The sequence below is a fragment of the Diospyros lotus genome, chromosome 1, assembly GCF_014633365.1.
Source record: "Diospyros lotus cultivar Yz01 chromosome 1, ASM1463336v1, whole genome shotgun sequence".
NCBI classification, from domain to species: domain Eukaryota; kingdom Viridiplantae; phylum Streptophyta; class Magnoliopsida; order Ericales; family Ebenaceae; genus Diospyros; species Diospyros lotus.
The window spans coordinates 20,657,552-20,799,558 of record NC_068338.1 but is presented as its reverse complement, the minus strand read 5'-3'; the positions used below and the strand labels follow the sequence as shown (position 1 = coordinate 20,799,558).

General features: G+C 37.4%; 4 protein-coding genes and 1 non-coding gene across 7 annotated transcripts; 2 read left to right on the top strand and 3 right to left on the bottom strand.

Annotated features, from left to right (window-relative positions):
- Positions 1-18,580: 18,580 nt before the first annotated feature.
- Positions 18,581-20,425, top strand: LOC127796393 (F-box/kelch-repeat protein At5g26960). Its single transcript, XM_052328515.1, has one exon. The coding sequence runs from the start codon at positions 18,808-18,810 to the stop codon at positions 20,074-20,076; it is 1,269 nt and encodes a 422-aa protein (XP_052184475.1). The 5' UTR covers positions 18,581-18,807; the 3' UTR covers positions 20,077-20,425.
- Positions 20,426-46,039: 25,614 nt separating this feature from the next.
- TRNAA-UGC (transfer RNA alanine (anticodon UGC)) lies at positions 46,040-46,112 on the bottom strand. Its single transcript has one exon. It is a non-coding gene; the product is annotated as a tRNA-Ala (tRNA).
- Positions 46,113-46,210: 98 nt separating this feature from the next.
- On the top strand, positions 46,211-69,188 carry LOC127807503 (uncharacterized). 2 transcript variants are annotated; one of them, XM_052345395.1, is made up of 13 exons: positions 46,212-46,412; positions 46,495-46,590; positions 46,736-46,813; positions 65,543-65,623; positions 65,696-65,915; positions 65,996-66,054; positions 67,139-67,188; positions 67,305-67,392; positions 67,532-67,792; positions 67,894-67,986; positions 68,181-68,285; positions 68,445-68,561; positions 68,638-69,188. In XM_052345395.1, the coding sequence occupies exons 1-13, from the start codon at positions 46,311-46,313 to the stop codon at positions 68,719-68,721; spliced, it is 1,434 nt and encodes a 477-aa protein (XP_052201355.1). In that variant the 5' UTR covers positions 46,212-46,310; the 3' UTR covers positions 68,722-69,188. The 2 variants fall into 2 exon arrangements, with proteins under 2 accessions (XP_052201361.1, XP_052201355.1); XM_052345401.1 differs by lacking the exon at positions 67,532-67,792 and having other exon boundaries at positions 46,211-46,412.
- A 1,463-nt stretch (positions 69,189-70,651) lies between these two features.
- Positions 70,652-112,259, bottom strand: LOC127804686 (cyclin-dependent kinase C-2-like). Its single transcript, XM_052341620.1, has 12 exons — positions 111,849-112,259; positions 91,184-91,265; positions 77,222-77,312; positions 77,077-77,106; positions 76,792-76,901; positions 76,621-76,693; positions 76,421-76,541; positions 76,142-76,259; positions 73,026-73,165; positions 72,881-72,938; positions 71,609-71,679; positions 70,652-71,471 (listed from the first exon to the last, which is right to left on the bottom strand). Exons 1-12 carry the CDS (start codon positions 111,956-111,958, stop codon positions 70,925-70,927), a joined length of 1,551 nt encoding a protein of 516 aa, XP_052197580.1. The 5' UTR covers positions 111,959-112,259; the 3' UTR covers positions 70,652-70,924.
- A 7,326-nt stretch (positions 112,260-119,585) lies between these two features.
- LOC127793549 (RINT1-like protein MAG2L) lies at positions 119,586-123,779 on the bottom strand. Of its 2 annotated transcripts, none has more exons than XM_052324303.1 (4): positions 123,247-123,779; positions 123,060-123,158; positions 121,767-121,855; positions 119,586-121,620 (listed from the first exon to the last, which is right to left on the bottom strand). In XM_052324303.1, the coding sequence occupies exons 1-4, from the start codon at positions 123,551-123,553 to the stop codon at positions 119,629-119,631; spliced, it is 2,487 nt and encodes an 828-aa protein (XP_052180263.1). In that variant the 5' UTR covers positions 123,554-123,779; the 3' UTR covers positions 119,586-119,628. The 2 variants fall into 2 exon arrangements, with proteins under 2 accessions (XP_052180263.1, XP_052180264.1); XM_052324304.1 differs by having other exon boundaries at positions 121,767-121,841; positions 123,247-123,296.
- Positions 123,780-142,007: the final 18,228 nt, after the last annotated feature.

The window sequence follows — 142,007 nt, the reverse complement described above, 5'->3', positions numbered from 1 at the left end:
TTTACGCTTTAGAATTAATTAATTTAAGTCCCGATTGTGTTATTTGCTAGGAAATGTTTTAATTTGCATCGGGAGCACAAGAGGGACTGAAAGCAGTCGATTTCAGGCAAGCTCCTAACCCTCTCCTCGCGTTATTTATTTCTTGCAAAAGTCTTCGAGGTTTCTTATACTCTAAACCCTCCCTCACCGCGACTCGGTTCTACGCATAAATAATAATAATCCGCGTAATAATCATTTTATGACTTTTACTTTATTAATGAGTTTATGGTTAATGGGATAAGTGTAACGCCCCACTCCCACTTACGGGTGTTACTCGTGAACAATTACCCGAATTGTCCACCTGCCCGATCTGAGATGAAGGGCGGACTATGTTTCAAGAAGAAACGCCCTAGGTGAGAACTAGGCTCGTCCTTTTCTTCCCTTAAACCCCAGGATTTTCTAGCAGGATTGGGCTTTAAACCACACCGCGTTTGGTTAAAAAAAAATCTCGCGAAGACGCCCAATCATTATTTTCTCATTTGAATTTAATTCTTTTTCGACCAAAAATTTTATCGGGCTCCAAAAATCACCATTTAAACCAATCCATTGATGGATCACCAATTTTGGAGGAAAAACTCATCATTTTCAAATTTCCAAAATTTCGGCATTTTCTTCAAAAATGCCCGAAAAATCCCTTTACTTTGAAAATTCCTCCGGGGCCCAAATTCAATTAAGAAACGCCCCAAATTTCTCAATTTTTTTAAAAATTTGGCCGGCGGGGCCCACGGCGCGCCCCAGGGCCCTGCTGGCCCTGGCCGCGCCTGCCCACACGCGGGCGCGGCCGCCTGCGCGCGCGGCCGCCTAGCAGCCTGCTGCTGCTAGCTGCCCCTTTTGCTGCTTCTGCATTTTTTTTTCTTGGGCATTTAAACCCAAACTTTTCAGAAAAATAAATTAAATAAAATGCCTCACTTTCATCCAAATTTTGCCTTTAATTCTCCATAATTAAGGCCTAAACAATATACTTGATATCTCCACAACATACATCAAACACCCACTATTTTCCAACCATAAATCATAGGATTTAACTTCTTAGTGCTTCCCACCATACACACCAAATGAGACCTCACTCGACCTAGGCACCAACGTGCCATAAGCCACTATCTCATTGTATAAATACAACATACACTTCAACTAACAACAAATTTACATTACACAAATCAAACACATAAGTTTCCATGCCAAAATATACACTTGAATCTTCTTCCATGCTTTCCCATGCCATTTCACCTTGTCTTGACTTTACCATGCTTTCACAACCTACATATGAGGGTAAAAACCTCATGAGCCATTAAGCTCAATAAAGGTGCTTATGCAATAAGTATGAACATAAACATAAATCATGTAATGGCATGTGCATGCAAATGTAGTTAGGTCTTCCATGCTCTCACAACCTCTTAAGGTTTGAAGCCTTAACCTACCCCTTTCCACCATGTATCTTAACAATCCCTATGGCCATAGCTATTATGTACATGACGAGCATGCTTAATACAACATGAAAAGTTTATAAACATACTTACAACCATGTAAGGCCACCATCCCATGGGGCCATCCCTTACCTTTTTCCATTCTTTAAAGTTTCCACATGCTTTAACTTCAAGGCCTTCATTGCTTTCAACCTTTGCTCTTTCTCAAGAAACCCCTTAAAAAAAAATAAGATAGCTAAGCCACCATACAAGAAAGATAAAAGGATTTCTCTTTATTACTATAAGGTAGAAACCTTACCTTTGCATTCTTCATTTTCTTCTTCCTTTCTTCTCCATTCTTTCCTTTCTTCCTCTAAGCATTTGGCCAAAAAGCTTAGCCTTCTTCTCTATCTCCCTTTATATAGCCAAAATTCCCCTTTAATTCACTTATTTTATTTCCATGGCAAGAATAAATCTTAGCCCTAGGATTTCACTTAAGTTGGAAGAATACATCCTAGCCTTCCATAACAAGCACAATCCATGTGCTCTTGTCTTCTTTAATCTCCACTATTAGATTTCTTTTACTTTTGAAGACTAGATCTCAACCATTCAAATCCCTTTACATGTGGCAATCCATGTCACTTCTCTTGAATCATCTCAACCATTAGATTTTCAAGACTTAATCTCCACCCTTGGATCAAGTCTTCCATTCCATAAATAGATTTTCTTTTCTATTTATTTAATTTGAGAAATTTTCATGCCATCAACCTTGAAAGACATAATTCAAGGCTTTTCCAATTTATTAAATCCCCATATTTTAAGGCTTGATCCCAACCATTGGATCATGTAGTCTTCCAATACCAAAATTAGCCATTTCTCATATATTTAATTTGACTAATTTCACCCCATCACATGAGTGACCACTTGAGAGACATATATAATTTCTTTCCCATTTAATTTAATGGGTCCATTTTCCATCATTAATGCTTGACCATTTTCCATTTCTTTTGCATTTTCCTTTTTATGCAACATAATCATGTCTCCCATTAATTGCAAGAATGACCATATTCCAATTTCTTTTGCAATTAATTTAATCTTCCATTTATCTTGGACACCACTTTACCAAGTGTCACTCCATGCCACCAACCTTGGCTTCCAAGACTAAATCTAAACCATCCATGTGGCACCCCCATATAAATATACCAATTTAGGAAAAATTAATTATTTCCACTCCCATAATTAATTTCCTCTTTTTCTCATAATTAATTCCTTTATGGAATTTCTCTCCAAAATTACCAAAACACCCTTTGTGAATTTTCAATCCCATTTATCTCCACATAATGCAAAATAGGAACTAATTCACTTCCATACTCAATTCCACCTTGGAATTATCTCCAATGTACCAAATTACCCTTTATTGGACTTTACTATCCAAATTACCAAAATGCCCCTCTCATAGGGCACCCTCAATCTCAAGGATCCAACACCTTCTCAAGGGCATTTTTGGAATTTTTCTCACTTTCTTTCCTATTCTTTTAACACCTGTAACACCGGGTGTTACAATAAACTAAGTAAGGATGTCATGGCGTCTTTTATTTCGACCGTCACGGAGCTTCATATCGCTCCGTTTTCCTTGGGAATGATGCCGAACCCGTTGGGGTTAGGTTCTTAGAGAAATTGGTTATGGTCAGAATTAGGAGAATGTGTTAAAAGAGTCTAGTATGTATGTGGAGATAGTTTTTTGTGAATGAGGAAGAATGAGAATGGTATCATGATGTCATGTGGTTACGTACGTGAAGAGTTTTGGAGAAATGATAAGTTTATAAGCTAATAAGTTAGTGGTGTCAGTAAGTGTGTCTAAGGGTATGGGTACAAAGCCACTGTCTGTTGACCGTGGGTCGTGGCAATTGATGGCTGGATGTATGGGCGCCAGTCATCGGTTGTTACGATAAGCGCTAGACGATCAAAAGAGCTGGTACTCCAGATTCCTGCCTTGGTTTGTGCATTTCATGATGTGTGTGCTTCAAGGGGCCGGGTTGCATTCACGTGGGGACATGCTTTGTGTATGATGGGACGTATGAGCATTTGCATGACCCGGTTGGTCTAAGAGCCAATTTGGGTATCCTAGGTGAGCATATGCATTTAGAGCATGTTGCATGTGTGTATTCCTATGTGAGGCGTAGCAGGGCTTAATGCTTGGTTTATGGGGGCCTTGTCATCACGTTTATGCTACAACGGCCATTGCATTTCTTATGTGTTGCATTGCATGATTTTATTATTATCGTTATTCTACACGGGAGTACCGTGCCAGGCGTCGGGAGTACCGACTCATTTCAGGATGTATCAAGTATCAGGAAAAGTCGACCATGTCAGGAAGACAGGTCTTTATGGATCATGAAATGGTAGCCTATGTTAGGCTACAACAGGTTTGTATGTGGGACTCGGGTGCCAGTGTGTGACTTATGTGGGCCCCCTGGTTCCTTATGTGCAATTTACTTTATGTTATGCATGTAAAAGTAAGGTACGTATGGATCATGACATGGCGTGATTGCATTGGCATGAATTGCATGGGGTGTCATGGGAAGAGTCATATCCTAAGCCCCCAGCCTTTCTTTCTAGAGCTTGCTGAGTCTCGCGACTCATGTTGTTTTACATCATTCCAGGTACGTTCAACGGGGTTTGGGTCCAGGCCGTCAAGTCATGATAGCAAGTGCAAAGCTCTCCCGAAACTAGATCCCGGGCGTCGTTGTACCTCTGTTAAGGTTATTGTTAATGTTTACGTATTGGAGATTGTCGTATGTTATGTAAGCCCGAGTGGGCCCAAGTGATGAATGGTTTTGTAAAGATCATGATGAGATGTTATAATAAAGAAAAATTATAGGCGTGTCATGGTTCGATATCATTTTAGTAGTGACCCTCTCACGGATCCTCTATGCACACGGAGGCTCCGGGAGGCAGGTCGTTGTACACAACATCAAGAGACTCTCTCAATCATGCGGCCACATGCAAGCACCAAGAGACTATGCCACGTGCCACGCTCATCGAGTGCCTTGTAGCCATGCCGTGAGAGACCTATGCTAAGTAGCCATACGACTGTCTAGCCAAGAGCCATATAACCTAACTGAGGGTCATGCAACCCTGTCGTGCGAAAGACTTTCTAAAGGCTATGTCGTGCATTGAATTAGTCAAGTTGACCTCCGAGATGCCTGCCTAATATTACAAGTTTCATGTCACCTATTAGTCTTCTCCCTTTTTATAAATAAGATAGCCATCTTCCTTATTCGAGTATGTCCATTACATCGCTCGAATGGTCCATGGGTGACCTTGCCCGTACCCCTAACCAATTTTCTCCCCTACATGTCTCCTGTCATCAAGTCTTTTGTCACTTGGAAAGTCACTCGTCACCAAAAGGGTCACTTGATAGAGGGTCATTAACTACTTTGTTGAGATAGTTTTATGCACTAAAAATTCATTGTTATATCTTGGCAACAATATAGTCTCTGTCTTTATTGTATATAATAGAATTTGTTGGTCCCTTAAGGTATGGCCACTCAAGAGGGGGGTGAATTGAGTGTTTAAAATTTTTTTCTCTTTTAATAAATATTATTGATTAATTATTTTCTCTAAGAATATATATAAATTATTTTCTTTTAATTAAATTCTTGTTATTTAATTTTAAACAAATTAAGATTTTATAACTATGTATATGTAAGTTTGAGATTAATAAATTGTAAGCCACAAGATATAACAAGAATAAATAAATAAGGCACAAGACAATTTATAGTGGTTCGGTATCTCCACACACACCTACTCCACTCTCCCAAGGTCTCAACCACCTTTGGGATTCCACTAATTTCACCAAGGTTTTCACACTATCTCACATTAGAAACTAGATACACTCCTAGATTACAATGGGTTCTAGGAAAACCATCAACACCAAGGTTTTCTCCTTAGCTTACCTTAAAAACTAGATTCACCTAGATTTTAACGGTTCTAGAAAACCTATACAATGCACAGTTGTAATTTAAATGTTACAAATAATTTGTCCACACTTGGACATAAATAAGCAATTAAGAACAAATTATACAAGGTAATAATATTTAAATAAATAAATAAGCGGTGACCTTAATTTGAATGGAGAAAATCGGATTCGGCTTTGCAATCTCTTTTTCTCCTCTTGCATTGTGGCTCTTCGGTAGATGAACAATGAATCTTTGAGAGTCTTGAAATGCTTGAAAATTAGTTTGAGAGCTTTTGAGAGGTTTGGATGTGCAATATTTGCAATGGATACTCAAAAAATAAGTTTATGGGGTATTTATAAAGATTTTAGTTACTAAAGAAAGGGTTAATATGAAGTTTGAAATTCAAAAAATATTTAGACTTTCTCAAACAATAAGAAAACATGTTTCACCTTTAATTCAAAATAAATTTACTTTTTGCATGAGAAATCAAGATTTGAAAATTCAAATATAAACTTTTGAGATATAAATGATTAAAATAAGAAAACATGTTTAAAAGTAATCTCATTTAATTCAAAATAAATTTACTTTTTGCATGAGTAAGAGAAAATATGTCTAAAACCAATTCTCTTTAATTCAAAATAAATTTACTTTTTGTATGATAAAGAGAAAATATATCTAAAAATAATTCTTCTTTAATTCAAAATAAATATATTTTTTGCATAAGTAATAAAATCATTTATCAATAAATGAAAATTCAAATATAAACTTTTGAGACATAAATGATCAAAAGAATGAAACATGTTTAAAGACAATCCACCTTTAATTCAAAATAAATTTACTCTTTGTATCTACTTTTAATTCAAAATAAATTTATTTTTTTGTATGAGAAAGATATACATTTATATCATAAAAATATTTTTGTTAATTATCAAAACTTAATTAATATGAGCAAATTGGCTCAACAGAATTGTAACCCGGGAGCCAATCATAAGAGTTGTGAGTTGGCTACATTTCTAATTAATCTTGGACATATTTTGATTAATATCAATATTTTTCGTTTAATGCGTGGCAATACGTTTATATTTATATTTTACTATTTAGATAAATCTCAAAGAGTGTAGCAATGTCAATTGAGTTATAATGAGATCATATTAATGAGATCGAATGACTAATGTTTCATTCTTCAACTATTCTTAGTCATATGACTATAAAATGGGGCTTTTATAGTACCGTCAAGACCAGTATACACTATGCATGCTAGTAAAGAAGGTAGTTGCAGAGGCGGACCTAGGAATTTTTACTTGGGGGGGCTTCAAATTTTTTTTTTCAACCGTGAACTTTATCAATAAAAAAACCAAAAAGATAAAAATGGGAATTTAATGAATTTTATATGCATATTTAACATAATTTATTAACATAAAAAGAGAAAACAAAAAATACAAAAAAATACAAAAAAATGTACAATACAAATACCTTATAAAACTATTTAGAGTCGCAACTTGCAATTCTTCAAAAGATCAAACTTGTCAATGAGTACTTCTATATCAATGCCAAGAGCAATCTCTCTCTCAATGTAGATAGTCATGACGTTTGCTAGAAAGTCATTCTCTATTTTATTGCGAAGTGATGATTTGATGAGTTTCATCCCTGAAAAAGCTCGTTCTGTTGTTGTTGTAGAAACTGGAAGAGTTAATACTAAATGAATCAATCTATCAATCAAGAAATAATGACATGACCTATTCGTTTCAACCAAGATCCGACATAATTGAGGAAGAGAATTAAGATTCTGAAACTGCGAATGTCGAATTACATCAAACTTATAGTGATCCAACTGTCTCCTCAAATCACTTATTTCTTCATTATTAAAATCCAAAGGATAAAATTTCTCAGCTAAACCACAAATAGCATCTATAGAGAATGATTTGAAACCATTTGTAGGACTTAAAGCCTCGCATAACTTAAGAAGTTCTATGTTTTCTCGCTAAATCTATTATTCAACTCCATCAACTGAAAATTTATTACAACATTGAATATCTGAAAGTGATAGTAGTCCTTCACTATAATATTATTTTTCTGTTGACAAGAATATCTTGTACCATCCATATAACGATTAGTTAATTCTGGCACATCAAGATCATTACTTTTACAAAATTGCACCACATACCAAATAAAACTTTCCCACCGATCATCACGCATTTCTTGAAGAAGAAGCTTTGTAGTTGAGACAAAATTCATTGCATTCAAAATGTCTTGATCTTTCATTTGCAATGCTTGACACAAAATATCAGATTTTTCCAACACTTCATGCATCAACAATAAGATAAATACAAACTCAAATGTTTTCATAACTTTCAAAACACCCTTAGCCTCCCCACGTATATTATTGTTCGACCCCTCATTAATAAGATTTGCAAGAAGCGTACAAGTAGAACCAACACATCTCAATCAATCTTTTAACAGAGGCAAAATGTGAACTCCAACAAGTAGCTCCAACTCGTTGCAAAGTACAACTTGATTAGCCCCAGTACCAGTTTGAACTTCTCCTGCTAATATCAAATCTACAATTTCATCCTCTCGAATTGACTTTAATTGAGAATGACGCTTAGCAGAAGCACCAACAAAGTTGACAATAGAACTTAATGATTGAAAGAATAGCCACACATCATGTACATCCTTAGCTACTGAAACTAAAGCTAACTATAGACAATGAGCAAAACAATGAATGTAATAAGCAGATGGACATTCTCTAAGAAATAATGCTTGCAGTTCATTCCATTCCCCCCGCATGTTGCTTGCACCATCATACCCCTGACCTCGTAAATTTATAACCAACAGATTTTATTGGTTTAATACAGTACATATCTCTTTTTTTAAAGTCAAAGCATTTGTATCTTTAACACCCATAACTTCAAAAAATCGTTCTCTAACAAATCCATCACCATCAACATATCTCAAAACAATAGCCATTTGTTCTTTATGTGATTCATCAACTGCTTCATCAACAAGAATACAGAATTTAGCATCTCCAATTCCTTCACGAATTTTATATCGCACACAATCAGCAATAATTTGTAATATCTTTTTCTGAATACGTGGTGATGTGTACTTGGCATTTTTAGCTGCATTTTCTAGAACAACATCATCAATTTCTTTGTTTGCTCTTCCATGCAATTTGATTAATTGAATATAATTCCCACGGTTAATAGACTCAGGAGACTCATCATGACCTCTAAATGCACAACCTTGCAATGCTAACCACTTCACACTCTCTATGGAGGTCTTTAAAAGCAAACGATTCTGTTTCTTTTCTTTTTCAGTTTGTTTGTGCATCCTTCTCTCAATATATATATTGACTTGGATTTCTCATGTTTTTCCATTTTTCCATAACAATGTAATATAGTGAATTACCATCTCCTTCATGTTTTTTTAGCAGACAATCTTTATAATTAACTCTCTTCCAATTTTTGAACCCCTTGATAGTGAATGTTTAAGGTTGTGATGTATTACTTTCAAATAAATAACAAGGAAAACAAAATACACTTTCTTTCTCCACAGAAAACTCAAGCCATGGATGTTGTGTGAACCAAGTGGATTGAAATCAACGATTTTGAGCCCCAAATTTTATATGAGGATACTCATAAATAGGTTGACACAGTCCCATATCGATATATGCTCTTCGAACCTCATCCTGTTTATCTAATGAATATTGTGATATTGGGATTCGTTTTCCAGGATCACGTTCATAATATGAGGTTTTACTTTCAAGTGGCTCAATAGTACATTCATCTGAAGGCTTTGGATCTTTTAGTTTTGGATGGTGATATAGAACTTGAAGAAGGAGCATTGCGGGGACCATTTGGGTTACTTGATGATTGATCATCAGTTTTCTTAATGAAGTATTGGAAGATATTTCGGTTGTGCATTTTAATATACCTGTATATAACAATTAATAAAATCACAACCAAGGTAATTCAAATATTCAATCACAATTAACAAATCCCAATCAGGAGAATTAACAAATCTCAATTAAGGAAATTCCTAACTAAATGCAGTAGTCAAATAACAATTAACAAAAAGCCAAATGCATAGTTAAACCCTAAAGTCCTAATTCATAAACCCATAATAGATGTTAAACTAGTCAAAACAAAATAGAACATAATCAAATAAATTAAGTTACCTTTAGTCTTGTATATTATTTCAGTAATAAATTAATCCTTGCTGAAATAAATTAATTATTGAATATTATTATTTTTACCAAATATCCTTAGGCTCTTAACAGAAACAAATTTATTTATATCTTAATAGATGAAATAAATATATTCAATGGAGATGTTATTTGCTTAGCCAAAATAAAAACATAAAGCTAAAGTTGATAGAAGAAAACAAAAAGCTAAAGCAGAAGCATCAACAAAGATTGAAGAAGTAGAAAAAAAATAGATTTTGAAATATATAAATAGAAGAAATAGATATAATAGATGGCTTACCTGAGAAATCTTGATTTTGGAAGAAGTGGAAGCAAGAAGCTAAAGCTAATTGTTGACTGTTGATGGAAGATTGAAGAAGAAGATGAATATCGCCGTTGTGCTCTGCAGAAACCAATTTGAACCAATAGTTTAGGTTATAAAATTAGGGATTTTAGATTTGGGTTAATTAATAATAATGTATTTGGGCTTGGGCTGGTTGGTTGGTTGTCAAATTTGAAAAAATTAATATTTGGGCTGGTTAGTTGGTTGTCAATTTGAAAAAAATAATATTTGGGCTGACTGATTGGGTGGGCTTGGGAAAAAAATTATTTTTTTAATACTAAAAAGCTTACTTTTTAAAAAAAATTAGGGGGGCTCCAGCCCACCCTGCCCATGGGCTGGGTCCGCCCCTGGGTAGTTGATCTCATTGACTATTTGTGTGGTGATACTATGCAAGTGTGTAGGTGCTCATTGGTAAGTAAGTTCATTGAATGACCTAACTTGATAACACCCAAATGGTAATTCTTACTAAATGTCAATTGGGATTTCTATGTGGCAACAGGTGCTAGTAATCTATTTTTCTGAGGTATCATAGTTATCTTGTATAAGGAGTGTCATGCTTTGATGCCACTGTACGGGGTCTAGTAAGCTGCGTCCCTAATAGGGTGGAATCATACGAAGGTAGATGAGTACGCAAGATGGAATCTATCGACCTTAGTAAGATTTAAAAGGTATATACCCTATGTGAATGATGAAGTCACAACTCGAGGAGTCGTTGGCCAACGCAGATAGTTGAGAATTAATAAGAGTTATTAATTCAACTATAGGAGTTATAGACTTAACATTCATGCACATAGTGTTGGTTATTAGAAGTTTGGCATTTTACCATACTTCTAGACTATACCGGGGCATTATGATAAAGGGATCAAATAACACTGAAACTTGTCACGGAAAGGTTCATTAGAAGTGTCATTTGCATTTCATTATGATATGGGGGCCATGATACGTTGTTAGACGTCAATCTTGGTCTAAGGGCAAGATAATAATTTTTGTCATGAGATTAAATAAATTAAGGATCATAATCAAAGAGTTTTATTAGGAGTAGGATTCTATAAATTGCCCTTTGCCATTTTCATAATAAACCTATAAGGTCACACATGAACAAAGAGAAGTTTCATGGAATTTTTAGTAGGATCGAAAAATGTTTTGGGGGCCCATAAGAATTCGTGGATTTTTGGGGTGAGATAGCACTCGTGGAAAAATTCACGAGATGTCGACAAAATGAGCAAAAAGTAAAACAAGGTGAAAAACACACAAATGGGTTGGGCCTTGGCCCAATATGTTTATAACATGCTTGGGCTTTCTATAAATCCCTAGTTTGACTAGGGTTTGAGTTGAGTTCTCCATTTTTGCCTCTAGAAAGAGAAAGTGTGGTTTTTGTGAAAAATCAAGAGATTTTTCAAGTGTTGAATTAGATCTTGCATGGTTGATGTAAGGAGATCGAAGGGGTGTGCTCATAAACATCGATTGAAGCTTCTCTTAGGTGTGGATCACTTATAGAGGATGGGTAATACCTCGTGGCACAAAAATTCATCCATTCTTCATCGGACAATCAAAAGGTTTGATTTTTCGTTATATGTTCTTTATTTTTGAAAGATTATATATTTGCAAACTAGATCCGGTCTCTTCAGGTTTCAAGTTTAACCAAAGAGTTTGGTTGATCCAAATTTTTTTAATTTTTCCGCTACATTTGGATCTAAGAAACCCAACAGTATAGACATCCAACCGCATCAATTATGGTTGGTTGACAATGAATACTATATCTCGGTGTGGTTGGATAGCAACTAGTCAAATTGAGCTTGAACTCAATGAAGCTCAATGAGGTTCAATTATAACCCTAAGCTGGGTTGCCTCAGTTTACTACTTACTTGACTAGACATTTTATTTTCTTGGCCACCACTTGGTCTATTGGAATGGGTGCAACATTTCAATTATTGAAGGTGAAAATATCAATCATTGAGGTCCAATTAAAGTGTGTTCTTACTCTTGGGTCATTTCCCCCTCATATGTGAGGTGAAGGGTTCCCCACCTCGTGGTTGAATATGTATGACAATTGTAAAGCCAATCCTAGCTAGGAGGTGACGAATGGTGTGGTTCAAGAGAGTGACGGTACTAGTTTCACATTCAATAATAGAGTCAATATAGTTTTTGTGACAATTTCTTGTGTTACAAAAGAATATTTTCTTAGTTGAGAGAAAGGAATATGCTTCTTTTAAGGTCATTTTGATTCCAAAAACTTAATTCATTTCACATTATTCGGGCATTGACGTCAATGTTTTATTTGGACGATATTTATATATAATATTGTGATATTTTATTCAAATTAGATAAAAAAAAAAATTCTTATGTATATATCTCCTCTCTCATTACTATAACATCTTGTCACACGATAAAAATAAAAAAAATTAAATATATAATATCCTTATACAAGAAAAAAGATACAAAAATGAGAAAATGACCCATCAAGTGACAGGACCAGTCGTTTTCTCAATGAATCACGTGCAACAAAACTAACAACATGTCCTCATAATTCAACATTTTACATTACAAAGTGTATATTTTATAATTCTTTTTCATTTTCAACACCAATAGAACAGTACAAGGATGGTACGCCACAGTATATATAGATTCTTTAATACGTAACGTATGTTTAGTATAGTCATAATAATTAATTATATTATTGGGGGGGGGGGGGGGGGGGCAGTACCTTTCAAGGCAGGGTCACATGCATGGTTTAGGGTATCATCATGTCACGTGACTTTCTCATGCAATGGAATGATGCTGCCCCCCCAACCCTCGCCACCTATCCTTATCAATTAAAAATTTCGTAGGGATCGTCCCTCGCTCCGTTATTTGTTTTATTGCAACATGGTCACCTGATATTCTAAAAATTACATTATATCCCCTCCTTGTAGATTTTGTGCTTGGTTCTAATTGTTTTTATTCTATTATTATTTACAAGATTGGGATCTATTGGCACAAAAAATGGAAAAATGTGGTGTCTTTTACAAAACTGCAACAATTTTAGAAATGGAACCATAAAATTGGAATGGATTTAAGAAACCCATTTGAAAACTCTTTTCCATCCATGAATAAAGATGGAATTTTTTTCGGCTCTAATTCAAATTTTTTTATTTTTTTTATAATTTATTTCCAAAATTTATTTGTATGCATTATAGAGTTTATGTTTATTTTTAAATTAAATAATTATTTTTTATAATTTTTAACATCAAAAATTATATTTACAAAACAACTCCAATATTTTTTTATTTACTCACTTCCCTCGCAATTTCGTTTCTTACTTTTTTTAAAAATGATTTCTTGTTTCCATTTTATTTTATATATGTTTCTCGTTTTCGTCTTCATACAACTTAAATAATAACTTCAGTGTCCAATGAGAATTTTAGTCATCAACAATCACAACAATTTCAAAATTGAGCAAAACAAACCAGACAACCTTACAACTGGTGTCCAACGACCATACCTAACTCGTAGCGTTTTTTATGACAAACAAATCTAGCAACTAATAAATTAGACTTTTCATGCGAGATTTGCACTAGATCTTATAATTATTTTAAAAAAAATCCATTATATTATATTTTTTATTTAATTAAAATTTTCATATCTAATTTATCAACAACAATTGGAATGATTGAATTATTGAAGGTTTATTAATAATTTTTTTAACTACAACATTAATTTAATATGTTGAACGCAAATTCTAAAAATTAAACACCATTTTCAGTCCTCACTTTCATTTTCTTAACAACTTGTAACCAAATCAAGCAACGCTTTCAGTTTTATTTTATTTTTCTCAGCAGAAATAAAAATTAATGAACTGAAATAAAAAATTATTTCAGTTTTCACACAAGTACTATTAGCATGTCCATTCTTAATTCCCGACTATATATAAAATTATGAATAAATTTATTAATATATTTATAAAGAATTATTCTCTTTCTCGCGTCAGATGTTGCCCGACACAGGCAACATCATAAGGGGGAGTGGGCGGGCCTTCCCCTCCCATCGAACATAACAATTTCGTGTATTTATAAACGAGATTATTTTCACGAGCCAATCACAAACTTCTAATTGAGCCTACTTATAAGTCTTTAATCGAGTCAACTGTGAGTTAACGAGTTGAGATTTAATGAACTCAACCTCAACTAATTTATAAATTAAATTTCAAAGTTAGTCTCAAACTCGACTTGTTTATCTTAACGAACAAAGTCGAACAAGTTTTTATTGAGTTGAACACTGAGTCGCTCACGAATAGCTTGGCTCATTTGCGACCAACATCCACGACATTGCTAATATTATAAAATAAATGATAAATATTATGGTTGATAATATTTTAATATTATGATATTATAATATTATTTATTATGACTAAACTTTAACATTCGTTTTTTTATTATCTATATTGATATTAATAAAAGTACAATAAAAATTGATTTTTATTGTGCTGAAAGTCTTGCTTTCTATCCTTTTCTTTTTAAAAAACATAGCAAAATTACATTTTATTTAGGAAAAAATCAGTGAAAAATATCATAAAATATTTTTATTATATTTAAAATCTTTTAAAATAAAATATTTTAATTTTTTATTTGAGCATAGTTTTATCCACATAAAGAAGAAATTGTTGCAATAGAAAGATAGATAAAATTAATTAAATCCCTTAAAGTTTATAATTTGAGACACTTAATTGTCTTGTAATTTTATTTTTCTAATTAAAAATCCTCATTTGACGTCATTTTTTGACCAACAAAATTAAATTTACGAACACAAATATAGATAAGAATATTTTTTTCATTAAATTTAATTTGAGACACCTAATCGTCTTGTAATTTCTAATTTTTTAAATTAAAAACACAAATATAGTGTTTGAAAATTTAATTCAAAATAATATTTATTGAGAAAAAAATAAGAAAATCCATAAAATACATGTTTGAAAATTCAATCAAAAAGTCATATTTATTAAGAAAAAGAGGAAATATTAATTAAAATATTAATTATTTAGAGATTACTTTACGACTATGATTCAATTATTTAAAGGTAAATTTGATTAAAAAATAAATTGAATTTCACTTGAAATATGAATTGATTGACTTTTATATTTCTTTAGAGATAAATAGAAATTTTACTTAAGTTTTAAGAATTGATTAGGATTAATGGTTATATTTCACATTTTATTTTATTATTTTTCTCTCTTAAATCATCAATCAACGTCACTTTTCTCCACTTAAAGGCAAGTCTGGTATTTTTATTTTTAATTGATTTATAATAATAGAATTGTGTGTAATTATTTAAGATTAATTAGAGGCACTGTGCCATTTTTTCTTTTTTTAGCATGTAAATATTTTTTTTGGCTAAAAATTGATGTCAAAAGAAAGTTCTCCAAGAAAAATAAAATTATAGGAGTCTTAAGTATCTCAAATTATAAATGTTAAGTGAGTTTTAATAAATTTTAACTTAAAAAAATATAAGATAAATCATCAAGGTGTGACTACCATTGGATGATTGAATGGCGCACTATTAGGTTAAAGGTTTAGTATTTGACCATCTCCGACCTTAATTAGTTCCATTTTTCAAGTCCCAATGTAGTCTTTGATATTAATCTTAAGAGTAATACTATTTATCTCTAGTAAAGATAATAGCAATTCATGTGGTAGTCAGATACCAATGTTTGGTTGGCATTACAATAAAATTTATTGAGTGTTCTTTTATCTTTTTCAATCAAACACTAGTATGTGGCTATCACATGAACTGTTGTTTATCCCTACTAGAGATGAATAACATTACTCTAATATTAAGGGATATAATTATTGTTTTAATGATAAAAAGATTCTTATAGAAACAATAATTAGATTTTACTTTTTTGGCACATTCAAAGTCTTTGAAATTGACTAGATCAAATATAGGAAAAATGATTTTTAATAAGTGTTTGGTCGACCAACGCCGAAGGCTTTGTCGACTGATGATAGTTAGAATGTCTAAATGATTTTGCAATTCAAACTTTGGTCTACCAAAGTTTATCCCGTGGCCAATAAGAATAAGTTGATTTGTTCTCATCATTTTTACACCTTAAGGTTAATTGAGCGAATTTAGAAGATAGATTATTTCACTCGCACCTTGAATTTGGTTAATCAAATTTTATCTATTAATTGATCAAAATTTTCCATAATTCACCATATCTATTTTTAAACTATTTTTAGCTAACCAAAGTCATTAGTTTGATCTACCAACATTTAGAACATTTTTCATGATTGATTAGGAAAAGTCACTCATATTTTCAACCATTTGAAATGAAACCTTGTTTGGTTTTCAATATCTTTCAAGACGTCTTTGTATGAAAAAATGAAGAAAAATGAATCATAGTGTGATAGTCGACCAACTCCATTTAATTCTCATTGTCATTGTTCTACTAGTAATGCTATTTAAAAAGTAAAAGTAAATTATATTTAAACCTTTTATTATTTAAGTCATTAACGATGAGGTCTCGACATAAATCCTCATATACTCTCAAATCTTATAAATTTAAATGTAATTTACCCAAAAATATAACTTTCCTTTTAATATGTTTTTTTATATATTTTTTCTTGGATATCATTATATATAAAATCAAATTCATGATTTTACTTATGAATACTATCAAATAGGTTGCGCAAAAATGAATACAATGCGAGATAGAGACAAAAAAATTGTATTTAAAAAAAATAATAAGATATGAACACACTGGAAAATGAGAAAAAAAAAAATATGGGAGTCTTTTTATAAATATAATTTTTAATATAAAAATAATTATTCAATTAAATATAAACATAAATTCCATCATCTATTTAAGCAAACATAAATACAAATTACTTTTATATCTAACGTGGTCAATAACAAAGACATAATTACTTCTATTTCTAATGTGATTTTGGAATAGAAACGCATTTTCAATATCTTTAAATATTACGAAACGATCTCAAAATGTTTCTAATATTTTAGAAACGGATCGAAAATATTTTTTTTTTATGTTTCTTAATGTTTTGAAATGAAAAACATTTTGACAATGCCAAGACGACATCATTCAATGTTTTCATATTTCAGAAAATGGCAAAAGATTAATCCAATAACCTTTCTGTCCAATATGTCCCTCAAATATCCATTTTTATTGTCATTTTCACCACTGATAATATCGATATCAGTGTTTGAAAATTCAGCCTAGGCGGCCACTGGCCACGACGATTTAGGGCTGGTTGGCACTCTTAGGCGCCAACCCGACTAATCAGGCCACGACGCCACCTAGGCAAATCAAGTGGCTGCTTAGGTGGCGCACGGCCTGGGCCTCCTAGGTCGTGCGTGTCCTGGGTTGACCTTATTTCCCCCTTCCCATTCTATATTTCTCCTTTCCATTTCTCTCTCTGATCATTCATCGCAGGTCTTCTCTCTCTCGCCTTCAATCTCTTCTTAGTCGTTCGTCATCGCCATCGATCTCTTTTCTTGGTTTTACTCTCTCGTCATCATCGACCTCACCAGTTGGTCGTTCTCTCTCATCGTCATCAATCTCATCTGTTGGCTGTCATCTCTCGTCGCCGATCTCGTCTTTCTCCGGTTTGTATCAATCTTCCTCTGCTTCCGGTTATTTAGTAAAAAACATTGAAGAAGCTGCAGTAGCAAACTTGCGTTGCTATTTGCTACAACTGCTCGTTGCTCACTGCAACAAGTAACACCAACTTGCTACTTGCTGCTTGTTATGACAGGAAGAATATACTAAGAAAAAAAATAAAAAAATATTAAATTTTTTAGATGCCGCCTAGTCCCCGCCTAGGCGCTAAGTGCCAATCTGCCACCCGACTAGGGCCTAGTGCCTTTTAGATAATATAATAATAATTTAAAATATTTAAAAGAAATTAATTTCTTCTATTTGAATATCATTTATCATTTTAATAATATATTTTGTTTAATTTTTGATTTGTAATCTAAGCTTTTGATCATGAGTTTTATTTTACTCTCATCATAAATTTGTATTAATTTTATTGCAAATATTTTTTAATTCTAGAATAATTAATATCATTTAATATATACTTTTAAATCTATTTAGAATTTTATTTTTAAGTTTTTTATATTACTTGTTTAATTAATATATATTTATTTTAATTTGTAAAAATACATATAGATGGGACCATCAAATCATAATACATGTAAATTATTTGTTATAAATACAATGATCTAATGTTTAAAATTAAAAAAAATAAAAGTTTAATATGTAAATTGTTTTGTTTTTATTCACTTAGGATGTCTGACTTTCGCTCAATTAATCTTCAAGGATGAGTAACATTTTATCTGGTACACTTCTCAAATAAATTCAAATGCAGACAGTCTATACACACTTAGATCTGGACATTTAATGTAATTTATGTTGGATTTACCTTTTAGAATTATTATTGATTTTCAGTTAAATGTTACGTTTTGATAATAATTATGTCTTCTAAATTAGCACTGATTCAAATTTTAATATTTTATATGAAATTTCAAATATTTTATCGCATGTCTATGGGACTTGATATGTAAATTGTTAAATTTTGGGAGTGGAAGTGAAAGTGGAAGATGAATAGAACAGTGTTTGGAAAAATTACTCAATAAAATGTAAAAATCAATTAGAGAAGCTCAACACAGACTTTACCAAAATCTCAGAAGGCAAAGCAAAGAGGTTCAGAAAAAGAGAATAATAAGAATGGATGAGAAGACGAGGAAGAGGAGCAACAACACTGCTCTGCAAATCCCTCTGTCTATTAGATCAATCAATCCACGTTAATAAATCCCTCTTTCTCTCTGAATCCAATTAATTTGAGAGAGAGAGAGAGAGAGAATTCTCCTCTTCCTTCAAATCTGATGTCAGAAACCTGCAACTCTCGCCACTTCTCATGGCTAATGAAATCCTGTTTCCCAAACCCACAACACCACCACCACCACGATCCCCACATCCACCGCGTACCCGCCTCCGCCACCGCCTCGCAGGAAAACCATCTCCACCTCCACCAACAACCGCCGGCCATCTCGTCGCTGCCGGACGACCTCCTCCTCGAATGCCTCTCCAGAGTCCCTCACTCTGCACTCCCCTCCGCCTATCTGGTCTGCCGCCGCTGGGCTCGCCTCCTCGACTCCCCGGCCTTCATCCACCTCCGGCGCCGCCATTCTCGCCTCCGCCACACTCTCTTCGCCGTTGCGGTCACGCCCTCGGAGCTTTATACCGCTACTCTCCGACTCGGGTACGATGCATCTTGGAAGACAGCTTCTTTGGCCGCCGAGAACGACGTCGCTTCTTTGCCGGAGATATTTCACGGGCTGTCTATGCAAGCGCGTTTGGCGGCCATTGGGCGGAAAATCTACATTATCGGCCGGACGTCGATGATACGATTGGATACGTGGACCGGAACCGTGGCGGCGAAATCGGCGACGGTCTTCCCGAGGAAGAAGTTTGCGGCGGCGGCGGTTGGAGGCAGAGTATACGTGGCCGGGGGCGCCTTTCGGACGTCGGCGGTGGAGGAATACGATCCGAGCTGCGACAGGTGGCGCGTGGTATCCGATGCGCCCAGGCGGCGGTACGGATGCATAGGCACGGCGGTGGATGGCGTTTTCTACGTGATTGGAGGGCTGAAGATCGGGTCGTACGGCGAAGACATCTCACGCGCCGCCGGAGCGGAGGCGCATGTATACGCGAGCTCGATGGATTTGTACGACGTGGAGGCCGGCGCCTGGCTAAGAAGCCAGGCGGTTCCAGGCGGAGGCTGCCTGGTGGCGGCGTGCGCATCTGAGGGATTCGTCTACGTGCTGGCCAGCCACGCTGTGGAGCTCTCGTTCTGGAGATTCGACGGGAGGCGGAAGGGCGGCGGCGCGTTCGGTGAGTGGAACAGGATTAAGAGCCCGCCGGTGATGGCGCAAGTTAGCGCGTTGAGGTTTAGCTGCGTGGCGGTGGGGGGCAAGGTGGTGGTTATCCAAGTGGTGGGTTCCATGGACGAGCTGTGGAGGAGGGGCGGTGGCCGGAGAGGGGTGAAGGGGGGGCTGGTGATGGTGTACGACGGCGCCGCAGGGGAGTGGAGCAGGGCGGCGGACTTGCCGGAAGTGATGCCACGCGCGGCCTGCGTAAGTGTGGAATGCTAGATTGGATGGGGGCAATTGCAGTGCGTGATGTTGTTTGACTGTTTGCAATTTTCGGGGAAGACTTGCTTTGAACGCAACTGCTTGTCTCCCGCCGCTCATTGGCTCGCATGATGAGGGTATTCTTGGGAATTAATTAATTAATTATTACTATTATTTTTTAGAATTACTCTACTCTCATCTGTCTCTGGCTTCAAATGGGAGGTGTCTGTCTTACATTATAACTCTTTCCAGAAGTTCAAATTGTATTCTTTATATGGTTTTCAAAGTGCAATGACGAATACAGTAGAAAAAAAAGGCTCAATCAATAGGGATGTTCAGACTCAAATAATATACATTTATTGTATTTTAACTAATGCCCCTTAACATTACCCTTATGCTAAATTTTACGAATCACCCTTACAATTTGCTTAAAGTGCACTAAATACCCCAATATTTTTAAAATAGACATTGACCTTTCTTCCTTTTTTTTTCTATCTTCTCTGATATATCTCCTCTCTTCTCCTTTATTTCCCTTTATGTTCAAAGGCCACCATCTCTCTCTTTACCATGACTAAGCTCCTTTAACCACTTGTCAAATGGGTTTTGATTTGCTTTCACTAGTGGCCACTATCATTTCTTCATCCTCTACATCCAAATCAATTAGTCTCTCTCTATTTTGGGTTTGTTCAACTTGGTATGAATTTAGATTCATTTATTTAGGTTTGAACAAACCCAAATTCATCTTTTCTCGTTCTTTATTTCATTCGAGGGTTTGAAACATTCGATTTTAGGTATGTGGAACCTGAAAGACAAATCGAACCCTGTCCATTCTCTTTCTCTAGTGTTCAAATTGACAAACCATTTTCCCGATTTGAACCCAAAATGATTATTTTTTGGTTCGATCATTTGAACCTAGAAATGGGTATTGAAGGCAATGGTGGTTCGGGTAAGGCAACCATAACTTCTTGTAATTTTTTATTTTTATTTTTGTATAATTACATTGTAAAAGAGTAGGAGAGTATTTTTGAGATTCATAAGTTAAAAGCTATTTGTTAATAATAGGAAAAAATAATTTGTTGTTGCCAAAATACAACAATCTATTTTTAATTGAGGAGAGACACAAGAGTCTTGGGAGTCGTGCTTTCACTGATGAGAATCTTGACGAGTAACTGGATCTGGTAGAGGTCCAGATCTGGTGATCTTACAGAGTTGAGAATCTGATAGATCTGGTAAATTTGGTGGGCTGATGATCAGATGGCCCAAGATGAACGAGTGGCCTGAGGATGACGAGTGGTCTCGGATGAACGGGTGACCTGAGGACGACGAATGGTCTCGGATGAACGAGTGACCTGAGGGTGACGAGTGACCTTGATGACCGAGTGACCTGAGGATGACGAGTGACCTTGATGACCGAGTGACCTGAGGATGACGAGTGGTCTTGGATGAACGGGTGGCCTGAGGAGACCGAGTGACCTGAGGGCGGCGAGTGGCCGTGACCGAGTGACCTGAGGGCGGCGAGTGGCCGTGACCGAGTGGCCTGAGGGCTACGAATGACCTTGGTGACCGAGTGGCCCTGGTGACCGAGTGGCTTGCAAAATGAGAGCACCGTTAGGACGCGGGTGGGGGTCCCCGCGCAAACCCTCCGATGCTTAAGTCAGAATCTCGAGAGAAAATGAGAAGAGTATACTTTGATTACTCAAAATTGCGTACCTTGGAATGAAGGTGGGTTTCGTATTTATAGTGGAGGAGAGAGAGAGTCCTCACGGTTTTCTCGGCGGAAATCTCGCCGCCCATTACGAAAATTTCGCAATGCTGATCGTCCGGCACGAGGGGGGGATCCGGTTGGATTGACAATCTCGAAGGGTCACTCGGTCATGCTGGGTGACCATCACTCGGTTAAGCCGAGTTTGAGGGAGGGGTCACTCGGTATGACCGAGTGACCCTCTCCACTCGGTCATGCCGAGTGAACCCCCACTCGGTTGGGCCAAGTGGGGGGAAAACCACTCGGTTCTGCCGAGTGGCCTCAGCCACTTGGCCCAGCCGAGTGGGCTCCCACCCGGCCTGGCCGAGCGGGTTTTCCTTGACCTTTGACTTTGATTTGTCTTCTATTTGGGGCCTACATTCGATCATAGATTCATTTTTGTTCTCCCGGGTATATCAATTGCTCCCTGCTTTTTTAGTCGATGAGTCGGGTAAAAGAGCATACGATCCTGGGAAAAAATGGGTGCCGCTTTTGTCGCATTTTGTTTATCTCTCGAGAGATCCATTTTGCGCATTTGCTCTTCATTTTCTGTATTTGCTCCACAGCTTTCGACTTTTTTGCCTTTTGAGCCTCTATAAATAGGGCTTCAAGTCTTCATTTAATTCTCACAAGGATCAGCCAAGGTGCTTCAAAACTCAAATTCTCTCAGGTCTTGGCGCGTTTCTGGGTCACGTCTTCTTTTTCCACATTTGGGGGAGCTTCCATTGGGCCACTCGGTCATGATCGAGTGGCCTCCCACTCGGTCATGGCCGTGAGGTCCTGGAGCCGCAATGCCCTTAAACGGCTTGAAATGTTTATCTCGGCCTTCAGTTGCTCCTTCTTTCCCCTGTACTGATTCTCGTTGCGTTTATGTGCAGGTACTTTGCTTGTTGTGATCGTTCGCTTTTTCTAACGTATCAAGGTAACGGCTTTGAACCTTTTAATATGTCGAGGAGAAAACCGGCATCACCCCCCGGCCCCGCGCACATTCCTACCACTTTGAGCTCCCGGCTTCGATACGGGGATTTTGAGCAAGTTTATGATGCCACGCCTTCTGGATTTATGGTTAGGTACCCTCGCCTCGATGAGCCGGACCCCTCTCAGGTAGATGAGGGCTCCCTTGGTCTTCACTTTGCTTCATTTGAGGTGGGACTCCGCTTTCCCCTTCCGCTCTTTGCAATGGCGTGGTTGCGTCACTACAAGTTCGTTCCCGCTCAACTTCATCCTAAGGGTTGGGCTCAGATGGTCGGCTTCTCTATACTTTGTCGTCTTAGGGATGTCGTCCCCTCCTTGAGACTCTTCAGTTGTTTCTATCGATTGCGAAAAGCCAACAAGGATCGGGCCCTTTACACGCTCCAGAAGGTGTCGGGTTTGGAGTTGTTCCTTGCTCTTCCAAACAAGATTAATCGGTTTGAAGAACGGTGGGTAGTGATATAACCTCCATCTACTTGGGATGCTCCTTTATACTAGAATCATTAAGACGTCAGCCAAGGGTTTCCTCCCTGCAAGGAAGTTCGGGGTGTGTATCGTCATCTAGTAGAAATGTTAACGACGCAGGGCCCCGTCGAGTTGAGGAGCCTTTTGACTTTGGAGAATCTCAAAATCGCGGGTTGGGGGGTCGTGACACCAGCTATTCCTCCTCGCTCTTCCACGCTATCCAATGAAGAAATGGAAGGAGTCGATGAGGAAGAGATGGAAATGCCTGGATCATCTTCCCTTCCTCATTTTCATCCTCAGGAGGAAAACACTCCTGGGGGTAGAATATCTTTTGCCATTATCTTTCTTTTTCCATTGTCGCACTATTTCTCCATGCTAAATGCTTTGTATTGATTTTTGTAGAAATGGCCGGATTGGGTAGACTGATGGAGTTGCGTAGACGCCACCACGAGGAGGAGGCGCGTGCTGCGACAGCGGCCAGGGTTTCTACACATGGAGCTGAGGGATCTACGAGCTCCCGCCCTCCTCGGTCGCGTATACCTGTCGGCGTTTCTCCCACTGGGGTGGAAAGGCGTCATCGTCCAAGAAGCGATCACTCTAGTGCTAAAGCTCCTACTCATACGGAAAGTCTATCAATTCCTCTTTCTCATGAAGAGGCTGTAGACATCCCCTCTCCTGCTCCCAATTCTCAAGGGGGGCGAAGCTCGTCTTCTCGGTTTATTGGTGACATGGCACAGGTGGAAGAAGAATGTCGCCATCCTGTAGTCCCAAATAGGAAAGATCGTCGCCGTCTTGAAGGCGAGAAAGCATTGAGGCCCCCTCCTATACTTCCCATTCCAGGTAATGTGAGACATACCATGATTCTTGGAGACGGTACGAAACTTAGTGGTCGAGACTTTGAAGTTTCCCCAGGGGTATTGGAGACAGACTCGGTTACTGAACCGAGGATTGGTGCTCGCCTCATTTATTCCACCATTCTCCCTCGAGAGGAAAGACTATTTATCGATGGTAATTATGCCCAGACTAGGGACGAAGCAGAGCAGTTCCTGGTGCAAGGTATCCAAGGAATCGTTGCTTCTAACGCAAGGGACAGGGCCTATCGTGAACAAGTAGAGACCCAAATGTCATATTGGAGGAAGCGTCAATTTTCCTGGAATGAGGAGAGCCAAGAGTTAAAGGGTCGTGCTCGTCGAGTGGAGCTCGGGAAGATGAATGCAGAGGCAGAGATTGGGCGAATGCAGGATCGACTGTCTGAGGTTTCTGTTGGTACCTCGGGTCTTCACGGGGAAATTAAAGATTTACGCTCCCAGCCAGAAGCTGAAGAGCATAAGAATGTTGATTTGATGGCGCAACATGAGGCACTTTTGCAGGAACATTCTCTGTGCCTGTCAGAATTGAAGATAAGTCGGAAAGATGCTCGGGCTATTCGGGCTGAAGCAGTGAAGGAATATCGTCTCTCAACTGACTGTCAAGACAAGAAGGGAAAGTATGCTTCCGGCTTCCTGAAATACGGATTTTATCTGGCCCGTGCACATCTAGAATCTCAGCGTCCGGGAGAGACTTTTCCTGAACTTTTTCTTACTCGCGAAGTTGAGGAGTCCCATCAAGTAGATTGGCGTCAGTATGAGCCGAATGAACCTATGAGTCCTTCTTCTTATCTGGATTCTTACTTAGTGGATGATTTGGAAAATTTGACGGGTCCTTGGAATCCGTTTCCTTTCAATCATGGGGGAGAAGGCATGATGGTTGATCCCGGAGCCGTTGGAGAGGATCCTGGTGTGGCCGATGAAGATATCCCTCACACGGTCGAGGTTGAAGAAGGGGAATTCCCCACGGGGCCTCCTGAGATTCCTGTTGTTTTGTTGGGATCTTCTAAGCATTCCTCTCGCAAGTCCCGCTCCCGAGAGTAGACCCTCATTGTAGTTTGTTTTCCGCTGTTGCCGGGCCAATGTGCTCCTTTCGTTGTAGTTTGCTTGTTTTATCAATGAATGTCTTGTCTTTTCTTTGTTCTACCCAATGTGCTCTGTTCTATATTGCTTTATTTATTCTTTCATTGTTGTCTTTAGTGATATAAGATCAAGACTTTTCTTTCGCTATTGAATCATGTACGATGTGGTGAGCTTTGAGCGTATTTTTCCTCGTTACCGGGCTGTGAGCAAGGCAACGGGTTCGATCTTAGTTTTACCTTGTTGCCAAGCTATAGGCGGGACAACGGGCTCGATCGTAGTTTTTCTCGTTGCCGGGCCATAGGCGGGACAACGGGCTCGATCGTAGTTTTCCTCGTTGCCGGGCCATAGGCGGGACAACGAGCTCGATCGTAGTTTTACCTCGTTGTCGGGCCATAGGCGGGACAACGGGCTCGATCGTAGTTTTACCTCGTTGCCGGGTCATAGGCAGGACAACGGGCTCGATCGTAGTTTTACCTCGTTGCCGAGCCTTAGGCGGGACAACGGGCTTGATCGTAGTTTTACCTCGTTGCCGGGCCATAGGTGGGACAACGGGCTCGATCTTTTCTTTTCCGAAGATAAAATGACAACCATGGGTACACAAGCATTTTTACGTGGTTCGGCCAAATGTGCCTACGTCCACGGTCCCATTTAGGACTTATGTTATTACAGATATCTTCTCAGTTACATTGTTCGTATACAACTTTAGATAGTTCAAATTCCATGTTTTCCCCATAGTGTCTCCTGAAAGAGTGTAAAATGCAAGTGTTGGGGCCAATCAGTTTTAGAATGCGGTACGGCCCTTCCAAATTTGCTCATAACTTTCCATCATCCCTTAGCGCATTGGTTACAACAGATCTTTGAAGTATTAAATCTCCTTCTTTCATGGGTCTGTTCTTCACCCGAGAGTTGAAATAACTAGCTACTCTTCTTTGATATGCAGCTATCTTCATGGCAGTGTTATCCCTCTACTCTTCAATCAAATCCAAATTTCTCGCAACGCTTCAGAATTCCTTGCGCCGTCTTCTTCCTCATATGCCATCAGTCTTGGGGACTTAGCCGGAATTTCAATAGGAATTAAAGCTTATGTTCCATATACTAGATTGAACGGAGTTTCTCCTGTAGCGACCCGACTAGTTGTTCGATAAGCCCACAAAATAGTGGGTAGCTCGTTGGCCCATGTGCCTCTGGCTCTTTCAAGTCGGGTTTTTAGACTATGTAATATGGTTCGGTTACTGACCTCAACTTGTCCATTAGCTTGGGGATATGCCACTGAAGCGAATCTTAGTTGAATTTCTAGGTCATCACAGAATTTCCTAAAGGAGTTACAGTCGAATTGCTTCCCATGATCAGTGACGATAATTCTTGGTATCCCAAACCGGCACACAATGTCTTTCCATACCATTGCCTCCACTTTTCGTGCCGTAATAGTAGCCAATGCCTCAGCTTCAATCCATTTGGTGAAATAGTCAGTGGCCACTATTAAAAATTTTCTTTGCCCAGACGCTTGAGGAAAAGGTCCCAGAATATCCAAACCCCACTGAGCAAATGGTATAGGCTGGAACACAGGTTGCAACTGAGATATCGGGACAGATTGGACTGGAGCGTGTCGTTGACATTTGTCACATGATTTGACTTTCTTTAACGCGTCTGACCTTAATGTTGGCCAAAAGAAACCGGCTCTCAAGATTTTGGTTACTAGGGCTCTTGCTCCCAAGTGCTCTCCACATACTCCACTATGAGCTTCTGCCAAGACATATTCGGCCTCTTGAGGGCCTAATCATTTGAGAAGAGGTGTAGTATAAGCTCGCTTATATAATATCCCGTCTATGATGGTAAACCTTGAAGCTCGCATCTTAAGTCTTCTCACCTCTTGTGGATCATCTGGTAATTCATTGTTAGTGAGATAACGATAGAAGGACGATCTCCAATCCACCCCTGTCTCCACACACGATACCTCTTTTTCTTCGATGCTCGACTGATGAAGCATTTCAACAAATACTGCTTTTTCGGTTGTTTCTTTAGTGGACGCTAGTTTAGATAAAGCATCAGCATGTCCGTTGAGTGATCTGTTTATTTGTGTTAACTGGAAGCTCTGAAATGTCTGTGCTAGGTCTTTTACTTTGCACAAGTATTGGGCCATTATCTGCTCTCTGGTTTCATATTGTCCTTGAAACTGCTGCACAATCAACTGAGAATCACTATGAGCAATCAATCGTGCTACTTCCATTTTTCTTGCTATCCTCATTCCGGCGATTAATGCTTCATATTCAGCTACGTTGTTGGTGCTCGAAAAAGCAAATCGTAGTGAATACTCAAACGTTTCTCCCTCAGGGGACACGAGTACTATCCCAGCGCCACTCCCCTGTGAACCCGATGCTCTATCAACAAACAACGACCATTCTGCCTACCTATTTTCTATTGCCTTCCCTAAGTGTGTACATTCCACAATAAAGTCAGTTAGCGCTTGTCCTTTTATGGCTTGTCGAGGTTGATACTGGACATCATATTCACTTAACTCGATGGACCATTTGGTAAGGCGACCGGAACATTCGGGCTTTTGTAGAATACTTCACAAGGGCTGATCTGTAAGTACGATGATCGAATGAGCTTGGAAGTATGGCCTCAACTTTCTGGATGCGTTTACCAATGCTAATGCCATTTTTTCTACCACTGGATAACGTGTCTCGGGGCCCTGTAATACCTTACTGACATAATATATTGGTCGATCCACATGTCCTTCTTTTCTGATTAATACTGCACTTATGGCTTCATCACTTATCCCCAAATATAAGTACAATGTCTCTCCAATTTCTGGTCGTGTTAATAGGGGAACTTCTTTCAAATATTCCTTTAACGCTTCAAATGACTTTTGGCATTGCTCTGTCTATTCAAACTTTTTCCCGCTCTTAATGTTCGTAAGAAGGGTAACTCTCTTTCGGCTGACTTGGAGAGAAAACGTCCAAGAGTTGCCATTCACCCTGTCAATCGCTGGACTTCCTTAGTTGATGCTGGTGGTTCCATGTCCAATATTGCTTGTATTTTCTCAGGGTTCGCCTTGATTCCTCTTTGCGTGATCATGTATCCCAAGAATTTTCCGGACTGTACGCCAAAGGCACACTTTGTTGGATTTAACCGCATCTTATATTGTCTGAAGACTCCCAGCACTTGCGCTAGTTTTTCTACATGGGATTCGTCCTTTCGACTTTTCACAATCATGTCGTCAACATATGCTTCCATCGTGTCGCCCAGCAGTTTTTTAAAGACTTTGTTCACCATGCGTTGATAAGTGGCTCCGGCGTTCTTAAGTCCAAAAGGCATGACTTGGTAGCAATATGTGCCATTTTCAGTGATGAATGACGTCTTCTCTTGGTCCGGGGGGTACATCATTATTTGGTGGTACCCTGAGAAGGCATCCAGAAAGCTCAAAAACTGGTATCCAGACGTTTCGTCCACAAGACAGTCGATCCGTGGTAGCGGGTATGAGTCTTTGGGGCATGCCTTATTGAGATTGGTGAAATCCACACAAACACGCTATTTTCCATTAGGTTTCAGGACCATAACAACATTGGCCAACCAGTCTAGATATAATACCTCTCGAATGAAGCCCGCTTTTAGCAATTTGTCAACTTCTTCTTCTAATGCGTGTAGTCTATCAGGGGCAATGTTTCGCTTCTTTTGTCGGACCGGCTTGAATTGGGGGTCCACATTCAAGTGGTGACATATTACTTCTGGACTGATTCCTGGCATATCTTTCGGTTTCCAAACAAATATGTCTGAGTTTTCCCGCAGGCATCTTGCAATTTCTTCTTTCGTATGCTCCGGAAGCTGGGATCCCACATACGCTATTTTCTCTGAATCTGATTCACTTAGATGTACTGTTTCCAATTCCTCAACAAGTTGAGGTTTATGTGCGGCTCCTTCCTCCAAGGATTTATGTATGGCTTTCTTAGCTATGGATAAGGTTTCTTCAGCTTTTTTCCCTTTTGTGGACGACACATAGCAAGTTCGGGCTTTCTTTTGATCTCCTCAAACTTGTCCTACTCCGGCGGGTGTGGGGAATTTCATCAATAAATAGTAGGAGGACACCACGGCCCTTAGATCATTGAGTAACGGGCGTCGTAAGATCATATTATATGCTGCCGAAGAGGTTTTAACCACCATAAAATTTGCTTGTCGAGTTACGAGTTGGGGGTCCACACCTAATGTGATAGGCAACTGAATTGATCTTGCAACTGGAACTGCTTCTCCAGTGAAACTATATAGAGGTGAGGATACTTTCTTCAGCCGGTCGTAAGATAAATGCATTTGTTCAAAGCAGTTCCAATAGATCAGGTTGACAGAACTGCCACTATCTACCAGAATTCTACTGATAGGGTGCTTGGCTACGACTGCTGAAATAACCATGGGATCATCATGTGGGAGTATTACATCACCCCGATCGGTTGGGGCGAAGGTGATTGGCTCTTCATCATCCCTTACTTCCATTACTGAGTTAACTTGGTAGGCTTGACAGGCGTATGCTTTTCGGGAGGCTGATATGTCCCCACCTAGGGTTTCCCCACCTGAAATAACGTGAATGGCCTGCTGAGTCGGTTCATTGTCTACATGAGTATCTTGTCGATGATCTCCTATTCTCTCTTGTTGTCTCGGATTTGGCCTTTCATGCCCATCACGCCTATCTCCCCTTTGCTGGGGTCCCCTGTTTTCTTCTTCTTCGCATCTCACATATCTTTGCAAGTGTCCCTCACGAATGAGCATCTCAATCTGATTCTTCAATTCTCTACAGTGGTCAGTGGAATGCCCTCTAGTTCGATGATATCTGTAATACTCTCCCTGATTTTTTCCCATGGGGCGGTCAACTCTGTGGGGTAGTTTAAGAAGTCCTTCTCCCTCTACTGCAGCTAATATAGTTGATCGGGGTTGTAAGAGCCGAGTATAATGATTAAAATGAGGTTTTGGTACATCCGGTCTTCTACTTCTTTCCTGTCGTCGAATAAACTCTTCTTCCCCTTCACGTTCTTTTCTTTTCCTTTCTTTATCCTCTTTCCCCGCCACGTTCCTCATAATCTCAGTGTGAAGGATATATCGGTTTGCTCTAACAAATAGATCGGCCAAGGATGCTGGAGGATCTAAAGAAAGTGATTCTTGAAGAGAGGCGAGACATGTCCCTTGGAGCATAGCGAATACCGCCACTTAAGCCGGCAAGTCTGGAACTTCAAGAGTAGCATTACGAAATCTGTCCACAAATTGACGTAAGGATTCCTTATTTCCTTGTCGTATGCTGAGCAAATATGTGGCATCCTTCTTTCTTCGACTGTTTATCACAAAAGCTTTGGTAAATTCTGTTCTAAGCTACCCAAATGATGAAATAGAGGCTTCTGGAAGGCTGTTGAACCATGTTCGTGCATGTCCTGATAATGTTAAGGAAAATGCTCGGCACATCACGTCGTCATCCCATCCGTGCAATATCATCAGCGACTCGTAATTCTGAACATGATCATATGGGTCATCCTTGCCGGAATAGGGGGTGATTTGAGGCATCTTGAATTTTTGAGGCAGAGGTCTTTCTAATATATCTGCAGTAAAAGGACATTTTCTATGTTGGTGCTTTTCTGTTGCCGGGATTAGTTTTTTCTTCTCAAGCACCTCTTCTACTACTCTTTTCATGTCATCACGCATACTAGCTGTCGTCCGGTTGTCATGTCTTGTTGGTGTACTGGCCACTGTTTCGTGATACCTCCGTCTTTGAGGGCTTCTGGTCCTATTTTCCATTCTTGGGTTTTCATTTTTTCGAGGCATGGAATGAGGGATCCTTCTTGGTGGTGGAGATCTGGGTCTACCCTCGCGTGGAGGCGTAGATCGTGAATGTGAATCGGGAGTAACCTCTTGATAGGAATCAACTCCTGCCTCGGGTTGAGGTTCAACAGGTGGCATAAACTTTTTTAGAGTATCCGGCAACGTCCCTCCAGGTATGAGTACACCAGCCATGTCTCGTAGTGCTTGCATGCCTTCAACGTGTTGTTGTCTCAATGCTTCATACTCTTCCCATGGGACCGTATGTGGTGGCTGTTGTGAGGTCCCAGCTTGATCAGTAGGGAGTGATCCTGAGCCCATGTTAAGTAGAGGTGGGATTGATTGACCCTCCATCTGTCGGTTTGAAGAAATGGAGCGATCACCTCCTTGTGTTTGAGCGTTATGAGGGGGAGGATGTTGCTGAGAATTGTGAATAGTGGGAGGCGCTCCCTGTTGCTGAGAGTTTCGTGGTGGCAGGCGTGTCTCTACGCCTTGAGAGAGAGTTCATCGATGTCCCCGAGTGTTTGCCATTCTTAAGTGAACTTTTTGTCTTGCGTTTCCCACAGACGGCGTCAATTGTTGTTGCCAAAATACAACAATCTATTTTTAATTGAGGAGAGACACAAGAGTCTTGGGAGTCGTGCCTTCACTGATGAGAATCTTGACGAGTAACTGGATCTGGTAGAGGTCCAGATCTGGTGATCTTACAGAGTTGAGAATCTGATAGATCTGATGGTCTGATGGATCTGGTAAATCTGGTAGGCTGATGATCAGATGGCCCAAGATGAACGAGTGACCTGAGGATGACGAGTGGTCTCGGATGAACGAGTGACCTGAGGACGACGAGTGGTCTCGGATGAATGAGTGACCCAAGGGTGACGAATGACCGTGACCGAGTGACCTAAGGGTGACGAGTGACCTTGATGACCGAGTGACCTGAGGATGACGAGTGACCTTGATGACCGAGTGACCTGAGGATGACGAGTGGTCTCGGATGAACGGGTGGCCTGAGGAGACCGAGTGACCTGAGGGCAGCGAGTGGCCGTGACCGAGTGACCTGAGGGCGACGAGTGGCCGTGACTGAGTGACCTGAGGGCTACGAATGACCTTGGTGACCGAGTGGCCCTGGTGACTGAGTGGCCTGCAAAATGAGAGTACCGTTAGGACGCGGGTGGGGGTCCCCGCGCAAACCCTCCGATGCTTAAGTCAGAATCTCGAGAGAAAATGAGAAGAGTATACTTTGATTACTCAAAATTGCGTACCTTGGAATGAATGTGGGTTTCATATTTATAGTGGAGGAGAGAGAGAGTCCTCGCAGTTTTCTCGGCGAAAATTTCACGGCCCATTACGAAAATTTCGCAATGCTGATCGTCTGGCGCGAGGGGGGATCCGGTTGGATTGACAATCTCGAAGGGTCACTCGGTCATGCCGGGTGACCATCACTCGGTTAAGCCGAGTTTGAGGGAGGGGTCACTCGGTATGACCGAGTGACCCTCTCCACTCGGTCATGCCGAGTGGACCCCCACTCGGTTGGGCCGAGTGGGGGGAAAACCACTCGGCAACCGAGTGGTCTTGGCCACTCGGTTCTGCCGAGTGGCCTCAGACACTCGGACCAACCGAGTGATCTCAGCCACTCGGTTGTGCTGAGTGGTCTTATCCACTCGGGGTTGCCGAGTGGGCTCCCACCCGGCCCGGCCGAGCGGGTCTTCCTTGACCTTTGACTTTGATTTGTCTTCTATTTGGGGCCCACATTCGATCATAGATCCATTTTTGTTCTCCCGGGTATATCATAATTTATAGCCATAAAATTGAGGGAATGGGTGAATTAATTTTGAAAATGCACAGATAATTGATATGATTTAAACAAATCTCAAATGTGGGTTGTAAAATTTACCCTTTCACTAAGTATAATTAGTTATATAAGCTCTAAATCTCTAACCATCTATATTAATATATTCTCCATAAATAATTATGTCATATATAATGTTTAAAAAAATTTCACAAAATTGTTATTCATCTTTCTCTTCATTTCTTATTATAAACTTTGTTCGGGAAAAAGCTTTTGGACCGAACCAACCAATTTTCTTAATATATATTAAAGTAGAAGAGTAACTGCACAAAACTTTCCCACCCAAAATCAGTTTCTATTTTTTTTTAAGAAATAAATTAATATTTAAAAGGTATACACAATTTTTTTGGGATAATCATTAATCAGTTGCAGTTTCTATGCCATTATATTAATTGTTCATTATCATTATTAAACATCTGGAATAATTAAATAATTAATATTTTAAATTTATATTGTTAGTAAAATGAGACATCATTTAGTTTTTAATATGACATTCATACTTTCTAACCGTTACACATTTTGGGATAATCAAATAAAATTAATTTAATTACAACTTTTATGTAATTAAATTAATTATTCACTCTCATTATTAATCAAATAATTAATATTTTAAATTTCTATTATTATTAAAATGAAAACATAACAAAAGTATGCTCCATATGAAGCTAAAGTACTAGAAAAGTAAACACAGCCATAACTCTCACGTCCAATAGTTTCACGGGTTTTTTTTTATATCTTTTGCTCTTTTGTTTTTTTATTAGTTTAATTTTTTTTCTTTTTCAAAAAATAAATTAAAATTTAAATTCTCTACTATTATTATTTAAAATAACACTTTATTTAAAAGGTATACGCAATTTTTTTTGGGTAATCACTAATTAGCTAGATACAGTTTTTATGCCATTACATTAATTATTCACTACTACTATTATTAATTAGTTGGAATAATTAGACAATTAATATTTTAAATTTATACTGTTATTAAAGTGAGACATCATTTAGTTTTCAATGTGATCTTCAGACTTCTTAACAGTCACACATTTTGGAATAATTAGCTAGGCAACTTCTATGCAATTACATTAATTATTTACTATCATTATTAATTAGATAATTAATAATTAATATTTTAAATTCTTACAATTATCTTAATATATAAAGTAGTAGACTTTTTACACAATTTTTCTCCAAAAAGTTGCCTCTAAAATTTGCATTAAATTTACATGAGTTTTCCAATACTATTAATTTATCAAAAATAAATATTTTATGTCATATATTCTCATCAATTAATCCCTCAATCAATCAAAAATAAATATTATTTTTGATAAATATGAATAGACAACTAAAACTATTAATTAAGTCATAAAAATTCATCCATTTGTATAAAATCTTATCCTTTTTTATATAATATATTAAATAAATTATAACAGTTTATAAATATTTTTTCCCTCCAAAAATTAATTTGCCAAACTATTTTTTGTCTCTAAAATTTGAATTAAATTTGCAAGGTTTTCAATACTATTAATTAATCAAAAATAAATATTTTCTGTCATATCATCTCATCAATCAATCAAAAATAAATATTATTTATGTAAACTATGAATAGACAACTTAAACTATTAATTAAATCATAGAAAATCGTTCATTCGTATAAAATGTTATCTTTAAATCCTATATAATATATTAAAGTCGGATAGTCAGGCAAAATATTTTGTCAAATGGTAATCAATAGTGAATTTTTTTTCTTAAAAAACTTGCATCAAATCAAAGGTAGTGATTAATTAATTATTAATTTTAATTTAATAACTATATTATAGTTTTAAAAATATGATACCATGGGTTTTTTAATGCTAATTAATTAATATTTAAGGTATCACATTTTCAAGACTATGGAAGAAATCAAAATCCATATATCATATTTTTAATACTAATACATGGGTTTTTCGATACTAATTAGGATGTAAGATATCACATTTTCAATAGTATGGAAGAAAATTAATGCATACTAAAAGAAAAATAAGTCAAAAATTAAATTTTAAGATTAAAAATTAAAAATTTTAAAAGAATTTTTAATTAGTATTAGAAAACCCATGCTTTATCACATTTAGGAGTTTTAATTTATATTTATATTTATTATAAATTTATAAATAAATATATAATATAATAAATAGTTTTACTTTAATAATTAATTAATCATTACCTTTAATTTAATGCATGAGTTTTTCAATACTAATTAAGATTTAAGATATCACATTTTCAAGAATAATGCATGAATTTTTCAATACTAATTAAGATTTAATATTTCATATTTTCAATACCATGGAAGAAAATTAATTCATTGTGAAAGAAAAATAAGTTAAAATCCATATTTTCAATGTTTTGTTATCATTGCATAAATTAAAAATTTTAAGAGAATTTTTAATTAGCATTGAAAAACTCATACTTCCTTATGTTTAGGAGTTTTAATTTATATTTATAATTATAATTATAATTTGTAAATAAATATATAATGTAATAAATTATTTTACTTTAATAATTAATTAATCACTACGTTTAATGTAATAGCTTTTGTGTATAAATAGGAAGTTCATGTCAAGATTTTTCATTTTATATAATGCTGTACAATTTAATAAAAGCCTTTTAAAGTAACTTTTCAAAATATGGACGTTAAATGTTCGAGTTGTGAGACTTTGGGAGATTTTATGCTTTGAAGATAGGTCAAAAACTTATAACATTCCCATTGAGATGATTTTTATGGATGAACATATTTTTTTCTCCTAATATATTTATTGTTAATTATTTATATAGATTTTGTATCAAATTTATAGGGTGAAAGGATTCATGCAACAATCAAGTGTTACTTGGTTTGATCTTTAAAAATATTGACTTGTGATGGATAATTATGTTTTATATCTAATTTTATACTTAGATACAATAATATGAAATATAAAACTACAAGTCACAAGTACAAACTAAACTTAATATCAAATACTATTGTTGTAGATGCTATGGATGAAAGTTTTTTAATACAAAATTTTATCTTTAGGTCATTTGCTAATATTTTGAGTGTAGTTGAACTTGATGAACATGAATTATTTGGTAAGTATAAAGTTGATTATATAATTATTTATACATTTATAACTGATAATTTTTTTTATTTTTATTAAAGATATAATTAGAGAGGTCATTGACAAAGACAATGTTAAGTGTCAAGAATCTTGTGAAATGACAAGCGAAAAAATGTGACAATCTACTTAATGTGTTAATTATTCTTTAGCACATTGAATGACGATATATTGATTTAAGAACGTTCTCTATTAGCACATTAAATAACGAATAATTAATTAAACTTAAATTTTGATAAAATGTTGAGTATTAAAATAAAAACTTATATTTATCGATTCTGTTATGATTATTTAAAATAACAAGTTTAATTTTTTTTTTAAATTTATAAATCTATTTTAATTACATCTTCCGTGCATCGCACGGGTTTAACACTAGTTAATAAGCTATATGAACAAAGTTACTATTTTTTCGTTCATTTACTTTCTAAATGAACCGACACAAAATTCATGGTCTTTAATTACATTTACTTGCCTTTGAACTATGTTCATCGATTTTCTTTTTATATGTTAAACTATGAACAAATGCATTTTTCATCTTGTATTGTTTTGTTATCAAATAGAAAGATGTTTTAACTTTAGGGTGTGGTGCACTTCTACCCTTCAAAGCCTATAGAAAAGAAAAACAAACCAAATGAAACCAAAGGCCGGTTTAAAGAAGTTGAAAAAGAAAAAGAAAGAAGGTAATCGAATGAGGAGATTTGAAATCGAAGTGATAACCCACCACCAATGTCTAAAACTAAAAGGAAAAGAGAGGTAACGATTGAATGAAGCAATATCGACATGGAAAAAAAAGAAAGCCATCAACAATGAGGAAAATATATGAAAATAGAGGAAATGATCAACTATCGTGGATAAGAAGAAGGTGACTACACAAAATTATCAGATCTTTGAGATGGTGAAAATAGCCGTTGTAGATGACAAAGGGTTCTATTTGGTGGGGATAATCATATGAAACAATAGATGGCATTGACCAATTGGTATCCAACAATAAAACAACTTTGGAAAGCTTTTGAATAAAGGCCAAAATTTAAGGTTGCATTTTTGTTCGTGTTTCAATTTTCAATTTTGTGTTTTGATTATATGTTTTGAGATTTTTGAAAATGTGTTTTTTTTGTTATTTTAAAAAACTGTTTCTTAAAATAAAAAAACTAAAAAACGTGTTTAGTTTGGAATTTTTTTAAAAAATATTTTATGATATTTGATTCAATAGCTTTGATTATTAAATAATAAAATTAACTCTTTTTAATAAAATTCTACTATTAAAATAAAATATTAAATTTAATTAATGAATTGGTGACATCTGAGCAATAATTTATATTAAATATTATTATACATAATATGTGTAATACACTTAATAATATACATATGTTATCATATATTTTTAATTATAATATAGATATACTACATTTTTAAAAATTTAAATAAATATATAATTTTTTTTCTTTTTCTTCTTCTATTCTTTCCGACGCCTTACATCTTTTCCATCGCCGATGACCACCGCCAGCTGGAAATTCACATGATTAGAGCCTATGATAAGAAATGCTAAGTCAAAGGGGTTAACATATACAAAAATGAATCAGATTTAACGGTTGGGTTGTCATAAATCGGATTTTTAATTTTCGGCCAAAATTGAAAAACGCATTGTCAGTTGCTACCGGCCACCATGATTAGTGGTTTCTGGCAATCAAAGGCCTTTTTCACATCGCCAGCGACTGGTGGGAATTATGGCTATCAGTCTTCTTCTTCATTGTTGCGATGTTGTTGGTAAAGGGATTAGGGTCATCGCCATGGCCAATGACGCGTCATCAGTAGTCAAAGACTCCAAGACCGTGAATGTTGCATTCTGTCATTACTAGTCGTCAATTTTTTCTTCTGATGTGTCATTTTCGACCGCGACCTCTCGAGCGCCTCCACCATGTTCGACCAACCATGGCCTTATGTATCTCCATGGTCATTGGTCTTTATTACTCTGCCATAGCCGTCATTTCTTGCCCTCGCCATGGCAATAGATGTTGCTTGGCCATCATCGTTGGCTTCATGTGACTGCGACAATGGAGGATGAAGAAGAAAAGATGAGTCGTTATAGGTGGTGATGAGAGAGAGAGAGAGAGAGAGAGATCTGTGTGTGAGATTGGGAGAATGGGGGTTGTTTTTCACGTTTTGGTGTTTTCATTGTGTTTTAGCTGAAAATACCTAAAATAACAAAAAAAAAAAAATTGGGTTTCCTTTACAAAAAATGTTCTTGTTTTCGAAAATGCATTTTTGAAAATAACAAAGTAAACGCATTTTCAGTGTTTTAAAAAATTAAAAACTCAAAACGGCTAGAACAGTAAAGAAAATGCAGCTTAAATTTCCTAGAAATTGATCCAATATATATTCTCAAGGTGCAACTTTATTAGAGAAAAAGAAAAAATAAATTGTAAGATAATAAAAGTTGATGTAGACATGGAAAAGCTTGTTAAATCACTTGATAACATGGCTGAACAATTTGTGAAATACACACTAGAATTGGTCAAGTGTCACCAAAAGCATACCATGTCAAAAGGATGAGGTTTGGTGTCATTTGGTGAGTTTATGTCTTGAACAACATATATTTCTCAAAGCTTACTCAAGAAGCTATAATTAAATGCCAATTTGATAGATTTAAGGAGATGCTAACGTTTTTCATGTCTAGCTCAGCTTACTTACCAAGCAGTTAGTTTGTGACTATTGTGAATTTGTGAACAATTTAGCTAATGTGAACATACTAATTTTCTTGTCTTGTCTTTTGCATATGAATTTGGTGGGGACCTATGATGTTCTAGTGGTTGCATGGATTTTATGGTTTTTTCTACTTTATATTTAGAAGTTTTGAAACTTGTAGAATTTTATCTAACTACATATATGGAGTTTTATATCTCCACTTTTTGAATATGCTTAATTTGAATTTATAGTTGTAATGTCTCACTCCTATTCACTCGCTAAGGTAATAATGAAGAGACGACCTATGTTTCAACAAGAAACGTCATAGGTGGAAATTAGGCTTCACCACTCCCTTCGCTCCACTTAAGAATTCAGAAAAATATCGAAAAGATCTCGTGGAAATAAAACCCAAAACTTTGGTAAAGCGTTACCCTTCTCTAGCTCTTAATAAAAAGCCAATAATGACCTTTCTCAAGATTTGACAAAAATAAGCAAACTACACTCGCTTTATTTAGTTATGACACAAGGTCTTAATTATTAGAAAATAAATTTTGGCCTAATTATTAACCCATTTTCTCATTCTCAATAACCTTAGAAAAATACTTGGGTTAAACTCCTCTTGAAAAATTTAATAAATTTTTCCTTAGTCAAACCTTCATTTATTTTCCTTTTATTTATTTCAAAAATACACCAAATTTTCCACATTTAGAGAGTAAGTTTTTGAAATTCAAAACATCAAGTTTTCTCATCCATTTTCCCAAAAATTCAAGGAAAATACTCATTTACTTTATTTTCCAAAATATAAGAATTTTTCTGAAAATGCCTCAAAATTTATATTAATTAAATAAATATTTTGGAGGCTCAAATCCATATTTATTTATTTATATAAACATGCTTTTATTCCAAAAATTCCAGGAATAACATAAATAAAAAAAATGAAAACAGTAGCAAAGGGGCAACAGCACAACCGTGCTAGCCCAATAGCCACCCAATTTTTTTTTTCTTTTTAAAGCCATAATTTCCAAAAATTAGATATACCCCAAAAACCTTCAAAAACATCAAAGTTTTTCCTCATTCACCCACATTAAACATACATGCACATCAACCAAAATATACATTAACTTACACTACACAAACAAAATACATACAATTTCACATACATTTTCCTTGCTCCAATCTCTTTAACCCTCCAAAATACTCTTTCTTTTAGAAGATTCCTCACCTACAAAGAGATCAAAGGACCTTATGAGCCATTTCTCAGTAAGAGTGTCATGCATTAGTAAATGTAACATGAGAAAAGCATGTAATGCAAAATGCAATGCAATAAATGGGTAGTCTTCCATGCCCTCATAACCTCCATAAGTTAAGACACCAACCAACTTTTCCCACGACACTAGTCCTCCATATGGCCATGGGTACACTAGAACACAAACCATGCAAATGTGACCATTACATGCAACTCATACATAAACATTTACAAATGCAAGCAAACCTCACCACTTGGGGTCATCATTTACCTTAGGCTTCTTGAAAGCTTCTAACCCTTACTTCAAGGGACTTTCTCACTTCCAACCCTATGAGAAAAGCAGAACGATATTAAGATTTATCAAATGCAAGACTTAAAATAAGAAAACCTTCTTACTTTCTTTCCAAAATACAAACACTTACCTTGGCTTCTCACTTTTCCTCTTTCTCCTTCTTTCAACCTTTTCACATGTGGGAAACTTTGAACTAAATTCTTATCTCTCTATTTATAGTAATTTCACTCAATCCATGACAAAACTCAAGACTTCATCTTGGCCCTTGATTTTCTTTGATTTGAGAGACTTAATCTCAACCCTCCGATACAAGCACAATTCTCGTGCTTTAGATAAATTCAATCCTAGCCTTTTATTTAAAAAAAAACTAATCTCTACCCTCTAGAAAAACACAATCCAAGATCCCATCCCTTGATTTCCTTTGGAGGTTAAATCCTCACCCTCCATTATCTTTTTTCTTGAAATTATCCTACCTATTTGGCAATCCATACCATTGGATTCCTTCAAATTTCAAGATTCAATCTCCACCATTGGATCAAGGTTGCAATTCCCATAATTACATAATTTCCAAAATTAAGAAATATTGACTAATTTCAAGATTAACTAATTTCCAACATTTCTCTTTTAATTTAAATTCTCTAGATTTTCAAGCATTTAATGGTGACTAATTACCATTTCCTTTTGATTTATTTTTAATTCCCCTTAATCATTACCCCTAATAAATGCAAGAATGACCCATTTCCTTTTCATTTTTTATTTTTTTTAATCCCACATCTTGCTTCACAAGTTTTTGCCAAGACATCTCATTTACACATAATTAAGCTAATTTATTTTCATATTTTAATTGAAGCCTTTTCATGGGATCTTGCCAAGTGCCACCAATCTACCCTACTTGGCTTTCATTTTTAATTCCTAATTATCCATGTATTTTTCCCATGCTCTTGGACAAGAATTACATTCTTCCAAAAAAAAATCCAATTCCCCAATATATAAATATTTTCTCCACAAAATAATTTACCTTTATGTGAAGGAATTCCAAATTACCAATTTGCTCTTTTTAAGGCATCCTATATATCATATGTTTTCCCTTTGATTCAAGGGCAGTTATGAAAATTTTCGTATACCATTATTCTCTTAATTGACAATTTTATCATAAAATCATCAAGGGTATTACAACAATTGGGTAAATTGGCCCCATACCTCTTGTGGTTTAGATCTTTTGCTCATATACCTATTTTGGTTTATTTTTTGTCAAAGAGGTTTTTGTACTTTTTGATAGAGTAGCGGGCTGATATTATTAAAACCTTTGCACCATGGTGATGAAGCACTTCAACATCCTTTAACCAAATAGTAGAAGATGAGAACAAGAACTCCTTCCTCTCATGACATCAAGGGCGAAAGTTTTATATACCCTACAAAGCCAAAACTCATATTATTTGATAATAGAATTTGATGTTTTATTTTTCACATGTATTATATAGGTACTATTTATTTATTATTATATTACTAGGGGTGTGGCCCATTGCCACTTGCTAATATTTTTATGCCTTTGTTTGTGTTTGGTTGGACTAAGATGGTGCTGCTCAAGTTGAGATGGGAGCTAGGTTGAGTATTGAGCCAAGTTAGTGAGAGGATGATCGGGCCAAACTAGGAATTGGTTTCTGGGTTGGGCCCAAATTGTGAAGAAAGGATCAAGCCGAGAAGAGAGGCCTATGTGTTGGGCAAGACAATGATTGAGGAGTTTGCTCGAGTGCAACGAAAGGTGGTAAAGAGGCTCGACAATAGATTAAAGCTTCCAAGGACAACTGTTAGAAGAGTATGACATGCAAGGCCACAATGGCTTGCATGGGCAAAGTAACTATAAGAGGGCTAACGAGTCACAAGTCCATGTTGGGCCACAATTGCTACATAGTAGCGAGCCAAGATGTGCATGACTGGCAGATTGGTTGAGTAGCGTGAACAAAGCCTAGAAGTTGCTAGGAGATGATGTAGACATGTAGTCAAATTACAAGAATACCCTAGAGATTACTAAGAAGGTTCTAGATAGTCCTAAAGGATTTTAGGGGTACCTAGAAGACTTCGAACTATTCTAGTTTATCCTAAAGTAATTTAGTAAGTGCTTTTGCGTTTTTGCGTCTTCTACTTTATCTTGTAATGTTCTAGATGGTTCTAATCTTGTGTAAAGGAGTCTAGTAATACAAAGAATCATGTAGTAGTTGATAGAATATTTGAGGGAGTAATTAATAGTAATGTCCTAGAATGTGAGGTGGATGTCTATAAATACTTCCACCCTTATCATTTGTAACCATCCAAAGTTTAATAGAAAATATCCTTTAGGTCTTATTTGAGAACTTCTCCCTTTAGAATGTTGTGGGCTTGATTATTCTTTTATTCCTCCAAGTTGAGTGTGGGAAATGTTGACCTAGCCTCATTGAATTAGGAGACATTAGCTAGGTGTCACACGCTTCTAGCCTTGGTGAGTGGTTGAGGCATGACATGTGGTATTAGAGCTAAGATGTCATGCATTATGCTCATGACAAGGAAAGGTTCAAGTGTTATTCATGGGCCCACCACATTATGGACGCACATGAGGAGAAGGCATGAAGAACAAGCTTGTCAAAATGGGGGAATGGCTAGTAGAATACGCTACTAGGGAGACCAACTTACACAAGGAGATGAGGTGACATTGTGACATATGCCATGGGGAGCTAACTTTCGAGAGTGTCTTACTAGGCTTTAGGAAATGGACAGTGTGGATCGGTTGGAGGTTAAAACCTGAAGATGGAACATGATGATTCCACCCAACAATTTGAGGCCACGAAGGTAGAGCTTGAAAAGCAGATGACCAAAGGCTTGAAGTAGCTCGAAGCCGAGGTGGAAAATTTTTATTGAGTTGAATACCAAGGGCATGGGGTCGATGGACCTCAAGGCAATGGGGGAAAGGGTTGGACATCGAAGACCAAGATGAGGGGTAGTTGCCTAGTAAAAATACTCAACATAGGACAAGTAGATAACATGAAGCTTGTTAATGCCAAGGCCGAGTTGGAATTGGGGAGCTCATTTCTAGTCAAAGAAATGCCAAATGTTAGAGCTGAGTGTATGAAGTTAGTAGTCATTTAATAAGGAACCCATCACTCGTATTGTAAAAGAGATTATTCATGATTGTTTCTCTTGAATTTTGGATAAAATCTTGCCAGTCAATTTGAAAAGATTTCAGACATATTTATTTTGAATGGAGTAAATAGATAACAAAAATTTTGAACTTAGTTTTCAAAATTGTTTCATTGTCCAAAATATCTTAATACAGACACATATATAAATTTTGAAGTACTAATGATTAGTTTAATCCCATAATTTATATGAAATATTAGTTGGGGGAATGATTATTATGTGAAATGAATCTCACTATAACTCTAATCCTTTATTATTAAAATTGTAAATATGTTGATGGACATAATTGCAACCATGATTAATATACACTAATTTGAAATAAAGGAAGAGATTCCATTGGGTCCAGTGCTACATGCCATAGCCTTTCTTTAAACAAACCTACTAATAATGAGTTACTAGACATATAAGGTTTTTGATTTTTAGGCTTTAAAAGTGAAAAAAACAAAAGGAATCTATCAATTCTTAGATAGATTGAAAGTGATCAAAAGTATTTAGTGTGTGCTATAGGAAGATTTTGCATTTGTGAAATCTATATAAGATAACTCTATTCGATTCATATTTTTTCTCATATGGATAGATCTAAAAATTTTATTTAAAATTTTATAAATTCTAATTTAATTAAGGAGATTAAGGTGATGATTCAACCCAAACTCGACACAAAATTAATGGGTTTGGGCTGATTCTTAATAAATTTAAGTTATTATTAGGTTGACTTAATAAATATTTATGGGGTTTTGGTTATTGGGTTTGGGTTGATAGTATGTCAACTCGAAAAAATTTGGAACTAACTCAGTTATAATGCATGATTTTGATTATTTTTAGTAATATCATAAATGATGGATGTACTATTCTTGATTTATTTTTTTTGACTATTTTGAATTATTCAAAAGAATCAAAATGAAATTAATCACTTAATTAGTAATTTGAGGATTACTTTGTTTTATTTTTAATTTTAATATTTTGATTAGTATTTAAATTTAAATAGATAGTTAAACAAATTAATTGGTTAACCTGATCTATACATGTTAACCTTAATACGTATTTAATTGGTTAGCTTGTTTATATGTTTAGTTAGATTGTCTAGGTTATGGTTGAGCGTTTTTAATTCAATAAACTAACAGATTAAGTTAGAATTGAGTGTTAACAGATCATAATCCAATAATGACTTGACTTGAATCTGATCTGTTTACATGTTTTGACAGCCTGAGTAAGAACTCAACACTGGTTCTCAAATTTGACAGTAATAATGTCTTTGTCAATGCTGAAAGACCAATATTTGGTCCTTTGCTTCAACAGATGGATGACAGAAGATAAAACTCCCTCCAATGGCTTGCCTTTGTGGAGGTGGTGTACTACTTTTTATGTAAGAGTTTCTTCCTCAAAACTTCCTAGTGTCTTGTTAGTACCCTATTTGGTGGCATCACTAGAATTATATGCTTTCAACCAACAAAAGCCAACAATTTTTTTATTGTATTCTTTTATTTTTAAATTATATAAAAATTAAAATTAATTTTATTTTAATTTTACTTAAGTCACAAAAATGGGTGTCTTAGCAGGGAAAAGTCTAGAGAGCCCGATGAGTTTACCGACTGGGGGTAAAAAGATGATTTTGCCCCGCCCTACTTTCTCTTTTTCCCTCCCATGGATTGTCCCTGCCCCTACTTCTCTCCTCTCCCCTCCCATGGCCACTGCGCCTCGTTGCCTCGCCGATCTGTTGTGACGATTGGCGATGCGACGGAGACGAGGGCAGCGAGGCGACGAAAGTGTAGTGGCGAGACGAGGCGAGGGCGGCAGTGAGACTAGGGTAGCAATCATGGGAGGGGAGATGAGAGAAGCAATGGCGGGGGCAATCCATGGGAGGGGAGAAGAGAGGAGAAAGCATGGTAAGGGCAATTTTATCTTTTTGCCTCATTTTTGTAAATCTCTCTGTGACCCTCTTTGGCTATGTAGTGGAGCTTGTTTTAGCAGTAATGAAAAAATACAGGGACCTCTTTTGATAAAAAACTTCTCTCTTTTGATCAAAAAACAAACTATAACGAATGTTTGAACAAAATAACCAAACTACATAAAGCAATTTACACTTTCTAATTAGATATAATATTATAGAATTTCATAAAAATGTTATGATTGGAGTGAAAAAATTCCATCTAACAAATTATTATTAGTTAATCTCAAGAAAAAAATTTGGTAATGAGATAATTTGTACATAAACAAAAATGATTCAAAATTTAAAAACGTACCTCAATAATGATATATCTTATAGATAATTGACTCATATAATGTGTTGGTATTGTCATATAAAAAATAATAAAGAAATGAGATAATTAATAGATAACCAATAATCATGTGATTTTGTTACTTCAATGCTTCCTTCCACGTACTAATAATAATAGAGCTATTGTAATCCTTGTCCCAAAAAGTGAAACACTCATCCCAGACGTCCAGAGCTATTGTAATCTTACTAATAGATGGGGATTATATCAACTAATTATACCAAGGCCAATCGAGAAGAAATTAAGAGAGACATCTTCTTATTTTTAGGCATAGGTTGAGTGATCGAGTAAATGATATATCGGATTTGCACTGGTGGATTATGAGTTTGATTATTGTTTTGAGTAAAGAAGCAAAATTTCATACTTGTAAGATGTTCATCCCAAGAGAGATATGTTCTTAAACAGACAAATAATAATACAAGGGAAGTAAAATGGAGATGCAGGGGATCGAACCCTGTACCTCTCGCATGCAAAGCGAGCGCTCTACCATTTGAGCTACATCCCCGATGGTGCTAAGGAGGCTCAGAAATAATTGAAAACAATAGTCTTCCTCGCTCTTCCTGCAGCCATTGCTCTCCGCTTTCTGCACAAAATCCTACGTCTACTTCGCCCCTTCTTCTTTCCTTCTCTCTCTCTCTCTCTCTCTTTGGGTGTGTGTGTGAGAAGGAGGATTTTGTTTGTTCGTTCGTTCGTTCGAAGGTGGATGCCAGTGGCAGTGGGGTTGAAAGGTGGTTCGGAGATGGATTTTCAGGTGGTGGTACTGGCTGGGGGCACTTCCAAGAACCTTGTCCCTCTTGTTTCCGAGGTCAATCAACCCTAATCTCCCAATTCTTAATTCTTAATTCTTAATCTATTTGTCTTCTCTCCTTAAGCCTTAAAATGTGCAGGAGGTTCCCAAAGCCCTGCTACCCGTTGCGAATCGCCCCGTTCTGTCTTATGTTCTGGACCTTTTGGAGCAAAGTAATCTCAAAGATCTCATTGTTGTATGTCCCTTTCACTCATTTCATTTCGATTCATCTTCTTCTTCTTCCGGATTCTTTTGCTTTTATTGTTATTATTATTATTATTTTGTATATTTTAAGCAGCCAAATGTATCTTAACTAATACACGCATGATTGTGAGGCATAGGTGGTTGAAGGGGAAGATGCGGCTGTTCGAGTTGGAGGTTGGATATCCAGTGCTTATGTTGATCGTTTACATGTTGAGGTAATTTTACCCATTCGCAAATACTGCTCTAATTTATTCGTTCCATTATAATCACTGGAATTTCCTAGCAAAAGATGCACAAAACTGTGGAAAAGATGAGGGTAAGTTATTGAGTTATATTAGCGTGTTCTTTCCTTACTATTGCAAAAATTTTGAGTGCTAGAGCTCTATGATCAATTGGTTTTTAGTGGAAAATAATTGAACCCTCATGAAATTAGGTCAATTGGGCTCTCCTCCAAGGGCCAAATTTCTGTTGATAATGCATGCTTTTTTCTAATTACCAATGTAGTAAATTGTGTATCAGTGAACAATGAATTACGGGGACAAATGATTTGGTTGTGATGAAGGAGATTCTTTTTATCCCTTGAGATTGTCGAGTGTTTGCTTACATTTTTATGATTTGGATTTGGAGCAATTGATTTCCTCTGGCATGTTGCTGGATAATGTGTACAAAGTATTTGCGAAAGACATTACCTGGTGAAATTCTTAATATTTATACCAAAGATGTTTATTTTTAGCATGGTATTGCTTTCGTGACCTAAAGGTTTGGGGGATGGAGGGGGGGGGGGGGGGGGTTGACTTGCGGCTAACACTTAAGGAACCATTGCTTTTGTTGGTGTTAGTGCCCTAATGGTAAATTTAGATGACATTTAGTGTGAGTTTTGGGCCTAATGATATAATCTTGTTTGTTATTTAAATGGTCATATCTTCATTCATAACTCTTCATTTATATATGAATGAGTCCCTAGATATCCTGATGATCGTTATTCTTAAGTTGTTAAGAATATATGATAAAGATCTATAACACAGGATTTCTTAAAGGTATTCCTAATCCTAAGATTTTTCTGAAAGGGACTAAGATTATTCGATTACGGACTAACACATGTGTTACTATTTTTAATTAGTATGAGATACTAAAGATAAATAATGGTGAGTCATGTGCCATATTGCATGAGATGTAGATAGTAGACATGTGGATAGGTATTAGTTGAACATCTATTGAATGTGACACCTATAATAGATCATATGGCTGAGAGGATTAATAATCTGTTATTGGCTTTCAACTGTGTATCTAGTCTTTTGACCGGAAGCAACAAAGTTGTTTTGTGCATTGGTATCGGGGATTTATCGTTGAGTGGAATCATCCGGTGTGAGAGGTGGGGATGCTTTCTTTGTGGTCTTTGTGCAGTGGTGTATGGAGGCAAATGCTCCCTGATAGAATCTACAGTCCTTCCCAGAGATGGGGTTGAACATTCTGTAGTGACGGCATCTTCCTGAGCTTCTTCGTCTATAGCCTCTCCGTATAGATCCGCATGCTGCGCCCGAATCCTTGCGCATAATTCATTTAAGGTTTGAAAATCCCAATTCTGCTATATCCATTGGGCATATGTCTTCCATTCCCCTACCATTAGGTTGATAAGATAGTTGATCTGGTACTCTGCCAGATCTTCCAATTGTCTATAGCTCGGGGGTACATCATTTATGATTTCTTCCATAGCATTCACAAACTCAAGCACATCCTCTTGCGGATTTCCTCGGGCTTCGATTCTTTAAGCCCAGTGCATTAGCAACACTTGATCAACCATCCTTGCTAATAAAAGATAAGATTCTACTGAGAAACCTTGACTATATGTTTCCTAGAGTTTCCATATCATCTCTTTCTAAGTTTCAAATGTCTCTTAGGATCCATAATCCTATTCTAAGTTTTCGTTCAACAGTACTAACCAAGCTAAGTTTGACAACCTAACTTAACTTAGGGTTCTGATACCAATTGTAACACTCCGCTTCGCCAGGGGTGTCACTATAAGGGAATTCTCGAATTTTTTTTTTTCTAAGTTCATCACGCGCGGTGCATCAAGAACAATCTTCACATGCTTTAACATGCCCGACACATACGACAGCTCAAAGAACAATCCTCACATGCTCACACAAGTTGGCACTCGTGGTGATTCCAAGTACAATCTTCACATGCACACAAGATCCCGAAAACCCCAATCTTGCTTGTTTAACTAACAGGATCAATAATCTTAAACTAAATGAGTCATAATATTACGCATTAGAAAGTAATAACACAATAACGTGGCCTACCACGATTGTTCATACATTTGTTAAAATAAGTATTACAACTTCAAAACAAAACAACAGCTATCACGCTAAACATTGTCGGCCCTCAACTGGCCACGTCCTCACCTTCGCAGCAGTGCTTGGCTGGAACGTTGAATGTTCCAGGGGCATAACTCAGATTAGATGATGAAACATTTAAATGATAGCATGATATAGTTTACTGAATGCACGAATGATTACGAGTATGGCATATATAGACAACGACAACACATAACACGTATAACTTGAGAAATTTCCCTGACATCCACAATCTCTCGAGAAACTCCATTTCCCATTGTACGAATACACTCCCCATCGTACGACTTGAATTGCCCTTGCCGCGACATACTTAATCCTCGAGTGCCCATCCACGTCACCCGATCACTAGAATTAACCTTATCCCATTCTCAAGAAGACCCCATCCCGTCCCCACGGACATAACGACGACACGAATTCAATACCACAATGATATAAAAATCACGCGCCATGCGCCGACTCTTTTATAGGTAAAAGCCAGTTGATGTAATATATCACATGTTCAAAATGCATATGAAGCCACAAATATTTAAGTAAAACGCCTGCAAGAAACATCCCAAGTTCTGGAGGGTACAACTGCTCGCTGGAATTGGTCTAAACAAGTGCAACCTAAGCTCGGGAGGGCAGAACCGCTCACCTGAACCCATTATACTCACACCAAACCACATCCAAGACAAAAGGTAAGATTGGAATCGAACCACTCACCTTATCTCGGAAAAAGTCGATTTTTGTCTCAAAAAATGTGTCAGACCTCGAAAGTCGTGCAATCTCTTCTTCTAACAGTCAAATCGTCCCTTGATCATCCCCCGGTATATCAGATCATAGCAGTTTGTACAGGAAGCGTTCTGATGCAGAGGGTCCTCCGGAGAGGCAACTGCAGAGCATACTAGCCTATGTGTACAGTGCTCATGATGTAAACATAGCTACGCAAGAATAGAAGTGAGAAACCAGAAACAAGGAGAGAATTTAGGGAATCATAGAGAGAGAAACGAAATGTTATTTTAGAGGGAAATCTTCGATATCTTACAATGGATGCAAGGCTTCCTTTTATAGACAAGGAAAAGTCAGAAACATACACACGACAGGAGCATCTGATGCTCTGACAAGCATAAAGAAAATACATAATAAGCCAAACTGCTTTCGGCTAAAGCACACAGGAAATATATAACAAGCTAAAACTACTTTCGGCTAAAAGTAAAAAGGCACACAGATAGGTTCACATGCGGGAAAGCATGCGTCTGGCAAAGTGGAGTGATGTCATGGCTGACGTATCTTGGGCTGAGATAGGAGATGCTTGGCCCGGCTTGTTGGGCTTTCAGGGTGTTTCGAGATTACATTTTGGGCCGGGCTCATCTGAATCATATGGGTCAGAGGGCATACCCAGCCGTTTCCACCAGGGGTCTTCATTGCAATCTTGGGCTGGTTCTGCTGGTTGGGTCGAGCCGCTACTTTGGGCTTCATATGGGACTGCTATAGATGCGAAATATTCGGATTTGGCTTTTTCTATTTTCTTTGTGTATCGGGGAGGAAACTGTTCCCATGGGGCATCTTCTTCAATACTGAGCCAGATTTGCGGGGGAATGGTTTTGTTGAGGATGGAGAGCTGGCGTTGGAGTTCTTTGAATTCTCTGGGGTGAGTCTGCCATTCAGAATGGAGGTTGAAGGGAAAGAAGGCATAGTCTTGGAAGGTGGAGGTATATCTGGATGATTCTGCAGTGGGGATATCAGTAGTGAACCATTTGGTGCGGGTGAAGAGGAGAATGATATACCATTTTTGGGGAGAGGTTTGAAGGCTTTGGTTTTTTAGGGAAATGCTGGAGAAGTATTGTCGCCAGTATGAAAGGGGATGAAACCATTCAAGGAACCGGGTGGTGTAGGTGTTGAGTCTTCGGGTAGGTTGGAGCCAATGTTGCCAGGTGTTAATGTGGAATTGCATGGCGATGGTGTATTGATCTAAGAGGTACGAGAGAAACCATAGGAGGTATTCTGAGAATTCACTGTGAGGTAGGAGGTTGAAGAGGGTATAAAAGGGGTATTCGGGATGTACTCCAAGTCCACCGAGGTGATGAGAACCATAGGAACGGATAATTTCAAATTGGTAGTGGAGCATCAGCCTATGGATTTCTTCTGGGTGGTTAAACACTCTGGGCCATTCAGGAGGGAAAGATGGGGGAGGTTGGAACATAGCAATGATGGGTATTTGGAGGGGAAATGTGGGTTTTTGTTTCATGGTTCGGCTCAAGAAGTCGGCGAGGATGTTTTGTTTGCCAGGGATATGTTTGACAGTGAATGAGTATCGTGAGAACCATTCTTGCCATCGGAGGAAGAGGGGAGGGGGAAGGTCTTTCTGCTTGAATTGTAGCGTTCGGGGGAAAGCAGCCATGTCCATTTGGATTTGAAAATGGCGGTTGACAAGGTGAATCTGGAATTTTTGGATGCCTTTTTTGACGGCGAGGATTTCTTTGAAAGTTGAGTGGTAGTGAAGTTCGCTGTCTTTGAAAGCACCGCTCTTGTAACCACAGATGGAGGTGTGTCCATTTTTTTCTTCAAGAAGGACTGCGGACCAGTAGTGATCACTGGCATCAGTTTGGAGAATGCGGGTTCCATCAGAAGGGATGTGCAATGGGGGCAAAGTAGGGACAAGGGTTTTAAGGTGTTGGATGGCTTGAGTATGGGTGGGATTCCAGGGAGGAGGGTTTTTCTTTAAGAGATGCTGGAGAGGGCGGATGGTTCGGGTAAGGTTGGGGACAAAGTTAGCTATATAGTTGACAATGCCAAGGAACTGTTGGACCTGGGTTTTGGTGAGGTTGGAATCAGGGAATTTGTGTAATTCTTGAGCAATGTGAGGTTGGAGGAAAATGTGGCCATCGGAAATAGTCAGTCCAAGAAAGTCAATGGTTGAGGCAGCAAGGGTCATTTTTTTGGCGGAGAGCATAATACTATACTGGGTGAGAATAGAATGGAATTGGTGCAGGAGAGTCAAATGGTCAGCTAGGGTGGAAGAGAAAAGAAGGATATCGTCAATGTAAATGAGGGCATTGGAGAGAATGGGTTGGAAAATGCGGGTCATGGCTTTCTGAAAAAGGGAAGGGGCTATTTTGAGTCCGAAGGGCATAACGGTCCATTGGTAATGGAAGTTTGGGATACAGAAAGCAGTTTTGAATCTTTCTTCGGGATGGATGCCAAGTTGCCAAAAACCAGCCTTAAGGTCAAACTTAGAGAAGGTTTTGGCGCCGGTTAGATGGGCAAAAAGATCAGGTTTGGTAGGGAGGGGGAACTTGTTATCGGCAAGGAAATGGTTAAGGGGTTGGTAATTGATAATGAGGCGGAGTTTTCCTCTGGTTTGCTCAGCTCTTTTGTTGACATAGAATGCTTGGCACGCCCACTGGGAAGTGGTGTCTTCTATGAGGTGTTCTTATTTGAGTTGGTTAAGTTCTTGGACGGCTAGGTGGTAGTGTTCAGGGTTCATTCCAGAATGGGTGGCTTTGGTAGGGTTAATGTCTTCATTTTTCTTGAAAGGGAGAGAGATGAAGAAATCAGGGTTTTGCCAAAGAGGTTTGGAGCACTTGGTGAGGAACTCAGAATGGGTTTCAGCACAACAATCTTTGAGAAGGAGGGTCTGGATGGTAGATAGTTCGGTAAGGCTAAAGAGGTTATGGGGGGATACAAACGAGAGGAAGGATCCTTTGTACAGAAGTCCTTTATCAAGGGGCTTAATTCGGGTTTTCCATAATTGGCTAATGATATCCCATCCAAGGATGAGATCTTTTTCAGGAAGAGTGGAGCCAAGGAATTTATGTTTGATGCGAAGGCCGAGGAAGAACTGGAGGTAAACAGGTTTACTTTTTTGCTCAATGGTGAAAGTTTCTCCATTGGCAGCTTGAAAGTATTGGGTATGGGGTTTCCAGAAGGAAGAAGGCAGGACTGCCGGGTTGAGGATTGAAGTAGCAGCACCAGTATCAAAAAGGGCAATAACAGCACTGGGGTGGGAGTATTTTTCTGGGTAAATATGGAGTTTGAGGAAAGGGGCAGGTAGGACGGCTTGGATGGAGGTGACTTCATACTGGAGGGAATCAGTGTCAGATGTGTGGGAGGAATCATCATCTGAGGCATAAGAGATGCCAAAAACAACTTGAGGATTCTCTTCATTGGTTTCTGAGAAAAGGGATTCCAGATCATCATCTTTGAGAGAAAGCTTTGTAACCATCTGGACATGGGAGAGAACTTTTTTTGCTTTGTTGCGGGGACAGTTTTTTGCAAAGTGTCCAGGTTTTCTGCAGATAAAACATCGATCTCCTTTGTTTTGACCTTTCTAAGATTTACGCTTAAAGAAGCGTTTCTTGACTGGGAATTTAGGTTTATGCTGAGATCTGTTTTTGCGTCTGGGAGGATGGGAACGAATTTTCCGAAAGTGATGAGGGCGGTGACTATTCTAAGTTTCTCACCAAGTGCTCCAAACCTCTTTGGCAAAACTCTGATTTCTTCATCTCTCTCCCTTTCAAGAAAATGAAGACATTAATCCTACCAAAGCCACCCATTATGGAATGAATCCTGAACACTACCACTTAGCCGTCCAAGAACTTAACCAACTCAAACAAGAACACCTCATAGAAGACACCACTTCCCAGTGGGCGTGCCAAGCATTCTATGTCAACAAAAGAGCTGAGCAAACCAGAGGAAAACTCCGCCTCGTTATCAATTACCAACCCCTTAACCATTTCCTTGCTGATAACAAGTTCCCCCTCTTTACCAAACCTGATCTTTTCGCCCATCTAACCGGCGCCAAAACCTTCTCTAAGTTTGACCTTAAGGCTGGTTTTTGGCAACTTGGCATCCATCCCGAAGAAAGATTCAAAACTGCTTTCTGTATCCCAAACTTCCATTACCAATGGACCGTTATGCCCTTCGGACTCAAAACAGCCCATTCCTTTTTTTAAAAAGCCATGACCCACATTTTCCAACCCATTCTCTCCAATGCCCTCATTTACATTGACGATATCCTTCTTTTCTCTTCCACCCTAGCTGACCATTTGACTCTCCTGCACCAATTCCATTCTATTCTCACCCAGTATAGTATTATGCTCTCTGCCAAAAAATGACCCTTGCTGCCTCAACCATTGACTTTCTTGGACTGACCATTTTCGATGGCCACATTTTCCTCCAACCTCACATTGCTCAAGAATTACACAAATTCCTTGATTCCAACCTCACCAAAACCCAAGTCCAACAGTTCCTTGGCATTGTCAACTATATAGCTGACTTTGTCCCCAACCTTACCCGAACCATCCGCCCTCTCCAGCATCTCTTAAAGAAAAACCCTCCTCCCTAGAATCCCACCCATACTCAAGCCATCCAACACCTTAAAACCCTTGTCCCTACTTTGCCCCCTTTGCACATCCCTTTTGATGGAACTCGCATTCTCCAAACTGATGCCAATGATCACTACTGGTCCGCAATCCTTCTTGAAGAAAAAAATGGACACACCTCCATCTGTGGTTACAAGAGCGGTGCTTTCAAAGACAGCGAACTTCACTACCACTCAACTTTCAAAGAAATCCTCGCCGTCAAAAAAGACATCCAAAAATTTCAGATTCACCTTGTCAACCACCATTTTCAAATCCAAATGGACATGGCTGTTTTCCCCCGAACGCTACAATTCAAGCAGAAAGACCTTCCCCCTCCCCTCCTTCTCCGATGGCAAGAATGGTTCTCACGATACTTATTCACTGTCAAACATATCCCTGGCAAACAAAACATCCTTGCCGACTTCTTGAGCCGACCCATGAAACAAAAACCCACATTTCCCCTCCAGATACCCATCATTGCTATGTTCCAACCTCCCCCATCTTTCCCTCCTGAATGGCCCAGAGTGTTTAACCACCCAGAAGAAATCCACAGGCTGATGCTCCACTACCAATTTGAAATTATCCGTTCCTATGGTTCTCATCACCTCAGTGGACTTGGAGTACATCCCAAATACCCCTTTTATACCCTCTTCAATCTCCTACCTCACAGTGAATTCCCAGAATACCTCCTATGGTTTCTCTGATACCTCTTAGATCAATACACCATCGCCATGCAATTCCACATTAACACCTGGCAACATTGGCTCCAACCTACCCGAAGACTCAACACCTACACCATCCGGTTCCTTGAATGATTTCATCCCCTTTCATACTGGCGACAATACTTCTCCAGCATTTTCCTAAGAAACCAAAGCTTTCAAACCTCTCCCCAAAAATGGTATATTATTCTCCTCTTCACCTGCACCAAATGGTTCACTACTGATATCCCCACTGCAGAATCATCCAAATATACCTCCACCTTCCAAGACTATGCCTTCTTTCCCTTCAACCTCCATTCTGAATGGCAGACTCACCCCAGAGAATTCAGAGAACTCCAACGCTAGCTCTCCATCCTCAACAAAACCATTCCCCCGCAAATCTGGCCCAGTATTGAAGAAGATGTCCCATGGGAACAATTTCCTCCCCGATACACAAAGAAGATAGAAAAAGCCCAATCCGAATATTTCGCATCTATAGCAGTCCCAGATGAAGCCCAAAGCAGCGGCTCGACCCAGCCAGCAGAACCAGCCCAAGATTACAATGAAGACCCCTGGTGGAAACGGCTGGGTATGCCTTCTGACCCATATGATTCAGATGAGCCCGGCCCAGAATGTAATCTCGAAACACCCTGAAAGCCTAACAAGCCGGCCCAAGCATCTCCCATCTCAGCCCAAGATACGTCAGCTATGACATCACTCCACTTTGCCAGACGCATGCTTTCCCGCATGTGAACCTATCTGTGTGCTTTTTTACTTTTAGCCGAAAGTAGTTTTAGCTTGTTATATATTTCCTGTGTGCTTTAGCCGAAAGCAGTTTGGCTTATTATGTATTTTCTTTATGCTTGTCAGAGCATCAGATGCTCCTGTCGTGTGTATGTTTCTGGCTTTTCCTTGTCTATAAAAGGAAGCCTTGCATCCATTGTAAGATATCGAAGATTTCCCTCTAAAATAACATTTCGTTTCTCTCTCTATGATTCCCTAAATTCTCTCCCTGTTTCTGATTTCTCACTTCTATTCTTGCGTAGCTATGTTTACATCATGAGCACTATACACATAGGCTAGTATGCTCTGCAGTTGCCTCTCCGGAGGACCCTCTGCATCAGAACGCTTCCTGTACAAACTGCTATGATCCGATATACCGAGGGTGGCCTTGCACATAAAAGGACAGGGCTTGACGAAGGGCTAGCAGGCCAGAGAGCCGTCCAGAGGCCCGTTGCCTAGTCATACCTTGTGCGTGGTCTCCCATATTTTCTTCTATTTTTCATATTTTTATCTATTTTTTCCATAAATTCATTTCCTTAGAAATTCCGAAATAATTATCTATTATGCATTTTCACCAAATATTTTTCTAAAAATTGCAAAAATAATTTCGAAGTCAACCCGTACCTCATGCGCTGGGCGAGTGGCTGAAGGTGGAGTCCGAGCATGCACACACACGGGCTGTCTTCTCCAACGACGACCAACTATGATGATCTCTGATGGCCGATCTAACTACACGGCCTTGAAGCTCTCATTGAGACGATCTTAGGGGTGCCCTCAATTGTTGGAAAACACCACCGGAAGGGCCTCGAACGGCCGGTTGTAGGTCTCGGTCCGACGACGCCTGATTTTCTGCCCCGCTTCTTAAAACCCCACAAAACCTATGCCATTCCTCTCCAAATTCTCTAGAAATTCTCCCTAGAACTCAAAGAACAAAAACTCCTTATCCTTAAGGCTCGATTCTAGCTAAAACGAGAGCAGTTTTGACCGATTTTCTTTTTAAAACCCTCAGCCTTCAACCCCTATTTATACCCGTTTTCAATGCCAAAAACCACCAAATCTTGGTTGTTCTTATCCCTTAAGCACCAAATCTAGCTTCTTAATGATTCAAATAGCCCTAAATCATGAGATATAGCCTTCGAAAAATTTGGCCGATTCGACAATCACATCTGCCATAAATTCCGGTTAAATCTCAGCCGATCTCAACCAATGGCCATCCCCAATCGTTGCATCATGACTTGGAGGCTATTCTGGAGCCTCCAGGCGAGCTTCCCGAAGGCTAGAGGCGGCCACAGGGCGGTCGGTCGGTCGGTTTCACACCATGAGTTTCGTTTTTTGCATTTTCGCCCCCCAGTTAATTTCTAACTACATTTCACCCCTTTCCTTGATACCCCTAAACTTTCCATTAGTTCCTCTATTGCCTACAAGTTCCATACTCTTCATTTCCCTCAAGAATTTCTGAAAAATTTATCGTTTCGACCTTCCTCAAGCAGTTTACATTTTTTGCACTTTGGCTCGGATGCCCCTAATCGCGTGTTTTCAACCTCAAACCTCTGCGAATCTCTTGGTTTTGTCAAATCCTATTTATTTGGACAATTTTACCTTCCTTGACTTGCTTTGACATGGACACTTACCTTTCGTTCATATTTTGGATATTACATGTTGGTTCGAAACTGTGATAAATTCCATTTTTGACCCCATAACTTTCAAAATATCTTTGATATAAAATACATAGTATTACAGTCCATCTCATGGACTATGAAGCAAGATATAACAAAGGGGTTGTGGTTGTATATCCACCATCGACAACTCTTGTTGGATAGTCACCGGAAGCTCATTGGAAACCCCAGCCTTTGTCACCGCTGGCAACTCTTGCCGTCACAACTGTTGGAACTACCAAAGAACGAATCACGACTGCTATGGGCTGCCTTCTACAACACACTCTCGGCCACCAACAACTATTGCCATGCCGGAGACATTATTCACTAGCTACCCATTACGGTCTCCTGCAATGGCCACAACGAATTCCTTTACCAGATGATCTCCGAGCATGCACACGCACAGGCTGTCTTCTCCAACGACGACCAACTGCGATGATCTCCGATGGCTGATCTAACTACACGGCCTTGAAGCTCTCATTGAGGCGATCTTAGGGGTGCCCTCAATCATCGGAAAACATCATCGGAAGGGCCTCGAACGGCCGGTTGTAGGTCTTGGTCTGGCGACGCTCGATTTTCCGTCCAACTTCTTAAAACCCCATGAAACCTATACCATTCCTCTCCAAATTCTCCATAAATTCTCCTAGAACTCAAAGAACAAAAACTCCTTATCCTTAAGGCTCAATTCTAGCTAAAACGAGAGCAGTTTCGACCGATTTGCTTTTTAAAACCCTCAGCCTTCAACCTCTATTTATACCCGTTTTCGATGCCAAAAACCACCATATCTTGGTTGTTCTTATCCCTTAAGCACCAAATCTAGCTTCTTAATGATTCAAATAGCCCTAAATCATGAGAGCCTTCGAAAAATTTGGCCGATTTGGCAATCACATCCGCCATAAATTCCGGTTAAATCTCAACCGATCTCGACCAATGGCCATCCCCAATCGTTGCATCATGACTTGGAGGCTATTCTGGAGCCTCCAGGCGAGCTTCCCGAAGGCCAGAGGCAGCCACAGGGCGGTCGGTCGGTTTCACACCATGAGTTCCGTTTTTTGCATTTTTGCCCCCAGTTAATTTCTAACTACATTTCACCCCTTTCTTTGATACCCCTAAACTTTCCATTAATTCCTCTATTGCCTACAAGTTCCATACTCTTCATTTCCCTCAAGAATTTCTGAAAAATTTATTGTTTCGACCTTCCTCAAGAAGTTTACATTTTCTGCACTTTGGCCCGGATGCCCCTAATCGCGTTTTTTCAACCTCAAACCTTTGCGAATCTCTTGGTTTTGTCAAATCCTACTTATTTGGACAATTTTACCTTCCTTGACTTGCTTTGACATGGACACTTACCTTTCGTTCATATTTTGGATATTACATGTTGGCTCGAAACTGTGATAAATTCCATTTTTGACCCCATAACTTTCAAAATATCTTTGATATAAAATACTGAGTATTACAGTCCATCTCATGGACTATGAAGCAGATATAACAAAGGGGTTGTGGTTGTATATCCACCATCGACAACTCTTGTTGGATAGTCACCGGAAGCTCATTGGAAACCCCAGCCGCTGTCATCGCTGCCAACTCTTGCCGTCACAACTGTTGGAACTACCAAAGAACGAACCACGATTGCCATGGGCTTCCTTCTACAACACACTCTCGGCCACCAACAACTATTGCCATGCCGGAGACATTATTCACTAGCTACCCATTACGGTCTCCTGCAATGGCCATGACGAATTCCTTCGCCAGATCTGCTCGTTGTTATGCATTCATCTGACTATTAATTTTACGCCGATGAGCTTTTGTCCGTCCCAGCTTCTCTAAGAATCTTCGTGCAACACAGTCGGAAGATTGCAGTGCCTTGCAATCTTTTCTTCCATCCACGCAATGCCCAACCAACCACAACATGTAATATATCATATATATATGTATGTGGGAAGTAGGTTGAGAGAGAAAGAGAGATTAATGGAGGAAGGGCCATTGCCTGCGCTTTGAGGACGAACAAAGAGGAAGAAGACGAGGGGAAGGCTGAATTTCAGAAAACTGGGGGCTTCTAAAATGTTGCCTTGCTTTTTCAATAATAATATATTATATTATAATATAGCATATACTCTCTCTCTCTCTATATATATAGGAATGAAACTTAGCAGGGAGAACATTTCTCTCCTTTCTTGTTCAATCTTGCAGGCGCAATCATGTGCCTGCAGCCCATCTGCTCCCTTCAATCTTTTCCACTTTCTTCAATTTCAATTTGACTTTTCAAATTGCTTGCCCCATATCAACTGAATTGGCTTTGCAAAATCAATTGGCTTTCCAAAAGTCAATTTTGACTTTTCAACCTCTTTGCAATGAATTAATTTTTCCAGTATAATACATGTATAACAATTATATAGAAAATATTATATAAGAGTTAAGTACAAATTGAGAATAGGACTCGGTAACCAGTTTGTTATATCATAATATAATATATACTGGAAGTATGTTGGTAACTGGATGATCCTAATGGCAAACCACTTAACTGGACCTAATTAAAGCATTGGCTAAATGATTGCAAGAGTTGTAATCGGGTGGCAGAAAATTGCAAGTGCAACTGATTTGTCTTCTTGTATCTACCGCTAAGCGTTAGTGCGTGCAATAGTTGCACATCCTTTCAGCCTTAAGCCTCTATGTATGTTGTATTATCATGATTAGCGATATTGATTAATAACTGAATAAAAAAAAATCTTAATTCCATTATTGTGTCAATTTCTTTACAAAATCCTGCCTGTAAACTAGGAGCGAACTAGTAAGAGTGTCCAAATAAGGAAACACAGCAACTATCATCCGTAAGAACAGATTTGGGGCCTAGCTAAAAAATTTAACTAAGTTGAGTTGAACTAGAAGTCTCAAATGTTATGATTTGTTGTATGTACTGTAGTTTAAAAAGACATGTATAAACACTGAATGAGTAAAAAAACAAAAAACAAAATACAGCATAGATTATGACAGAATTGGGGCAAGCAATATGCTGATTTTTTATGCGAGAAAATTTTTCTTCCCTAAACCCAAAAATTTTTCTTCGTTTTTCTTTTTAAAACAAAGTTTTTGGTTTAAGAAAGTGCTTTTCTTTTTCATACACTGACATAAAACCAAGATTTTCAATTTCATGGGAGTACACTAAGCAGAATGAATTTGTGTTAGCCACACCAACATATAACAGTCCTGTCATTGGCCATGCTAAAGTAAATAATAGATCATTGTGCAATGGATATCACACAGGGTTAGCAATGCCCTACTAATTGGGGTTAAATCAAGGTGCACTAAGGCCAATGCCTACTGCTGTTAGGTGCAGTACCATATCATGATTCTCCCAAAGTTTTATTCAATATCAAATCCAGGTTTCAATCTGTAACATTAATAATCCAATTAATATCAATAAGTTTCATGTATCCTGCAATCAATATCATAGCAATATTGCATAATCAAATGAGTATAGTGGAATGAATGATAAAAGGCTTGCCTGATATCCTAAGCTCTAACAATTGAAGGACATAAAACAGTTTTATTATAAGGAGTGAAAAATGTTGATCTTTTTCTTCCATAACTGATGAACATTCCAATATATACAATAGTATAAAAATGATTTATTCATGCTTGAGGATCATTAAAAAATACATTTAAAACCATGTTATAATATAAATTGTATACTCAACAGAGACCATGCCAATTAACTGATTATGCTGAGTCCAAATAGGTATTAATAGAAGAACCTAAGATACAATGTCTGAAGCTCATTGGCAGTGTACCTTCTACTTGTTAATCTCTTTCCTCTTCCTCCCGTCGTTTTGTGGTCTCTCTCTCCCTCTCTCTCTCTAACCTCCTGCTACCTCTATTTTCTTTACCTATTATCTGTATCACTCTTCTCTTTTCTGTGTGATTTTCTTGGTCCTCGAATGTGTTTATATACACAAGTGCTGTACAAATCCAACTTGGTTGAGGTTTTGTCAAATCCATATCCCAAATGGGATATGGTTTGTTTATATACACAGTTTTGTTATTCACAATCCAGTTTTAGTTTTGCTGAATCCATACCCTGTTAGGATGTGGTTTGTTTGTAGGTTTTTTAACCCATAAAACATTACTCTATTTTTTTTTTCTTTTTTATTTAATTATATATCCACACACATATTTTATTATATATATATTGTGTAATTTTTGGTGTACAATGGTGCTATCACTCAAAATGCTATAGTTTGTTTAGTTAGCATGTTGAATAAGTTTGTTTACCTTTTGATTTATTAGTTATATTTATATACCTTCTTCTTTATTTAGGGGACTAAGAGTCTTTGTTTGATCTTTTAATCTCCTGTGTCATCTGTTACCATCTAGGGTGCATCCTTCTAAATGAATTTATTAGTATGTGGAGGTAGTTACCCTTATAGAACATGCATCCTTGAGGAAGCATTGGGTGGTTGGGACTTGACATAGTTGGTTGCCCAGTAAGTATTATGTTGTAGCCAAACTAGTAGGCTGTCAAAACTGGAAATTTTAGCACTTGTGCCAGCTTTAATAGATATTGATCTTGTAAGAAGAATTTGATTTTTAAGTGGCTATTGTGTTTTATTCTCTCTCTCTCTCTCTCTCTCTCTGTTTGTGTGTGTGTCTGTGTGTGTGCATGTGTTGTGTTGGTCCAACTTTTCATAACTTCTCCATGAATTTATGGTGGAAATCCATGCTAATCTCACCAGTTCATAGAATGCATGGGAGAGATGGTAAGTTAACTCCTTTGTCATTTTGAGATAGTTAGCATTGACACTTGGCTAACCATTCAGTATGCAATTGTTACTTTCCTGCGATAAAATAATTCATGTTTTAAAGCTGATAAGTTTAGACCTTTTTGTCAAAAATGAGATTGGAACTTTTTTAGTTTCTTTGTTATAGAAGTATATGATCCTTGCAATGTGATTCCTTTTGTTCATGAAATTCAAGCTTAGTACCTTGTTGCTAAAAATGTTTCTGATTTTTTCGTTAGTGGTGTCATATTATATGTTATCCATCTTTCTTAAGAATCCACTTGTTTTATTGGAAAATTGCGAAGTAATATTTTAAAAACTTTATTTCATAAACTCATGAAGTAAGATCAAGAAAATAGGAGGAAAACATTAAACGTACATATCTTTACATTTTATTTATTTATTATTATTATTTTTTTTTTTGGGGGGGTGGGGGTTTGGTTATGAAAAATACTAGCATTTGACATGGAATGCATCTCTTCTTTAGAGTAAGAAACAAAAATGCATGTTAACAGCCTTACATATACAAACTGAAACATCTCTTTTACAGTTTTTGTATATCAATCATCTTAATATCAGCGAGACCATATACCATGGCTTGTTTGTGGTACAATCTTATCAGTTATACACAAGACATCCTGAAAATATTGCAAGTGTCATGAAATGCATAATACTGGCTTGGAGGCATGGTAATAGAATCCTGTGGCCTAAGTTGAAGTAACAGAAAGCTCTGCACGTGCAAAATTTGTTTTCTTTACTGAATTGTGGATTTTGTGATAGTCCCAATAGATTATTTAGTGAACAGCTTATCAAAGGGGAAAAAAATGAGAAGGCAACACCTGAACAAAAAATAATTATTAGATTGTTTCAAAATCTAAGATATAAACCAAAGTTCAGCTGTAACATATTCAAAGGTGGACACACTCTATTAAAGGTAGGTGAGAGAGAGGGAGCATTTCAGGGGCCTCTTTAAAAGGATTGTGAAGCTTCTGTAGTCCACCACTACACATTTGTTGCTGGACAGAATCCCTGTTACCATGTCTGCATCCATTCATTTATGTTTGTGTGTTTCTAATCCTCAAGTTCTTGTAAAAAAATAAAATAAACAGGTTTCTAATTCTCAAGTTTTTTACTTGCCCAGAAAACTAGAAAAGAACAACAACAACAACAACAAAAAAAAAAAAAGAGAAACCATGAGGTTGGCTTTCAATTGTATCTTCTATGTACTTTGTGGGAGGGGGAAGAGGAGTGCATTGGGAGAAAGAAGTGCCACATTCCAGTCAAGTGTCTATAAACTTTTTAGGAAAATGGGGTTCTTGAAGGCTTTTTAGGCTTCAGTGAGTTGCTATATGTATATATATTATGGGTTTGCTATTAGGGTTTTAATTTCACTGGGACCAAGGAAAATAAATTAGGAAGGTAAGAAAACACTGGCTAAATAGAATATTGTAAACCTAATAAGATCAAAATATTTCTTGAGACATAAAATGACCCATGAGTGGCTCCCTAGATTTGAAATTGCCGTAATCCCCAAACTATGTAAAAATAAAGTAAACTCAAATAACCATCTGTAGGATAAAATGGTGGCCAAAGCATGGTTCCTTTGCATTTTTTATTTTCCTTTTTCTTATTTATTTATTTTATTATTCTATTTTTTTTTTTCTTCACATAATTTTTTGAGTCACTGAGGTGAGTGGATGAAATAGGGGAAATTTGTAGCGAGAAGGAGAGGAAGACCAAAGAAATTTGTAGAAACCCTTAGACATGACATGAGATATAATGGCTTTGTAGTGGATATGGTCATGGATAGAGATGATTGGAGATCTAGAATTTATGTAGCAAGCTTGTAATTGTTGTTGTTGTTGCATCATTTTCTTAGTCATCCTCTTTAAACAACTCGTCCTAGCATACTTATGTACTAAGGTAACGTTTGTTAAAATGAGCAAAATAAGGTTGTATCAAGGTAAGGTTAGAATACTTTTCTGACCAACATATGGAATGATCAAGAATAAGGATGGGAAGCATTCCAAAATTTTTATTAGATTGTTTGTTAAATTTTTTGGAATGCATGAAGGAACATATGTATCATTTTTTCTTATCTGTAAAGTCCAAAATAAATTTATCTTGTGGGGGGTAGATAAATTTATCTGGACAATTTCAGATAAGAAGTCACGTGACTTCTTTTCCAAGAGTTGTCAAATAAATTTAACAAATATAATGAAAAACACTTTTGTCTTAAATGCTTTGCATATCCCACTTTTTCCAATCTACATCTTGGTTAACAAACACTACTTAAATGAAAATTTTGAGATTCGCCTTTTGCATTTTATTGTTTATAAAATGTGGCAAGTCCTTCCATGTGGTATGCCCATGCACAACATAAACCTCTTTATTGTTCTTGAAAGGAGTTATTTTGATCCTTCTATGGATGTGGTTGGAAGACAAAAGGGGAACATCTGAATTGAATTGGTATAAAATGATTTGTAATGCTGCCAACTGGCATAAATGGATTTTCTTGTCTGAGCCCAAGTACTTAAATGGATGCCATCCAAGTTGTAAAATATTTTCTTCCTATGATGATGGGTTTGATTAGGTTTACCAATTACCACCAAAAGCTCACTAAATAGCAATGTGGCCTTTGGTTAATGTCACATAAAGGAAAATGCATGGTTATGATGTTGTTGAAGCAAAGTTGGTTCAAAAATTGACTTCCTTTTCATTCTGGAATATTGTAGCAATGATTTCTGCTGTCATAATATTTGGGGTTTCAAATGTATGTGAAGCCTTTTGTTCAATACTAGATAGGAGTGCAATCCTTCATCATGGGATGATCACTTCCCATAATATGCCAATAGCAGCCTTGATATGTAAGATTTTATACATAAATATATATTAATCTCTTGATGTCAAAAGAACATTCTGCAAGTTCTCCTTCGTCCTGCACTTGCTAAATTAGCAAAAGAATATTCATGATTGTTATCTCATATGTGAGGGATGTTGATGTTTGGTAATCTAGGTAAGCTGCTTTATCTTATCATGACTTCCTCTGGCCCAATGTCTTCTCGTTTTATTGTTATATGATGACTTGTCCAAAATCTTCGATTATTTTGTAGATATGTTTCTTCAGCAAGTAAACTACGCATACAATTTGCTTTTTTAAAGTTGAGGTGCCTTTGTTCTCTTAATTTATTTTGTGTGGGGGGCATTTAGTAGAGCTGGCAAAATAGTGCCCTATTCATCTCATGCTATGCAGGTATTAGTTATTATGGTAATTCTATAATAAGATACCTAGAATTTGACTGAAAGAGCTTGAAACAACTCTAAAAATTTGCAGGTAGCTGCAGTCTCCGAGGATGTTGGAACTGCTGGTGCTCTTCGGGCAATTGGTCACCACTTGACTGCACATGATATCTTGGTTGGAGTCTCATTTTATATTGCATTAGTTTTGGACATGAGCTATGGATGTTAATTCTTTATGCTCCTGTAGGTTGTTAGTGGTGATCTTGTTTGTGATATTCCACCTGGGGCGGTGGCAGCTGCTCATAGAAGACATGATGCTGCAGTGACTGCAATGCTATGTTCAGCTCCTATTAGTGGGCCATTAGAGTCAGGTTCCACTGGGGCAAAGGACAAAGCAAAGAAACCAGCGCGTATTAATATCGTGGGGCTGGATCCCACAAAACAATTCCTATTGTTCATAGCAGCTGGTTAGATCCTTGTATGTATTTTTGCATCCATTATCTGATCTGAAATACCAGTATAGATCATTTTCTATGATTCTTGACAGGAGCTGAGCTTGAGAAAGATATTAGAGTTCAGAAGAGCATTCTCCGTGCAGCAGGACAGGTCTGCCTTTCCTCTTTGTTTGAAATCCTTTGGTGATTACAGCAATGACTGAGATGAGTGGCCCCAGGGGCATTCCTAGTACTATTCTTTATTTGGGAAGTCTTTTGGGTGGAGAAGTGTTTTCAACATTTTATATGAATGTAAAATCCTGTTAAAGCTAAAGAGAGGTTATATAGTTAGGTTATAAGCCCCAAACAACCAGCTTTGCTGCATGGTGTGGAATGTTGGGGGCTTATAAATACTAACATGTATAAACTAAGAGTATAACGGATATATATTATGATGGATTTGTGGCCATGTAAGAAAAAATAAAATTATTTATAACAAGGTTGGGGTGCCTATTAATGTAAGAAGTGTAGAATGGATTAAGATGGCTTGGACTTATAAACTTAAAAATAAGGTTTATTCAGAACAAGGGGTGCCTATTAAAGATAAGATGTGTGAGATGGATTAAGATGGCTTGGTCGTGCAAGAAGAAGGCTGATACACGCCTTTTAGGAGAGTGGAAAGAAGAAAAGAAAATTGTAGGCAAAAACCGGTAGAGAAAGACTGGAGAAAACTTGGTGGAAAGACTCTTAGGCATGACATAGACATTATGGCCTTGTAAAAGATATGGTGATGGGCATAGATGATAGGTGGGATAGAATCATAGGAGCAGATCTCACTTAGTGGGATTGAGGCATGGTGTTCTTGTTGTAGAAAGTCCTTTTCTATGCATATGCTATTGCCCCTTTTTGAAGTACTGGGATGAATATATTAGCATTAATCAATGCGATGCATTGCTTCTGGGGAGCTTATAGGAGACCTCGTCTGTAACAACCCTTTGTCCCCTTTGCCTCTTGTTTCTTGCTGTTTCCAAGACCTTGTTTCATGAAAGAAAATAACCTTCATGGAGACATGGTGATCCAATTGAAAGCCTTCATAAAAGTTGCATTCATCCAAAAGTGAATTAGCAAATAAATGGAAGTCCCATAAGGTTTCACTTACCAAAACAAAATAAACAAATGTTATAAATAGCTGTCCCCTAACGTTTACAAGCTAAACCTGATTCTTACGTGAGGTCTCCTCTTAATCGTCTTTGTAGATGGAAATGCATGCTGATCTGATGGATGCTCATCTGTATGCATTCAAGAGGTTTGCAGTTTTACTCGTTGTTTTGTGTGATCTTTTGTGTTTGATTCATTTTAAACCGTCTACCATGTATTTCTTATATTGTTCCTCCCCACCCTTTCTCCCTGTGGAAAAAAAAGGTCTGTGCTGCAAGAGGTACTTAGTCGAAAAGAATCTTTCGAAAGTTTAAAGCGGGATGTGCTTCCCTATCTTGTCAGGAGTCAGCTGGTTAGTTGGACTGCATGTATGATTTCTTGAAACTGCGTGCATCTTAATTTGGTTTTCCTCTCGTTAACTTGTTATTTTGGTTTCCCCCCACCCCTCCCCTGGGGCTTCTATCTTCTCTCTCACCCCAAATGAAAATCAGCGGTCTGAATTATCCTTGGATAGAGGTCAAGCAGAAGAAAATGGGAATGGAAAGATAGCTTCCTTTGATAAGAAAGCAATGTTGTCTCAACTACTGGCTAATGCATCTTCCCCAAGTTTCCATGAGCTCTGTGCCGTGGGTCCTGATGGACTTGAATCAGTTCCAAGAAAAGTACATAAATGCTGTGTTTATATTGCCAACAAGAGCAAGTATTGTGCACGCTTGAACTCCATTCAAGCTTTTAATGACATAAATCGAGACGTTAGTATTGACAGTCAAAGCTTAGCAAATTGATTGTTTTGTTTTATTTGTTCCTTTTTCCATTTACCAGTAGAGCTAACCATCCTTCACAAATATATCAGGTTATAGGAGAGGCAAATCATCTATCTGGATATTCCTTCTCTTCTCATAACAACATCATCCATCCTTCTGCAGTGCTGGGTTCAAAAACTACTGTAAGCTACACTTTTCATACCAACTTTTCTATTGGTATAAACAACTAATTAATGGATGCCTTTAGTTGAATAGTGGTAATTATTGGTTCGCTATAGGAATGTTTTGCAGGAGTTAAAACAGTTCATTTCTTATATCGTTTATTGATTCTCTGACCATTTATTGGTTTGTATAGTAAGTTGTTTGATTGTTATAGGTGGGACCACAATGCATGCTAGGGGAAGGTTCACAAATGGGAGACAAATGCAGTGTAAAACGATCTGTTCTTGGCCGTCACTGCCGGATAGGTTCCAATGTAAAGGTGTGGTGAGAATTGTCCTTAAAAGAGAAATGTGTAAAATCATGGAGGGCATAGGCCAAAAGGGAGAGAAGAAATTGCTAGGGGCTTTTCTACTTTTATTTGGCTTATAGAAGCTGGGATTGTATGACATTGCTAGGCTCTTATGCACTGTATTTGCAGGTTGTTAATTCGGTTATTATGAACTACGTCACTATTGGAGATGGTTGCTCAATCCAAGGCTCCGTTGTCTGCAGTAATGTACAGCTCCAAGACCGTGTCGTATTGAAAGACTGTCAGGTTCTCTCTCTCTCAACATCTCTGTGAAGCTATCGGCCCAGTCATTTCTTACCTTTTGCTCTCTACATTATATCAGGTTGGAGCAGGCTTTGTGGTAAGTGCTGGCAGTGAACACAAGGGCGAATCCTTGGCAAAGAAAGACAAATTCCAAACTCCGTGAGCGCCTCTAGTTAAATCAACTTGTGACATGTTGGGAGATTGATCGTTGTATCTGTCCTCGGATGGCTTACACCAATTTTGTCAGTTGCAGCCCCATTGCAATTGGAATTGCCCATCTTTAGATAGGGACTCCATATTTGCTCCAACCCAAATTTTTTCCTTCCTGAGTGAAAGTTTAGATTATTAAGTAATAATATAGGCTCTGGTGTTGCTGACTGAAGGGTCTAGGCAAAACCCAGGAAAAAAAAAAAATACCCATGGGGGTGGGGGCCTGGTTGTAATTGAAGCCAAATCAAAATGGGGTGGATTTAGAAAGGTTAATGGTTGTGCTAGACTTTGGGGTTCTTTGGGTATTGTGAAAAGGGCTATAAAGCAAAAATGGCAATTTGATTCAAGAATGTGGATTGGCTTTTGAAAAATCTTCAGTTGTGAATTGATCACCATGTCTAAAGTACTATTTGTCTTTCCTGGATTGATTGTTACAGAGTTGATGGCATAGCCATATCTAAAGGCAAAGCAAAAGTCACAAATTTGCAGTCAACTGTATTGGAGATTTTCCTGTAAAACATCTCAGGACATTAGGAATGGGAAAATTTAAACTAGATGATGCACTTTAGGTGTAGTTTTCTATTATTAATGGTTTGGATCTGGATCAGGTCTGTCTTACCCAATTCAATACAGGTCTATTAATGATATTTGGCTATACTCATATTCATTTGTGTATTTAGGGCCAAAAACATAATATTTATGTTTCTAAATTTTTATTATTTTTTTTGTGAAATTTTAAACTTTTTATAATTTTAAATATATTCTTAAACTTTAATCAAAAGTATATTTATACTTGTACTCTTGAATTTTTATATATTTTTTTTGTGAAACTCAATTTTTTTAGTTTCAAATGTGCCTTTGAAGTGTGCAAAATCTCATTAAACACTTAAAATGTGTTTTTGGTTCACTTGTTAGTGGGGTGTTTAAATGAGTAATTTTATATAATTCAGGAACATTTAGAATTATAAAAAATTCAAGATTTAAGAGATTAATTTTTTTTTGGACAAAATTTAGGGATATATTTAAAATTATAAAAAAATTATGATTCTACAGAAAAGAAATTTAAAAATTTAGAAATATAAATATAATTTTCGTCATACATTTAGATTAGATTGAGTGTCATGAATTCAAGTCGTGTAGATTTATATTTCTATTTTGGTTTTACATTTATATGTAAAATATTTTGTAAAAGATGCATAAACTGTAATCATATATTTTTGAAAAATGTATATTAAAAAATATGTACTTCAAAACATACAATATTTTATATTTAAAATGTCAAAACACTAAAAAAAGATACCAAAATATTCCAAGACTATCATATTTTAATTGTAATATATATTTGTTTTAAGTCTAATTTGTTTGTTTTGAAAATAAGTAAAATGTTTCATCATTAGGAAGTCATGGTTTACTGTCAAACTTCATGATTCCCATTCTGAAAGAAAAAATAATTTTAAGTACATAAATTACGATAATGTTAGATCAACACTCAATTTTAATATTTATAGATTTAATAATACCTTTTTTTTGTTAAATTGTCAACTACATTCTAAAAATTATAAACATTTTTTTACCGTGTAAAAAGTATTATAATTTTTAAAAGATAAACACTTTACCATGTAAAAATGTTTATAATTTTCAAAAACTAGAAATATTTTTAATTTTTTGAATAGTTATAATTTTAAAAATAATTAATAATTTATGAAAAGTATTGTTGATTCAATGCAAAATACTCTATTTTAAAAAGGCCAAAAAATCGTACAGCCTTCCCTTGCATTTCTATCACAAGACCAAAGCTGCAGCAGCTGCTAGGTCCAGCACCACAGTGCAAAGCATGGGGAAGGCCTCTGAAGAACAAACAGCAGAATGAAATTTGTAGATCAGAGGAGCAATGCATGCATGCATGCATGATCATTATGTGTGTGTATATATATGTATATATATCTTCTCCTCTGTAACAGCAATCAATGTTCCACAAAGGTAAATAGTGCAAATGCACCAACTCTCCGGTCCTCTTTCTATCATTATAATAATAATAATAATAACAATAATAGCATCATATAAAAGATGAAAACACCACATGACACTGGAGATTGACTTTGACATAGAGAGCCCAATTAACAGTCAGTTAAGAGGCTGCTGCTACTCCATCTCCATCACTGCTGCCAACCATATTGTTGATTCCTATTCCCAGCCATGATGTTGGAGCCGCGACCTGCAGCACCAGAACCCCCATAGGGACCACCGCCTCCTTGATTGTAATTTGGAGCACCCACTCCATAGCCACTAACCCCTCCTCCCCGGGGACCAGCACTGGAGCCATATGCACCGCTGCGCGCTTGAGGTGGAGGATAAGCCCCACTACCATAACCTCCTCCCTGACCTCGATTCCCATGACTGTATGCCCCACTTGCAGCGGGGTTTCCACCCTGGGGATATCTGCTTGGTCCTCCAGAAGGCCCACGAGGCTTCCCGTAATGGTGACTAGGTCCAGCAGCTACCGAGGGTTGAGAACCATGCAGTTGTTGGTTGGGCCCTGGTCGCATCTGTCCATGTCCTTGACCAGTCTGTTGAATTGGAGGAAGTCGAGAATGCTGCTGTTGGTGCTGTAGTTTCTGGCGTTTTGCATTTTCTTCATGCTGTCGCGCCTGCTGCCGCTTTTTCTTTGTTTGGAACTCATGGGAAGATTCATACTTTGGCAAACTGTCCCCAATGCGTACATACATATAACTTACTAGTTAGGCAGGGGCGAAAAAATTTGTAGTAGTTCAGACTCAGGCGATAAGCCATTGAACAGAAAGAAATGTATCACGAAGAAAGGAAGATAATGGAACTCAAACCTCTTGGGGTCACAAGGTAATGGATCCGTCCAAAAATACTCTGCATCAAGTGCATCCTTAGCTGAAATTCTCTATACGAGGAATAAAAGAGGAAATTAAGTTACAACATAACCCCAAAAGGAAAAATAAGTGAAGAGACAAGAAACTGGTACAGACAAATAGATTTACAAACATGTACGGCATTGCTTCTCTTGGGTAAGAGAGATTAATGTATAATTAACTGCTGGTAGTAGATCCACTCAGTAAGATGCGTCAAACCCAAACCACACACTTCATAGCCCCCAACCAAACTATATATCTGATGAATGGATTTCACCACTACATCGTTTTCTAATACATGAGCAATTTTTTTAGTTGAAAAACATGTTAGACTGTAAAAATTACTGGTCCATGATGCTCAGTGTTGTTGCCGGGTCGCGCATTTGACCTAATAAGCACTAGCATCAGGATTAGGAAATAGACTGATCTATTCATTAGAACTGTCAGACTGAACCTTCATGTGAAGAATGCTCTTCCACAATAACAGAATTAACAAGAAGAACGAAAAACAGCCCATCTAATGTATGTAATATGTAGACTCACCTATAGAGATGTGTTGTACAAATCATAAATACAAATAATGAGCTAATTGGATTAAACGTTCTCAAGTAATCCAGATATAATTAATGCAAGAAAAATTTAACTTTGAATCAAATTGCCAAAATGAAAACTCAAGAGGATCTTCAGTTGTGGTTAATACGTGATATTATATAACAATTGAATACATTTTTATATAACCAATTTAAACACATGCAAGAAAAATACATAACTTTGAACCAAAATGCCAAAATAAAGTCACCAGGAAAACTCAAGGGGATATTCAGTTGTGACTAATACACGACATTACATAACAATTGAATACAGTTTTATATAACCAATTTAAACACATTTTTCTGTTTTCAAGACAAAATAAAAAAACTGTTGTACTTATCGATTGAACATGTTGTAAATTTTGTTAAGGAAAATTGGAAATGAAAACGGAAAAGTGAATAAAGAAAATTATAAAACATTTTCTGTAATTAGACATTCGCCAAAAGTTCTTAACTGAAATACCAAGAGAACTTGAATTAATGGATTACAGGATTTTGCCAGTATCATTCATGGTGGGGTTCAACCCCTAGGTCCTTGGTCACCTTGGTTTCCCCCTAATTTGGAAAGCAAAAGAAACTGGTGGGGTGGGACAAGGAGTAGAGACAAAATAAGAAGCAAATAAAAACATGTACTAATTGATACCTGAGATGGATCGAGAGTCAGCATTTTGTCAAGTAATTCCAAAGCATGCCGATCAAAACTATAATGCAAAAAGGAATATGTGAATATTGAAGCAATCTCCTGGCCTGCACTGAACATATGCATATAAGGGACCGGATTTACTTACTGTCTGAAGACCTCCCTGAGACGTCTCTTTATTGGCCTTGTTGGCTTGAAATTGTTATACCAAGGAATCTTCGAGACCCCGGGCCAATTAGACTCATCAGGAGCGCCGCATAGTTCAAATATCTTGTTTATTTGCTCTGGCTGTAATAAGCAAATATAACAAAGGTTACTCAAGTACAAAATTAACCAAGAACATGCATCCAAGTGAAGGGGGGAGAGGAAGAACAGAACCCCCACCCCTCCCAACCCAAAAAGAAAATCCCATAGCAAATGGATTCTAGAGTACAAGGGAAGTTGAAATTAACTAATGTATGTCGACGCAACCCTTTTAAACAAACAAAAACATAATTCTCTAGTCTCTACACTTTCAAAACTCTCCTATTTCTTTCATGCCATACACAAAATGCAAAAGGGAAGAGAAGTCCAAACTATAAGTTGCCTATCCTGCAGACAAATTCACCTCCAACATGCAAAAATTTCAGCATAGACGCTAGCATAATGCATTATATACCCGAGATTGTATAAACAAAACTCAAGACCTCTTTGGCGACTAAGCAACATAGGAAGAGATGACCCATTAACGTGCAATTACTCTTGCAAGTGAAACACCAATCAAGACCAAGCAAACACACACACATACACACACCCCAATCAGGGACCACCTGTTTATGCTTCCTCGAGTTAGTAAGAACAACATCCAGGGCAGCAGTCTAAATAAAGAAGGCAACTCTGGGAGGAACAACCATGCTCTAGATGGCCTTCCAAGGGAAATCAAATCTCCCTTTGATGATAAGCCTTACAATATTAAAATAACATCCATGGCAGTATCATAACATCCAATACAGCAATAAGCTCCCCAGTTAATATCACATTAGATCCAAAAATTTTAATTCCTCATATGTAGTTCCCTTCTAAAAAGGAAAAATGAAACACAGAACAGAAGGGGGAAGAGGAAAGAAAGAAACATGCCAGATCCAAAAACAATAATATGTAAGTGCCAAAGCAGCGCAAGGAAATATTTTACCCACTATATTTATGAAGAGTCATGGAAGAAAAATGAAAAAGGTGTGCTGACCAATTTTTGGGAGACTGGAAGAGATTAAGAAAGTTATAGAGGATTGCATGAGTGCAGTTTTTCTTTCTATTTGTGCAATGCAAGAGCATTTAAGTCCTTTTTAAGCAAATCCAAACATGAATGTAGGGTTTAGCATGGCCTGAAAACAAGGTGGATGGGTTAATATTTCAATCACATTTTTTCTCTCCAGATGGACCTGATGAGAGAGAGAGAGAGAGAGAGAGAGAGAGAGAGACAGAAATTGGTGATGGCGGAGCTAAAAGGCATTTACAAAATTATTATTATGGTGAAGGAAGCAGGTGAGAAGTAGAATTATTTAGTTAGATAAGGCTAAGTTGATAAATGTTAAAAATTAAAGTTAATTTTTTGATAATCCTTGAAATATATATGATGGTGTGCATGTCTTTTCTGTTCTCAAGGTATCTTATGATATTAACTGGTGATGCAGTCCCTAGGAAAATTATTAGATGGTTTCTATGAGTGTTTTTATAATATCCCAAGAGTCCAGAGAATGGTAGTATATATCAAGGATAAGTAAAAAAGGAAATAACACTAGTTGGATACCTTTTGGGCTGAATATAGACAAAGAACTCCTGGGTTAAACGTGTTTGAGCTGGAAAAGCTTAAGGATGGGTGACCCTTGGGAAGTTCACATAGGCCCATTAGGGTAAGTTGTTTCGTTCTTTCCTATCGCTCGATGCGAGATGTTATAGTTTTCAATGTCTTTATTGTATTTACTTTCTATGTCTAGATTGTTCTCGTGTCCATTAATAGAATGCTCTAGTATGTTTTTGGGTGGTCTTAATTCTATATGTACTTCTAGTTAATCATAGTAAGAGTTTGGTTTGGTTGAGTTATCTTCCCTTTGATTGTTTACATGGTATCAGAGCCAGGTCGTGGTAACTTGGTACGGGTCTAGATCCTTGGTGAAGGAAATCAGTGCTCTTACTATGGATACCAGTGGTTGTGTAGTTGGACTTGGTATGGAGTTATTGAACCAGTCCAATTATGGGGTGTGGAAGTCATGCATGGAGTCTTATCTCCTCAGTGAAGACCTACGGAACATTGTGGGTGGCGATGACACCATTCCTCCAGAAGATGAAGATGATGACGCAAATGTTGAGATGCTCAAACAATGGAAGCAGAAAAATGATAAGGCAGAATTTGCACTGAAGAGGTTAATATCCTCAGGGGTGTTTGAGCACATTTCTCGGTGTACCTCTACAAGCTCAATTTGGCAGACTCTTGATCAGTTATTCAACAAGAAGAATGAAGCTAATTTGCAAATGCTTGAGACTAAGTTGGCGAATGTGAAACAGGGGGAGTCTTCGATTTCACAGTATTTTTTGAAAGTGAAGACATTATGCTCGGAGATTAACCTTCTAAATCCAGAGGAACAGATTTAGGAGGCTCGAGTAAAGCGGTCCATCATTCGGGGATTCCGTCCCGAATATATACCTTTTGTTATGTCAATCCAAGGATGGGTTCAACAACCATCTTTGGAGGAGTTTGAAAACCTTTTGTCTTCACAGGAGTCCTTGGCTTTGCAGATGGCTGGAGTTAAGATCCATGAAGGAACTGGGAATGCTTTCACTACTGGGAGGCAGCCAAAATCTAAAGGAAAAGCCAACATGAAGTTTACAGCTAAGAAGGATGAAGCTGTGGCAGATTCTTTCAAGGAAAATACGAAAAACTTCAAGTGCTACCGGTGTGGGAAGCTTGGCCATTTTAAGGAGGATTGTAGCTTCAAGTTAAAGGAAGACAATAAGGCAGAATCCAGTATCTCACACCTAAACAAGCTTAGGAAATATGTACAGAAAAGGAAACAACTTACAACTGTAAAATACAATCAAATCAGAAAGACAATCAGCATTGTACATGATACAAACAATATTAGGAAGGAATCTGCTTGTTTTCTAACAAAAATTGAAGAACTCCTGTACAAAAACAACACAGATTAAAAGGCTATTATCATCTATATTCTATACATAATGCAATCACTTTCTTAAACAAGATATTCGAGCAGAAGTGTTGTACAGTACCTCATCTTTTCCAGGAAAGATTGGTTTCCCATGTAGAAGCTCAGCAAAGATACAACCAACTGACCACATATCAACAGCTGGACCATACTTTGTGGTTCCAAGAAGCAACTCTGGAGGTCTGCAAAATTTGTAAATGAAATTTAAAAGATAAAAATCCAAATCCAAAATCAGATCTGACTCAATTAGCCAAAAATAAAAAAAGAAAGAAATCAGATATCACTCATTAGAATTCTTGTTTGGATGTGCTTTTATCCTCTGAAGTGTAATCTGAAAACCTACCTATACCATAAAGTAATTACACGATTTGTGAGATTCCCATTATGATCATTTGAAAATGAACGGGCAAGGCCAAAGTCTGCGAGCTTCAAATTTCCCTCATTGTCAATCAAAAGATTAGAGCCTGCATCACAATTGTACAACATACGTTAGCCTCATTGAAGCCATGGCAGGATAACAGGAAAACTAGCTTAGCTGCTAACCCTTGATATCACGGTGCAGTACTTGGTTTACATGACAATAGTGAAGCCCTGTTAAAAGCTGTCTCATATAGCACTGAATGATCAAAAGGAAAAGTGATATGTCAGAGGGGAAGGAAGAGAGGAAAAAATAAGTAATCATAATGCAGGGATTTTCACACAATTTGATGCTACCTTAATCTGTGCAACTGAAAATCTCATCCCAGGACGATCAGCAAGACCTGTCAAATCATGGTCCATGTATTCAAAGACCATATAGATGCCACCTTTGTATTTATTAACCTCTGCAAGCAGAAGCAATGATGCTGATGTCAGAAATCCCCCTCACATATGCAGGGCAGTGAACAAAATAAAGGAATAATTGTTCAGGAACAGACTAGCAGAAACCAAATAGCAAAATAAATAAATAAATAAATACAAATCGGTAGTAGTAGCTAAAACTGCCCCCAAAATACTTGCCTGGCCTGCCTTGTTCGTCCTTATCAGCACCTGAAAATGATCTCAATATATTAGGTAGTAAATTAATACAGATACTCCTAAGAGAACAGAACAAGATGATGTGAAAAATAGACATGAACAGCTAATATAAATCTCAAAATTTCACCTGGAGATGTTACAATTTCTTTCAGCTTAATCACATTCTCATGATGCAGCTTCTTTAATATTTTAATTTCCCGAATGGCAGTTATAGGGAACTGCAGAATAAGATCAAATAAAACATCTTTCAGATGATATTGCCAATAAACTTTCAGAAAGATACTAAAAAGAACCTCAAAAGGTTCTTATCTATAGCACCCAAGATGTCTTTCCTTCATCTGTCGTAACCAGGAAAAGCAAAGTTTAATCAGAGTGCTTATCATCTTACTACTGTGACTTCCTATTCAAGACAAGATTGGCTCAAGTTGAAGTTTACTAATTAATAGGATCATACTGCAAAATTGCAATAAAGATTTGGTCAGGCTACACCTAAAAGCTTAGGGAGCTAGTTCCCAACAGTTACCTATCAAAAGAATTTGTGAACATTTACAGACCAGGTGTGAACAATTACATTTTTTTTTGGGGTGCAGGAGGGGGTGCTGTGTTTGGGTTTCCACAGCCCTCTTTTGGATAGAGTACAAAGTAGAAACATACATCAAAATATTGCATCTGCCATTGGACCTTAAGAGTCAATATCAACATCCTCAAAACAGCTTAGCCACCTTGGTTATGGGCAAAAACAAATATCAGACAACTGATTTCCCAGTTCCCACAGACATCTTTATTTTCCGCTTGTAGAAGGAAATAATGTTGATTAATCTTGTTGTGTATTTCTTTATATTGTGTTACAGTGGTATTGGTTGTAAATTGTTATGATGATTACTGTTATGCTGTTATAAGTAGGCATTGGATTAGTTAGGTGGTTATGGTTTGTTGTTGCAAGTTGCAACAGTTTGTTATCAAGAATAGCTGAGTATAAATATTCAGTTATACCTTTATTTCTGTATTCAGTTGTTCATTAAGTGAAATTTTCTTCCAGCAAGAACATTTTCTGTCTTTTCTTTCTTATGTGTTTCTTTCTGTTAGTGCCTTGAAGCTCTTGCTTCATGGTGTCAGAGCCCTAGACTAACATCCATGGCTTCCAATCAAGAATTCAGTTCCTCCTCTTCTTTGTCACGGGCCTCATAATCCGACTTCCCAGCGGTTGCTAAGGCTTTCAACTACATACCTATCAAGCTGGATACCAGCAATTACCTCTTTTGGAAGGCACAGATCTTGGCGACAATTAGGGTGTTCGACCTCCTTCCATTCACCAAGAAGTCACCGCCACCAGTGAAGTATGTTTCAGATTCAGCCTCCACTGAATCTGACTCTCAGGTTGTCAATCCTGACTACCTCAATTGGATCAGGTCAGATTAATTACTACTCAGTTGGCTATTTTCCACAATAGATAAAGAGGTGCTCACATAGGTGATTCATTGTGAATCATTTGCAGAGGTATGGACAGTCCTTGAAAATCTTTATTCTCAACAAACAGTAGCTAAATTCTTCCAGTTAAAGTAAAAATTGAGGTCAGTGAAAGATTCTCTTTCTGTAAATAATTATATTTTGAAAATTAAAACCATAGGGCATGCTCTTGCAGCCATTGGTGAACCTCTAAATGATAAGGACTTGTTGCTGGCCATTCTAAATGGATTAGATAATGACTACGAGACTGTGGTTAGTCTCATTACTTATCAGATGGATGACATAAACCTAGAAAAGGTTCAGTATCTTTTATTGATGCATGAGCAAAGGCTGGCTGCTAAGAATATTTCAATGTCTTCTGCTCTTAATTTTGATACTGCTGCATCCTCATCTATGCATGCCAATGTTGCTTCATATTGGTCTAAAAACGAAAATGGATGTGTACATAATAGAGGAGGCTTTATTCCAAGAGGGGTGGTTACATGAATAGAGGAGGAAGAGGTCGTGGCAGGTCTAATGCTAGGAGAATATACTGTCAGTTATGTGGAAAACTTGGTCACTTCGTTGATAAGTGCTACCATAGGTTTGATAGAAATTTTCAAAGGACTCCTAGCCAAAATTTTGGAAGACCTGGTAATGTGGCACAGTTTCATACACGAGCCTATCTAGCTGTATCTAGTGACTCTAATGAGGTCTTTTTGAGTGAAGTAGGTTCTATACAAGGGACTCACTATGGTAATTCGCCTCATACTTCAAAAACTCAATCTCAGTCCTCTTTACCTATCTATCATGGAGAACCTTCGTGGTTTGTTGATTCTGGAGCAACAAATCACATTATGTCAAGCCTTAATAATCTATCTCTACATTCTCCATACAACGGTGTTGATAAAGTTGCCGTTGGAAATGGTAAGAGACTTCCTATTTCCAATGTTGGTCTTAGTCAATTATATACTCAAACAAATCCTACTTCTATCATTTCTTTGCCCAATTTTCTTCATGTTCCTCTTATGAAGAAAAATCTTGTGTCTCTCAGCTTACAAGAGATAATAATGTTGTTGTTGAATTTCATTCTGATTCTTGTTTGGTTAAGAACAAGGATACAAGGCTGGTGCTACTTCGAGAACTCCTTAAAGGTGGACTTTATCCATTGGCTCTAACATTTGATCATGTTGTGTCCAAGTTTGTTCCATCTGTCAAGCCTAAAGTGTTTACCACTAGTGTTTCTTCTTTGAATAAATGTAAATGACAGAATTCATTTTCTCATGAATTGTCTTCTACTGTAAAAATGAAGCCCAAAATAACAATGTATGCCAACAGTGGCATGCAAGATTGGGGCATCCTTCTTTTAATCTACTGCAACTTGTCTTGAATAAAAATTCACATTCCCTGTTCAAGTTCTTCTCTTTCCTTTTGCGACTCTTGCAAAATTGAAAAATTACATCAGCTTCATTTTTCCATTCCTTTTTCCAATTGTAAAATCATGGCAAAGAAACCTTCAGAATTGATTTACTCTAATATGTGGGATCCATCTCCTGTTGTCTCCATTGAAGGATACCGATATTATATCATTTTTGTTGATGCCTATACTAGATATACATGCCTATATCCATTGAAACTAAAATCTAACGCATTTGCCACTTTTATAACCTTTCACAAGTTTGTTGAATTATAATACCAGTCCAAACTTAAGGCTATACAAACTGATAATGGTAGAGAATTTAAAGCCTTTTTGCCCTATCTTCGTGACCATGGCATTCAGCCTTAGTTTACATGCCCTCATACATACCAACAAAATGGTGTAACTGAAAGAAAGTAGACATATAGTTGAGATGGGTCTTACATTATTAGCCTATGCTCACATGCCCTTGAAGTTTTGGGTAGAAGCATTTCAATATGTTGTCTACACTATAAACTTGTTACTAGCTTCTCCTCTCAATTTTCACTCTCCCTTTGAATTGCTTTACCATAACCAGCCTAATTACTAGTTGCTCCAACTTTTTGGCGGTGCTTGTTTTCCTTAACTTAGACCATATAATAAACACAAATTTGATTTTCATTACACTAAGTGTGTGCTCCCTGCATGTAGTCATGTTCAAATCAGTTACAAATGTTTACATCCATCAGGCAGAGTTTATGTCTCTAGACATGTGCAGTTCAATCCTGATGAGTATCATCCTTTTCCTATCATGTTTTCATCCTTTTCTTGCTCTTCTTCTCCACCTAAGTCAACTTTTGGTGGTTGTTCTACTCTATTTCTTCATTATTTTCCTTTATTCTCCTCTAGTTCTTCCTTTCCTCAAGTAGCACAACCCTTTATCTCTACCTTATCCACTCCCTTTTCTACTGACACTTCTTCTTCTAATTCTCACTTGGTTGCTCTATAGCTTGTTTTACCCAAACTTAAAGTTGCTCTAGTGTCAGATCTCTGGATCTGACTGGGAGTTTCTTCCAAAATTTGGGAAGAGATTTGGCGGGATGAAGGGAAATTAGAGAGAGAAAGAGAAATAAGAGAGAATAGAGATTGAATTAAGAGAGAAAGGACTTGTGGATTAATTTTCACATATCCCCATTCTCGTGAGCAGCTTCTTATTTATAGGGGTTGGTTACACTAGAGACTTCCTCTAACTACTTCTCTAGAATCTCCAAGTGGCCATGTGCCAAGTGGCTTATTACAGTTACACCAATCTCCCTTTATACCTTGCTACACAACTCTAATTACAGATCTGCCCTTGGGTTGTGACACTCCCCACCCCTTGAAATATTTTTTGTCCCCAAGAAATTAGAGAAAGTTGGCCACCCTGGGATAGCGCTGAAGGAGCTCCAGAAGGTACTCCCAGGTGGTGTTATCCGGATGCAGGTGCGTCCATTGGATTAGAACTTGAAAAATGGGCAAGGAATCCTTGTAAATGACACGCCGATCGAGCACTGTCTTAGGCTTGATTTCCAGTACCGTATCATCTTGTAAGGCGGGAATCCCAACTAGTATCAGTCGTGATTCCTCTCGCTGGCTTGAGAAGAGACATATGAAAGACCAGATGTAAACCCACACCATCAGGTAGTTGCAGCTTGTATGCCACGGTTCCTATCTTGGCTAGTATCTTGAAGGGACCATAGTATTTGGGGCTAATTTTAGAGATAGGTCCTTTGTGAAATAAGGGTTGTTGGAACCGTTTTACCTTCAAATAGACTTCGTCACCCACCTCAAAGGTTTTGTCCCTGCGATGGCTGTTTTCCCCCTGTTTCATCTTCTGTTGGGCCATGCTAAGTTCCTTTTTTATTACCTGTAGAGCGTGTAGAGCGTCTTGCCTTGCTTGCAGGTAGTGGTCAGCTAATATTTCTGCAAGAGTGTAATGTATCACTGCCAGAACTATAGGTGGGGGTAGCCAAATAAAGCCTCAAATGGGGTCCTTTTGTGAACTGTATGGAAGTTGGTGTTGTACCACCATTGAGCTAGTGGTAACCAACGACTCCAACTCCTGGGTTTTGTAAAACAAAGGCATCAGAGATATGTCTCCAAGCACTGGTTGATGCACTTCGTCTGTCCATCGATTTCCGGATGGTAGGCGAATGACATTTGCAGCCCTATTCCCAACCCTTGACACAGGGTCTTCCAAAATTGGCTTGTAAAAATTTTATCACGATTTGAAACCATAGCCTTCGGCACTCTATGTATTTTAAAGACTTCGTCCATAAGCTTCCTAGCCACTTCAGTAGCTATAAAAGGGTGGGCAAGGAGAAGGAAGTGACTGTACTTGGTCAGTTTATCTACTACTACCAGGATGGTGTCAAACCCCTCAAACTTAGGTAGGGCCTCAATGAAATCCATAGAGATCTGTTCCCAAGCTTGGGAGAGAATCTCTAATGGTCGTAATAGACCCAGGTAGGGTACTTGCTCGTGTTTGCATCGTTGGCAGGTGGTACAATGCAACACATATTTAGTGGTATCCTTCTTTAGGCCTGGCCAATAGAATAGTTGTCTTAGCTGACAATATGTTACATTCAACCCCGAGTGCCCCCCTATGGTCGAATCATGTAGCGCTTGCAAGATCCTACTTCGCAATTGATCATCTACCCCTATAACCACCCGGCCTTGGTATTTTAGCAAGCCGCCTTGGAAGGAATATCATGCCTGCCCTTGAGGGTGTACTGTCAGCCTAGTTATTTTCTCCTTAATCCATGCTGTGTGCTCATAACCATTAGTGATCTCTTGCACCCAATCTGGCACCAAGGCTGAGATGGCGTGGCAACTAATTGGTTCCACCTTCCTTGATAGTGCATCTGCCACTAGGTTTTCTTTGCCCTTTTGGTATTGGATGATATAGTCATACCCCATCAACTTAGTGATCCCTTTACGTTGCAATTGGTTGTGTGCCCTTTGTTGAGATAAGAACTTCAACTTTATGATCTGTTCTTATAATGAATCTCCTGCCTTCTAGATAAAACCTCCACTTGTCCACCGCCACCAACACAACCAACAATTCTTTATCGTACATGCTAAGGCCTAAGTGCCGGGGTGCGAGGTTTTGGCTCAAATAGGATACGGGTCTGCCCTCTTGGCTTAGCATAGCCCTTACTCCCACATCACAAGCGTCCGTTTCTAGCACAAATTCTTTCGAAAAGTCTGGGAGGGCCAACACCGGAGCTTGTGTCATTGCTTCCATTAATTCCGCGAAAGCCTTATCTGTTTCGCTACCCCAATGGAAGTTATCCTTTTTTAGTAGAGTTGTCAAGGGCTTACTCAATATCCCATAGCCTCTGATGAATCGTCGGTAGTAACTAGTGAGGCCTAGGAATCCCCTCAACTCATTTAGTGTTTTTGGTTTAGGCCAATTCTTCATAGCTTCTACCTTCTGGGGGTTTGTAGTTACTCCCTGACTAGTGATTACATGGCCTAGGTATTCCACTCTTGGCTCGGCAAAGGTGCACTTAGACTTCTTCACAAATAGTTGATGGCTTTTGAGGATTTCAAATACCTTTCGGAGGTGGGTAACATGCTAGTTTAGGCTGGGGCTGTAGATTAATATGTCATCAAAAAAGACCAACACGAAATTGCTAAGATAGGGAGCATGAGAGCTTGAAATGTGGCAGGAGCGTTAGTAAAGCCGAAGGGCATTACCAAGAACTCATAGTATCCTTGGTGGGTTTTGAAAGCTATTTTATGGCAATCATTTGGGTTCATTAGGATCTGGTGGTATCCGGAGGTAAGGTCTAGCTTCGAGAAGATGGATGCTCCTGTTAGTTCGTCTAGGAGATCCTTAAATTATCGGAATGGGGAATTTGTTTTTGATGGTTAAGGTGTTTAATTGCCGATAATCCACACAAAACCTCCATGATCCATCCTTTTTTTTTTTACTAGGAGGATTGGAGAGGCAAAGGGACTTTGGCTGGGTTGGATGAGAGATTTGTCCATCATGTCTTTGATCAGTTTTTCAATTTCTGCCTTTTGGACAGGTGACTATCGGTAGGCTCTTAGGTTAACTGGTTCAACATTTGGTTTGAGGTGAGTGGTTAAGAAATCGATGTGGGGGTAGGCTAGTAGGAGTGGCAAACAAATCCTCAAACTCCATCAACAATAAGCGAATAGGGTCTAGAGAGTGTACCTAAGTGTGGTTGAGCTCGGAAGAGTAGACCGTATGTTGGTCCTTTTTTCTTAGCTTGACAAAGGCATTGCCCATCCCTTGGTAGTTGGCCCCCTCCAGGGCATATAAGGAATGCAACTGCCCTATCGATGTTCCCCCTTGATCCAATAGCTTCTGCAGTCTTTTGCCTGTCATTGCCTTGCAGTCCCCGATCTCTTGACACCCCTTCAGAGTAATTTTTTGGCCTCCCTTATCAAAAGTGACTTCTAGGGTGTTGAAGTCAAACACGAAAGGGCTTACCATCCTCATCCAGTCCATGCCCAACACAATGTGGCATCCCCCAAGCCTAAGGATCCTTAGGTCCACTGCAAAATCATGACCTCCCACCTTCCATTTAAATTCACTGCACTTGTAGTGGCTTACCATCTTGCTTCCATTTGCAATCATTACCGACAAGAAGTCCTCTCTTGCATTTCACTCTGGAAAGCAAAGGCTATTTCCTCATCAAGGAAATTGCGTGTGCTTCCACTATCAATAAGCACCACCAAACTCCTTTTCTCTATTGTTCCCCTTACTTTCAATACTATGCCACATGCATGGCCTTGCAATGCATGCATGGATATTTCTCCGCCTTTGTCTTCTTCCGTCTCCACCTTAGGTTCCTCACCTCCTTCATTTTCCTTCTCTTCCTCCTGGTGGCCTTCCATAGTAAGCACATTCGTTTGCACTAGTGTCCCGGACCAAACTTCTCTCCACAACGGAAGCAGAGTCTCAATTGTCACTTCTAATTGAGGATGAGGTCCTTAGTCTGGTTTGGCGCTATCGGGAATCTGCCTATGACCCCATTCCTTTGCCATGGTGAATTGCTACCCTTACTTGTAGGCCTCAACAAGTTCTCCTCCCTACCCCCTTTAGGTAACAATCGGTGTCTCTTGGTGAAGGCGTCCAAGGCCATCTCATGCAGGTAAGCTTGTTCGGCAACTTGTGTCACTGATGTAGGATAGAGCATCTTGACTGTGGGGCGGATTTGTTCATCCAATCCGCTGATGAAGCTAGCTACAAAATAAGCCTCATCCATGGTGGGATGAGCTAAGGATAACAACGATCTCAACTCCTCAAATTTCACTAAGTATTCCTCCACCCATCCCTTCTGCTTAGCTTATTGAATTCTTCTATCACATTGGTCCTCGTCTTCTCCCCAAACAGATTGCAAATGTCATTCACGAACCATGACCAACTCAGCTCTTCTCTTCCCCTGCTCCAATTCTGGAACCAGGCATCGGCTACATCATCCAAGTAATCCACGGCCATATTCACCTTGTCCCTCTCTGCCACTTTGTATTGGTAGAAGACCCTCTCACAACGTCTTACCCACCACCTAGGTTGGTCACGTTCGAATAGGGGAATGTCCATCTGTAGCCCCTGAGGATTGGAGTGATTCAATCCTCCTCCTCGGTGCGTGTTGTCGTCCTCTGTTTCCCCCTATCCCTAGCCTCCACTGGGTCGTTAGGCCCCTGCCTCGCTCTTAGCGTAGTCAGGATAGGCGTCGATGAAGCCCTCAGAGGGAAGTTAGTCGGCAAATTAGCCTAGGGCTGCCTAGCAAAGATGCTCAGGGCAACACTCACTTGCTGGCTTAACCCCACGAATCCCTCCCTGAGTCCACTAACGGCCCGATTGAAGTTGACCGCATACCCTGCAAATTCTGACCTAATTTCGCCCGCAACCCGATCCAAATTGGCTGTGTTCTGATCGACTCCTGCTAATCTCCTCCTGAGTATTCTGGATGCCCAATTCCAAAGTCTCCAGGCGATCCTCTACTTGTGCCTGGTTCTGGCGCAGCTCGGCTTCCACGGCATCCAGCCGCAATTCGGCTTGTTTTACTCCTGTTTTGCTCGCGTTCCATCAGCCATTCCCCACTCGACAGGTTGCTGGCTCTGATACAAAATGTCATATCTCTAGATTTAACCGGGAGTTTCTTCCGAGGTTTGGGAAGAGATTTGGTGGGAGGAAGGGAAATCAGAGAGAGAAATAAGAGAGAATAGAGATCGAATTAGGAGGGAAAGGACTTGTGGATTAATCTTCACATATTCCCATCCTCGTGAGCAGCTTCTTATTTATAAGGGTTGGTTACACTAGAGACTTCCTCTAACTACTTCTCTAGAATCTCCAAGTGGCCATGTGCCAAGTGGCTTGTTACAGTTACACCAATCTCCCTTTATACCTTGCTACACAACTCTAATTATAGATCAACCCTTAGCCTGTGACATCTAGCCCCTTCAATTCATCCTATGGTTACAAGGTATAAATCTAAATAGTTTGTTGTCACCTCTCCTCATGCTTTAGTGAGTACCCTAGAGCCTACTTCAGTTCATGAGGCTCTTTTAGATTCTCAATGGGTTAGAGCTATGCAAGAGGAGTTCTCTGCATTGCAACATAATGACACATGGAAGCTTGTTCTCTTCTCTCCTGGTATGAATCTCATTGGTTGCAAATGGGTGTTTAGAGTAAAGTATAATCCTGATGGATCTGTTCTAAGTATAAAACCCGATTAGTGGCTAAGGGGTTCCTTTAAACTCCCGAGATTGACTATGTTGAAACCTTTAGTCTAGTAATTAAGGCACCCACTATACGGGTTTTGTTACTTTTGGTTGGGACATTCAATAAGTAGATGTTAATAATGTCTTTCTCAATGGGGATTTAACTGAAGTGGTGTATGTGTCATAGCTTTAGGGTTTTGTAAACTCAGTTTCCTTCTCATGTTTATACACTGAAAAAGTTTCTCTATGGTCTTAAACAAGTTCCCCGAGCTTGGTATTCAAAATTAAGGAGTACCTTACAAGGTTGGGTTTTACAAGGGTTGTTTCTGATGCTTCTCTTTTTATCAAGAAGACCTCTTAGTATGTCTTGTTCATTCTTGTATATGTTGATGACATTCTTGTTATGGGTTCGAACTCTACAACTCTTCAGTTTTGTATTCGAGATTTGGATACTCATTTTGCTCACAAAACACTAGGATCAGTGAACTATTTCCTAGGGTTTTAAACTCATAGAGATAGTAGTGGGATATATCTTACTCAATCAAAGTATACTTTAGATCTATTGAAAAAGGCAGCAATGCAAGATTGAAAGCCCTGTGCTACACCTGTAAATTTGGGAGTTTCTTTGATTGATGAGGGTGACCCATTTTTTGATCTATCTCTCTATAGAACCTTCATTGTTTCTCTCCAATATTTGACATACACCAGACCAGATATTGCTTTTGTGGTGAATGAACCGAGTCAATTTTTGTCTTCTCCAAAAAATGCAACATGGTTAGCTTGCAAAAGACTACTTTGGTATGTTAAGGGAACAGTTGGTCTGGGCTTGTTATTTTCTCCTTCTCCTAGTGATTTGTCTTTAATTGTTTACACGGATGTGGATCATACTGGCTGTAAAGTTACTAAGAGGTCTACCAGTAGCTTGTGTGTGTTCCTTGGCAAAAATTTGTTGGTTCGGGGCTCAAAGAAATAGTCTGTGGTAGTTAGATCTGTTGGAGAAGCTGAATATAGGGCTGTTGCACAGGATGTTATTGAGATTTTATGGCTAAAGTCATTGTTTTCTGGATTAGGTTATCCATGTGCCAAAATTTCAATTATATAGAGTGAAAACCAGCAACCAAAAGCATAGCTGAAAATCCTGTGTTTCATTCACGCAATAAGCATATTGAGATTGATGTGCATTTTGTTCTAGAGAAGGTGGAAAATGGTGAAGTTGAAATCAGATATGTCCCTACTCTTCATCGAGTGGTTGATATTTTCACTAAGGGTTTATAAAGGGATGGGTTTCTGTTTTTATGTAACTTGGTCTCAAGCTGTCACCTGTGCATCATAGCCCTACTACCACTTCAGACAAGCTAAAGCCCAAGTCTTCTTCTTCTACTATGGAGTCTGATTTGAAGGGGAATGTAGAAGGAAATAATGTTAATTAATCTTGTTGTGTATTTCTTTATATTGCGTTACAGTGGTATTGGTTGTAAATTGTTATGATGATTATTGTTATGCTGTTATAAGTAGGTGTTGGATTAGTTAGGCGGTTATGGTTTGTTGTTGCAAGTTGCAACAGTTTGTTATTAAGGATAATTGAGTATAAATATTCAACTATACCTTTATTTCTATATTCAGTTGTTCATTAAGTGAAATTTTCTTTCAACGAGAATATTTTCTTTCTTTTCTTTTTCGCGTGTTTCTTTCTGTTAGAGCCTTGAAGCTCTTGCTTCACTGCTTAGTTGCCATAGAAGTTTAGAATACAAAAGAGAATGAAAATTCAAATTTAATTAATATTTTGGCCACATTTTTTAAATCATAGTCGAGATATCGGATCATATGACCCAACTTAAGGAATCGATCAAAGCTTATGCAAAAATTGGTCTTGTGCCAAGATCACGATAGGATCATAGGATCTTGTAAGATTGTGATCCTACCCAAACCCAGCTTTTTGGGGCTGAATCTGGACTTATTTTATTTTATTTTCTCATATATGTATATTTTGTTTTTTTGGGTATATTATCGCCCACCAACCCATACCACAAATAGAGAAATTGAAGCTGAAAGTTGATTTCTGGTTCTAAAATCTTCTAAGGCAAATTCTACATTCTCTTCTCTCTACATAGCTTCAGGTGCCATTCAAACACACTCATCAGCATTTCTTATTTCATTTTCAGAAGCAATTTTTCTTTCTCGTCACTCATAGCAATTCGCTTCATTGTTGCCTGCTGCTACATGCAAGAATTCTCGGTCTTCCGAGCAGAGCAGCAGCAGCAGTTATGGAGGATCGAAGTGACCAGTCTAGAGAGAAGTCAATAACCGATGTAATTGACGAATTTCATAAACTTAAACAGGTTGGATCAGTTATGGAGTACTAGGACCGGTTTGAAGAATTAAGGTCCTTGATGTTGATTTTGGAACCTACCTTAACGGAGCAGTACTTCGTTTCCAATTTTAATAGTGGTTTGAAAGATGAACTAAGGTCAATGGTCAAGATGATGATGCATGCAACCGTTAAACAGGCGGCCGAGAAAGCAAGATTGCAGGAACTTGCCTTGGAAGCCATTTTTAGGAAGCAGGGGCTGCAGCCTAACAGTTCTACTAAGAGCAGCCAACTGATTGAAGGAGCTCCTAAGGCTAAAAATCACGTTGAGCAGGAATCTTAGGAGAAATTGGAGCTGGACTGGCCAGTTGTAACTGAAAACGCCGAAAATGAAGAGAGAATGGACATGGGTATCGGTGGGGATCAAAGCTTATATTTGAAGGAAGTTGATGAAGTAGCATTGGAAGATGGGGATGACGTAGACAAGTTCCATGCCATTGATGAAAGACAGCCATGCAACAAGGACTTGGACTAAAGAAAGAAGTGGGAGGCTGAGGACTTGGCAATCTTACTGCTACTTTGAGCGCCAGTCTTATTGTTACTTCAAATGGTGTAGAACAGTTAGGTGTTGGCTCTAGTAGAAAAGGAGCAATTGAAACTGACTAAATAGGACAGCAGCCATATGGTTCAGAAGATGATGGAAAAGGAGGCTACTGCCATATGGTTCAGGAGTTTGGACACTGGAGAAGGGAGCATTAACATGGAAATCACAGCAGATGATAGCGTTGGATATTTCTTAACCGCTGAAGATGCAGAGGAGTTGGTGCTGATTTTAGCAAAGGAAAATAAAGAAGGTGCTGAACAAAGAGATGATGTTTCCTCTTTCATTCATCAGATAAAGCCAAGAAGGAGAAAGAAAAAGACGCCAAAGCAAGTAAGAGAAAAGAATAAGAAAAGGCGAAGAAGAAATCAGATTGTGAAGGTTGTAATTGGATGAAGAACAGGGACAACAGCTGCAAGTTCTTGGGGACAATAACTCTCTCAAGAAGAGGGGAATTGTCACGACCCCAAAGATATAATAGAATTCATGTTATATGTTTTTTTCCTTTTGGTTGTATTTTTTGTTATTGTTGTTAGTACCTTCAATTGTAGGCCTATAAATAGGCTGGAGTAGTTAGAGGAAGGCATGTTATGAATGAATTTGAATTCCATTTCCCTCTCTCAATTCTCCTAACTCTCCCTCGGTTTCCTTCTCTTCTCCCTCAATTCTCTCTGTTTTGTTCTCTCTCTCCCTCCCTTGCTGCTCTTTCTTTCCTGTGTTCTTACCAAATTCCTTCCTAAACCTTAGCCAAACCCTAGGGTCGTAACATTTATTTTTTCCCAACAGTCTTTTACCGTAGGAAGTAATATCACAATCCCATATTTGGGGTGGGTGGGTGTGTATGTCCCCCATGCATTATGATATACGAGATTAGGTCAAGAATGGTATCATACCTCTTAAAGTCTTGCCAACATTAGGCATAAAAAATCAACACAGGATAACTTATCCCCCATGAAACAAAACATGACCATAGGGTATAAACACCAATATGTAGAAAAGCTAGGTTACCTTCACCTTTTTCTTTTTCTTTTTTTAAATGTGAAGCAGGAGGCAAGTTACACCATAAAGAATGGTGTTTGAACTGTAACCATTTAAGAATCAAGCTTTCTAGACATGGTCATTTAGTTCCACCTCATACCAAATGGAAAACAGTTCTTGGCCTCCTCAAATGAAGATATTTGGGAAGGGACGGATGTTATGTTTCTCCTTTAGATTTTCATTGTTTTTTTCAAGATTTCAAATAACTAAGTAAAAAGGCATCCTTAGTGCTAGGTTCCCTGCTTTGCGAGGATTAAGGGAACAGTCATTTTTGTACGCAATCTTACCCTTACTTAGGAAAAAGACTGTTAACTCATGACCTTCCAAACACAAAAAAGCAACCTCACCATTGCAACAAAGACTGCCCCTTATTCATAACTGAGTGCAATAATAAAAAGATAATAATAATAACCAAAGACCAAAAATACACATAAGATACAGAAAAACTTACCGCTTCTCTTTCATTGTCCATCCATATTATTATTATTATATATATAAAAAAATATATAATAATAATAACCAAAGACCAAAAATATATATAAGATACAGAAAAACTTACCCCCTCTCTTTCATTGTCCATCCGTATTTTCTTCAAAGCAACAATTTCCCCAGTTTTTATTTCTCTAGCCATATAAACTTGACTGCAAAAGAAAATTCATTCAAGTAAATCATTCAGTTTCCACTGATGTCATGGCAATCTCAGGAGATTGAAAACAAGAATGTTACTTACAGGGAAACACCAGAATTGAAAAAGAGCCCCACAAAGAGGGAAGGATTTTATTAATAAATTAAGCATAATATACAGGTGCAACAGTTTGAATTAAACCCACTAAGTTGCTCTAGTATGCAGAAAAGTTCTCTATAAACTATTTGATAATGCATTTGGCTTTTCAATATTGTCTGAACCATGTAATGTAATCAGATACTTGTACACCTAGCATACCAAAAATACGGTCATACAATGTAGCGAAGCCAAGATGCATTCCCCAAAAAGCAGACACATCCAACAAGGTGCCCTATTTTTGTTTCAGACACATTTCAATACAATCTCTTGCTGAACACTCCCTGACACATCAAAAGGTGCCTAAACGTATCCTAGTATTATATTATTTACCAAAAACTAGGAGAATTCCAGACACCTAGAGACGAGTCTATCATGGGACAAGTAAATCCATTGCCTATGCATGCATGAAACATGTTACAAGTTAGAAAAAAAAAATAAGAACAAAAATGTGGAACAGATATTTATAATACAAGAAGAAAAGAAATACTTCACATTTTATGTCAATAAACAAGACATCTGTCTTTTTCCAATCCTCCTTGTATAGACATTGCCGAATATTTTTTCTAGCCAATAAAGAAGAAGAAAATCTATTTAAAAAATTAAACATCTTCCCTCAACCAAAACCACATTTCAGTGAGAACCTTCGGAAAGTCAAAGCAAATCTCTTATGCTACAAAACAATTGGTTGTCTTTCCAAGTCACCAAAGGAATATAGCCAACAAACTCACTTTTTCATTGGTGCTTCCGTAGCATATCACAAATGCACTGTCTCTTAATTTATCACATATTAGTCTTTCTTCTCTCACTACTGATCCATCTTTACACACTACTAAGAAAAGACATGCACATGGATATAGGATGGCAATTTAGAAAATTAAGGATATGGATACAGCAATTTAGAAAAAATAAGGGCACAGATACAGCGATTAGAAAACTTAAGGACACAGATACAGCAATTTAGAAAAAAAAAAAAAAATAAGGGAACAGATGCAACAAGGATACTGACAAAAGAAATAATTATTCTAAATACATTTTATTGGCATAGTATGAACATATTTGAAAAAAAATATTACTGCTCTATTATGAATACATCATTCATTTTACATGGTGAAAATATACAAAATTTATTAATAAATACCAACAATCCAACACGAAGACACTGTTAAATCTCTGACTATGAAGATATATTATTAAACATACAAGAAAAAGAAAAAAGTAGCTATTTTATCAAAGTTGTAATAAGGCTCAATTAAGATTCTTAATCTTTGGCCATATTATCATATTTGTAAATTTTGTCCACAAAAAAGTTCTAAAAGCTCTAACAAAAGCCCTTTCATGTACTAAGGCACGTCCATCACACGTTTAACTCATGGGCACTTGCATTCATTTGAGCTATTAATAATAAATTAGGACGCACCCTTGGGTGGGTCAACATGTATCTGGGTCATCCAACAAGCATCCACATCAGATATAATGACATGTCGGGCTCCCAAAATGAAGTATCAGTGCTTACTAGTTTACATCTATAGTTTGGAGAACTAATTTCATGATAACTGACTACTGTTTCATGATAGTGAAATTTTGAGATTTTGCAATATCTATTATATTTCATAATGAGTCAACAGTAGGTTCAACACACATGTAAATGAAAATGTCTCAAAAAAAATTGATGGACAGAGAATAATGACAGCTAATACCACGCCTACACCCCCCAAGTTTCTTTAATAACTGCCAAAATGCAGTGGTCTTGCGCTGAAATGAATAGCACTTTAGCAATGAATTTTAGGATTTCCCACACTTTAAAGAAAACATATAATTATAATTTCGATGCAGTAAGACCACGTGAAACTGCATCTGAGAATCAAAATGCAGTGGCCTTGTGCTGAAATGAAGAGCACTTTAGCAATGAATTTTAGGATTTCCCACACTTTAAAAAAAAACAGATAATTATAATTTTGATGCAGTAAGACCACGTGAAACTGCATCTGAGAATCAGACTGAATCCTGGTGTATTTGAGTTATTTATCTAACGATTACTGTGCTCCTGCTAATATGTTTTGGGTTAGATCTCAATTTATTATCATTCCAGATAAAACTGTGAATTCTGCCAGGAAAAGAACAAATCAAAACAAAGAACGTTGACACTTGGTTCAACATAACCCTAAGGTGAAAGAGGGAAAAAGAACGAACAAACAAAAAAACATCATATCATTTTTCACACACCATATATAATCTCCCCTTGGCTTAAACATTACCAAGTTTATAAAGCCACAGAACACTTCCAAACCCAAAATGGTTAATGGAATATTCATGGAACATTAAAACAAAAGTTAAATATCAACTTACACAGTGGTGTGACTGACGTTATATCGGATGAGCATTAGCACCAAAGAAAAAAAGACACTGAATAAGAAACAAGATTACCTTGCAAACAGCCTGGACTTATCTTGAATGAGAAACTAAACCTCCTAAAGAAATCAATACACTAAAGAACCTAGGTGTAAGTCAATAAGAAATAGAATGACAGAGGCATAAGAAGTGAAACTACTCTCTTGGGAAGATCATAGATAGTAGTAGTTACTAACTTACTATCATATAAATAAGTAGTCATAGAAGACACAACAACAAGAGGCAAAGTGGCGAGGAGAAAAGACATGTAGAAGGCAACCAAAAAGTGACAAATTGAGGATGTCTAATGCTGACTCATCAATGAAGAGCTTTAAGGGAATGGAGAGAAGAATAGCATTGGATCGTGATTGATTACACAGATTCATTTTGTCAGCAGACCTGCCTCGTTGACTAGATTTCATGTTACAGACATAGAAAGGGCAAAAGTTTTGCAACTTTAAAAAGTTTGTGCTATAAAAAATCATGATGATATATACCCCAATAACTAATCTCATACAGACAGTTAGGTAAGTCCTTGATGGATAAACAGCCAGACAAAAATGCTACTTGACAAGAAAAGCTGTTTGCAACATCATCACACTAAATTTATCCTGGTTTTAGAATCAGATTTGTGGTATGTGCAATATATGCATACGCAGAATACACACACACACATATACATATAGATGATGCATAACACAAAAAAAATAAACTAATGGAGAGTAGGGTGCCCACATACATCATCCACAATCAAAAACAAATCCTGCACCACAATTAATGAGGCACGTGTGGCAGATTGCATGAAGGGACCTTCACAAGGTCAAGAGGTGTACAGTACAGCACAAAGAAACACAATCTCCAATCTCGAATTGCATGAAATTTGGTAGGATATCAAGGAAAGGGCATTGAAGAAAGCCCATGGCATGGCTATGCGCCATTTAGTTGAAGATGAACTCCAATGTGAGGGTTTTAATCTTGCAATTTTGCTATTTTATGGAATCCTTCATTTGTAACTATTTAGTACATAATAATCGAAATTAATTCTGTTAATTCTTTACTAACCTGGATATCTAAATTAGGGATCTTCATATTTAGTTGACTTTTTTTGTTTTTAGTAATTTTAGTATTTTGCTTAATTTTACCTTGAAGTAGAGCTTTTTGTTTGATCCTTTCATATAAAAATGCATATGTAATGGCTACACCTGAGGTGTTTGTTGATTAACAAGGAGTGGAAGTTTCTCCAGTTTTCCTCATTCTATGAGCATCACTTATTGTTAAAGCCTTTAATGTGAGATAATATGTGAACCAACATCCTGTATTGCAGTTCAGTTCCTGAACTACATCAGCAAACCAATGAATTTAATATCACCCTTTGCTTTCCCTACTTTTCTGCTGCATGAGTTGGCATAAAAAAATTTTGCTTGCCTTAATATTGCCAATGTTACGAAGCCCTAGGGCACAAATGAGAACAAGAGAGAAAAATATCCTCAAGCACTTTACTAAAATGATCAAATGAATTAACCACCTACAAGAGAGACTGCGAGCTGCTTATATATGCAGTTCACTAAACAATACAACTTACACTTGGCAATAACAACCGCAATACAAACTACTACACAATTAATCATAAATCATAACAGCAACAAATCTATCATTACAAAACATTAGATGCTTTCACACCCCCCTTCAAACCAGACTCCGTAGATGATGAGAACTTGATTTTGGATGACAATGCAGCAATTTTGAAACCAGCACACACAGGTGACAATTTTATCCCAAGCTTTTTACATAAAAACCCAAACCGGTCTCTAGGCAGTCCTTTAGTGAGAATATCAACCACTTGATCAGATGTTGGAACATATCTGATTTCTACCTCGCCACATTCAACCTTTTCACGCACAAAATGAACATCAATCTCAACATGCTTTGTTCGAGAATGGAAAACCAGATTCTCAGCCATGCTCTTAGCAACTAGATTATCACTCCACACTATTGGAGTAAGTACACATGGATATCCCAATTCCACAAACAATGATTTCAACCACATCAGTTTTGTCACTCCAAGGGCAACAGCTCGATACTCAACCTCCCCAACAAATCTAGCAACAAGCGATTGTTTCTTGGACCCCCACACAATAAGATTTCATCCAAAATATACACAAAAGCCACTAATAGATCTTCTAGTAATCTTGCAACCAGCATGGTCTACATTAGTATAAACCACTAAAGACAAATCATCCGGTGAGGAAGTGAAGACCAAACCCATGCCAACAATGCCTTTAAGATACCCAAGCAACCTCTTACAAGCTAACCAATGTTGAGACTTCGGATTAGATAGAAATTGGCTCAACTTATTCATTGTAAATGCTCTATCCGGCCGAGTGTAGGTAAGGTATTGCAATGAACCAATGAGAGTTCTATACAAGGAAGGATTAGAGAAGCCCCAACAGCCATAGGTGTATCACACAGCTTGTAATCTTGCATAACAGCCTTTTTCAACAAATCAACAACATGCTTGGACTGAGTGAGATAAAGGCCATTGCCATCTCTATAGGCCTCAAACCCAAGAAAATAATTCACAGAGCCTAGGGTCTTAAAAGCAAAATGTGTGTCCAAATCATGAATACAAGAACTAAGTGCAGTTAAATCCAACCCAATAAGGAGTATATCATCAACATAGACAAGAACAAAAAGCACATAACTGGCTGTCCTTTTGATAAACAAAGACGCATCTGACATAGCTCTCACAAAACCCCAACTCTGCAAAGCAGCCCTCAGCTTTGTATACCAAGCTCGAGGGGCTTGCTTGAGCCCATAAAGTGACTTATTCAACCGACACACATGAGTAGGAGACCGAGGATCTACAAACCCTTCAGATTGAGCCATGAAAATAGTTTCAGTCAAGTCTCCATTAAGAAATGCATTATTAACATCTACTTGTTGTATGTCCCAACCAAAAGTGACTATTAAAGAGAATAGAACTCTGATAGTTGGAGCCTTAACAACTGGACTAAAAGTCTCTGCATAATCCACTCCAAGAGTTTGGAGAAAACCTTTGGCCACCAACCTAGCCTTATATTTTAGAACTGACCCATTAGCATTGTATTTCACCTGAAAAACCCATTTGTAGCCAATTAAGTTCATATCCTCTAAAAAAGGAACCAAGTCCCAAGTATTATTCCTTTGCAAGGCTACTTTTCTTCCATGGCCTTAACCCATCATGAGTCTAAAAGAGCCTCACGAACTAAACTAGGTTCAAGATTACTCACTAAGGCATGAGGAGAAGAAGTTTCAAATTGTTTGTCTTTAAGTTTTGTAAGCATAGGGTGAATTAAAAGAGTTGGAGCAGCCTTGAACTTAGGTAAGGTAGATTTAGAATCTGATGGCTGAGTGGGCAAAGACTACAATGCAGGGGGAGTGGTTGGAGTTGTGGCATGAGAACTGGTAGAGATAGAATGAGACCCAACAAGAGCTGATGTTGGAGACTGTGCTACTTGAGGACGCATTGAAGAAGTAGGAGAAGGAATAATGGGTTGAAGAAAGCAGTTGAATACCCTGAGGAAGTTGACACTGCTTTAGATATAGAAGGAGAAGTTGGAAACAAAATAGGAAAGGGAAACTCACTAGCATTGAATTGCACATGCCTAGACACGTGCACTCTCCCTAATGGATGCAAGCATTTATAGCCAAGCTGAGTATGACTATATCTAATAAAAATACACTTGGTAGAATGGAAATCAAACTTGTGCTTGTTATAAGAACGGAGATAGGGAAAACAAGCACAACCAAAAGGTTGTAGCAAATGATAGTTAGGTGGCTTCTGATATAACAATTCAAAGGGTGTGTTAAACTTGATACATGAAGTAGGTGGCAAATTTATTTAAAGAACAGTTGTCTGAAAAGCTTCCACCCAAAATTTTAAAGGCATTTGGGCATGAGATAACAAGGTTAGGCCCATTTCTGCTATATGTCTATGCTTTCTCTCAACCACACCATTTTGTTGACGAGTGTATGGGCATGTAAACCAAGATTGAATGCCATTAGCATGAAGATAAGGTAAGAAGACTTTAAATTCCCCCCCTGTCAGTTTGTACGGCTCTAAGCTTGGTTCCAGTGTTCTAAAAATCGGCCTCGGCCCTAGGTGGCCCTTGGCAGTCGCGATTTTGGCCTAATCGACCCCCTTAGGCGCCGACCCGGCTAATCAGTGCCGAGTGGCATCTAATCAGGGTTTTTTTCCCCTTACCCATTCTCTCTCTCGTCTCGTCGTCACCGTTTGCTCTCTCTGTTGCCATCGCCACCGACCGTCTCTCGCCACTTTCTTTTTATGTCTCAGCCTTTCTCAGTCATCGCCGTTGCTGCTTGCTCTCTCTAGTTACAGCCGCCATCGACGTTATCATCACCGCTTGTAGGAAGAGGGTTGCTCTCTCTCTCTCTCTCTCTCTGAGTCTCAACCTTTGCTCTATTCTCTCTCGCCCCTTTGGTTTATATATATAATATATAATATAATAATTCTATTAATTTATAGATATATTAATAACTTTTTATATACATATATAAATAGAAATAAATTTATATATATAATCTCTATATATATGAATATATATGTATGTATGTGTATTTAGGATAATATAAATTTTATTTAAATAATTTTTTTATACACCGCCTAGGCGCTAGGCCCCATCTTGGCGCCCGACTAGCGTCTAGCGCATTTTAGAACACCGTTTGGTTCGATATTGAAGTTCAACAAACTTATGAAAGATAGTAAAAACAGACAAAGCGTCGAATTTAAGTTTTAAGGGGTAAAACCAAGTAGATCTAGTGAATGCATCCATAAAGATTATGTAGTATCTAAAACCTTCAATAGACATAATAGGAGCAGGTCCCCATAGGTCTGAATAGACCAATTCTAAAGGTTTAGTAGCAATAATTTCACAGCTAGAAAAATGAAGTTGACTCAATTTGCTAATCTTACAAGAGTCACAAAAAGACAAATCTAAGAGTGAACAAGACACACCAATTTTATTCAATACGGACTTTATTACATTCAAGGATGGGTGTCCCAATCTAGCATGCCACTGCTGGCAATCATTGGTGTTTTAAGCAACACTCACAAAATTTGACAACTCATGACTAAATGAGTTCTATCTATTACATGATTTTTTTCTATTACAAGTATTCAAAGAAGAAGAAGTAGAATCAATAGATAAAGGCGCTAGGGATTGGGCAGAATTGTTGTTGACAGCAAAACAAAATGCTAGAAGCAACCGATACAGCCCATCCTCAAGGTGTCCCCAAAGTAGCACCAGCCCGATAACTTTGTCCTTAATAAACAAACATCCGAATGAAATTCAACCACAACATTATGAAAATGAATTAATTATGAAACACTAAGTAAATTTTTCTTCATACTTGGAACATGAACATTGGGTACTGAAAGAATTGAAATAGGCTTAAGTTGAGTACATAAATGACTAGAACCAACATTAGTAATAGGTAGTTTCTTACCATTACCTATGGCCACTTTATCTCCACCATTGTAAGGAGTATGCAATGATAGATTGCTTAGGTTTTAGGTAATGTGATTGGTTGCCCCTAAATCGACAAACCAAGAGAGATCTGAAAAGGAAGACTAAGCAACAAAATTATCAGAAGAAGATGACGGTTTAAGGAAGCTGCCATAGTGAGAACCTTGTATGGAACATGTCTCACTCGTGTAGGCCCCATTAAAATCACTAAAGGAGGCCATATAAGCTCCGAAATTGAACTGATTTCCACCATTAGGTCTGCCAAAACCTTGATTAGACACTTGCTGACAATTCTTATCAAACCAATGATAACACTTGTCTACAAAATGCCATGCCTTCCCACACAACTAACAATAGATCCGTCTATTAGATGCTCTACCTTGGCCTCTCCCTCTTCTATTCATGTAACTATTTCCTCTCTGAGAATAACTTCCTCTATTATTACCAAAACCATCGCTATTCTGTGTAGGGAATGATGCAACATTTGCATGCATAGTCGAGGTCATAGAATCAAAACTTATTGAATGTAATGAATTCTTAACTGACAACCTTTGTTCATACATTAAAAGAAAGTATTGAACCTTCTCCAAATCAATGTCATCCATCTGCTACAGTTTCGTAGTCTTGATCTAGTCCGTTTAGTGTAGCAAGCAACAAATCTTTGTTAGTTAATGGCTCTCCTATAGCTGCTAGAGTATGGCTGATCGTCTTAATTTTAAGGATGTAATCATTTATAGAAAGTTCATCATTCTTAATTGACCTTAGCTTTTGCTTCAATTGAAACGGCATAGCTATAGTTTGACATGCATAAAGATTTTCCAAAGAAAGCCATACCTCAGCAAATAATTCACAGTAAATCACCTGCGCTAAAACTTCTTCACCAATGGAAGAGAAGAGCCATCCCAACAGGAGCTGGTCTGATCGGATCTAGCTCAAGTATTCTAGATTAACCACAGCATCTCCTCCTTCTGGATCGGATAGACATTTCGATGGAGAAGGTGTTTTATTGAGAAACGAAACTAGACCAAAAGCTCAAATTGTAGCGAGAATTTGAGCCTTCTAAAATATATAATTACTAGAATCAAGCTTTATAGGAATAAAGCTAAAAGCTTATGCAACCGCTGAGAAATCAAATTGAGAAGCAGAAGACAAGACGAGGAGGATCGAGCAGAAGGAGAGGAGGATGAATTGAGAACAAGATTAAAGGCCATTAGAGGAGAGCAACTTGGCTCTAATACCATGTAACAAAGCCCTAGGGCACAAATGAAGAAGAACAAGAAGAGAGAAAAATAACCTCGAGCATTTTACTAAAATGATCGAATGAATTAACCACCTACAAGAGAGACCGTGAACTGCTTATATATGCAATTCACTGAACAAAAAGAGAGGCACCGCCTCACACTTACACTCAGCAATAACAATCGCAATACAAACTACTACACAATTAATCATAAATCATAACAGCAACAAATCTATCATTACAAAACATTATATGCTTCCACAGCCAAATGTCATGACCCCAAGGATATAATAGTACTTTAGGAGTAGTTATTTTGTTATTTTAATTGTTATATTTTCTCTTTACTTTGAAACATAAATACTTACCCTCTCTTTAGCAGTCATTACTTCCAACGGATCTCGACACTTCAACCTCTCCTGCCAACAAGAGTCTAATTTCTTTTCCCAGTCAATCCCATCACTAGGTCCATTAGAACCCTTGCCATCCATCCTAACATGTCGAAGACCCTTAAGTTCACTTGTTTCCACTAATCCATAGTAATCCACTCCATGAATGCACCAAAGAAGTTAGAAGGGTATCTAGCAGTTTAATGCCCTCAAGGCCTTTTACAGAGGCTAAACCCCGTACAATGATAACGAGGCCACTGGAACCAGTATAAGACTTGTCCCTATTCATTCTATCATTGTCAACCCTAGATAATATGTTATCCCCAATTCCCTTTTCAAAGTCAAGTTTCCTAACAAGCGCCTGTGCTTGTTCAATGTCAATTTGGATCCATCTGGGTTCAAAGCTAACATGATGAGCTTTGGGAGCAGCTAAAAGAATATCACTTTCTTTAGTTGGTGCCTTTCCGTGTCATCTTCTTTTTTCACTTGTTTGTCCTAATTTGTTTAGAGATAAAGTGTTGACGCCAAGACCTAAATCTAGTGTTTTGCTCTGCAAATCAAGCAAAAAATCCTTTGCCATCTTTCGTGCAAGCTCATTTCTCCTTTCTATTACGCCAAGTAAATTTGTAGGATGATATTTGTCTTTCAACCATTCTTCATCTTTATGAGCATTGAAAAAACCTGGAGTGGAACAGATTAGTCTTCAAGGATCCGAGGGTCTGGTGTGATTGATATCTTTAACTTGGTGGTAGTCAGGTTAGTGGCTTGGGTTAAGGTAGTGGAGCCATTTTTCCCTTACTCAACGGACCAAGTTATCATATCTGCCTCGGCTCTTGGCCGATAAGTTCCTCTCTCTCTCTTCTAGGCTGGTTGGTTATGTAGTCAGATTGGGTTGATCAGGCTTCCCTAATGCCTGGGGTTGGGGGGGTAGTTGGTTTTTATGGGTTTTTTCTAGTTCGTTGGTGGGTGGGACTGGTGTTTTTCTAAGGATTGTTATATTACTCTTATGATTTCATTACTATTATATTAGTCTTCAATTATTTCAAATAAAAAAACATAAATACTTACCTAGGAGTAGTAGCTATATAAAGCTACTAGAGCTGTAAATAAAGGATTATCGTGAAATGATCATCTGAATTTTATTCTCTCTACATTTCTCTCCCCCGTTCTCCTCTGTTCTCCCTCTATTCTTGCTATATCCCTCCATTTCTGTCTAATTCTTCCCCATACTCTTCTCCATTTCCCATCCAAACCCTAGGTAAACACCAAGTTGTGACATTTGATTTCAAGGCCAATCATTCATCGACTGTGGGCAAAGAAATTTCCAGTCAACATTCAGGTGAAATTCCGACAATTTTCAGCAGAATCGGTTAAGCAGCAAATTCCGATGATTCAGAGAAATTCGTCAAGGCCAATGGTCCTCTGGCCATTGGACAATGATTGGGTAAGAAGAAGGCATCGGCTGGGGCGATCGTTGAATCACAGCGATTGCTAACAGAGTCCAAGTGATCTTGAATTTACTATGATCGCGAGTAGATAGCGATTAGTTGTAGGGGTTCCGAAAATTGGGTTGAAGGGTTTCGATGATTGGTTTGGATTGGGGTGCGGGTCGCGGCCGTTGTTTGTCTTGATTGGCGGCGAGTCCAATGATTCTTGGTTGTCCAACAATTCTTAACTACGATTCCGTTAAATCCAATTATTTGATCCAACAAAGCAGAATTTGGCGATTTCAGCACCAAAGCAGAGATAGGCGCATTTCGACGATCTAGGTCGCGATTTTCAACAACCCAAGCGAACTCAAGAAACTACAATCAGCCGGTGGTCCTCGACCAATGGCCATGATTGCAATGCGTACAAAGTCACGAATTGGAGGCAGATCCGAGTGATCCAGATCATAGCGATCGCGATCGAATCAGTAAATTGTAGTGACCCACGGCGGTTAGCTTGGAATTGTGGATTGTCGATCCATAGCAAGCGACGACATTGATAGGCGATTGGGGGTGGAATTGAACGAGTCACAGGAGGTGATTCAAGAAGCAGCAAAAGAATTGAGTTCAACCTTGGAGGCAATTTCTGCTAACTGCAAGTAAGGCGATCTCAATTGGAATTGAGAGCGGTAACCGATCCTCAATAGATTGCTATTCACTATTGGTCTTTGTAAGAAGATCATAAACAATTACTCATGGGTTGTTTCTTTGTTGGTTAATCGAAGCAATTTTAGTGATTGAATTCTGGGCAATTTGGAGGCCGAACAAAAGTCAATCAAGTTTAGGAGGTAGAGTTGCGCAACGGAAGCAATTTCAAAAGCGAATCATGGACACAAAATTCGAGAAAACATGCACTAAACTCAACAAACAGCTGAATGAAATTATGATTATGATGGCTAAACAATTTTAGATTCACCTCCCAGCTGAGTTACTTTCTAAGGAGTATTCGGATTTGATTATTCAAAGAAAGAGATCAGATCTAGCAACAGGTGGAGATCTTGACATTACTCATCCATAGAGTCAACCTTCAGAAATAAAGGAAAACTCTAGATCCACTGTAGGACCAATTTGAGCAAGCATTGTGTTAGATCCAAGATCTAACTAGAGAATTCTCATCTATTTAGAGGAGAATTAAGCGGGAGTTGTAGAAAAAGGGAGGGGGGTTTGAGAATTGAGAGAGAACGAGAGGGAGAGAGAAGAGGGAAATTTAGAAGGAAATGAGGCAATTCAAATTGTATTTCAATGCCTTCCGAATGAACCGACATTGTGCTTTTAAACTGGTCCACAACTGGGAGTTAGTGCCAAAAACGGTTACCACTATCGTGTACAATTCCTGATGCACACCTTAGGTACAAGTCATTACAGCCATAACTACCCTTATTGCAATAGCTTCGGTCTAAATACATGACACATTGGAAGCTCTAGATCCATGGAGTCAACTTTCAGTATACCTAATGCTTCCCGTTGGCAGATAGCGGATGAATTAGCATTAAACCAAGTCAGAGATGAGAAGTGCAATGAAGAATTCCATAACTTAAAGCAAGAAGGCTCCATAAGGAATTACAATGTCAAGTTTGAGGAATTGAAAGCACTGCTGCTCAATTCCCATCCGACCTTGAACGAGTCTTACTTTGTGTTGAAATTCATTAATGGTCTTAACGATGTGATGAGGTGTACTGTGAAAATGATGTGTCCTACCACGATAGAACAAGTGGCTAAGAAGGTAAGGTTGCAAGAAATGGCATTAGAAGCCATTTACAGAAAGCATGGGCTGCTGCCCAAAAGTTATCCTAAGAATAAGCCGTAAGTTTGTGACGGGCCACATGTAGCTAAAGGAGTTTTGATGGAACATTTCGTACCAGAACGATCTTACAGGCGACTCTAAGGAAATTGATACTAAAGCTAATGAGCGTGGACAAATAGCCGATGAGGACTCAGACCAAAGAAAAAAGCTGGAGGCTAAGGGCAGGAATGGTTCTAAGAAAGAAGATTCTAAGAGTACTGCTTCTTCGCCTTTGGTTGGAAAAAGATGAGGAATCACAAGCTAAGATAATCCCAACCGAAGAAAATTGCTCTGCTATTTTGAGCATTTTTTATCTTGGGCAATATAACAGTATTGCTATCATATGACCCTGTGTAAACCAGATTCGGAAGATGAAGGAAGAGAAGGTTGCTACCATCAAGTTCAGGAGCTTTGACATTGTGGAAAGAAGCCTTAACACGATGATCTGCGAAGTCTACATTTTATTTTTGCAGGAAAAGCAATAGCAACGAAACATAAGAGAAGACAGGAAAAGACTTAGAAGGAGAAGGAAAGAAAGGAAGAAGAGAAGAAGAAGAAATCTGATACAAAAGGCAGGGATTGGATGAAGAATAGTGGGTAGTCATTGTAAGTTCTTAGGGACAAAAACTCTCTCTAGGAAGGGGAAATTGTCATGACCCCAAGGATATAATAGTACTTTAGGAGTATTTATTTTGTTATTTTAGTTGTTATATTTTCTCTTTACTTTGTAACAAAAATACTTACCTAGGAATAGTAGCTATATAAAGCTACTGGAGCTGAAAAGAAAGGATTATTGTGAAATGATAATCTGAATTATGTTTTCTCTCTCTACATTTCTCTCTCCTGTTCTCCTCTATTCTGCCTCTATTCTTGCTGTCTTTTTCCATTTCTGTCTAATTCTTCCCCATACTCTTCTCAATTTCCCATCCAAACCCTAAGTAAACCCTAGGTCGTGACACCAAGGACACATGCTTTTCAGTAACTGCAAAAGAAAGACCAAAATGGTAGCATTAGAGGAGGTATTGCTCCACAGTTTGTCATCAAGATAGTCATTGTTCATTGAATACAATAACCCTCCAAAACTTCACCTTAAAGAAGAGGGCATTATGGATGATGATGTCTAAGATGATAGTAGAAACCCTATGTGGAGTATGGTCCCCAAAGCAAGACAGTAGAAGCAGATTATTGTAGGGTAGAAGCTTATTCTTGTCCCTGACATTGACAGAAAAGTAGGCATATGACAACTGATGTTCATTGACAACAATAACAACTCTCCAAAACTTCCCCTTGAAGAAAAGGGCAATGCGGGATGATGTCATCTGTTAGAATTGGGAGCACTGACAGCCTTGTAATCCTCCAAGAAACCGATCAAACACCCCTCACAATCACTCACAACTCATCGGCCAACACACCACAACACAAACATATAATAAAAAACAGAAATTAATCAAGAACAAAACAAGAAATGAAACACACGAACCACATGAGAAAACAAAATTTTATCCTGGTTCATGCCATGTGAATGGCACTACATCCAACCTTGGAACCACCTTCGAGAGCAGTCTTTATTTACAAGAATTCGATCAGTACAGCAATGGCCCTTCTCTCCCTTCTATTCCCAAGCGCCCCAATTATTTTCCCCCCCAAAATTACAAAGCTAACAGCACTTAGCCTTTCTCTCATAAACAATTAGCACTCGCAAACCATAGAATGAGAAAAATCTTCCGGCATCTTTGACTCTCCATCGAGAGCCTCTTCTAATCCTAGATTACCCAACAAAGCTCTCATTTTCATTATCCAAAGTCCGAAATTATTAGACCCATCGAACTTCTCAATGTCACACCGGGCAGCAAAAGCCGTGTAAGCCATGGTAGGGAAAGATCCTATCGATTTCTAGGGTTCTTGGCAATTCTTGGAAGAGTTCTTGGCTCTGATCCAATTTGTTAGAATTGGGAGCACTGGCAGCCTTGTAATCCTCCAAGAAACCGATCAAGCACCCCTCACAATCACTCAAAACTCACCGACCAACACACCACAACACAAACATATAATAAAGAATAAAAATTAATCAAGAGCATAAGAGAAATGAGCAAGATACCCTACTCTAGTGCTATAGGTGGCCTCATGTATTGTATGGTGTGTACTAGGCTGGACTTAGCTCATGCTATGAGTGTTGCTAGTAGGTTTATGGCTAATCCAGGTAAGGAACATTAGGTTGCAATTAAATGGATATCTAGGTATCACTTTATCAGAGAAGTACTTGAAAGAAAGAAAATAGATTTGATAAAGGTAGCAAGAGAAGATAATGTTGCAGATATGTTTACTAAAGCAGTACCAATGTCAAAATTACATCATTGTTTGAGGCTCTTACACATTTATATTTGTGAATGATCAGTTTGTTTTGCAGGTCCAAGGAGAGAGCAATTGGTGGAGCTGGATTCTAGAAGATACTCATGCCAAAATGGTGGAGATTTGTTGGGTTTTTGCATTGAGGATTCTGTCTAGAAGATGAAAAAGACAGTAAATCTCATTTGGTGAGTGAATGTGACTGGAATTCCAAGTTAGAAAGAAGATAACTTAGATCTTATATTATAAGGGTTATTTTAGTCTTTGTGTAGGCTAAATATTAGGCTTTGTAATTAACGCCTCCTATGGTCTATAAATAGAAGGCGTTGTCTAGGTAGTCGCATAGAACAAATCATTCATTCATTTATGTCTCTGTATACCAGTGAAATTGCCGAGAAGAGAGAAAAGGCTTTGAGAGTGGGAGAGTCTTTGTAATCTCTATGAGAGGGCAGTGTACTTGTGTGATAGAGAGTGGGGGGTTCTTGTAATCTGTTTTCACCGGTTTCTAGCCGAGAAGAGAGAAAAGGCTTTGAGAGTGGGAGAGTCTTTGTAATCTCTATGAGAGGGCAGTGTACTTGTGTGATTGAGAGTGGATGGTTCTTGTAATCTGTTTTCACCGGTTTCTAGTGGATTGCTCTCGGGATTTGCTGTTGGATGTAGGACTGGTCTTTGATCAGTTCGAACCAGGATATATCTTGCGCCTATTGTTTGATTTGGTTGTATCTCTTTCATTTTCCTTTGTTAAATTCTGTTTCTTTCATTTTCAGTTTATATTTTCTGTTGTGGATTGGTTTTGGGTGAGGAGTATTGAGAGAATTGACAAACTAGAAGTATTGATTGAGTTTCTAAGAGCTCCTAATCCTAACACCATCTAAGATGACAGTAGAAACCCTATGTGGACTATGGCCCCCAAGAGGAGGATAGAAGCTTATTCTTGTCCCTATCATTGAGAGACAAGTATGTACATTGACAATTCGAGTTTCAAGATGGTGTCTAGCCAAAGAAATTTCTGGGTTAGCATTACATTATGAAAGGAGTAATAGGTTTCAAACAACAAAAAAATGTTTTTGGTGGCTACACATTTTGAGATAGGATTGCAACTTGGTGGAGGCAGACAAAATTGACTATTTTGTCTCAGATGGTTTAGAGGTGGACACAAGATCCAATACCTAACAATTTGGGAGATGTAGATTACAATGCTATACCAATGACTTGACACAAAAGATTATGAAAAAGATATGTATAATTAGTTAAGGCAAGAGAAAGAAAACCAAAAACCAAAATGTACTAGTAAATGAGGGGGTAATCAAGGAGAGACTGAGAAGGAGATCTCTCAAAGTCATTCAATGAAGGTGGATAAACAAGTACTTATGTTGCATCTTAGTTACTCTAAAAAAGATGGGAATTAGATGTTCTATAGATGTATTTGTCCAAATCAGCACCAAATGACGATGTATCACACATCAAATCAAATTGGCCCAGTCCATACCATTACTTCTTTCCCCAGACTAATACATGAGATAACACACCAGATACAAGAGCCAATCTTCTCAGCAAAGAAAACTATGAACCAAGCAAAATGGAGTGCAAACAGTTCTTTGAGCCAGTGCATAGGCCTAACTTGCACTGAATTTTGACCTTCCAAACACGATAAAATTTGATCCACAAACTATATAAAGCAACTCAAAAACAACAATCTATCTGGAAACTGCCTTTAAGCCCAAAACAAAAAACCAAAAACTCTCCAGCTTAAAAACTAAGGAAAATATTTTAAAAAGTAACATATAAAATAATTAAATTACTATGAAAATCCTAATGTTAGATTCCTGCCACATAAAATACGTCCTTTGAGGCTCACACACTCCCTCCACGGGTGACTTTTATATCAAACTGACAGTTGAAAGGGAATTAATTTGTGGAATCATCTCATTTCATTATTGTAGGCCATGATATCAGTTTCTTATTGACCAAAGTCTTGCCACCTTTTAAACAAAACTTTTCATTTTTCCAATAGGCAAACAACAACATATCAAGCCTTAATTGCATTAGAGATGGGGTTGGCTATTGTCACGACCCTAGGGTTTGCCTAGGGTTTGAATAGGAATTTGGAAGAAATTGAGGGGGAATTATAGAAAGAATTGGGGGAGAATTTTAGATAGAACAGAGAAAGAGAGAGAGATCGGAGAAGTTGAGAGAGAAAGAGTAGTAAGATCCAAGGGGGAGAGAATGTAGAGAGAATCAGAAATGTCAATTGGATATATTTCACAATCCCTTCTTTACAGCTCCAATAGCTTTATATAGTTACTTTTCCTAGGTAAGTATTTTTGTTACAAAGTAAAGAGAAAATATAACAATTAAAATAACAAATAACTACTGCTAAAGTACTATTATATCCTTGGGGTTATGACAATTCCCCCCTCTTAGAGAGAGTTCTTGTCCCCAAGAACTTACAATGACTAGCCACTATTCTTCATCCAATCCCTGTCTTCTGTATCAAATTTCATCTTCTTCTCTTCTTCCTTTCTTTTCTTCTCCTTCTAAGCCTTTTCCTCTCTTCTCTTATGTTCCATTGCTATTGCTTTTCCTGCAAAAATAAAATGTAGACTTCGCGAATCACCATGTCAAGGCTTCGTTCCACAATGTCAAAACTCCCGAACCAAATGGCAGCAAGTATTGAAACCAGGGATTGATTAAACCGTAGCCCGTCACCGTAAATTCTAGGGGACAAGAATTTTCTTAAGGGGAGGGGAAATGTTAACGACCCTAGGGTAGATTAGACATTTGGGGGGGGAGGGGGGGGAAGCTTAAAACTAATTGTAACAAACAGGAGGTTGAGTAGTTGTATGCAGTTATAGGCAGGTGGTTGAGTGGTTGTAGACAATTATAACTCCTTCAGTTGACAGTTACTTCTCAACAAAAAAGAGAAGCCTCTAATAAGGCTTTTGTAAGAAGTTGGGATCAGTTTTTGAAATAATAACAAAATCTCTTCAATTCTTTCCCCCTCTCAAATTTCTCTCTCTGTTCTTTCTCGCTCTTTTGCTCTTTCTCTCTCTCGTTCTATCTGTTCCTTCCTCAACTTCAATTCTTTCTTCTTGAATTCTACCTAAACTCCCAAATTGCCCAACCCTCAACTTGAGGGTGTGACAGCTACATGAATTATAACTTGCCGGTCATCTATTTCTATGGTCATATCTTTTGTAAGGCCCATAAACTCAACCACCTTTACTGTCTCCTAAAAAGCAGCAGTTTCAATATATTTTTTTCCCCCTTATTTCTCACACACACACAAAGAGGTTTGGAACTCAGCACCAGTGCACAATAGTCTTTTAACATAATGGTAATTGTAAAGAAGGAACTTGTTTGAAACTTTGAATACTTGTAGATAAGCACTTGAGGCCCCAACAAAGGAAAAAAAAAAATCTTTGACTAGTAAATTTCAACAATCTTTTTTTTGTTTCATGGTATTTTTTTGTCCACAAAAGCTTCCAATACCCTCTCTATAAGGTCTCAAATGTTTTGCTGCTATTAAACAATCTTTTCAACATAACAACACCTTCTTTAGTATCCTCATAATATTCTGCCAATTTGATGTTTGTCACTGTGCTCTACATACCCAAACAATTGGTCAGGTGCAAGACACAATATTAAATCTCCAACACCAAAGTGATCTGACAGCCTAGTGAACATTTTTTCATTAGTAGTGAATTTATGAGTGGAGCTGTAGGCATTTTTCATTCTGGTAAGTTCAGTGCTTGGGAAGGTCATGCACTTAGCTATAGAATGGAAAGGAGTTTCTAGGATTTGTGCATGATGATATGCTGAAAAGGCTTTGTTTTCAGAAAAAAACTAAGAGCCTACTTGTACTTGTATGTGCTAGAGCTTGCTGCAAGTTTGGAAAGAGCACTTATTCTGTGGTATGATGGCATAGAATCAAAGGCAATGCCTAGGAAAAAGGTACAAGTTTTCTAGGTTTCATTTAGCCAACTTTGGGGTTGAATTAGACAATTGAGACTATGATAACACTGAGGATAGTTTTCCAATAATAGTAATTGAAATTAGCTCAAGAAAAAGAAATAAAGAAGAAGAGAAAAGTCTTACACCTAAAGGGAACTTAAAATCTTAAAAACATGCTCTCAAAAAGCTTGAGAATAAAAGATTATAAATACATCTATAGCTGCTAGACTTACCTTAATTCTGTTAGCCTAGACATTCATTCCTAGGTAACTGGGGAACTTGAGACTGATTGAGACAGACAGGATTATTATTATCATTATATAAATTGCAAACAAATTGATCAGAACTTTTCAGCCCATGCCTAGCACTAAAAAACTGCCAAAATAACTGCAAGGTCATAAATAACCAATAAAACCTGTAAAAAAAAAAAAAAAAAGAAACAAATAAGCTTGCCCAGAAGCTCATTAATTATTAACTAACAATATCTACCATGCCTACAACTGCCATATACAATTTCACCTACAACTTCCATATACAATTTCACTTACAAAAAGGTGTCATGGGACAATTGTTGTAATTAGCAGGTTTGATAGGCAGGAATTTCTGTTAGGCAGTTACGCCTATTTCAATTTCAAATAAATTGTAAACATGTGAACTTGAGGCTGCATTTGGCGCCTTTTCTTGAGTCGGATCAGTATAAATTGCAACTGATCCCGCTCCTTTGGGTATGATGAGAATAGAACAATCCCATTCTCCCGCCTAATTCTCTCTTCCTTCCCTCTAATTCTCTCTTCCCTCTCCCTCAATTCTCTCTAATTCCTTCGCCATTCTTTCCCAATTCTCCTCTGTCAGATTCAACTCTGACAAAAGGCTTCCTAACAATCATGAGATCAATCTTTATTTTAGGCCCCCAAAACTTACCATCATGGTTTGCAGTGTCCTTGTTTTGTTTTTCCTTTCCCTACTTGGCAGTTCAATGGAAATAACATTGAGATAGCATGAAACTGATGTCACAAGGGATGGCAAATAAGCTGCACTAGTCATACATCCACCAACAGCAACCCCGACTGTGCAAAGTAAAAAGACGAAGAAGGAGAAGTAGAATAAACCTTCATCTTAACAAATTGATTACGAGATGATCGATTACAACAACCCTAATTCAAGCTACGTTTCTCCTCTGTCTGATCAATTACAAACTCGTTCGACTTTGATCTTTCACAAGACTCAACAAATTCTAAACTAACCCCCAACAAATGTCAAGAGAGCACGATTATCACGAAACTCGGAAAAAACCCTAAATTTTTCATCAAGGGAGGGATAAAGAAACAGACCCATAGGTGCCTTCGCCAATCTGCTCCAATTTCTCGAAACAGTCGACGCTTCTCGATCCCCAGGACGGTGATTCGGTTATATTCAGTTGCCCTGGCGCCGCTATAGCCATCTCCACCCCTGCCCTTTTCTCCCTCTTCCCTTCTGTTTCTGTTTTCTTCCTCTACTTCTTCTTCTGATGATGGCGGTGGTGGATCCTCAGCCACCAATCTTATCCACGGAAGAAGCAGCAGCGGCGAGCCGACGGCGACGGTTCCGGCCGATTCTTCAACAGCGTCTTGGCGTGCTTGCAGGAACCACCAATTGTTACTGCCACAACAACATGAACATCGGCAAAGAAGGCATCAGCTCTCCCGAATCTGATCTTCCGATTTGGTCTCAGGGCGCATTCAAGCACAGCATCAATTGGGAAAAGGATTGCTGACGTCCCTAAAATATAATATTAATTTGAACAAATTAATTAATGCTGATGCTAATCTTTTAACAAAATTTGAAGAATTCAGTGGATTCACAAATCCACCTATTTTATTGATTAGAATTAACATTTAATCTAATTAAATTTTAATAATGTGTATTTATTCTATGTTGCTTCAGCCTTCAAATAATTCAATTGGTTAGTTAGATGGATCAAAATATAATGTATTTATTATTAATTAATAAAATTATCTTAATATTCAAAATAAAATGTGCTTAACTATTATTCTTGAAGTGACGACTAAAATTATCCATTAAGTATAAAATTAATATTTATATATATTTTAAAATATAAATATTAAATTAAAAGAATAAAGAATTATGATTAATCATCTCAACTTAAAAAGATAAATTATTCAAAATAACTCTCAACTAAAATAAATACAAACCCAAAACTTAAATTAAGTTCGAGAGTCGTATATGTCAAGATTTGAGAAGTCAAATCTAGACCCAAGTCCCAACATAATCCCAACCCTTGGCATAATTTTTTAAAAGTCAAGGTATTTCATTAATTATGTCTTGATTGTATCACTAATGTGTTATTCTATCTTAAGTATAATGACAAATTTGAGTGTCAGAAGGATCTACCGATGAGATTTAAGCCTTATATTTTTTTATGCAAATAGAGTAAATTCATACAAGCTTGAGCTTGAAAATCACCAGAAGTACCTCAAAACATAGAAAGATTAATAAGAAGTGTAACTAATATATGAATTAGATGATGATCAATCCTAAAACCCTCATCAAAAAATACTAAATCTCATAAATTTACCCACTATTATTAAAAGAGTTTTTACGATAAAATCTTTTAACTTCATATATTATTTTAATATTACTAAATAGTGATTATTTATTGAAACATATCTAATGAATACACAAAGAATTATCATTGTCATCATAGAAATTAGAAAAAAGTAATCTATCAATTAAAGATAGTGATAGTTACCTAACTCATGTTGGAATAATTGTAAAATGGTGAAGGTAAATTTAATTTTTTTTTGTATATCAAACATATACAACGGAAGATATAAATACACACACCATGCAATACGCTATTTCATTATATAAAATACAATAAATGATATACCTTTAGTCCAATGTCAAATGGGTACAGAAAATGTTTATACCCTGAGACCAAATTCACCTAAAATTGTGGTAGACCTAATTTGTCCACACCTAGTAAGTTATCCCGTACCATGTTGCAATCCTAGTCTTGTGCTAGCCTGACTGTGTGTCTCACCGTGAGTAACATTTAAACTCTATAAATTTTTTAGAGCAAAAATAGAGTAACAGAAAAGCAGATGAAGCAGCCGAAAAGATATCTCAATCTCTTGTCTCTGCTCAATTTCAGCTCTCGGTTGCCTCCACCTCCTTCTCAAATTTTGTGCCACGTGGACATTATTAAAATTGGTAGAGGCAAAAAAAAAAAAAAAAAACAATCAATCGACTCCTTAGAAGTAATCGATCGATTTCCACCGAGTGGAAATCCAATCAACCGAACTCTTCCAACTTGTCAACCGCCTGAACCTTTCTGGTCGTCGACCGATTGTGATGAAGTTGTTGACTCCCACTACAATTTTTGAGAAATTACTATCCAATTCGCTAACTTTTGACAAATCGAATCATTAACTCTTAATAACATCCTATATGGGCCACGTTCTATTGGGTCATGATATTTTATGGTGCAAACCCATTTTCGTGAGGCCCATAAGTGGGTTATCCATGCGTGTTGCCTCAGCCAACCCATTCCAGCCCTGCTTGTTTCTTGATGTTATATAAGGGTAGTTTCATACCCTAATTGCAACAGATCGCTTACTCTCTCATTTTCTGAAACCCTAATTCGACGCACATGAAGTGAGACTTTCTCTCGCTCATAAATCCTTCTCTTGTTCGATTGGCTTCGGTTTGTAGTAAGATTACTTGGTAAGATTGTATTGTTTTAATCTCTGTTGTTGAATCGCCTGAGGCGTGAGAGATTGGATGTAACTGATAGACTAGATTCTTGACACGATCTTGAGATCGGTAGAACAAATCATATACTTGTTCTAGTTGTGAGTTTTATGTTTTCAGTTTATGTATTTGCAATACGTTTTGTTCTTGTTGTGATTTTGTAATCCGGTTATAATCGAAAGCTATTAATGGATTGACTAGAGGCAGAGCCTCTGCCGTGAGTAGGATCTTTTGATCCGAACACGTAAAAGGTTTGTGTTCTTGTGTTCTTTTCTTTTCTCGATTTATGCTTGATCTTGTGGTTTGGCCAAGAATCAAGTTCTGTGGAAAACCAACAGGGATCAATAAAGGATTCTCGATCCTAATTTGCCCTACAATCATTTGTTAAGGAATATAAAATTATACACTAATCCATCAACCACCTAAAACAATTATATTTAATTAGCTTAAAATAGTTAATTAGATAATTTTTTAGACAAATTATGTAATAGATATAGTGAATTTAGTGGCATTAAAAAAATAGTGCAAATATAAGGATGATATTGGAATTTTAGATGCTCTACCAATAATAAAACCTCTATTGTAGGTTTGATTTAGCAAGTTTAATTAAGCATAACATTCATACATAAAGGGTTGCAATCCAAGCCAAGTTTCATTAAGCTCTGCTCAACTTATGAGCCAGTTTCCAAACTCGACGGATGTGGGTAAAAAAGTTAGTCCAAAATCAAAATCAAAATCAAAACCAAAATCAAAAACAAAATCAAAGTCAAAGTCAAAGCCAAAAACAAAATCATAGATTAAGGATTGGGTCATAAAACATAAGAACATTAACAGGCAAAGCTATGGAAGTGGTAGATGTGATGATTAGGAGAAAGATTAATATTATGTGCCTTCAAGAGACGAGATGGGTAGGGAAAAAAGCAAAAACTTTTTTAGAAAATGGATATAAAATATGGTACACAGGAAATGATCGAGCAAAACATGGAGTGAGGATCATTATGGATAAAAGCTTAGTAGATGAGGTAGTGGATGTAAAGAGAATAGGGGATAGGATTATTATGGTGAAGGTTATTCTAGGAAGAATGACTATGAATATCTTTAGTACATATGCACCACAAGCGGGGTTAGGTGAGGAGATAAAAGCAAAATTTTGGAAGAACCTAGAGAAACTCATACAAATGATACCAAGAAGAGAGAAAGTGATTATAGGAGGTGACTTAAATGGTCACATGGGTAGAGACATAAACGGCTATAGAGAGGTACATGGAGGGCATGGATTCGAGAAAATTAATAATGAGGGTAAGTCTATTTTAGATTTTGCAATGGCATATGGGCTTATCATAACCAATACTAGGTTCAAAAAACGGGACGAACACTTAATCACATATAAAAATGTCACATCAAGCACCCAAATAGATTACTTCCTCATGAGATAAGAGGATCGGGTATGTTGTAGGGATTGTAAGGTGATACCGGGAGAGTGTTTGACTACTCAACATAGACTTCTAGTACTTGATGTCCAAGTAAGAAATTGGAAGAGAAAAAATCACATAAAACAAAATCCAAGAATCAGGTGGTGGGATTTAAAAGGGGAGAAACAACTAATCTTCAAAGAAAAATTAAGGGGTAGAAAAGAATGGAATTGAGAAGGACAGACAAATTAAATGTGGAGAGAAATGGCTAATGCCCTGAGAAACATAGCAAAGGTAGTGCTTGGAGAGACAAATGGTGGAGCCCCTAACCTTAAGGAGTCTTGGTGGTGGAATGAAGAAGTGCAATTGAAAATTAAAAATAAGAAAAATTGCTATAAGGCTGTATATCAGTACAACAATGAAGAAAATCAAAAAAATTATAAAGAATAAAAAAAGGCAGCAAAAAAGCTATTAGTGAAGCAAGGTCAAAAGTATACGAGAATCTATATAAATGACTTGATACAAAAGATGGAGAAAGGGATATATATAAATTAACTAAAGCAAGAGAAGGAAAAACAAGGGATTTAAATCAAGTGAAATGCATAAAAGATGAAAATCAAAATGTATTAGTGAATGAGGGAGCGATTAAGGAGAGATAGAAGAAGTATTTCACAAAATTATTCAATGATGATGGCGACACAAGAGTTAGGTTGAGACATCTTAGTAACTCCGAAGGGAACGTGAGCTATACATTTTATCGACGCATAAGTCCAAATGAAATAAGGCAAGTATTAAAAAAGATGAAAAATCATAAGGCGGTGGGACTGGATAATATACCAATAGAAGCATGAAAATGCGTGAGAGAAGAGGGTATCTCCTGGCTAACGAAATTATTTAACGCGATTCTTAAATTAAAAAGATGCCAGATGAGTGGAGGAAGAGTACTTTGGTCCCTATATATAATAACAAAGAAGATATTCAAAACTGTGAAAATTATAGAGGAATTAAGTTAATAAGTCATACCATGAAACTCTGGGAGAGAGTAATAGAGTAGAGGCTCAGAAAAGAAACAGAGGTCTGAGAAAATCAGTTTGGTTTCATACTCGGTAAGTCAACAATGGAAGCTATATATCTACTGAGGCACCTAATGAAAAGGTATCGGGATCATCAGAATGACCTACATATGGTGTTTATAGATCTAGAAAAGGCTTATTATAGGGTCCCTATAGAAGTATTATGGAGGATTTTAGAGAAGAAAGGAGTCCGAATAGCCTATATACAAGCTCTTAAGGACATGTATCATGTTGTAAAGATAAGGGTCAGAACATGCGGAGAGGATACTGAACTGTTTAAAATTACAATAGGGATTGTATCAAGGTTCTGCACTAAATCCATACTTATTTGCTTTAGTAATGGATGAACTCACTAAAGATATTTAGACAGAGGTGCCATGGTGTATGCTATTTGCAGACGACATAGTGTTGGTGGATGAAACAAAAGAAGGAGTGAACACTAAGCTTGAGTTATGGAGAAATAATTTAGAATCTAAGGGATTTAAATTAAGCAGAAAGAAAATAGAATATATGGAATGTAAATTTAGTAAGAATGCAAGAGTGGGGGATGTTATAATAAAATTAGAATACCAAGTTTTACAAAGAAAAGACCATTTTCGATATTTGGGATCAGTGATTCAAAAAGATGGAGAAATTCACGAGGATGTCACACATAGAATTAAGGCAGGTTGGCTAAAATGGAGAAATGCATGCGGGGGTGTTATGTGATGGTAAAATCCCATTAAAATTGAAAGGAAAATTCTATAGGATAGCTATAAGACCAGTTTTGTTGTACGGCTCAGAATGTTGGGCAGTCAAATACCAACATGAGCAAAAGACGAGTGTAGCGGAGATGAGGATGTTAAGATGGATGTGCGGCCATACAAGAAAAGATAAAATTAGAAATGAAGTTATTCGTAATAAGATAGGAGTAGTGCCAATAGAGGAGAAGATGAGAGAGACTAGACTAAGATGGTTTGGTCATGTGAGAAGGAGACCAAGAGACGCTCCTGTGAGGAGAGTTGATGAAATAGAACAATTAATCAAAAAAAGAGGTAGAGGCAAACCTAAGAAGACTTTGAGAGAGATATTAAAGTTTGATATGAAGTGTATAGATTTCAATGAAGATATGACAAAAGATAGAAATACATGGAAGTCTAGAATTCATGTAGCTGACCCCACATAGTGGGATAAAGGCTGGATATGTTATTGTTGTTGTTGTATATATATATATATATACCCATATTATATTAACTTAAATGATTAAATTAATATATATACTAATTTTAAACATATTTAATTTAATTATATTATTATAATAATTTAAAGTTTGATAATTATGTCAAATAATATATTTATAAATGAATTTATTCATGAATTATTTGCAAACTTCTAATCGAGTCTTTTAGTATTCACGAGTTTCTAATTAAACATGTTTGTGAATTTTAACGAGTCGAGCTTTATTGAGTTAAAACTCGACTTATTTACAAATTGAGATTCATAGTTTGACTCAAATTTGGCTCATTTACCTTACAAACAAACATAAACGAATTTTTGTTGAGTCAAACACCAAACCACTTGCGAATACCTCAACTCATTTGCAACCCTACAAATAGATAAATATAAGTTTCAAGTAGATCTCAACTTTATTGCATCAAATGTAATTTATTCCTTAGTCTTCACTCAAGAGATGGCCCTCTTATGATTTGATTGTAATTATTCCATTGGCTATATAATGACGATATAGACACTTGTTGCTTTTAGTGAGATTTGAATTGGGGTGTAAATGGGTTGAGCGGAATAGAGTTTAGCTTTGTTTAGTTTGTTTATCTCTAAAGGCATTTGAGTTCGACTTGTTTATGAGCCTAATTTCATAAAGAATATACGAAGTTAGTTCATAAACAACTCTTTATATTTGGGCTTTAAGTTAAATGAGTAAAATTCGAGTACGATATCAAGGCTATTCACAAACAATGTTCTTTATAAATAAAAAATTATAAAGTTTATTCATAAACAAACTCGTTTCTTATTCATAAACAAGTATTTATAAATGAGTTATTTTTTAATGAATAGATCATACAGTTATATTATTTAACAAAAATTATAGATTTTGAAATAAAAAACAAAAATAAACCTAAAACATCTTAGAAATACATATATACTCTTATTAGATGAACCCAATTTTTTTTTTTTTAATGAACTTTGAATGAATTGTAAATAAACTTATTCATGAATATAAACGAGTTGAATAGATTTTTTTTCGAGTTCGATTCATTTATTAAACAAAGTCTGAATTTTTATTCAAATACATATGAAAAAGAGACCGATTTATATGAAATGTATATATATAAGGAAAATTTTCTAAATAATTGATTTTGTTTTAATTTTTTATGAACAAATTAATTTCAACTTTTTGTCTTTGTAAAACATAATAATACACGAAATTCATTTCCACTCTTATCTTATTTAAGCATCGGATGACGGTTTTGTAGATGTCTTGGGCAATCCATCTTACATTCTATTTGTAAATTAATTAAAGTGATTATTGAAAAAGAAGAAGATCAAGATTGAGCCAACAACAACTCAAACTCGAGTGCATCTCTTTCTTTTGAATCGAATTGAAATTCTGTCTAGGCCTATACTCTTACCATTGTGTTCAATCATTCTATTCCTTTCCAATCTCAAATATTGTTCTAATTAAGTTATCAGATGGTATCATACTAATAATAAATGGTAAATCTGAGAGCTTGTCCGATACAATACTCACAACTATGGTAAACGGTAAATGATTTATTTGGCAGAAAGGTAATGGATTTAAAGAAAGCCAAGGAATTGTTTGGTACAAATAAAATGAATTGGAAAACAGAACGAACCGGTTTCCATTTATAATCACATTATAGATGTAAGCCCAAATCTCTAGAACTCAAAATCTTCTCGGCTTGATCAAAAGATAAGTGCATAATGCCAAAAGAGCGCACGCAATCTGTCCTATCTAAAACATTAGATGAAACAACTACTTGCAATTGCCTTAAATCTTTCCTATTCATATCTAGCAGCTTAAGAGCATTTCTAACACGGGGAAAGAAGGCTTCAGGCCTGGCACAAAATGGCTTAAAAACAAGAAACAATGCCTGCATATCAGCTCTTAACTGATCAATCCCCCTTTGAGACAATCTATAGCCATTCATGAACATGCTGCTAAAAACAAATCGATCGAGCCCATCGACAACGCTTCTCCACAGATCCGAGAAGTCCAATGGATTAAGGTTTGCATGGATTATGCAGAGCTGACTCCTCAGACTATCCAGTGCTTCAAGGAAGTCATCAGATACAGGAAAATTCATGCACATTGAAGCTCCAAATCCACTAGCATCTTCTTTCTCTTGTTTGAATTGTTCTTTATTTTGGATGTACTCCTGGGTAAGAGTTTCAAATTGATAAAGAATACCGGCAATTATTTCCATTAGGCAATTTACCTGGAGATCGGCTAAGCACTTGATTTCTTCTCCAAAGAAGCGACGATTATCATCTCCATCACCTTTTACACAGGCATTATATTCACTTTCAGCAATTTTCATCTCCAAAAAGTTAACATCATCACTCCATTCCTGGAGCTTATATTCGCAGTATCTAGCAGCATTGATAACCCCATATCTTGTCAGCAAGGAATCATTGCTACAATCATGAGCAAGGCACTCGGTCCTTTTGTACTGCAAAAGTAGTGAATTGAAAAAATACCAGAGAAGTTTTGTTGCTGTTGACCTGATAAATTGGATCCTTGATAGAATGTCTGGTAAATTTTTGCCACGATCAATCATTTCCCAAGCAAGTTTGAGAGCAGATTCCACAATCAAAGGGGCTTTGTGGTCTTCCCTAGTATAGAGAAGAAATTGCTTATTTGTTCTGTCAATAGCAGATGAAGCTTCCTCTTTAATCTCGAACAACCAGGCTCTTTCATGTTTTAGTTCTGCCTTTAGTTTTACAGTACCCTCCTTTATCTCTATTTTTCCCCAAATTTTGAGCCAATCAGGCCTATCTGAAAATACTGAGAACACGGATAAATACCTTGAAGATCCTTCAAGCCTTTCAGCATCCCCCATGAAGAGATAATGTTCTGAACTTAGAAGTGACAACATCTTCTTATCAAAACTAACCATAAGGTCAACTAAATGAAGCCATGATGTAATAACCTCCAATCTAGTTTCTTTCTCTCTGTATCTTTCAGAAAGAACAGAGAAAACTCGCTTTGTTAAGAAAGCAGAAATAGATTGGACCATTGCAGATACCCAAGATTCTTTAGCACTAAAGCTCACCAGTCTTGTTTTATCAATGAGAGGCTGCAAAACATCATCCACTCCAACTATGAAATCCCTGGTGATCTTGTAAACAAGTGCAAACATAAATTCAGGTTGATCGGTCCATTTCAAGATGTGATATTCCATCCTTGATGCAATAGGAGATACCAGTTCATCAATGGCCCAAAGCCCAATGGTCAATTTTTCCTTCTGTCCCACAAGGCCAAGTTGCCGCTCTTCTCTATGTTTCTGCACATGTTGCAAAGCACAAAGAGCTAGGAAACTCTTAGAATATGCCTTCTGTCTGTCTACTTGCATTAAAACTAGTGGATTTGGAAGGATTGAGGTCTTCCTATTTTGTGTTTCTGCTGTCCAAACTTTTGGTGGCCATCCAAGAGATGAAAGAACAGCTCGGTGATCTGCAAGAACTAGTGGCCGCAGCAAAGTCAATATGTTATCCACCCTAGAATCCACAGACTTCAAAAGATGATACCAGTGAGGTTGGAATTTCACAGGACTGGCTAGGATTTCTTCAATATCATTCATGAATCTTACAGCTTGAAAGAACATTTCTTGCCTTGATTCATGATCCTGCATTTGACAAGTACATTATTATTCTCTTTGTGGTCCCACCTTTGGATCTAACAACATTGTTTTTTCTTATAATCACAAAAGAAAAAAAGAATAATGCTGAAGAAACTTATGGCAATTGAAGCAGATGAATTTGAACAATTTACCATGAGTGCATTTCTAGCCCGTTGGTTCACAACAGACAAAACTGCATCCTCTAGATCTCCAACCATTGCTTCTAACTGTAGAGTAATGTCTGAAATCTTAGATAGGTAAGTAAAGACTTGCTTGAAAAGATACAAAATAAGCAAGTCTATCATTTGCAGACATCCATATTGGCTAAGGCAATTCAGCAACAAAACCTTACAGAAATGACAGCTCTACAGCACATAGATTGAAATAAAGACATCAGGATTCAAAAAGTTTCTTTTAGATTAGATAAATGAAAATTGCTTTGGATAGTTTGGTTACACTGTTAAATGCACAAACATAGAATTGTTAAATTCACAAAAAAAAAAAAAAAAAAACACCATCACCAAGAATATACTGGGTGGGAATGGCTACATAGATTCTACCTCTCCAGTCATCTCTATCTAAATGCACAAATATAACATTAGAAAGTTTTGCAAACTGATGTTGGTGCAATTTGTGAAAGATGCCATTAGATGTTTGAGAAAATTAAAAAAAAAAAAAAAGAAAGAAAAAATGTCTATCAACAGTTAAACACCTAATGCATGATCAAGAAAAAGTCATTTTCAAATGCGATGAGATAATTTGGTAAGGTAGCCGGAACATGAACAATCATCCTGAACTGAACACTCATGTGGACATATTGGAATCAACTAATTTCAAGAGATTTCACGAACTCTGTCATTATGCACTCATTATAAGAAATAAGGTTTATCAGATCTAAGATTATGCAAAGCTGTTCATGAAAACTATTTCACAATGTAATGATTAGCCAGCAATCAATCTAAAAGGTCACTCAATTGATAATTAATAAACAGCCAACAGTCTGTCTACCAAAATTTTACATAACTAGTTAAGTTGCAACATATACAATAAAAAAATATCACACTAGCTTTGCCTGATCCAACATTTTCTCTCCCCCTTTCTGGACCTGTGCCAACTTAGAAAATGTAGACATCAAGAAAGAAAAACATTCAACAAAAAATTAAAAAAAAACCTTGGGTACTGTAAATAGAACTTCTTATTATTGTAAAAATTGGCCAATTGGGTAAGAACCAAAAAAGAAATCACTCCTAACTTAAAGCCAATTCAAGGGCAGGAACAGAAAACACAGAAACATCGCAATGTAAAAGTCATAGCCACCTTGAACAAGATTCTAATTATACTACAATTGTCATAGTTATTGCTCCTTCTATTTCAATTACATCAGTTTACTCGTACAAAATTCGGCATTTTGGATCAAAATCAAAATAAAGCGCTGGAAATTTTACCTGCATAAAGCCGAATCTTTTCAATTCGCTTCAATTCCGCTGCAAGCCGAGGTAAGTCCTCGCATAACATCTTCTGGAATGTAGTGGAGCCAATCCCATCTAAAACCAAAACCCAAAAATTGAAACAACAGAGTGAGAAAAACAGCAATCATTTCACCAATCACACCGATAAATCAAGTATACTGACACGGGGGCGTCGTCGTTGCTGTTGGTTTCGTTTTTTGCAAGTTGAGATGGAGGTTTTGGAGAGCGGCTTTGGCAGAAAACGAACGAGAAATCCAAGCAACCAGGAGGCTGGAGAGGTTCTGGCGGAGAAGCAGAAGATCACCGTCCAATCCAGTACTCTCTCTGCTTAACTGCGCCGCCAGACCGCGAGCAGTATCATATGAAGACGAAGATGGGTGATCATCCCGTTGATCGGCGGTGAAAAGGTCGTCCAGAAACCCTAAAAGGCGTGGGGGTATATCCCGGGGATTCGGCAACTCCGCCGCCATAACACAGCACCATACGCCAAAATCAAATCTCGGAACCCGGGCAAATGCGTAGAGTTACAGCAAAGGAATCAATCAGAGAGTTTCGTATCTCGGAAAGGAACCTGCAAATCGTTAGTCAAGATTGAGATAATAAACAGTATCAACTCCACGATTTCTTAAGTCCTCTCTCTTTTAAAATTCAAGGATTTGGCGTATCTGTAAGAACAGGAACATAAGCTTGCTTTGCTCCCCCGTTTGGCTTTTCGCGACAAGAAAGAAGAAAATCTCTTCTGGTGATACGTGATGTCATAATTAGTTTTTCCTTTAAAAATAAAATTTCTTATCAATGATGCACGAAACGTCTCGGATGTGTTATTTTGACGTTTTTAAATGTTTTTTTTATCGAAATATCGAGAAACACTAAAAATTTATTTATGAATTATTTTTGTAATTTTAAAAATATTTTTAAATATTAAAAAATATCAAAAACACCTTTCATCATTTTTAATTTAAAAATGTGTTTTTGTCTACAAAATTATTACAGATAAAAAAAAATTCTATTTCTAATTAAGCGAGGAACATAATTTTTTTAATTTTTATTTATTTTTTATCAATAGATCATAAATCATAATATATGTTTATGTTTGTTTGAATGTATTATAAAATTTATGTATATTTTAAAATCGAATAACTATTTTTTATATTAAAAATATATTTATAAAAAAAAACCCTTATATATACATTTTTTTATTTATGTGTTTTCTTGCTCTTTCATTTTCTATTTTTTTTAAAAATAATATTTCAAATCGCATCCGTTTTCCATTTCTATTATGTACAACTTGGCTTCTCATGAAATTGATTGCCTTTTAATCGTACTTGCAAATACTCATTTAAGGCATTCTAAAATAATAATAATAATATTATTACTAATGATAGCACACTTACTTTTAAATCTATAAATTATATGATAAATGATAACTCAATCAACAGCTACTCAAGAGCTTTAAGAGACTGTTTGCTAGTACTATAAACACAATATTTGATAACTAAGAAATAGACTTTAGAGTGTTTGAGATCCGAATTAGTTAGTGATAAGATAATATTATGATAAGATTAAGGAATTTCTACCCATGTTTAATATAACGTGGTATAAACTTAAAAGGAAATATTATCACATGCTTGGTATAATAAAATTTAAATGAGGTAAAGATGGAATTTAATGGTCAAATGACTATTTTGCCAAGTACCAAAGAAATCCACCATTGAAGTTGTTATTCATCGACGACTTTCATGTTGTCAACAAAAGCCAGCACCTATGGGAGAGCTTTCAACTCCCGTGAAAGAGTCCACCATGGGATGTGTGTCCGTGTGAGAGAGAGAGAGAGAGATGATAGTTGAATTTTGCTTTTACGTCAAAGATAAATGATTTATAATGTAAGAAAATTAATCTCATCAAGTGAGATTTTTTATCTCATGGGCGAAATGAGATTAACTAAGCATCTTACATGATACATTTACTAAGTGTTAGTTTTTGATGTTCATGTTTACTTATTAGTACTTTAGGAAGCTTGGAGAGAATGGGGTTGATAGAATGGGATTCATTGAAATTACACAATGACTTGAATATAAGCATACCTCAAAATCATTTGCACTCTCCATCTACTCTATCTACGGTAAGTTGTCAGAAGAGATTTCATCATTCTCTTTTCTTTGTTGTTTATCGACCCAAACTGTCATGATTTGTTGTCTTTTGTTGTGAACCACCATCTCTACCAATATGTTATTGCAATAAAAAACCAACCCTTCATCTACCCCATTGCAAATTTGACTAAAAACCATCGCAACCTATCCATCTCGAAACATTATTCTATTTAAAGTGTATTTTCATGTTATAATTTGAGAATTTTTGTTTTTTTGAAAACACTTTTATAAAGGTCATTTGCCAACTCTTATGATTTACATCTTCCTTTCAAAACTTTCATTCCAAATTCACTAAATATTATTCTCCTAAGTGACGCGTAGGGAGGTTTACCACTATTGGCCCAACATTTCTACTTAAACTCTTGTGTTCGGTTTAATTTATCAAGGTGAGGTATTTGTGAATATGCTCATTTTCACGGATCAAATCTAATTTAAGGAGTCAACATTTTTTATTCATTTCAAAATATTGAGTTTAAAAGAAACAAAAAAAAAGACTTTTTGAGTGTCTCGACCAAAAATCTTTATAAACCCTTGGAATAAATTTCTAAATTATTACAATCTAAGATATGAACGTAAAAGTCGCATGTTTTCACCAAAATAAAAAGAGTTGTCTTGAATGAAAACTTAGTTCGTATGACGAGTTTAGCATGTTTGATATATTTGATATCACAAAAATAAAATTTATATATGTTTCTAGTGCATTACATAAAAACACATATAACATTTACAAAACATTACATGCCTCAAAAATAGTGAAACTCCCAAAAATAGTTTGCTTTGCTTGGAAAGTTTGAATATTCGAGGAGATGAACCCAAGCTAGAAGATTAACATTTTAAATGAGGAACCCTTAGAAATAAAACATTTAATATAAAATATGAGTATGAAAGAAAATGTAAATTTTTATTCCACAATGCCACTTGTAAGCTCCTATTGGAAGGTCTTTAACTATGTCACCTTGAGACTAAGTAACGTATAAGCAAAATTGTTTGGCTATACAAGATCATGGATACAAGATAAAGTATATTTCCAAAATAGATTTCTAATGCAACATGAAAAAGCCATGAAGTAAGAGTCAGGGGTGTGCACGATGTTGTTTGGTCGTTTTTTGGCATTTTCAATATGCCAAATCGCATGTGCAATTTTTTTGTCAAAGCAAACCATGCGGTTTGGTTTGGTTCGCGAAAACTACACCAAATCGCGGTGTGATTCTCACAATTTGCCCAAAACATGCCTCATATTAATCCACCATTTTTGTGGTGTGATTTCCACGGTTTCATAAAGTTGTTTCATCCATGAACGTGATGTTACCTAATCTCATACACTTGCAATCCATTCATAGGAATACATGAACTAGAGAAAGCCACCTTATCAAATCCAAAGCATGAACCAAAGAAAGTTTCAGCAATAAAAATAGTCAAGAAGTTACCTCCAACCTCTTGAGATTCGCCGCTGTGGAAGGCGTTTCCAATGAAGCATTGATGGGAGATGACAATGTAGCGGCAGAGGGAAATGAGAAAGGGAAACTCGTCCGACATCGATAGCCCTTGGACACCTCCGATTCTGAGACAATGTCGTCAACAACTTGGCGATTGGACCTCTTGGTGATCTCTTAGACGATGTTGTCGATCTCGAGAGTGCGGCGGTCAGTGGGGGCTTGGTGGGTACTGGGTAGAGATGACTACTGGGTATGGGTGGGTAGAAAGGACTCTTAGTGCGATGGGGGTTGGGGGCTAGGTATGGGTGTGAGAAATTAAGGATTAGGGTTTTTGGGTTTGTTTTAATGTTTTATAATTTATTTTTTTAATTTTTATATTATTAAAATAATATACAGGCGGTTTAATTTTGAACAGAACCAACAAATTCTCAAACCGCAAACCACAAGATTTGGGAATTTTTCAAACCGTGCCAAATCCTCCCCCATTTCCCCCTCCCCTGCCCCAAAAAAAAAAAAAAAAAAAATCGGACAATGTGGTTCGGTTCAATTAGTTTTCGCGATTTGTTAATTTTTTTGAACACCCTTACTAAGAGTTTGTGGGTTGGAGAAACTCATCTTGAGGTCTTTTTGGAGAAGACCTTGTTTGATATTTCTAACTTTCTAACATTTCATTTGTCATCTTAGTAGAAGTTTTTTCTTCCTGTCTTCTCCTTTATTTCCTTTCTTTTTTATTCTCCTTTTTTTTCTCTCACCTCTTATTCTCATTTTAATTCTTTTAAGTGGTAGACCATCCACAAATCTTTCATTTATAAGATTCTTAATTTTTTTATAAAAAAAGTTAATTAATTTAAGAAATTTTTGCTTTATTTTTATTTTTTGAAACCTCGTGTTCTTGTGAAATGAATTTATATGTTCGTAAAAAAAAAAAAAAAGAGAAAAAGAAAAGAGTCAAAGGGGAATCAACGGGGGATGATGGCTTCCAAGCCATCCTTTTCAGTGACGGGGTGCCCCTAAGCCATGTTGTACGGAAATGGAAACGAGAAATGTTTCATAAAAACATGAAAACAAACATTCTTATAAAAAGATAAATATAAATAGGATTCAAAACGGGAATAAAAAATGTTTCAAAAACAAAAAAATGAGAAAATGACTCCTATTAAACGTTTATGTGCAACATAGCCCCTGATCTCCCATAAGCCTAGTTGTGGGGTCCCTTTCCATGAAAGGGACCTACTTTGATTTGATGAGTGGGCTTCATGCTAGTCTTGCTTGGTTTCTTTAAGTTTTTTTTTTATTTAATTAATTATATATTATACTTTATTATAATATATATATAAAACATAAATATATATACATATATTTACACGTGACTCATACACTTAGTCAAATAAATAAATTTTTTTAATTTAAATTTGAGTTTATTTTCTTAAGTCTCCAAAATATTTAGTGCTATACTTTTTTTTTACCAAAAACCATCATATCCCACCATTTCTCTCTTAACGGTAAAAACCATTTTGAAACAATCTTAATATTTCGTTTCCTTCATTGCAAATCAGTCTAAAATCCAACACAACCAACGCTACTTTTCATCGCCAAAAACCAATTAAAAACCGCCACAGCCATCTATCTCCTCCGTTACTAATTTGACTATTAAAATTTTTATTTTATAAAGATAAAATTACATGATTTTTTGTTTAATGTGATTTTATTCAAATAAATAAAATTTTAATTCTTATTTAATGTTTACAACTAAAAAATGAATTTTTTTTCTAAGATATATTAGATAATCACATGATTTTTTAAATTAAATAATATTTTTATAAGATTTTTCAATTTTTATAATGTTAAAAGGTATTCTTGTCAACTTATTATTTTTTATTTGGATCCATTAAAATCAAAGCATACCAAATATAATACTAAAATAGTCATTCTATTCATATCCATATTTCAAACATGACAATGGAATTCATCTAAAATCATTAAACCTCCTCAAAATATATAACTCAAGGACACTTAACTCTTAATCTCAATTAATAAATTTTATAATTAAATAATTTTAAAGGTTAATATTAGACCTTAATTCTAATATTATTAGAATTTTAATCTCTCAACCTCAATTAACAATGGAAATAAAATTACATGATAACTCAAAACTATCTCTAATTACACTCTCTATTATATTATAAATAATTTATTTTTTATTCTTTTTTTATCTAAAAAACAGTATTTACTCAAACCACACACCTTATTCTACTATTTATTTGATTTCTTATATTTATAATTTACTAATAAATATTAATGTATTAAAATTTAATATTATTTAATATACTTAAAAAATTAATTTTACTAATATTTTTAAATAAAAATATTTAATATTTTTTTAAAATTAATTCCATAATAATAAATTTCAAATTTTAATATGTTCAAAATAATATTTTAAACTGTGCATCTCCTCTTTCAATTGGTTCGTCTCTTTCTTTTGCCGTGACTCTTTGTCTTCTTCAACCATAGGTCTTTTCTTTTTTTATCATGTTTGACCGTCTAATTCAAGTAGTCTCCAAAGTTAATCGTAAATGACTTTAACGTGCTTTGTTGTGTTCATCGTCTTCGATAGAATTTCGTGCTTCGAGGGTGATGGTTGCTGGTTGCAACTATGGTGATAATGACAAGTGCAATTTTGTATACCCCGGGTTAGGGGTGTGCATTCGGTTTTAACCGAACCGAACCACCCAAAAATTAATAACCGAATCGGAAACAATAATCAAACTGAACGACACCAATGGAATAATCGAAATAATCGAACCGAAATAACCAATCTCTAAAAATGCCCTAACCGAATCAAAATGCTAACCGAAGTTTTGCCTAAACTACTAACCGAACCGATAACCGACCGCTATATAATCGAACCGAACTAACCGGTTTGGTTTGTTTGTTCGGTCTAACCGAACCTTCGAAATGTATTGAACTAGCCTAATGTACCTTCAAGATTTCTAATACTGAAAAATTAGCTTTCAACTTTGCAATCAAGATTTCAAACAATAATATACATTCAACAATAATATTTCACTCAACTTGTCACAAGACATGGTTCAAAAGTAACTTCAATAACAACAAACATAACAAAATATACATATACAAGTAATAACAACAAACATAACCAATATGCTGTTATTCAATAACAACAAACATAACAGCAACATAGAGTTTGAAAGCAGATGAACAATATGCTGTAACCACATACAAGTAATAAAGCCTCCATTGTTGGTGCTCGTGCACAGGCTAGCCACAGGGAATATTATCACGTAGGAACAAACATGGTAATGCCTCCTACCTCACAAACTTAGACTAAAAAAGAAAACATAGCATAGGACTTGACTAGAGTCCACCAGAAAGCATGATGGAGTAATTAGTAAAGCACTTGAAATAGGTTTGTTGGGGTGTCCAAAACGCCTTCGTTACGCTATGAGAAAGTGCACTTACTCTGCCGTTTGCTCCACTCAAGAGCTCCTAACTTCTCCAACATTCGAAAAAAGAAAAGCTGAACTTCAGTACATGCATTTTTAATCTCTACAACATATTAATATTATTATCAAACAACATGCAACAATATGCTTTCTGCAACTTTAAAAAAACCTCAAACATAGTCAACAGGTAATTAACAGGTTAGACTATTCATATCTAGTATGCTAATTTAACTGTGATTAGTTGTCAATAAATCAATTAAAGTTAAGTTGTTTAGTGTCGACAAATTGAAAAACGACAAATTATAACACTCAAAAAACTAAAAAAACAAAGAAAAATTAATCCTCCCTTCTTGTGCCTTCCAAGATTTTGCTATCATCATCTTGAAGCCATGGCAAAACAACCTCAATCCAATTAGGGAAACAAACAAGGTGTTTTGGTCTCTGTATGACCTGACCAGTTAATTGAAGTTGGTGGGTACACGAAAACATTTTAAGCTGAATTGGGAGGATTGGATACCCTATTTTTTTCAAGTGATTGATTTAAATTTCATATGTGATTGAGACGCAAAAAATTAACACATGTTATTGAACACAATATACTTTAGCCGATGCCTTTCTTAAGCTTCATGTCAGGATGAAGTTGACATTTGATTGCTGCTATGGGTGTCTATAGTCTTTAAAAATTCATGGTAATGGAGACATATTATTGCAACTCTTAAGTCTTAACAAGAATTTATAGTTAGGTACGAGTCATCAGCTCGTGTTGATTATATATCTGTTCTTTGTACACAATTCTTCATTTCTATCAATTGAATGGTCCAACAAAAGTAATTTCTTAATGTGAAAGGTTTGTGAATTATTATCTAAAGGTTGAAGGTTGCAAATGCCTCGTCGATAGAAAAATAAATAAAGAAATATGCCATCAGTGAATTAAATGTCAGGCAAATAAGATTTGTACAAGGGGGTAATTTCTCCATGAGAAACTAAAATAATGGCAATTAAAAAAAAAACCTCAAACATAGTCAACCAAAGCAAACCAAATAACCAATAGATATTGAAATACTGAGATGTTCAAATTCTCTTATTTACAAATGCATGAGTCTTCAAAATCTAAATTTTCATAGGTGCGAGGCTGTTAACAGTAACATTTGCCAATTCTAAAATAATACACAAAATTAATTGAATAATTTAAAAGTAACAAGTATTGAACTAAAAAAAAAAAGAGTAACAATGAGTTTACCTTCTTCAAGTTGTTCAACATGATCCAAATCTTCTTCAATACTCAATGCGGTGGTAGATGACTGAAGCCAATCTTGCATACAAGTCAAACTTTCAACCACTTTAGGAGAAAGAGAACTCCTAAATGGATCAAGTACTTGACCCCCTGTGCTAAAAGCAGACTCAGATGCAATAGTAGAAATTGGAATTGCCAACACATCCCGAGCCATGGAAGATAGAATAGGAAACCGATGACAATTAAATTTTCACTAATTCAAAATGTCAAAGTCATGAGTTTCCTCCTCACACACTTCACTTAAATACTTATCCCATTCTGAAGGTATAGTTGTAGACCCACTACCACTGGCATACTTATACTTCTTAAAACGAGAACTAAGCAAGTTTGGTCTGCTAGATTTTTCTTTCTCAACATTCTCTACAATAAGTGGAGTAGACACTTGAGACTGCTCTCTTACTTCACCTTCAGGTACCAATTTTTTCTTATATTCTTCATACAAAGCATATACGACATTTTTTAAGGACAAAACTGCAACAACCCCTTTCTCACCTGGATACATATCCTGAAGTGCATACTTCATAAACTCTAACTTGTGCCTAGGATTAAGCACCACAGCAATGTAAAGCAGGTGATTTATTTTTTCCGGATCCCCCCAATATTTATCAAAATTTTCTTTCATTTTTCTAGTCATCTTACTCAACTCAAGATCGTCACCCTCCTGCCACTCATGTAAGAGACAATGAACAGTACTAATCTCATGGAAAAAAGTGTTGAATGTGACATATGAAGTACCCAAAACCCACAAAGTAAGCTCATAAAATTGTTGCAACACTCTAACAAACATTCTGACTTTCGTCCAATCCTTTGGCTTGGGTCTCCCATCAATAGTAATAACCTGTTGCAGGTCATTATTCCAACTACTTGTACCAAGATCAAGCATAAAACATGGCTCTTCCTCATCAAATCTCTCAAAAGCTCTCTCAAACTTTTGAGCAGTCTCTAACATGAAGTATGTGGAGTTCCATCTAGTTGCAACATCCAACGACAATAGGTCCTTAGATTCTATTTTTTCCATTTCCACACATTCTTTGAATTTTCTTAATTTTGCTGGAGATTGTCTAATATATCTGACTGCATCCCTAACTCTTGTTATTGATTTATCTAGCTCTTTCAACCCATGTTGCACAACCAAATTTATTATATGAGCCACACACCTGATATGTAAATAATTGCCACTCATAATGCTAGCATTCCATTTTGCCATTTTTTTCCTGAAGTTACCCACAACAACATCATTTAAACTAGCATTATCTACTGTCAAGTCAAAACTCTATCAAGTTTCCACCCCATTAGACATTTCTCAATTGCCATAGCAATAGCATCACCCTTGTGACTATATATTGGACAAAAATTTAAATTTTTTTTCTTCAATGTCCAATTATTGTCAATATAGTGTGCTGTCAAGCACATATAATTGATTATTTGAATGTAGGTTCATGTGTCAGTGGTTAAGCAAACTCTTTGACATGCATTTTTTACCTCATTCATCAATTTCAACCCATCTTCATTAAATAATTCAAAACAATCACGAGAAATTGTCTAACGTGAAGGAATTCAAAATTTTGGACAAATCACATTAATGAAGTGCCTAAACCTCTTATGCTCAACAAATTTGAAAGGCATCTCATCTATCATCACCATGCGAGTTAAAGCTTTTCTAGCAAGCACTTGATCAAATTTTCAATTTACCAATCCCATACTCTCCCCCTCTCTCCTTGCTCCTGTTGTCGTTGAAGTTGGTTGCAAGTTTAATTGCATTTGGTGGGTTTCCAAAGCATGGGGGTGTTTTTTACATGTTCCTATATGATTCCTTAGAGCCGTAGTCCCATTTTTTTTTGGGATCATAGTGGAACTCCCCTAAAACAATAGTTGCATTTCCCTTTAATCTGACCCTCTGCATTTGTAAACTTAGTAAAATGATTCCACACATCTGACTTATCTCTTATTATTTTTCTCTTTGCCTTGCCTAGTGAAGTTGCACCTCTATCAGCTTGAGATTGACTATCTTGACTTGAAACTATTGGTGTAGGTCTTGAACTATCATCCATACTACTAGGTATGTTTGTAGCTTGACTGGTGTCTTTTTCTCTAGCCATCTAAAATTAATACAATTGTAATTAATATGTATTAAAACAGTAAGTTAAAATGTCTTCTTGTGATTAACTTACAATCTTGTAATTTAAAAGAAAAATTAAGGAGCTGCAATTAAAATTCTATCATCCTCCTAATTCTGTCCACTTCTACTAATTATATGAAAATGAATACTGAAAAATGGAATTCACTTCTAAGGGGCTATAATTTAAAATGAAAAATTAAGGGACAGAATGGGACACTTCTACTAATTATTTGAAAATGAAAATGTGTTTGGTTTATAATTTTTTCCTTTATTATAAAGCAGTTGATTCAACATGTAATTCATTTCTACCACCTTACACAACTAAATAATGTTGAAATAAAAAATAAATACCTGGAAATTTGCAAAAAGAAGTAAAGAACAACAAGTTCAAGTGTTCAACAGCCTCCTTTCCTTTCCTTATACAACCTGAGATGTTTCAAAAAGAACAGGTAATGAATCCCAATATGACAACGATTGGCAACAACAACAAAAAACAAAAAACCTCTATGTTGGCCGTAGGTGTGGCCATGTAAATTGTAACTACCAACAACAAACAAAAAACCCCCAAACCAGTAACTAAAAGTCCAAAAAATTTAAAAAATCCAAAACCCTAACCTAACCTCTGTGTTGGTCATAGGTGTGGCCGTGTGGGTCGATCGTCGGTGACTAGGTGTGGTCTAGGTCTAATCGATTATGATTTAGGTTTAGGTTTAGGGTTTCGATTAGGGCTAGGAGTATATCGAAATGAGTCAAGGACCTAACCGATGACGATGAATCGATAGACGGTAGGGCTTCTCTTTCTCTTAGTTTTGGTTAGGATGGATTAGGGCTGGAACGCTCAAAGAATCAAATATACAAAGCCATTGACGATGACGAACAGGAACTCATCTCAGCTCTGTGACTCTATCGACGTTTGACGGCAAAGAAAAGATGAAGTTGCGATGGAAGCAATCGACGGCGACGGTTGGAAGTAATAACGACGCTAGGGTTTCGATTTCCCTCTTTCTTTCTCTCTCAAACAATGGATTGGTCTGAATGGCTGCGTGCGTAGCCCCCCCTCACTGTTCTCCACGCGATATCTTCTTTGTGCAGACTCGATTTTTTGTGTTAAACGACGTTGTTTTTATCATATACTAAACGACATCATTTTGATTATCAGCCAGTTTGATTAACCGAGTAAACTGAATCAGTAAAATTGAACCGATTTTTTGTAAATCGAAATTTGATCGGACTTAATTGAACCGATAACCGAGTATAAATTAACCGAACTAAATCGATCGGTTCGGTTAGTTCGATCAGTTCGATCTAACCGAACTGCTGCACACCCTACCTTGGGTGACTTTACCCATGGGCAAAATAGGTCATTTTGGGGGGTGAGCTCCATTTCCCAAGAGGAGAGAGAAAGAGATAGAGAAATGAGGCCCACACCCAAAATGACTGTTTTGTCCTTGGGGTAAAGTCACCCCAGGGTGCACAAAATTGCACTCGATAATGGCAGTAGCGATGGTTGCGGCGATGATCATTGTGGGAAGAGACAACGAGCGCTATGACGAGAGACAACGAGATACAGCAAGTGCTAAAAACGACAAGGGGAAAGGGTTTTGCTATTTGGATGGCAAGCAAAATTCTAAATGGCGAGCTGCTTTGGAGCAGTTGAGTGGCGAGCAAAATCCTAAATGGCGAGCTGTTTTGGATCAGCTTCTTCCCTCCCATTGCTAACATTTTGGTTTAGCCAGCGAAAATTAGCAGTGTTGGAGATAGCCAACCGCTCCCGCTCCACCACGTACGTGACGTATTTTCACTTCTTCCGATACCTAACGATGGTGATCGAGGTTGAACTCCAAAAAGGGGAATTAGATTACCAGAATGATGTGGCCTGTCTAATGACATGGATTTGGCAATTTGTAGCCACAGCCCATGCATACAAGAAAAAGAATCCTGATTGCAGGGAATTTGGAAGCTTTTGGCGGTCCCAATCCCAAGCCAGACCAAAGTTTTGTGTTGAATCCATTGGTAATTGGTAATACACCAATGGCTCTAGTCTAGGTCACATCGAAGTTGATTCAGTGTAGCCTTATTGGCCATGTGGTTATGGCCTGTGATTCTGCAGGCAAGACATATTTGCCGAGAGTTGCAGAAGCTTTGCCTATGGGTCATGGAGGAGGGATTCAGCCGTACTGCTTTGGAGGACCACATATGTTTAGTTTTATCTCTTTTAGATTTCGGTTTCTCTTCTGTTCACGTATTTGTGATCGTAAAAAGGGATTCAATGAACTAGGAGGAGAACTCTTTCAAATTCCCCAGTTTTTGCTGACTGTATCTGGTCATTTTTGTGAAATTTCTCATTTTCTCTTGCCCTTTATGCTAAGAAAGAAATTCGTGAAGTTATTTGGTAATGTATTAAATAAAAGCTCAAACAGTGATGCACTTCAACATTTATAACACCAGATTGGATCATTCCATGGTGTCATCAGTAGATACATGCATTTTCTCTTTAGCTTGACCTCACAATTTGGCAGCTGATATATTTCCACGAATTAGTTATTTTCAATCCCAAAATTTTCTTCTCATTTGAATTGCTTTTGTCACACTATGATCATTATAATGCTCCTGGAGGCTGGAACATCTGCACTGTGATTAAGCACGACTTGGTTAGGTTTAATTTATTGTTGTCTTCTTCTTTCTCTTATCTTTTTCCCCGTTCTGTGTGCACCGCACCCTTTCCAAGTAATTTGCATAACTGCTGGTTTGAATTCCAGCACGTATGTTCAGCAATTCAGGCGCTCCTATATGGTTTGTACACAATCCATTCTCAGATACATATGTGCTTTTATACATAGAGATAAAATTGTATCTATGATTTTGGAAAATAGTAGTAGTTCATAGTTTTTCAGTGATGATATGAATGAATAGAATCTAAATTTACAAGACTCACTGCAGATCATCTACTTGCCATTGCATCAGTGAGAACTTATTAGGACAACAGGCAGCCAGGATTTTACTTAATGGTGAAGGTTCACTGTGGGATTAGAGGAAGGGTCAAGGGAAGTGGGGTTGCAATGGGGCAGTGTTGGACTCAAAACTTATGTTGAGAGGTTAAGTTGAAACTTCTGCAATTTTCAGAAAGCTAAGATGTCACGAATTTCATGAGGAGTACTGAACACTTTATAATCATAAATTCCAAAAATTAGAGGGCCCAATAAACATTTTGCCTCATTTGGTTGCCATGGCCCTGACCACAACCCTTTATCTGGTCAATACATGTTAGCAAAGGCCCAAATATTTGTCAGAATCTGATTCTGACCACAGGGGGGGGGGGGGAGGGAATTCTCCCGTAATCAATGGAGAATTGAGAATTATTGAAGAGAAGAGAAGAAATAGAAAGAGAAGAAGAGAATAGACAGAGAGAGAGAGGCGGGAATGATTCAATTGTATTCACCGATGCTTGAATTAGTTGAGGGGTTTGGCTTATATACTGATCCTAAGAGGATTGGCGCCCGAAATTCAAATTATACACCTTCTACACACTTCTACATAATTGCATCTTTTCCCTTACTACAATAGGACCCTTGATACAATCCATATTACCCCTTCGTGCCTAATGGCTTTCCCGCCTTTTGCCCAGTTACATGACAATTCCCCCCCGCTTGAAACCTTGCTTGTCCCCAAGAAGGTTAGAGGAAGCTTGCTGCCTTGGAAAACTATTTTAGGAGATTAGGTAATTACTCCCATGTATTATTTTTTGGGTGTAGATTAGACCAACGGATTAGCACCTGTGTGATTGGTGCTCCCGGTTTATATATGACCCGCTTACCCACAATGGCTATAGGCTTAGCTTCTTGTTGAACTCCTTGGGATGCTGGGGGTAGAGTAGAGCTCACCGGGTTGTTTCCGGTAGAGTGCTTGAGGAGGGACACACGAAACATTGAATGAACGTTGGATCCTTCTGGAAGTTGTAGTCTATAGGCAACCTTCCCCACTTGAGCTATCACTTCATAGAGACCATAGAATTTGGGATTGAGCTTAGTAACTTGTGTTGGGGATAGAGTCTTCAATTGGACTTATCTTAACTTCAGATACACCTTGTCTCCCACTGAGAAGGTCCTTTCACTTCTCTTTTTGTCTGCAAATTGTTTCATCTAGTTCTGTGTGTTGGCTAACTCTTTCTTTAGAGTTAGCATCACATGTTGCCTCTGATGCAAGTAGGTATCCATGGTAGCCACAGAAGTTGTTTCCCTCCTCGTTGGTAATAATGGTGACTTGTACCCATATAGGGCCTCGAATGGGGTCATCTTCAGGGTAGTATAGTAGTTGGAATTGTATCACTATTGGGCCAAGGGTAGCCATTTGTGCCACCCGATGGGATGCACAAAACCCAAACACCTCAAATACATTTCCAAGCACTAATTGATTCATTTATTGCCTATTTGTCTCCGGATGGTAGGCTGAGGACATGTGTAAGTGTGTTCCCAGGGACTTCATTAGCTTCTTCCACAATACACTCATAAAAATTTTGTCCCTGTCTGAAACAATCATCTGAGGCATCTCGTGTAACTTCTCCACTTGGTCTAAAAATACCCTAGTCGCCTCTTGGGCCATGAAGGGATGGGTTAAGCTAAGAAAATGGACATACTTTGTTAGTCTATCAACCACCACTAGAATATAGTCCCTTCCTTCGGGCTTAGGCAAGCCGTCCACAAAATCCATGCTAATATGGGTCCATGCCTGTTCTGGTATGGGTAATGGTTGCAATAGGCCAGGGGGTGTATATTCTCATGCTTGCATTTGTTGCAAACATCACATGTCATAACATACTCTTTAACTGTCTTCTTCAACTTAGGTTAATAGAAAAGCTGTTTAATCATGCAATAGGTGTTTTGTACCCTCGAATGTCCCCCAATTGGGGAGTTGTGTAAGGCCTGCAATATTCTCTTCTTGATGGAGTCACTATCCCGGATCACCGACCTCCCTTTATACCTAATCAAATCATTGCCAAGTGTGTATCCTTGTCTGCTAGAGGGATTAAGGATTAATTGCTCCATAAGCTCCTTAGTCCATTCTCCCTTATCATAACTGGATGACACCTCTAGGTACCAATCTAGAGTGAGAAAAGTGATGGTTGCAGATGTTCCTTCTTCAAAACATTGTGAAAGGGTGTTGGCTACCTTGTTCTCATGTGCCTTCTTGTATTGGATCACATAATCAAGTCCCATTAGTTTTGACATACCTTCCTCTGTAGATGAGTGTGAAGTTTTTGCTACAACAGGAACTTTAAGCTCTCATGGTTTGTTCTTATAATGAATTTTCCCCCTTCTAAGTAATGTCTCTACTTCTCCATAGCTATAAGAACGGCTAATAACTCCTTATCATACACAATAAGGCCCAAATGTTTAGCAGCTAAAGCTTGGCTAATGAAAGCTAAAGGCTTGCCTCCTTGCATCAATACCGCCCCTACCCCATTATTGCAAGCATCAGTCTCTAACACAAACGGCTGACTAAAGTCTAGGAGACTTAGCGTAGGAACTTCACTCATAGCTTTTTTAAGTAGCTCGAAGGACTCCTTTACCTCTTTACTCCAGTGGAACCCTTCCTTCTTTAATAGTTATGTCAATGGCTTACTTATAATGCCATAATCCTTCACAAATCTTCGATAGTAACTTGTGAAACCCAAAAATCCCTTAAGGGCTCTCATGTTAGCAAGTCAGGGCCATGCAATCATTACTGCTATCTTTTGGGGATCTGTGCTCACTCCTGCACCCGATATTATATGGCCCAGGTACTCCACTTGGGTCTGTGCAAATGAACATTTAGACTTCTTGATGAACAACTTGTTGAGCCTAAGGACTTGTAAGGTGGTTCTTAAGTGCTCTAAGTGTAGGGAGAAGGTAGGACTATAATCAGGATGTCATTAAAGAATACCAAAATAAGTTGGCGGAGGTATGGTTCAAATATTTGATTCATTAGGGCTTGAAAGGTTGCTGGGGCATTGGTTAAGCCAAAGGGCATTACCAAGAATTTGTAATGTCCTTCATGGGTTTTGAATACTATTTTCTGAATGTCTTTAGGATGCATGCGTATTTGATGGTATCCCAAACGCAGGTCAAGTTTGGTGAATATTTTGGCTCCATGTAATTTATCCAATAAATCTTTAATGATAGGTATGGGAAATTTTTGTTCTTGATGGTAAAGGAATTGAGTTGGCGATAATCAACACAAAAATACCAATTTCCATCTTTCTTGTTGACTAGGAGTAAAGGAGAGGCATATGGGCTTAGACTTGTTTTGATGATGGACATTTGCAGCATGTCCTTAATCATCTTTTCTATTTCGGCCTTTTGTTTTAGGGGGTATCTATAAGAACGTAGGTTAACAGGTTAATGTTTGGTTAAAGTTGATGGTGTGATCTAGGGGTCTTTTTGGTGGTAAAGCCTTAGGTTCCTCAAACAAGTCCCTAAACTCAACCAAGAGTGAATTAAGAGAGTCTAGTTGGTTTACCTTCCAAGGAGTTGGGACAGAGCCCTTAGTGATCAACTTTAGTTCTCCTCCTTTGCTTGAGTCTTCTTCCTTGTACTCCAGTGCATGTATAGAAAATAATTGGGCCACCTGCGACCACTTTTTTTTTGAAAATTTTTTGTAGCCTCTTCCTCGTGATCAACTTACACATCCCTGTTTCTACACTCCTTGTTATAGTCAACTTTCTACCCCCCTTTTCAAATGCGACTTCCATCTTGTTGAAATCAAAACAAATGGGGCTTATCTCTTTCATCCAATCCACTTCGAGGATAATGTCACATCCTCCCAATTTAAGTAGTCGTAAGTCAGCTTCAAATTCTTCTCCTTGCATCTGCCAACAAAACCCCATGCAAGCTGATTTGCATAACACCTTCTACCCGTTAGCTACAGTGACTGACAAGGGATGAGTCCTTGTGAGGCTGCACTTCAGCTTCTTAGCAGTTCCTTCATCTAGGAAATTGTGGGTATTCCCACTATCGATTAATATCATCAAGTTATTGTCTTGAGCCCTTCCTTCCACCTTTATGATCTTGTTGTTAGTTAGCCCCCTTAACGCATATAATGAGATCTCCACCTTCTCTTCCTTTTCTTCATCATCCTGATTGCCTTCCTCTTCTCCTTCTTTTTCTCTTCCTCATTTCGTTCCAGTAATTTAGTGCCTCGGGGAGTATTTGTCTCCTCAATGGAAACAGAGGCCTGCTTACCTCCTTTGTTCCAACAATTTATTGGCCATATGTTGTGTAGGTGTCAGAAGAGCCAATCCCTTACCCCCCTATCCCACTTGACAACTATCTCTACTCCACCCCTTGTTCCCTTGTTGTGTTGATCCAATCTACCACCCTTTCATGGTCTCTCTTTGTTTCTTCATAAGTGCCTCCACGGTTAGCTCTTGTAACTTGGCACACTTTACTGCTTGCTTGATCGTTTTAGGTTGAAACATCTTGATTGTAGAACGTAACTCCTCGTTCAAGCCACTAATGAAGCTTGATACGAAATAACTTTCCGTAAGGGTGGGATTCAAAATGAGCATTAGAGCTTTCAACTCCTTGAATTTTTGCTGATAGGACTGGACTGTTTCCTCCTGCCTTAATTTGTTAAATTCCTCTACAAAATCCAACATTCCTCTTTCCCCAAAATGATCATAGAGATCCTTAACAAACTCTGCCCATGAGCAATTCTCCTTCACCCCACTCCATTCTTGAAACCACACGTCTCCCGCGTCATTCAAATAGGCAGCCACCAATGTCATCTTCTGTTGTTCAACTGCATTATAGAGACTAAACATACGTTCACAACGCGTCACCCACCATCTTGGGTTATGGCCGTTGAATAAGGGGATCTCCATCTTCGACATTGGAAATCTGATCTGATTAGAACCAATTGCATTCCCATGCCTCCTTCCTCCTTCATTCTCCCCTACTCCTTCAAGTTCCATCTCAATTTTAGCCAATCCTTCAGATCCGGAATGCACTCCCTGACCAAGTAAGATTGGATCAGATCTCCCCCTAGGAGGGAATTTAGGAGAGAGTCGTACCTGTGTTTGGCTAGTGAACATCATCATAAACTGTTGCATCTGATCCCGAAGGGATTGGCCCTACTCTCTCATTTGATCTTATAGCCTCGCATTTTGCTCCCTGCTTTCTTCACGCCACCTATTCATCACCCTTTCGATCCTCCTCTCTACCATCGAGTCCACCGAATTCTCGAGTGTTCCCATTTGGATCTGCATCTTTGCTACCGTCGCTGACACCTGTTGAAGCTGTGCCTCCATCTGCTTCATCCTCGTCTCATCCGCCATGATCAAATCAGGAGGATCTTTTCTTGTGCTTGGAATCTTGTTTTGATACCAAATTGTTAGAATCTGATTCAGACATGGGGGGGGGGGGGGGGTTGGGGAATTCTCCCTTAATCAATGGAGAATTGAGAATTATTGAAGAGAAGAGAAGAA

Bases quoted from the DNA above. Each gene is read 5' to 3' on its own strand.
- LOC127796393 (XM_052328515.1), top strand. From the start codon at position 18,808: ATGTCAGAAACCTGCAACTCTCGCCACTTCTCATGGCTAATGAAATCC.
- LOC127807503 (XM_052345395.1), top strand. From the start codon at position 46,311: ATGCCAGTGGCAGTGGGGTTGAAAGGTGGTTCGGAGATGGATTTTCAG. The intron at 65,916-65,995 runs GTTAGATCCTTG...GATTCTTGACAG, and splicing joins CCTATTGTTCATAGCAGCTG to GAGCTGAGCTTGAGAAAGAT. The intron at 67,393-67,531 runs GTTAGTTGGACT...AATGAAAATCAG, and splicing joins ATCTTGTCAGGAGTCAGCTG to CGGTCTGAATTATCCTTGGA.
- LOC127804686 (XM_052341620.1), bottom strand. From the start codon at position 111,958: ATGGCTATAGCGGCGCCAGGGCAACTGAATATAACCGAATCACCGTCC. The intron at 76,902-77,076 runs GCAAGTATTTTG...TTCTGCTTGCAG, and splicing joins GGACGAACAAGGCAGGCCAG to AGGTTAATAAATACAAAGGT. The intron at 73,166-76,141 runs GTACTGTACAAC...TGCTTATTACAG, and splicing joins TCTTTCCTGGAAAAGATGAG to CCAGAGCAAATAAACAAGAT.
- LOC127793549 (XM_052324303.1), bottom strand. From the start codon at position 123,553: ATGGCGGCGGAGTTGCCGAATCCCCGGGATATACCCCCACGCCTTTTA. The intron at 121,856-123,059 runs GTAAAATTTCCA...CTAAGATTTCAG, and splicing joins AAAGATTCGGCTTTATGCAG to ACATTACTCTACAGTTAGAA. The intron at 121,621-121,766 runs GTAAATTGTTCA...TGTCAAATGCAG, and splicing joins GGGCTAGAAATGCACTCATG to GATCATGAATCAAGGCAAGA.